At 36.8% G+C, this 144,179-nt stretch overlaps 2 protein-coding genes across 6 annotated transcripts in view; both read right to left on the bottom strand.

Moving 5' to 3' along the window:
* LOC139139763 (uncharacterized) overlaps positions 1-11,709 on the bottom strand; it is a 13,123-nt gene extending 1,414 nt beyond the window's left edge. Inside the window, exons 1-4 of one of the 2 annotated variants that reach the window (XM_070708666.1) lie at positions 11,623-11,709; positions 1,732-1,834; positions 1,154-1,222; positions 1-959 (exon numbers count right to left, since the gene is read on the bottom strand). The exon at positions 1-959 is cut by the window's left edge and continues 266 nt beyond it. In XM_070708666.1, the coding sequence (XP_070564767.1) occupies positions 1-959; positions 1,154-1,222; positions 1,732-1,773 (1,070 nt within the window). In that variant the 5' untranslated portion in view covers positions 1,774-1,834; positions 11,623-11,709. Of the gene's footprint in view, positions 960-1,153; positions 1,223-1,731; positions 1,835-4,313; positions 4,423-11,622 lie in introns of those variants that run through there. The other variant, XM_070708667.1, reaches the window with a different exon arrangement.
* Positions 11,710-46,537: 34,828 nt separating this feature from the next.
* Positions 46,538-139,745, bottom strand: LOC139139762 (rap guanine nucleotide exchange factor 4-like). Of its 4 annotated transcripts, none has more exons than XM_070708661.1 (25): positions 139,501-139,682; positions 96,466-96,608; positions 95,277-95,365; positions 94,545-94,700; positions 91,093-91,177; positions 90,341-90,471; positions 88,652-88,759; positions 82,021-82,083; positions 81,289-81,517; positions 79,849-80,032; positions 79,361-79,506; positions 78,490-78,713; positions 77,964-78,070; positions 71,944-72,102; positions 70,474-70,624; positions 69,555-69,692; positions 68,820-68,931; positions 67,623-67,769; positions 51,866-51,963; positions 51,357-51,482; positions 51,041-51,219; positions 50,004-50,094; positions 49,418-49,621; positions 49,031-49,140; positions 46,538-47,014 (listed from the first exon to the last, which is right to left on the bottom strand). In XM_070708661.1, the coding sequence occupies exons 1-25, from the start codon at positions 139,530-139,532 to the stop codon at positions 46,942-46,944; spliced, it is 3,285 nt and encodes a 1,094-aa protein (XP_070564762.1). In that variant the 5' UTR covers positions 139,533-139,682; the 3' UTR covers positions 46,538-46,941. The 4 variants fall into 4 exon arrangements, with proteins under 4 accessions (XP_070564762.1, XP_070564764.1, XP_070564766.1 ...); XM_070708663.1 differs by having other exon boundaries at positions 94,554-94,700; XM_070708665.1 differs by lacking the exon at positions 88,652-88,759 and having other exon boundaries at positions 94,554-94,700; positions 139,501-139,745.
* Between the last annotated feature and the right edge of the window lie 4,434 nt (positions 139,746-144,179).

The raw sequence follows: 144,179 nt of genomic DNA, 5'->3' as shown, positions 1-144,179 counted from the left end.
TATAATTGTCGACATAAAACTGCCATGCCCAGATCCAATCTTCCGTTGACTTCAAGAAACTTGTATCCCCCAGTTGGAAGTGCGAAAAATTCAATATTCAGAAACTGATCATTAAACCCCTTTTGGATCAGTTTTGCCAGAATTGAATCTGCTAACTGCGTGACTGTTTGCTCTTCTGCTTGCGTTACACTTGAAGGCGCAAACCCTCCGAGGAAGGTGCGTGCGCCCTCTCTTGGTGCATATTCATCAAAAAGCCAGTCGTGAATGCCTAGGTGTTTGATTTTACCTTTCTGTACACAAACGTTGGCAGTTGTAATCGCTTTTGGTTCAATGTATTCTTCCAGTAGAGCACAGCGAGAAAGACTGTACGGATAGACCTTCACGTCGATCCATTTTTTGGCAAAATCTTCAGAAATAAATTGATATTCGGTATGGTTTCTAAGATTCACCAAATTTTTGCGGAGCTCTTCCAATCCCATAACCTTCTGAACTCCCAGTGAACTTTCCCCAATAACTGGTTTAATGCAACAAATGCCTCCAACACGTTGTAAAAAATCGTTAGCTTTGTCAACCAGTGTTTCTAAATCAGCATCTAATTCGAGTATCATCGACTTTGCTGATTGAACATCAGGTTCATAAAGTTGTGCGCCATAGTATTTATGGACGGTGAGGAACGCGGACTCGATGGAGGGACCTCTGATGTGTGGAAATGTGTCTGCGAGAGCAGCATGCACGACCGATCCTACGTCAGCGCCACTGACTACAAGATCAATGTCATGTTTATTGACGATTTCAATACACTGTTCTGTGTATTGATTCAAGTCGATAGCTTGCGATGAATTCCATCTTGCAAAATTCAAGGAGTACTTTTCTTTGAAATCTTGCGGGAGCTCATTTAGTACAGAGAATGTACTTTCATCGAAAGCAGTCGGGCACAGGATCAGAGCTCTCTGTGTTGCCTACGAAAAGAGACGTGAACGTAAGAAATTGTCAAAAAAACTTTGTTAAATATCGCGATATCAACAAGGAAAATTATCAAAGTATATGAATTTTTGCTTTTATGCAAACGTATTAATTTGTTGACACTTTTGATGAGCGGCCGAGTTACTCCGAAGAGTACATTTTCTTCTCTAATGTTGGAGAATAATATTACCTTCGATTCTGTGCTTATCTTTGCAAAGAAGCTTCGTTTCCATACGCTCGATTTTATTTTTCCAACATGCTGTAATGAGATTGGAAGAGTTAGATAGCAGCGATACATTAAGCTATGGTATTTTACAGGGGCGTGCAATAAAAAGCCAAAAACTGTGAAATGCGATTCCTTCAATTTCACTTCACTCGAGAGGAAACTCTCATTGACAAACGATCCAATGATGTATTCACTGGGCATGTCAATGCATCCAAAATGAATCGAAGTCTGGCATATTCTCCTTGCATTGCAGTTTGCTTGTCACGTTTCAGAATCTGTCATTATTGAGACTTATCCCGGCATTTGGTCGTTGAAACGGCACTGAGTAGCTCGATCACAATCATATGTCACCACAAAACCGCACTCAGCACTGTCCAACATCTGTCTTCCATGAATATCCTCCTAACAGTATGGACTGCTTGTCTGGGGTGTGTTTTTATGATACTTAAATACAAACATGTCCCTTACGCATTAAAGTTTGTTATTGGCAAGGACCCCATATCCTAACGTCTATCCCCGGCCCACGGTGCAAGATCCCTTACCTTCAATGCATTAAGGTGAGATAAGCTTCGGATTACGTTCATACTCTTCTGTTCACCGAAAGGCAAAAAACTGTTTTTCCTGTTATTTCTCGATTTTCTGATTCTATGTATCAAGCATACGAGAAAAAATACTATAATCTATATAATATTGTATAATGTGAAGCCTGAAGTGTCTCATAGCTGTCTGTGTTATAAAACAACAAACAAACAAACTAAGAATGGTCCTCATTCTTCTGGATGAAACCAAGAACAGGGCTTCCAAGATCTTTAAAAGTAATCGATACATACGGTCTTAGACTACCTAACCAACAGAACATTCATGGGACTGTGTGCGAGTACTTCACGTGTACATACGAACATACACTCTTGCAGAAGACTGTCTTTAGGATTCATCACATAACTTTTTTACCAGGAACATCAACAAAAACAGAAGTGATTTCCCTCCCTTTTCATGTAGTTCAGCACATTTTGAAATCATGTTAAATGAAAAGCCACATAGCAACAACAATGAAAGACGTTCCTGTGCTTTCGGTAAAATGAGAAATGCAATCAACTAGACTGAACGCAATATCATTTGACTAAACTTGCAGCCCATACCAATCCTGTTTTCGTAAGCAGCACATCCAGCGGTAGAAAAGGGTCAGGGAACGAGACTACAGTATAATGTCCATGCACCAGGAAAGATAGAGGGTGGCAGAGTACTGCCCAGCGAGGTGTAGTGGCCCCTCATTCGTATTCAAAGTAGGAAAAGCGGACCATAAATCAAATATACATGTAGAAAGCCCCTGTTTAATAACTCTCTGTTCCCGTCACTGTGTGGAGCTCTCAGTCGAAAACATGATGTGGCCGAGGTTTGAATTGGAAGACTGCACAGAAGTTTTACGTTTCTTTGTTACGGTATTGAGCGGGCCCATTGGTTGAAAAACGTCCACCCGGTCAAAAAATTTGCATGGCACAGACACATGAAACTGATCAGATCTACCCATAAGCCTAAAGGCGCCAAAGCAAACGGGTGTATACAGTAAGTTACTAATCTGTGGACGCTGTCACCAGATTACTACTGGATTAACTTTGACAAAGACTCAAGTCAACAACGAACGCGCCAGCAAGGTATAACAGTCTGCTGTTATACCTTGCAGGTGCGTTAGTTGTTGACTTTGTCAAAGTTAATCCGGTGATAATCTGGTGACAGCGTCCACAGATTAGTAATTTACCCTTGCTTACTTTGGCCATGGCGAATTAGGCAATCAAACTAGTCAGATAATAGACGCAACACAGTGACAAAACTTAGCGTAAGATTGTCAAAGGACAAATAGGTTACAAGGCGAAGGAGAAAAAGAAAGCATTAAAAAACCGCGTTGACATAAGACCAAGACACCAAAGGTTTGAGGTATAAATCTATATTCGCAATAAATATCATAGTCAAACGTATTAAAATAAAATAAACCATAACAAGGAAAACCTAGTGCTGAGATCAAGGCACCCCTCCCCATCCCTACCCCTGGGGACAGACTTTTATGAAATCCCCTATGACGATACGATAGGGAGCAACCTTACGGACTGAACTTTATATTGGGGGTGAACGGGGCTGTGAGGTGTGCTCTTCATACCAATGACTGCGATTGAGCTTGCCAATCAAAAACCATATCGAAACGAAATCAATTGATTATTTCCAATTTAGAATCAAGCCAAACTTGTTGTGGTTTGAGCAAGTGTCTAGTGTGATTTAGAAAAAATCTTGAGTTCTGGGTGCACAAATATTTATAGTATAAACGCACACAGACATACATGCATATCACGGTCACTTGTGGTTACGGCGCTATGCAGGGGCCCTTCTTACGTGTCGAGCCACAAGCAACTGACATACCTACCTACCTACCTACCTACCTACCTACCTACCTACCTACCTACCTACATACATACATACATACATACATACTGACATACATACTGACATACATACATACTGACACACTGACATACATACATACTGACATACATACATACTACTGACATACATACATACTACTGACATACATACATACTGACATCATGTACATACATAAATTAAATACTGATATATAAATCATATCACAGGAGGCTACGCGCAGCAGGTAATATCACAAATGCCACGCATGGGCATTAAATGGGCCTTGTCTGCCAGGAATCTTAATGTTATTTTTGCAGAACAAGGAATCCCAACAATAATACGAGCGCCTGAATCCCGGGCGTGAACTGTCGAAAACACGGTCCCTCTACCGTGTCGAAAACAAGAACATGTAGGACCCGAGTCTCTCATAAGGTTGCTCGCACAGCACTGTTATTTTATAAGCAATAAAGCCCACCCAGCTGTGGGTCCATAGCTGTGGTGTTTTCAGACGGGATTCCTGCCTTTTACGGGCCGGTTTTGACTTTTCCGATTTTTAACCCCGCCACCACAGCTATGGGATATTCCATAGACTAGCGTCCAAATCCGCCGCAAGCACCCTTTGCGCAAGTTTGCTCGACGATATTTCGAAAAATTTTCCATCCAAATTACAAATTGCCAACACTCATCGACAGCTTGGTTATTAGGGACTCACCAGACCAGAAATCCGCTCAAAATTCACTGAAATATCGCCTTTTTTCTAAGTTTGCGCGACATGACTACACGTAGACCGCCATTTTGCTAGCGTAAAACTGTTGGTCGAGGATCCCTGCAGTACGTCACTACAGTGACGTAGGGCCGTGACCTCTCAACTTCTAAACACAAACTGAGAGATTCATCGTGTGATATCGATGACCATCGTTCGTCTTATGGACATTCCCAGTCTCACAAAACTGAAACCAAACTTTTACTTGGGGGAAAAAAGTTCAGTCCTAGGATCTATAATTATTCGTGGCGCGCCGCGCGGATGCTGGCCGTAAGTTAGTTTGTGTTCAGAAGTTGAGAGGTCACGGCCCTACGTCACTGTAGTGACGTACTAGTACTGCAGGGATCCTCGACCAGGCGAGTCAGAAAACCCGGACCGAGACGAGTCGAGACGAGACCAAAAGACCTCCTATGTTACTGATAGAAAAGTTACTGGTTTTTTGCACAAAGGCAGCATCTGTACCAATGCCACGGGAAAAAAAGGACGTTGATCCACTTCTGTCTTAGTCAAAGAAGTGATATCCCACCCCTACCATCGACTAATGCTTGTTCATTTTCGTACATTCTAGTCAGTGGTTACATAGTTCTCCGAATTTGAATCTTAATCTGAGGCTGCCTCAGATTCCACACACATAACATACATGTACTATAGTATGAAGACTATGGAAATCCGGTCACGACATGCGACATGCGACCTGCGACTTCAAAACTGCGACCTGCGTACCGCGTGTTTGTCAAACTGCGACCTGCGTATAGGGTTAGGTTTAGGTTTAGGGTTAGGGTTAGGGAAGTCGAACCCCACGAGAAGAAAGTTTTGAGCCTTGCCCCTTCCAACGCCGCCGGCCAGGGCAACGTGTAGAGCTAGGGTTAGGTCGCAGATCACGCAGGCCGGGGACGCAGGTACCGGTCACGAACTGCGACATGCGACCTGCATTCCCGGCCTGCGTCTTTAAACTGTGATCTGCGACCTAACCCTAGCTACACGTTGCCCTGGCCGGCGGCGTTGGGGAGAGGCAAGCCTGAAAACCTGTCTTCTTGTCGGGGGTCCGACTTCGGGGTACGGTTGCAGTGGGCGCTCAGCCGCAGAGATGCGTCGGCTCCCGGCGGCCCAACGTTGCCCTGGCCGGCGGCGTTGGGGAGAGGCAAGGCTCAAAACTTGTCTTCTGGTTGGGGGTCCGACTTCCCTAACCCTACCCCTACCCCTAACCCCTAACCCTAATCCTAACACTAACCCTACGCAGGACGCAGGTCTCAGTTTTGAAGTCGCAGGTCGCATGTCGCATGTCGTGACCGGATTTCCATAGAAGACCGGTCACGACATGCGACATGCGACCTGCGACTTCAAAACTGCGTCCTGCGAGTTTGAAACATACGACCTGCGACTTCGGCATTTAGACCAAGGTGTAGGCCTAACCTGCGACTTCACAACAGCGACCTGCGTCCTGCGTGTTTGTCAAACTGCGATATCAGTCTTGATTTGTTCGCACCATTGCTCTGAACACGAGCCTGAAAAAACACGAGGGACACCATTGCACTAGGCTATATTAAAACAGCCGGTTTACCGCATTCTCGCGACCAGAGCATTATTTTCGCACCGCTGGCCTACGCAAAAATCGGCCAGCGAAAGAATTCAACCAGCGATAGAAGTGCATGAAGCTGTGACGGTAGAGAATTCCACAAACGAAGAGCACAAATTTATTTTCCTTCTTACGAAAGGCAAACCGATCTGAAATAATGCAATAGCAATAGGGTTTTAAACGTCTACATCAGTGTTTAATAGTTTCTGGAACTTTTCTGCCTACATGATCTAAAATATTATATACACACAAAAAATAATATGTACATATTATAGTATGTACATATTAGGCTTAAAGACTGAAAATAGGATTGTAGGAGGGTTTAATTATGTCCTGTTTTACAGTTTTAACTCGCGTTATCTATAAAGAACTTGAGTCGGTCTCTGGCTATTCATGGTTAGCAAATATGTTTGCACTTCTGTCAATATCAGTATTATTTTAACTGCTTTACTTTGCATATGTTATTTGTGTAGACAAATGTAGTCCGAAGTTAACCAGTAAGAATATTTTTATTTTTCCAATTTACTGAACAAAAGTTGGATCAATTCGATTTTTTGACGAAAAGTAAAAATGAAATTAGACGAAAAGATGGCAACATCCGATGATCAATCACTAGAGAATTGGAACAAAATTGGAAATGTTAGAAAATGAACGACAATAACTGAAAATTCGAATGTTTGCAATGACACTGACGCAGTTATGATACAGGGGGGACAACTGATGAATTAAACAGACAGCTAGATGGTTATACCACAGTGAAATGAGGATAAATACCAGAGATTTCTAAAAATCAAAAAGTTTGTCGATAACATAAGGAAAGAAGCGAGGTAAGGCAGACGAAGAATATCTAAAATAATTTGAAATTATAATATAAACATATAAATGCCTATCACGTAGCATATTATTTTCCATGCATTAACACGGACTGTCAACATTTCCGTCATAAAATTATCTCTCCAGATGAAAATGAGTGAACTGGTGTGTACATGAATTGAGTTTTGCCAGACTTGGTGAACGATTTACCAAAGCGAAAGCAATGGCTTATTAATTGATCGATGTTGAACGTTAAATCTCCTTTCCACGTTTTACCCTTTGAGCGCTGTAATTTTCTCCCACCAAAATTTTAGTGCAAAATTTTACCAATTGTATGATTTTTCTGTAATTGTTTGATAATTTTGGACCAAATCGACATCACCTTTCATTGGCTACAGGTTTTTCCCAATTTTTTTGCAAAAATTGGAGAAAAATTGACAGGGGTTTATTATATAAAGGGGACAAAAATAGACTTTGGCGCTCAAAGGATTAAAGTTCACGCAAGACGCCTCCAATCTAATACTGAGGAAAACACCATGAAACGTTACGTGTTGTTGTCACATGTCGCAGTTGTGAAGTCGCAGGTCGCAGTTTGACAAACACGCAGGTCGCTGTTGTGAAGTCGCAGGTTACACGTAGGTCTAAATGCCGAAGTCGCAGGTCGCATGTTTCAAACTCGCGGGACGCAGGTCGCAGTTTTGAAGTCGCAGGTCGCATGTCGCATGTCGTGACCGGTCTTCCATACTATAGTATCAGTAATGTAGAAAAATGGTGCAGAGCCACTGTAGGTGCCGACAAAAGTTGGCTATTGACACGCGGGACGTTTTTCTTCATAATTCACCACATTTTAGTGAAATAAAGTGCTCTTCTTCCACGTAAATGAAGAACACATTGTTCTGCCATGTAGTAATTACAAAACAAGGTCTAATACGTCGGAAAATCAATATTTTGCAATGCTAGCGAAAGCCGTCACGCACGGTACGTCGTTAGCTGCAGAACAGTAGCTCGAGGTTTTGCCTGGGTATTTGGGTCGGACGGCAATCTGGTTTTGCCGTCCGACCCAAATACCCAGGCAAAACCTCGAGCTACTGTACTGCAGCTAGGTACGTCGTACGCGTTCACAGTGTCACTCTAGCATAACCACGGTCCTGCATACGCGTATTTTTGCCGATTGGTGATACTTATTTGGTACAATGCCACCCTTTAGTGATGATGAGGTCCGTTTTGCATTGTAAAAGTCGGAAAATCTTAGTAGTTCACGTCAGAGAACTGTCATGACAGGCATCGTGATTTCCGATGGCCGCGACATTGACAGCTTGGTCGCTTTCGACATAACTCCGCATGCCTGCATTGAGAAACGACTATTACGATGGTGACAACATTCTAAAGCTTCGTCAGCTAATCCAAAATAGCAAGCAAAATGCACCCGAAGCGTAACTTCACGGCCTAGAACGGCGCGAGGCAAGAGCCAGAGAGAAAGATACAAGGAGTCTCAACACGGGGAGCGGACATTTTAACCTTGACCTCCAGTTCGGGTCAGCACTGGTGTGCTGCTTCCATGGTATAGTAAAGCCAATGACCTTGGGTACGACAAAACTGTAACCGGAAATTAAAACATTTTGGTAAATTTTTTTTCTCGCTGAAAACATCGTAGTAAACATTGCTATCACTTTCAATATCAATGTGCAAAAAAGTTTTCAATATGGATCTATACTGGGTGTTTGTAAATGTGGTAACTAGCCATAACGATCAGTAACGACCAGAAACGAGCAGTAACGAGCAATAACGACCTAGAACTAGACAGAACGAGCCAATAACGATCCGTAACGAGCCAAAAAAATTTGATCTGTCCCTTAATTAAACTAAAAGCGCAGTTCCCGCCAAGCTTAGAAATCACGCCCTCTATGACGTTTGGTATTGCCAAAAACTTCTGCAACAGTGCTCATAGAGTAAGCAATAACGAGCTAGAAATAGAAAGTACGAGCCAATAACGAGCAATAAAGAGCAAAATAAAAATGATCTGTCCATACAGTGAACTACAACCGCACTTCCCGCCTGTCCTTGAAATCCGGCCCTCTACGACATGCTTTGTACAATCTCGAAACCTCTGCGGCAGTGCTCAGTAAACACGTGGCATACGAGTGAAGCCTGATAAACATTTTTCGAATAAAAAGAAAAATTCACATTTATTTATGTATTGTTGATAAAAAAAGACAGAAGAGTCAATTCCCAGAGAGCTTATAAACTTGAGCGCGCGTAGTATCCGTTTTGCATTCATGAAACCACATTTGCCTGAACTCTGACCCTTGCCGGCAATCATGGTAAGGGACTGAAGAAAGATTATGAGGGGAGGGCCCCATTTTAAAAATTACATCCGGAGTCTGTTGGGCAAACCATTGATAAATTCCCCAACAAAACAAGCGATATCCCTACATTTGTATATGTTTGATAATGTACTTTATATAGAAATTTGGAGGTAAGAAGTGCATGTGTGTGCATGCATGAAATATGATTTTTCTCTAATTTTACACTACTATTATGAGAAAAGCATGGACTCTTTTTGCGATACAATACTGACTATGTCTTTGCATTTGTAAATGTTTGTCAATTACAATGTGGTGTTTGGAAGTGAATATGTGGGATTTAAAATTGATATGTGAATTTCGGGCCAAAACTACAACCTCACTTCACATGGTAATCCAGGGATAAACTATAAACAATTTTTCCCTTACAAAACCACAGGGAAAAGAAATCAGTCCCTTGGGGTGGGAAGGGAGGGTTTTTGTGCAACTGTTTACTTTATTTGATTTTATTTTGATTATTTTCAAAGGATAAAGCTATTCTTTAAAAGTTTCATGGTATGGTTTTTTGAGCACGTAAATTGATGTACGTTACTATTTTTCATGGAAACACGTTTGAAGTTCACAATTCACTATTTTGTCCTCAGCGTCATGTTGAAAAACATCAGCCCTCCCGTCTTATAATTTCTTTTCTGTCCCTTAGCATGAGTAATCCATTGGGGAAAAGATCATATTTTGGGGGCTCTTTATTGCCCCTTATTGGCTCGCTCTATCTTGTTCTGGCCCCTTATTGCTCGTTATTGCTCATTACTGCTTGTTTCTGGTCGTTAGCTCGTTACTGGTAACGGGCCGCACCATGTCCAAACATGCCGTAGAGGGCGGGATTTCCAGGATTGGCGGGAACTGCGCTTGTAGATTAATGTATGGACAGATCATATTTTTTTGGCTCGTTATGGCTCGTTATTGGCTCGTTCTGTCTAGTTCTAGGTCGTTATTGCTCGTTACTGCTCGTTTCTGGTCGTTACTAGTCGTTATGGCTAGTTACAACATTTACAGACACCCATCTATACTTGACAAATAGGTTTGCAGGGGAAGCAAAGTCGCCTTGCCCCCACAAATTGATTTTTTTACCTAATAAAGGTTTTGTTTACTTTATAGCATTATTCTCAGAACTATTCTTAAAAGATAATGCTATTCAGGAGAAATTCCTGACTCTCCAATTGCAATAGCATTACCTCTTATCCTCATATTTCGGCTTTTCCTTTGCAATTGAAAGAACCGTGGACGACGACTTTGTTCATTCTTACGAACAAAATGGCAGAGGAAAACATTATGAGAAGCATGAGGAAGTTTATTTCGCTAAAATCCGGTAAAATTTGGCTAAAAAAGTCCCGCGTGTCAATAGCCAACTTTTGTCTATTGACAGGCGCCTGTCAATAGCAACGGCATAAAATTAAACCTATGAGCTCCCAGTTTACTTTCTTAGTATAATGTGTTTATAAATGGTGAATCTAATTTCTAAAAAATGATTACTTAAATCTCCTGTATGTATGTTTCTAATACAAGGTTACCTATTTTGAATTCACAGTAGATATCATAGTAGAATCTGAATCTGGCGCTTATCGCTTAGGCCAAAATGCCGACGTCGCATCGCAGTTCGCATGTTTCGAGCTCGCCTTGAATTCAAGTTGAAAAAACCTCAACAAATCTTTTTTCAGTTGTTCCAATCGTTGATTGTGCTATCTTTTGCTTTGTGCATCGATCTTTGACACTCTCAACAAACTGCAAGTTTTCTGTAGTATTGTATATATGATGTATTTACAACGCCTGGCCTGAGGGGTCATTATGGTCTCGTCTCGACTCGTCTCGGTCCGGGTTTTGAGACTCGCCTCCTCGACCAACAGTTTTTACGCTAGCAAAATGGCGGTCTACGTGTAGTCATGTCGCGCAAACTTAGAAAAAAGGCGATATTTCAGTGAATTTTGAGCGGATTTCTGGTCTGGTGAGTCCCTAATAACCAAGCTGTCGATGAGTGTTGGCAATTTGTAATTTGGATGGAAAATTTTTCGAAATATCGTCGAGCAAACTTGCGCAAAGGGTGCTTGCGGCGGATTTGGACGCTAGTCTATGGAATATCCCATAGCTGTGGTGGCGGGGTTAAAATCGTAAAAGTCAAAACCAGCCCGTAAAAGGCATGAATCCCGTCTGAAAACACCACAGCTATGGACCCACAGCAATAAAGCCCACCCAGAGATGGTAAAGTAAAGTTCACGACATATATGCACGAGCGATAGCGAGTGCATATATGTTGTGGACTGGTGGTCAAAATTGAGTGGTATACCTTCGCTGGATGTGATTTATTGCCATTATATCATAACAGTATATTGAAATTCTGGCATAGAATGTCAAAAAAAAAGGATTTTGGCTCTTGCCGAGAGCTCGCGCGTGTGCCAGCCGTGGTATAAAGCTTATATCGCGAATATACCACGGTTCTTTTCGCGTCTCGACCAATCAGATCGCTGCATTTGCGCCATCAATATACTGGTATGATATAATAACAATTATTTACCTGATAGACTTCTTAACACCAACCGAACGCAGTAAAACTGGCCACGTCAACAGATACAAAGGACCACAGAATGACCCACCTTAAACCGGAAGTCTGAATAGTGCTAAACTGTGACCTCTGGGGGTGACTTTGAGATCACGCCACAGATCAATGGGCCGTAACATTTCGATACACACGCAGGGTCTACGTCTAAATTGTATGCCCATCTTACTTCGCCAGCATTAAAAATACCAACAACACACCACTTTTGTCACAAATGAATCCATATTTTAACATTGAATGGCCTTGCTTGATTTAGGCCCCTAAAAGCCTCTCAAAATTCTGAAAATTAACTTATCTTCAAAAAGTCGGAAAGACACCCGTACTCGCGAAAATATCGGACGACCTACTTTTTGCGACATCTGTGTTTTCCGTGTGTGCCGTAAAATGGTATAATCTTACCGTTTGCATCCGATTTTGTCTTTGTTTTTTACGTTCCTTTATAAACTCATGATAAATTACGCACAGCGGCGTGGTTGTATCAATAAGTTCGACCTGTTTTTAATATGAGATGCATATTTGTTTCGAATCATTGATTAAAATCCACGACACATTGCGGCCAATCAATTTCTCGTAACTTCGGCGGTATAGAAAACACGTTCATTGGAAAAAGGTTCAAAAAACTCTTCAGCACCCGACGAATTGATGATTAGCCTTATCCCTGTTTTTTATTTGCATGAATAAATTAGAACCTTATATAAACTGGCTACTATATCACGGATTGATTACGTCAATACTTCGTGATATAACTTAGGTAGCCAACTTTGTTTGGAAAATAAGGGACATAAAGAGGAGTTTGGGCGGGACGAAGAAACGAAACAACTTTGAATGAAGACTACCGGTTGTGTAGAATTTATCCAACTGCCATATAGTCAAGCTTGATTTCACTGAAGTTTGAAAACAAATTTCTTTTCACAGCCCATTCGGTGTATGTTTCAGTGTCGCAATGTCAAGATATTTTATCTGCACACTATGACTGAACTTGTATTAAAAGATTTCATGAAAACCGAAATTCAATTTGTCTTTTAAAAATTGTTTGCTGATCCTGTTTTTATATTGTAAATGTTTTAATTGTATTCTTCGTGGTTTAGAGCACGAGCCAATGAGATTTCTGGTGTATTTTTATTTTTAAACATACATTAGCGAATAAACTATGATGATGATGATGGTATTTAAATCCATCTGACACATCTTAAAGGCTTGTGTTGGCACCAGATTATCTCATAAGAAAATCTGCTTACTAGATTACAATTTCAATGGAAAAAAAGACAACATTTACGACTACACGTACAAAACTCACGTGCAGAAATCCGTAAATATCAAAATCCTTATATATTAACTTGATAAATTCTGCAAAGTTCGAAAGCTTGATATGATAACTCAATTGAACAACTTTTGCAACTTCAAAGGAATCCGTTGGCGCCGGATTGTCTCATCAGAAAATTTACCACAAGATTTCAGTGGAAAACAAAAGGCTATCACACCTCCATAATCCTCTTACAGAGTAGAACAAAAGGGATCCCAGGGATCGCCAGAAATGCCTTTAAAGTGTTTAATCTATCTACAGTCATAATAACTGTTGATTTATATTTTTGTCTTGATGCATAAAAGGATATTGTTCATTTCGTCACCTGCTTCACCTGTTTAATTGAGTTGCCGAGTGTACAAAAGTTAAGAGTATTGGTACAATAACACTCATTAGCTGGCAACATTGTGACTTGCATAACGACGTCTCTATAGACTAATTCTATGACTCTGACTTCATTCTCAATACAGTATTTCCAAAGTCGAACTTATTTTTCAAATACGATTTAAGTGACATAATATATATAATACCAATCATGCTCAGAAATATCTTTAAACCACACATCTAAACTGTGTTTCGCCCATTTTACTTGACATCGAACCATATTTAAGAATATCAAGCATGATTTTAATTTTTAATCGTCCAAGCTCACTTATTAGTAAGTTTCATACACGTAAACTTCAAGAATCTACACATGATATTCAAAAAGTTGTGTTTCATTTGAACTTACAGGTCAATCGAAAAATTGATCAGTTTTAAAAGAGTCGTGCAGGAGCAGGTGCGAGCACATGCTACCCAGACAGTATTAATGAGCTTATTATTGAGGTTTTTCTCACTGTTTTCTCTATCAGTTCCTCTCCTTTTCTTCACCACTGTCCCTCTATGAATATAGGGACTGTGTCTTCATGCTCTGACTGATCGGAGTAAATAAAATAAATGGTTATATAATCTAACCTAGCCTTTATTCATTTTATACCCATTACAAGGACGTTTATCTCTCATATACCATAGACTCTCGAGAAAAACGGGACAGGCAACTGCGATGGAGAACAAAGGGTCTATGGGATTATCAGCGTGCGATCTATCTTGGAATAATTAAGAGGTGTTAATGGGTCGGGGACGGAATGAAGCTGGACCCGATCGACTGCACAACGTCCGGTTCATAGACACGTGCATGCCGGTACGGTAATAATGTTTTCGGATTACAAGTAATTCAGGATTACCCGGAGAAAAACTCAATAATAAGCTTATTAATACTGTCTGGGTAGCCTGTGGTGCGAGCGACGGTATTCAATGTTGTCAGATGAGGGTACAGGAGAATTTTTAATCAAGTAATTAAATTTAAAAAATTGCCAGGAAAGTCTAAAAATTGCAAAGTTTGCACTAGATTTTAAAAATGCAAAGAAGATGAAAGACAGAAACATACTGTGCCTTGTAAGGTCGTAACAGTGATAGGCAGAGTCAGATGGCATTCAGGAGAGATGAGAGTTATCTACATTTCACCGTAAATATATCAACTTAAATTTAAATTATTTTTTAAACGAAATTAACCTTTCAATGAGTCGGCAAAAATAAATTGGCGGAAATGCCTGTTGGTGTGTGGGAGTTGTTCTACGGCGATTTCATTGTCTTCCCCGAGGCAGTCGACAGCTGTGCTCCTGAGCGTTCAAACCAAGTATTGACAGAACAGATGTAAGTTGTTGAGTATCGGGAATTAAGGCGACGAATGTGCTCGATAAAGGTTTAACAATACCGACCACTAAATTGCCGAGGACTAGAAAGTCGGGCGGCGGGAATTGGCGACCGGTGTATCCGATAACGAACTGACAATTTTCCGCACATAACTGCGTGAATAAGGATGTCAGGTTGCGGGAGCATGGTAACAGAAGTGTCCGGTAAAAGACTGGCAATCTTCGGTACCACAAGTACACGCATATGAATGTCTTATGGCGGCGATTGGACAACAGCTGTGCTAATTAAAGGGTGACAAATTCACAGTACTTAAAGTGCGACGATTGGAACTGCATTCAATGGGCTGCCGGAGACAGGTATGCCGGGAGAGAGGTTGAAAATTTCCCGGACAAAAAGCGCGTAGATTGGAACCGCTGTTAACGGGCAGCCGACCACAGGTGTTCCCGGAAAAGGGTCGACATTTTCCGTACCAATGAATGCGGATTGGAATGGCCGTCAGCGGGCAGTTAGCGAAAGCTTTATTCGAAAAAGGATTGACAGGCAGTCAAAAAAGTCCGTGAAATAGAATGCCTCTGAGCGGCAGTTTGCGATAAGTGACCGATAAACAGCTGACTATCTTCCGTACCTAAAGTGCGGGAATTTCAATGGTCATAAATGGGCAGTCTCCGACAAATATGCCGCTCCAGTACTGACGACCTCCCGTCAGAAAGACAAAAATATACAACTTTGATTCTGCGTCTAAATTTGCCGCAGATGGGAAAATCTATACCTGCCAAACATCATTTCAGATTGATTATCTGTTTTAAACGAAATTAACCTTTCAATGAGTTGGCAAAAATTAAATAGCGGAAATGCCTGTTGATGAGTTGCACAGTTCTACGGCGATTTCATTGTCTTTCCCGAGGCAGTTGACAGCTGTGCTGATAGAAGCGTAAGAAAGTCTCGTACTGCTCCTGAGTGTTCAAACCAAGTATTGACAGAACAGATGTAAGTTGTTTAGTATCGGGAATTAGGCGACGAATGTGCTCGATAAGGTTTAACAATACCGACCACTAAAATTGCCGAGGACTAGAAAGCTGGGCGGCGGGAATTGGCGACCGGTGTATCCGATAACGAACTGACAATTTTCCGTACATAAGGGAGCCTTCAGTAATTACAGGGAGGGGTGGGCCGGGGGAATTGGGGGGAGGGTCACTTTTTAGAAAACAGTTCAAGGGGGAGGGTCACTTTTTATAAACCTATCTCGGGGGGAGGGTCACTTTTGACAGAAGCTGATATTATGGCCAAAACTTTGATTGTCCGTGTGATATTTTCTGAATAGGAAACCACCAACAAAATACGCACACACTTATAGACCACTGCACCATGCATAGTGAATTGACATTTGGTGAGATTCCAAAATCAAATTTCTTACACAACCATAGACTTGTAACCACTCTAGTCTAATCAAGAACAATAATCTTAATAATCAAGCATACATAATGCACAGATTTATCTAATTTTGTACTGAAAAAAATTATTCATGGTTTCATCATAGACCCAATGCATGGTGTATGGACATTTTAATGAATTTCCCAAATCATATTTCTTGCACAACCATAGACTTGTAACCACTGTAGTCTAATCAAGAACAATAATCTTAATAATCAAGCATACATAAATGCACAGATTTATCTAATTTTGTACTGAAAAAAAAAATTCATAGTTTCATCATAGACCCCGATGCATGGTGTATGGATATTTTGGTGAAATTCCCAAATCATATTTCTTGCACAACCATAGACTTGTAACCACTATAGTCTAAGCATGCACAAATGCACAGATTTATCTAATTTTGTACTGAAAAAAAATTATTCATAGTTTCATCATAGACCTCAATGCATAGTGTATTGAAAGACATTTGGTGAAATTCCAAAATCAATTTCTTACACAACCATAGACTTGTAACCACTCTAGTGTAATCAAGAGAATTAATATCAATAATCAAGAGTACACAAATGCAAAGATTTACCTATTTTTGTATTGGAAAAAACTCTTCATAATTTCATCATAAACACCACGGATAGTGAACCAACTTTTTAGATGAAATTCAGAAATCAATTTCTTGTACACAAATGTTCATTTAACTTCCCTATTCAAGCAAAGTACGTTTAAATACATTATACGACATATATAAATACAGATATAGCATATTTTGTGGGGGTAAATTGTCAATATTTGCCTGATAGACTCCATGTATTATGATTTGATATTTTTGGATGAAGCACTAAATTAGCTACATCTTGCCTTCTTATAGTTGCACAAAATGTGGTGACCCTCCCTAAACTGTATGAAATACCATATCTCTTCAAAAATTTTTGCGTGATAAATTGCGACTGTCCCTCCAAAAACACCAGCCCTCCCCTCTGTAATTTGTCCCTAACATAACAATTGAACCAATTGATATGTAAATTAGCTGGTACTGTTTTAGTTATTCCTGGGGAGGGTACCACAGTGGTTGGGGGGGAGGGTCAGTTTTAGAATGCCGGACAAGGAGGAGGGTCACATTTTAGACAGGAGGATTGGGGGAGGGTCACATTTTACGGTACAGGTGTTCGCGAAATTCCCCCGGCCCACCCCCCCTGCAATTACTGAAGGCTCCCTAACTGCGTGAATAAGGATGTCAGGTTGCGGGAGCAGGGTAACAGAAGTGTCTCCGGTAAAAGACTGGCAATCTTTGGTACCACAAGTACAGGCATATGAATGTCGAATGGCGGCGATTGGACGACAGCTGTGCTAATTAAAGGGCGACAAATTTACTGTACTTTAGAGCACAGTGGTCATCGCGCTGCGCATGCTCCTGAGGGGTCCCCCCCCCCCCCACCCTTGTTGACAACATATCCGAGAATACCCCATGAGGTAGACTTGGTTCAAGTCTGTGATTTGTGAATGTTTGAGTGGAGTGAACGCAATGATTTGTATTCTGCTTTCATGTGAAACGAGCGCGTGAGTGGACGCGATGAGTAGGGTGAACGCGATGAGTGGAGTGAACGCTATACAGCGGAGTTTCACCCAGAATCCGGCAGAAACTAACTCACTACTGCGCAGACTCAAACGTGACGCATTCAATCGCTAGGAAAACCTGGCGTGAGCTGCCAAATTCCGGATAGGTTTGTAGGAAATAGGAGAGACACGAGAGAAACTATTATAAATGATTTTATTTTTTTAAAATTCACCGACTTGAACCAAGTCTACGCATGAGGGCATGAGGTTACGGGTTGATTATTGTGTTTGCGATATTGCCGCAGACATGGCGGCTGATTTGTCTCAAGCATACCAACTTACCAATCTAACACGCAATAAAAGGTCAATCAATCTAAGTTAAATGTCTGCTGCATATTGAACAGTAATTACACGCTGGATTGAGATCACATTTGATCATGATTTTCTTGAATCAGTTGAATGGGGCTCGCTCGAGCCATGGAGCTAAACACTTACCCGTAGGCGTGTACATGCCAACAGACTATCACTGACTGGGCTCTGGTCTACGACATCGCTAGCAAGGACGAGAACTTTCTTTTCAAGAGACCCAACAGGAGTACAATTGACAAAAACGCAAGCTACAGAAATCGACAGCTCACAGAGCAATGCCCGCTGCAGCAAGAAACATCTGTACCGTGGTCAGCATTAGCTCTGCATGGCAGGGCTGTGTGTTACCGGCGTTACGCGGCCTCCCACCACAGGCCGTGTAACGCCGGTAACACACAGCCCTGCCATGCAGAGCTAGGTCTGCATGAACGTCGGTGTCAAGAGAACCGGGTATATGGCGCGCTACACTCGGCTGTGGAGAATCCAACTCCACTACGAAGTTCACCCGTTGGCCTATAGGTATCAAGTCAAGCGAAGGACCTTTCATAGGTCTTCTTGTTATGTGGGGGTTATCCCCGGGTTATCTCATTTGAAAGAGGATTCAGACGTATCCGGCGTGCGGCAATCAGGAGGTACAACAACGAAGTTTGCGTAGCACCGGTAGGCCTACACTAGCTAGCCGTTGGATCTCTGCCATGACCGTGCACAGGATCTCTTAATACGTCCCTATGTGTAGCCGTGCAATTTTCCTGCCAAATGCCGCGAAAACCCGCTCGTTTTGTCTATTGTGTCCTGTCATTTGACTATTTCTTACCACGTATCACTAGAAGAAGTGAGAAATGGTGATCAACAGTGGGTCGTGGGCCAAGTCGTCGCGGGGCCGGTACGTTGTGCAGCTGGTTGTGGGACCGGATTCTCTCATATATCCATGTACGTCAACGCGGTGACCTTCTCCCTTATCGAAGCAACATCATCTGCCGTGTTCTGCTCTGGCTTGCCGATCATGGTCTCGGGTGTAATTTTTGTATAGGCATTGTGCTTGTTGCTGGTCTACATATAGATACATACAATGTTGATCATTTTAGTGATGTATTTTTACCGTGCTGTACATAGCATTGTGTACAACCAGCGTGACCGCGCGCGATCAAACCCATTTGTCCACTGTGACTACTTGCAGTAAACTCAGCGACATAATGTGCAGAGTGTCTCAAATGTTCGTAGCCTTACATGAGTTTATAGATAGAAATACACCACTGAAGTTCGTTTTCGATCTTAATATTTTACTATTGCATGATGTTGAGTCTTACAACGGCGTTAACAAAGTGAGGGACCGCTCCCATATCACTCAGATTGAAGTTGAGAAGACTAATTAAGAAAGTCTCGTACTGCTCCTGAGTGGTTAAACCAAGTCTTGACAGAACGGATGTATGTTGTCGAATATCGGTATAGGCGACGAAAGTGCTCGATAAATGTTTGTCAATACCGATCACTAATATTGCCGAGGACAAGAAAGTCAGGCGAAAGGTGTATCCGATAAGAGTTGACAATTTTCCGAACATAAAGAGCGTGAATAAGGACGTCTACAGCGGGACAAGGGTAACTGATTGTCCGGTAAAAGACTCACAATCTTCGGTACCACAAGTACGGGTATTTGAATGTAGGAAGGCGGTGATTGGACACAGGAGTGCAAATTAAAGGGGCGACAAATTTCCCGTTCTTAAAAGTGCGACGATTGCAACTGCATTGAATGGGCTGCCGGGGACAGGTATGCCGGGGAAGAGGTTGAACATTTCCCGTACAAAAAGTGCGTACATTGGAATCCGTGTCAACCGGCAGTAGACCACAGGTGTGCCCGGAACAGGGTCGACATTTTCCGTACCAAAGAATGTGAATTGCAATGACCTTCAGCGGGCAGTTATCGAAAGCTTTACCTGGAAATTTGACATTCTGCCGTAACTTAGGTCCGTGAAATTGAATGAATCTGAGCGGGCAGCTTGCGATAAGTGCCCGATAAATTGCTGACTATCTTCCGTACCTAAAGTGCGGGAATTTCAATTGTCATATACGGCAGAAGCCGGCAAGTATGCCGCTGCAGTACTGCTAACCTCCCGTCAGAAAGACAAAATGTACAAATTTTAGTCTGCATCTACATTTGCCGCAGATTGGAATATCTATACCTGCCAAACATCAATTTATATTAATTTTCTTTTTCAAACAAATTTACCTTTCAATGATTCAGCAAAAATTCAACGGCAGAAATGCCTATGTATGTGTGGGAGTGGCAGAGTTCTACGTGCATTTTAATATCTTCCCCGAGGCAGTTGACGGCTGTGCCGATAGAAGCGTATGTTGTCGAATATCGGTAATAGGCAACGAAAGTGCTCGATAAATGTTTGTCAATACCGATCACTAATATTGCCGAGGACAAAAAAGTCAGGCGAAAGGTGTATCCGATAAGAGTTGACAATTTTCCGAACATAAAGAGCGTGAATAAGGACGTCTACAGCGGGACAAGGGTAACTGATTGTCCGGTAAAAGACTCACAATCTTCGGTACCACAAGTACAAGTATTTCAATGTAGGAAGGCGGTGATTGGAACAGGAGTGCAAATTAAAAGTGCGACGATTGCAACTGCATTGAATGGGCTGCCGGGGACAGTTATGCCGGGAAAGAGGTTGAACGTTTCCCGTAAAAAAGTGCCTAGATTGGAATCCATGTCAACCGGCAGTAGACCACAGGTGTGCCCGGAACAGGTCGACATTTTCCGTACCAAAGAATGTTAATTGCAATGACCTTCAGCGGGCAGTTATCGAAAGCTTTACCTGGAAATTTGACATTCTGCCGTAACTTAGGTCCGTGAAATTGAATGAATCTGAGCGGGCAGCTTGCGATAAGTGCCCGATAATTTGCTGACTATCTTCCGTACCTAAAGTGCGGGAATTTCAATTGTCATATACGGCAGAAGCCGGCAAGTATGCCGCTGCAGTACTGCTAACTTCCCGTCAGAAAAGTAAATAAAGACAAAATGTACAAATTTTAGTCTGCATCTACATTTGCTGCAGATTGGAATATCTATACCTGCCAAACATCAATTTATATTAATTTTCTTTTCAAACAAAATTTACCTTTCAATGATTCAGCAAAAAATCAACGGCAGAAATGCCTATGTATGTGGGAGTGGCACAGTTCTACGTGCATTTTAATATCTTCCCCGAGGCAGTTGACGGCCGTGCCGATAGAAGCTTAAGAAAGTCTCGTACTGCTCCTGAGTGGTATGTTGTCGAATATCGGTAATAGGCGACGAAAGTGCTCGATAAATGTTTGTCAATACCGATCACTAATATTGCCGAGGACAAGAAAGTCAGGCGAAAGGTGTATCCGATAAGAGTTGACAATTTTCCGAACATAAAGAGCGTGAATAAGGACGTCTACAGCGGGACAAGGGTAACTGATTGTCCGGTAAAAGACTCACAATCTTCGGTACCACAATACGGGTATTTGAATGTAGGAAGGCGGTGATTGGACACAGGAGTGCAAATTAAAAGTGCGACGATTGCAACTGCATTGAATGGGCCGCCGGGGACAGGTATGCCGGGGAAGAGGTTGAACGTTTCCCTTACAAAAAGTGCGTAGATTGGAATCCATGTCAACCGGCAGTAGACCACAGGTGTGCCCGGAACAGGGTCGACATTTTCCGTACCAAAGAATGTGAATTGCAATGACCTTCAGCGGGCAGTTATCGAAAGCTTTACCTGGAAATTTGACATTCTGCCGTAACTTAGGTCCGTGAAATTGAATGAATCTGAGCGGGCAGCTTGCGATAAGTGCCCGATAAATTGCTGACTATCTTCCGTACCTAAAGTGCGGGAATTTCAATTGTCATATACGGCAGAAGCCGGCAAGTATGCCGCTGCAGTACTGCTAACTTCCCGTCAGAAAAGTAAATAAAGACAAAAATGTACAAATTTTAGTCTGCATCTACATTTGCTGCAGATTGGAATATCTATACCTGCCAAACATCAATTTATATTAATTTTCTTTTTCAAACAAAATTTACCTTTCAATGATTCAGCAAAAAATCAATGGCGGAAATGCCTATGTATGTGTGGGAGTGGCACAGTTCTACGTGCATTTTAATATCTTCCCCGAGGCAGTTGACGGCCGTGCCGATAGAAGCTTAAGAAAGTCTCGTACTGCTCCTGAGTGGTATGTTGTCGAATATCGGTAATAGGCGACGAAAGTGCTCGATAAATGTTTGTCAATACCGATCACTAATATTGCCGAGGACAAGAAAGTCAGGCGAAAGGTGTATCCGATAAGAGTTGACAATTTTCCGAACATAAAGAGCGTGAATAAGGACGTCTACAGCGGGACAAGGGTAACTGATTGTCCGGTAAAAGACTCACAATCTTCGGTACCACAAGTACAAGTATTTCAATGTAGGAAGGCGGTGATTGGACACAGGAGTGCAAATTAAAAGTGCGACGATTGCAACTGCATTGAATGGGCTGCCGGGGACAGTTATGCCGGGAAAGAGGTTGAACGTTTCCCGTACAAAAAGTGCGTAGATTGGAATCCGTGTCAACCGGCAGTAGACCACAGGTGTGCCCGGAACAGGGTCGACATTTTCCGTACCAAAGAATGTGAATTGCAATGACCTTCAGCGGGCAGTTATCGAAAGCTTTACCTGGAAATTTGACATTCTGCCGTAACTTAGGTCCGTGAAATTGAATGAATCTGAGCGGGCAGCTTGCGATAAGTGCCCGATAAATTGCTGACTATCTTCCGTACCTAAAGTGCGGGAATTTCAATTGTCATATACGGCAGAAGCCGGCAAGTATGCCGCTGCAGTACTGCTAACCTCCCGTCAGAAAAGTAAATAAAGACAAAAATGTACAAATTTTAGTCTGCATCTACATTTGCCGCAGATTGGAATATCTATACCTGCCAAACATCAATTTATATTAATTTTCTTTTTCAAACAAAATTTACCTTTCAATGATTCAGCAAAAATTCAATGGCGGAAATGCCTATGTATGTGTGGGAGTGGCACAGTTCTACGTGCATTTTAATATCTTCCCCGAGGCAGTTGACGGCCGTGCCGATAGAAGCTTAAGAAAGTCTCGTACTGCTCCTGAGTGGTATGTTGTCGAATATCGGTAATAGGCGACGAAAGTGCTCGATAAATGTTTGTCAATACCGATCACTAATATTGCCGAGGACAAGAAAGTCAGGCGAAAGGTGTATCCGATAAGAGTTGACAATTTTCCGAACATAAAGAGCGTGAATAAGGACGTCTACAGCGGGACAAGGGTAACTGATTGTCCGGTAAAAGACTCACAATCTTCGGTACCACAAGTACGGGTATTTGAATGTAGGAAGGCGGTGATTGGACACAGGAGTGCAAATTAAAGGGGCGACAAATTTCCCGTTCTTAAAAGTGCGACGATTGCAACTGCATTGAATGGGCTGCCGGGGACAGGTATGCCGGGGAAGAGGTTGAACATTTCCCGTACAAAAAGTGCGTAGATTGGAATCCGTGTCAACCGGCAGTAGACCACAGGTGTGCCCGGAACAGGGTCGACATTTTCCGTACCAAAGAATGTGAATTGCAATGACCTTCAGCGGGCAGTTATCGAAAGCTTTACCTGGAAATTTGACATTCTGCCGTAACTTAGGTCCGTGAAATTGAATGAATCTGAGCGGGCAGCTTGCGAAAGTGACCGATAAAAAGCTGACTATCTTCCGCACCTAAAGTGCAGGAATTTCAATGGTCGTAAACGGGCACTAGCGGACAAGTATGCCGCTGCAGTACTACCAACCTCCCGTCAGAAAGACAAACATATACAAATTTTATTCTGCGTCTACATTTGCCGCAGATGGGAATATCTATACCTGCTAAACGTCATTTTAGATTTATTTTCTTTTTTAAACGAAATTTATTTTAATGGCGGAAATGTCCATTGATGTGTTGGAGTTGCAAAGTTCTACGGCGATTTCATTGTCTTCCCCGAGGTAGTTGACGGCCGTGCTTATATAAGCTTGAGAAAGTCTCGTACTGCTCCTGAGTGTTCAAACCAAGTATTGACAGAACAGATGTAAGTTCTTGAGTATCGGAAATTAGGCGACGAATGTGCTCGATAAAGGTTTAACAATACCGACCACTAAAATTGCCGAGGACTAGAAAGTCGGGCGGCGGGAATTGGCGACCGGTGTATCCGATAACGAACTGACAATTTTCCGTACATAACTGCGTGAATAAGGATGTCAGGTTGAGGGAGCAGGGTAACAGAAGGTCCGGTAAAAGAGTGATAATCTTCGGTACCACAAGTACACGTATATGAATGTCGGATCGCGGCGATTGGACGACAGCTGTGTCGATGCCGATAAAGATTGACAAAGCTGACCACTAAAATTGCCGAGGACTAGAAAGTCGGGCGGCCTGAAACGGCGACAGCTGTATCCGATAAAAATTTCACAATTTTCCAGACATCAAGTGCGTGAATAAGGATGTCAGGTTGCGGGAGCAAGGTAACAGAAGTGTCCGGTAAAAGAGTGATAATCTTCGGTACCACAAGTACAGGCATATGAATGTCTGATGGCGGCGATTGGTCGACAGGTGCGCTAATTAAATGGGGCGACAAATTTTCCGTACTTAAAGTGAGACGATTGGAATTGCATTCAATGGGCTACTGGGGACAGGTATGCCCGGAAGGAGGTTGAAAATTTCCCGTACAAAATGTAAGCTTACGTAGGTTGGAGAGGCGATACTGACTTGTAGGTAATAAAGAAATCAGTCAGACGGTTTTGAGTCGCAATCTTACAGTCAAAATTAATAAAATTACTTGTAGTAATAAAGAAAGTAGTCTGACGTTTTTGAGTTTAAAGCTTTATTTGAAATATCACAGTCAAAATTAATAAAATCAAATAAAGCAAACCGTTGGACAAAAAACCCATTCCCCCTCCCCCACACCAGGGGACTGACTACTGGACGCTATGGTTGACTTTAGCTCATCGTCACCCTCTACATAAATTAATGCAAGTCTTCATTGGTAATTACTCTCTTTTATAAATATTAATATGTAAGAGCACCATGAGCTGCACCCTAACGATTTCTGATTTGGTGTGGCACATGTTTGCATTCTGCTTCATATGGTTTAATGTTATGTTGGAAAAACAACCAGCGTAACCCGTCGACACAAACCCCTTGATATAAATAACTCATGTTGTCGATTATTTCTACGATATTAAATTACAAAGCGCAATGTACTGCATATAGCATATAAATAGTTGCAAACGAAAAGAATGCATGTAACTGAAAATTAATTGTTTTCATATTTCTGGAGTGATAAAGATAAGTTCAAGCCATTCAAATAAAGGTAAATTTGGAGTACCAGAACATTGTACTCAAAGATCTCACGTGGATCCGTCATTTCATTTCGAAGAGAGTAGTCAAAAATTACTGTAAAAGTATTGCTGAGGAAAAATGGCAAACCCTCACAGGAAGGGTGTGTGCGCCCTCTCTTGCCGGTTTCTCATCATACAGACAATCATAAATGGACAGTTGTTTGATTTCACCGTTCTGTATCACAAGCATTTACTGATACACTCCCTTCAGCCTCAATGTATTCTTCCAGTAAAGCACAGCGAGAGACTGTACTGATAGGCCTTCACGTCGATCCATTTTTTGGCAAAATCTTCAGAAATAAATTACTATTCGGTATGGTTTCGAAGATTCACCAAAGCTTTGCGGAGCTCTTCCAATTCTATAATCTTCTGAACTCCAACCGCACTTTCCGCAACCACTGGTTTAATACAACTAATGCCTCCAACACGGTGTAAAAAGTCGTTATCTTTATCAACCATTGTTTCTAAATCAGCATCTAATTCGAGTATCATCGACTTTGCTGATTGAACATCAGGTTCATAAAGTTGTGCGCCATAGTATTTATGGACGGTGAGGAACGCGGACTCGATGGAGGGACCTCTGATGTGTGGAAATGTGTCTGCGAGAGCAGCATGCACGACCGATCCTACGTCAGCGCCACTGACTACAAGATCAATGTCATGTTTATTGACGATTTCAATACACTGTTCTGTGTATTGATTCAAGTCGATAGCTTGCGATGAATTCCATCTTGCAAAATTCAAGGAGTACTTCTCTTTGAAATCTTGCGGGAGCTCATTTAGTACGGAGAATGTACTTTCATCAAAAGCAGTCGGGCACGGGATCAGAGCTCTCTGTGCTGCCTACGAAAACGAACATGAAATGCTGCGAAAAAAGATTTACAGCAAATCGCGTATCGAAAAAAAATAAACAATACAACAAATCAAACCAACGTGACATTAAAACAATTCAAAGAAGATTACGAGAGGGAGACCGAAGATATCCATTAAAATACCGTAGACAAGACCTTTGTCCACCGATTACTGTCTTGTCTAACATAATCAGACATAACAGCTCTTATCAAGGTGTTATGACTCCTATTCAGTCTAATGTAAAAACGTACCCTCAAGTCCGCTGCTTACTGTCAAAAGTCGTAAGGCAATTCCTTACAAACGTATCACTGAGATGCTTAATCGGTTTTTGACATTTAACAGGATTCTAAAAGAATTATTATAAGCCACACGCACATCATTCAAATACTGCTTAGTGTACGAACTCTATAAATGTGAGTATCGTTGACAAACAATAACTTTGGAAAAGTGTAAGCTTCACTCTAGTAGAACATTTATAAAATTTATGACATGTATGAGTCAGAGAATTTGTCTGAGAATACAATGCCTTCATTTGTCTCTTGTTGTCATCCTTATCATCACCTGAGTTATTCAAGATTACTCCCAAATAATAGTATTTGTCGACAAATTTTAGAATAGTATTGTTAAGATAAACATTAGGAAAACGGGAGATTTTACTCCGTGTTGGTTTAACGAGAAGGCATTTCGATTTTATAGCATTGAAGACAAAACTGCATCAGCATCAGCAAAAGTGCAACAGCATTTGATAAGAACGTTCAGTCGTTTGATGGAAGGACAGATAAAGACAACGTCGCCGTCTGCATACAAAATATGGTTTACACATTTTCCAGCAAGGAAACATCCAATTTTGGTAGAGTCCAGCTAATTACTAGTATTATCAGTATAGTCTGCAAAAAGCCAGGGCAAAAGTATGCCTCCCTACCTAACACCATTATTTACTGGAAAAGGGTCATATAATATATGACTCCATCAAATACGAAATTCCTGGTGTCTGTACCAGTACGTCAGCAATCTGACTATATGCATTAGAATAGATCTGTTGATCAGTTTATGGAATAATGTCCAATGATTGATTCTATCGAATGCTATATAGTGGCATCAAGAAAGCACAGTACCACAGGACTGTTATACCGGTTAATCAATGATTTCTTCCAAAAGAAAAATACACATGTCTGTTGAATGGCCTTCGTAGAAACCGAACTGATGGTCACTTGTGTTGATATGGTGCTCACACCTTTCTAAGATGATAATTTCATATTCGAAATAGACGTAGTGATTGCAATGGGTCGATAATTGTTTGATTCGGTAATATCACAATTCTTCTCCTTGACAAGCGGTACCAATGTAGTGTCCAGCAATCGAGAGGGCAGAAACCCATGCACATTTATGGATAGAGGAATTGACAAAAGCGTTCTCGAACTACAATACGCATATTCATTGTGCTCTGAGGCGATGGCATCTGGTCCAACAGCCTTTCCATCAGTGAGCATGTCAATGGCCCGCATAATCTCAGAAGGTGTTGTGTGGCCATCATTTCGTTGGTGAAGCTAATATCAGACACACATGTTTGTAGAAAGAATCACGTTTCTTATTTGAGAGAGATGACAATGGCCGGACAAAATGGCCTTCTCACATTCCTGGCCGCTGGGAGTGCGGGATCGACAGTGTGGGAAAAATCGATCCCACACTCTCAGAAACCGTCCCACACTCTGCAGTAAATATTACACGAGCTCTGATTGGATGATAAACAGTCTATTTTGTTCCACGCGCAAAATGTTATCCAATGGCACGACGAGTAACACATAGACCAGAACTACAAAGTAAAGCAGGTCAAAGTACAGTGGCAGACGACAGACTTGTCACGATTTTGGATAATGTTGTACATGTCCAATGTGAATTTAACGCATTTTGTGGTCATGTGAGAAAAAGAATCTCACACACCAAGGACCTGGGATCAGATTTCTCACACTCGTTGGGGATATTTTGTCTCACACTCGCCTGCGGCTCGTGTGAGACAAAATATCCCCAACTCGTGTGAGAAATCTGATCCCAGGTCCTTGGGGGTGTGAGATTCTAATGGTCACGCCACATGCTAGCTATATGTTGATACCTGTTACATCCTCTAACTGACGATGATAATAGTGGTAGACTTTTTAGAATAACCCGCATATTTCCAAATTGTTGATTATCTTTCCGGACAAAAGCATCTGAAATGCGACCAACTCGAACTTGATCCTCATCTACAACACTTCAAAACATACTTAAATTTTGTACGCGTTTCCTCATGATATCAAAAATTGCCCACATCTAGGTTTCTTATTATCACGCCATAAAATAAATACGTCTCGAGTCAAGATGTGGTAATCCTTCACATACTGATTCCAACCAGGGACACATTTTTTATTACTGGTGAATTTCGAAGGCAAACTCAGTAACAGCAAGACGTCTATTGCAGAAGTATGAGAGAGATTTTTACAATGTTCATCATAGCAGGCAAAAGCCTGACTAGATATTTTGATTTTACCAACTTGAAGCTTGTCTCCTGTTAAAGTGCAATATTTTTACAGAGAATAATAATCCAGAGAGGATCATTTAATACCACCCACCAGTTTTACCAAAATGAGACTCGGTCACTTCATATTTCTGAAGGCCATCCAGATTACAACACACATTTATAGGAAAGTGATAGGACCCTATGAAATGATGTAATATGGAAATATCAGTAATGGAGTTGTGGGCAGTGACAGTGGAGATGCAATGGTCAAGCTATGACGTATAGTGTGATGGGCTTCGCTAAAATAGGTGAAATCATGTAGGTTGTTAGCCTCTAACAAATTGACATCTGAGCAAATAAGATTATTATCATTGCAAAAGGACATCATTTCATTACCGAAAAAGGAAGGAATACTAGCGTTCCAGTCGCCCATAACCATGACAGCATGTGTCAGAGTTTCTTCCATGCAGTTTTGAAGTTTTTTTACTTAGATTAACCCGATGATTTTCACTATTACCATTTGGCATGACCTATCTGTGAACCTATTAATCGACTATCATTATAACGCATAATATGGACACTTTGTAGTGATTTTCTCCATAAAATGCCAACACCACCTGGGCGACCAAGCCGTATTACTGCTTCCTCATTCATAGCAGTTTCTCCAATGGCATAAAAATCGCCACTGATCAGCGGAAGAAGCGGTTTCGTGAGCCAGTGCTCCTGTAAAATACCATCACAGGTTTTACAAATATCTTTGACTGTTTGGATAAATGATTTGATACCTCGACAATGATACGAAGTGATTTTTAAATTCATGAAGAAAAGTTGCTTTTATGCTGTATAGAATTTTCACACCAGGATACCTGACGGCCAAATGCTAGAATTCATCAGAACCTTGCCAATATTGCCCGTACTAGTTAATTTAAAAGACGCACAAGAGTCATATTTCGTTCTGAAAGACTCAGCTTTGACGTCATAGAAACCTAACTTATTGAGGTGCTAAATAATATCACTGTCTGTTGTACCTGGTTGTAGACGACTAATGACCAATGCGGCGGGTGGATGTGTATTTACAGCTTTTAATGACCTTGACATTGTAGTGTTGGCACCGGTTACAGTCGATCTCATTTTATTCGTTGCACGTCGATTGCGACGTTCGACCGTTGTGAATTCCTCTTCATTCGATGTCATTCGATTGCACCCGATGTTATGTTGTGGTCAATGACGGTGTGTTCAACAACTGACTCGACTCGATCGCGGATATATATTTTATTGCATCGCTGTAAGTACGTGATGTGTATAGTTTCCGTTTTTTCAGCGTCTGATTTATCAGTGGATGACTGATCAATATTTCCAGAATCAACAGTTGCAGGACCTGGCTGAACACTACACACCTGTCGATCTAGCGAATTCTTGAGGATAAAAAAATCATCCCGCTGCTAAGTCAAGCCCGCCCTAAGATTTAACAATCATCAGTACAACGACTTTTCTTGAATGTGGATACTTCTTGTTGCAAAAGTTTTATTTCTTTAACAAGCACGGACACATAAATGTGATTACTATCAATTTGGTGGTAATTTAACGTGCAAGTTCAAGGTCCACAAAGCATAGTGCATTGTTCTCGGCCAACTCATGCACTCTAGGAAAAGATTGCGAGACTGGGGCATGAAAGTGACACTTTCTCGCATTTGGTGAGAATCTCTTGTTATTCTCACTGCTCTCGAATCAATGAGAATTTTTGAATTCTCACTGGTGAGCAGTGAGCAATGCACTGCTTGGTGATAATCAAGGATGGTAATAGATTCTCATCGGTAAGACTGGAAATTCTCACCAAGCCTAGTCATAATGGTAATCTTCTCTGTGAGAATGCAGTTTTTTTCCTGTAGTGATGTAGAAGTAACAACATCGTCTTGTATATCGGCTTATTCTGCCTAAATTTGTCGGCGGAGAAAACGATTTCTTTCGTCACTGCAGTAATCGAAAAGAAGCTTCCTGGCGCGTTCCACCTCTTTGTCGTCATAGGTTTTTCCTTACTGAGACGAGCAGTTTTTGAGAAAAAAATTCTTTTACTAAAAATGGCAAAAATTGGCCCAAAATACAAAATTGCAGGTTTCATTCTAATTTTAATATATCACATTTAGTTCATCTGTAGGAACTTGTATAGCAAATGTCAAAGCTATCAGGCGAGTGCTTTTTGAGAAACAAATTTGTTGACCAAAATCGCAAAAATTGCTCCAAAAATACAAAATTGTAGATTTCATCATAATTTTACTATATCACATTTTGATCATCCCTATGACCTGCATACCGAATATCAAAGCTGTTAGACAAGCGGTTTTGGTGAAATAAGTTTTTGACCACAAATGAAAAAATTTGCCTTAAAAATACAAATTTGGTCTTTCCCAAAATTGCGGTACCTTCAATGTTTTTGTGTGAGCCATTCCGCGTTTCAGACAGATCGTCTGTATCTTGTTCATACTCTGAAATAGAAGTAAGTATTCTTTCATTCAAACCTGACTTTGAGAGAAGATATTTCTTGTCATGTAAATAAAACATGGCATCTGAAGTAAATAGTCATGGCAGGGCACACAAATAATTTCCATCCTTCTTTTTCCATTTTACTTTTCACTGTTATGAACAGAGTCACCAACATGTTACTGGTTAGCTAGTAAGCTTATTGCTGTCTAAACCACGCCCTACAAGGAAGCTACGGCAACTTTCTATGTAGTGTCGGGTGCATTTGAACATTCTTTGAAATGTGTTTTTTTTGGGGGGGGGGGGTCATGTACTTCAAAAATCGCCAAATTCACATTGTGTTGGCATTTCATTTCGACACTTTTTTGTACATTTGAGTTTCAATTTGTTGGTTAAAGTTGAATCTAATGTGTAATACGTGCACGTGTTGTACAATTTATTTAACAAATTTAAGAAGTCCTGAAAGCCTTCTTTCATAATACAGAAAGTCACCGGAAAAAAAGAATAAGGCAAAGTGAGTTGGAAAATACTTCCCTTCCGTGACGTAATCAAATGTTTTGCTTAAAGATTTTCAAAAGTTGAACACACATGTATTATAATCCTGCGGCAGACTAGTCTCTTTAGCAGTGAATACCTTACAGGTTTTTAAAAACTGAGTCTTGTTGGATCACGTCAAGGGACCCTCACCTCCTAATAATACCTGAACGCACTTTTTAGGCTACCCTCTTGTCAAACACCTTTGAACTGCCCGCAACATGGGTGATGTAAACAGCAATGGCTAACATCTCGCCCTTTACATTCTGTTCGCCTTATTAATTATCGTTTCGCTGAATTATCGTTTAGCTGAATTTCCTTTCATTGATAGCAATGATATGAAAAGCATAGTTTACCTTCAAACAAAGCTTCTATGATCCTTTATGAACGCGAGAAGGTGACAAAACTCTGTCATCATGGAGTATGTATACAGCCAAGCCAAGCACAACGTCATGTACAACCTGGTCTAGTGGTGTCACTGACTTAGATGGAACTGGTGTAATTATGTACAATGTAGATTGATTCGTGGTCAAACGAGGAATATTTGTAAATGGAACATACCTGATTTTACACAAATATTTACATTTAATTGGAAATTTAAAGTGTGCAAACTTTGGAACTCTCAAAATATGCACGTTCCGCCTACTCTCATTACGTTTCTTTCTCTTTGAAGACGAAAATATTCCGAATAGGATTCGGTCCACCCCTCCAGCAGTATTCAATGGTCCATTTCATCGATATTTATTTGCTGGTTACAACACAGGCATTCTGTTGTTCTTAAATGATGGTGTATAAGCGTGTAAACATGATTTCGTATTTTAGTTTCCGTTTGCCGCTGGAGAACTTACATCGTGATTCAAAAAAATAAAAGCCTAAAAAAGTGAGGTATTATTAATACAAAAGAAACAGTCGCATTCTGCTTGTTCATCTCACTGATTATTCTTTCTCACGCCCGGTCTCTCTGCACCGCGGCATGCACGGCAGAGTTCTTACCAGCGCGTATTTACCGCAATCATGAAGCGCGTAGAATGACGATGGTACGTTGCTATCAGTGGTGACGCACATAGTCGGAACGCACCATATCGAACTTCTCTACGTGGGGGGTATGGAACGAAAAAAATTCAAATTTATATCGCCGTATTCTGCAACTGAAACCATGGGGATTTTTCGCTTAGGGTCTGTCTACCCGTGTTCCGTGTGCCGTAAAAACTAAATAATATGGAAGATATCAACGCAACCTATAGGGCGGTACAGACTTTTGACTCAAAATTGTCCATTTTGTGAAAAAATATGGTGAAAAACAAAGTCGTCGCGTGCGTTCCTACCCTCAAAATTACTCACACCGCCCTAAATTTTAGCGTTTTACTCCGTCACCTTGTCGTCCCCAAGTTAGATTTGGCCAGTGATCGATAGTGCAGATACTAAGTTTTGAGACTACGTATTCGGTTTTTGTATTAAAGCCGTGAGACGGAAATGTTAACTTAAAATGTGCCCAAAACACCATCGACCATGACCTAGCGAGTAAACAAAGCTGCCCTCTACCGATGACCTTTGCCATCTCTGTCGTTTTTTTTAAATTTCATTTTTCATCATCATTGCCTTTTTGTTCAGAAATCATGCTTCGTATCCATTTTGTAACTTGTTATAAATGATTTTTTCCTTTCTTTTAACAAAGTAAGCCTACGTCTGATCATTGTACACAACCTACATCCTTTTTTTAGGAAAAAGGTGTTTTGTTTTAAGGCACATTAGCTGTATTTTAGGATGATTTTTAAATATGATTTCCAATCAAAAGTGACTAAAGCCAAAGTTCTTCCCAAAATGTGATAAAAAAGTTTCCAAATTTGATGAAGAATGTACAACTTAGATTTTTAACAATACAATAATTTTTGGCTTCCAAATATGGATTCAAGTAATGACAGGGAATGCAAAAGCTATCTTTGAAAATCAGATAATATATTTTGGTGAGCATTGCAAAGTGCATGTGTAGAAAAGATACAGCTAATGGGGCTTTACTGTATATTTCAGGTATTATTTGCTCTTATGTCTAGGCGCACATCCAGACATATATTGCCTTCAAAATGATTGCAGGACTGCTGAGACTTTGGTTTAGTCATCTTGGTATTCATTTCAGATAGAATAAAATATTTCTGTGTCATGCATTTTGTAATTTATCAAAGGGTACTACACCCAGACAATTTTTGAAACACATTCAACACTTATTCCAAGCTTCCATATTGCCACAACTAAATAAAATTGCCGGACAGTCAGGAATATTGTTAAGGTCAACATTTTATTGCAAAATTAAATCAGAAAAATCAAAACATTCTTCTTGCACTTTCTGTGTCAGTTCTTTCACTGTATAGATGTTCCGTGATCTGCAAGTAGAAAACAAATGTAATGACAATACATTAAATGGGAATTATAAATAACATTTTAAGGTATGTATCCAATTAAATAAAAAACACCTTGGGCCTTCTTAATGTACATGCATAGGTCACATAGAGCTCTCACATCATCAGCTGTTCAAACACCTAGTCATTTACTCTGGGGGGGGGGCTGAAGGAATCGCGATTATAATCTTATTTTTTACAGATCCCCCCTCAATACCCTAAATAATTTTCAAATGCCCCCCCTCTATATGATCAAAATTTTCCAAGTCCCCCCCCAACTATCACAATCCCACATATTTGTAAAGGATGTGTATGCAGGAAAAATCACGTATTGCGGCGTTCCGTTCACAGGTGTTCAACACTACCTGCTATTAGTACTTTGTAAAGTCATATTCCTGAGACAAGTTCTTAAACTGATTCATCTTAAAGGCATCAGTGAACTTTTTGGATTTATCGGTCTAAGCCATCTTGAGTTCATCCAACTCTGTCCAGGTCAATTGTTGCTGCCGAAGAGCAAAAAAAAATGACGATCATCAGAGAGTAGGCAAATTGTGAATTCTGGCTCTTTGCCATGTTGTCAAAAACTGAGCACAGTGACTTACCAAAAATTTGTTTCAAAAGTCCAAGACATGTATGAGTTAGATGCTACTCAAAATGGACAATACTGGCTAAAAAGTTCCATCAAATAAATGTTTTAATCTCTGAAATTTTGGGTGTAATAATGGCAAATTTGGTTAAAAAATAAATAATGCCATTTAGTCACATATTTTTTTCATTTAGTCCTCACTGTTCAAAGTTTTACTTTTGTATTATTTTATGACAAGAATATGAAAATATAGAAAATCAAGCATGGTGACCCCATCTTTTTCTTTAATATTTGATTTATTCTCATATGCCACAATTCAAAAATTCACGATAACTTTTCAAGTCTCCTGGTCTTCCATATGTTGCTCCCTGGCCTGTATGTTTCACTGTCATGATCGTCATTTGACCGAAACCCTTCTTCAACTACCGTGTACATCAGAGTCAGAACTATCTCTGCACTGCTCAGGTATGCAGTAACAGTGACACTGCAGTAGCAGGGCAGAATCTGATAGTGATACTTTGATAATTTTGACAATATTTTTGTTCAGTTTATACAACTGAGTTCTTGTTCTACTCCCTACAGCATCTTGAACTGTCCAATATTCAGCTTGCTATCACAGCCTGTGTATGTGTACCATGCATTTGTATCACTGACTGTCAGTCTGAACTCTAATTAAATTGTCACCAAATACATATTTGTATATACAGGTTTTGTCGACAAACTGAATATTGTGTGTTTGAGCATGCTGTAGGGAGACAGCAAGAAACTGTAGTTGATATATACATAGAAATATTGCAAAAATCATCAACATTTGCAGCTTCTGCCCTGTGACTAGACTCGTTTGGCTTTTTACGACAAATCACACATGTTTAGATTTGTTCGAGATAAAAGTCATGAAATGTAACAAAAATGGTTCTAGATTTTGTTAAATTATTACTAACATTACAACAATTCGATGACATAAAAATTGTATTCATTTTTCATTGAATTACCTACAAAAACTTTGAATTGGAAAATGTAAAACAGAAAAGGGAACCAAAAAATTTTCAAGTTCCCCCTACAGGTGGAGCAAAATTTTCAAGTCCCCCTCCCTTCTACTACCCAAAAATTTCGAATCCCCCCTGAATTCCTCCAGCCCCCTTAACCATTTTTTGTGAACGCAGCCTTACGAGTTTTATGCATGTACATATTATTGACACAAGTATTTTTATCCTACATATAAACAGATGCTTTTTTATTTTAGAATGCAGCTTTTAGCATATCAAACAGAGAGCTTGTCATCAGATCTGTGTATATATTTTTTGATGAAAAGGGAGAAATATTATTTCTCTGCACAGAATGTTGCGATGGAAACTAATGAAACTGTCAGATACGGAGGAAGATTTTTCGCTCATCCCAAAGACATGTTCTGCAAAATAACAGTTCCGTTAAACCCTGCAATATTATTTCAGTTGCAATCGATTACCGGGCATGTTGTACGGCCTCCTTGGCTCACTTCCGGTTTGTACATGGCTGAAAATAAATCGCTCTCAGAATGCAATCTGATCTTCCCCAAGTCCGATTTTGCTCCAGCATATTAAATGATGAGTAAGGAAAATAAATTTACCAAAACTTTACAAATTAAACCCATGAGACGGAATGTTAACTTCTCAAACGACGGTATTAATTTCGCAAGTTTCTGCCAGATATATCACAACCCAACAACAATTGACATTGAAAGTTTTTGCTGTATTTCCGAAAAAAATGTCAAATATTTGGGGAAAAGCCATCAAAACAACTGTCGGACCATCAATCTACTAGAACCAACGCACTTAAAACATATTTATCTAATTTAACGGTCAAAATTTAATGAAATTTGGAGAGCTCAGCTTACCTGATGTGTCGCCCTGTCAGTCAGCTTCGACTCGGTGGCGCCCGTCGTCTCGCCTTAGCGACGACAGAATCTGGAATAGACACGCCTAGCAACAACGGAAAAATCGCCTATGTGCGTCCGCACTGTATGACTGCCGTGTACATGAGCGCGGTGGCTGGAATGGAACGTGCACGCGACGACAGCTATGCACGCGAGCGCCTCTGAACTGTCGTCTGCTGTCCCGGCCTCAGACATATATATATGTATATATATCATGTTGTAACACACCTCATCCGCAGTCTGTGTTCTAATTCGCCAATTGACAGTCACGTGGGATGCGTTCTTTTTGTGCTGATCCACGTAAACGACGTCATCAGGCATCATTTGTCGGAACTGTTGCCTGCCAGGCATCAGTTCCGAAAAATGATGCCCGCTGACGTCAAAAAACATTGGCGCATGCGCGAACTGGAATGTAAACAAAGATGCCGTCTGCGGACAAGCGAAACGATAGTCAAGAAATTTCTCGGTTTATCCTACTTCTGAAGAAGAACTGAATGCTCTGGTTTCAAACAAGGACTCGAAACGAAAGAAGACGATAATCAAAGGTGCATTGAACGTTTTGCAGAAGTATTGCGACCCTGTCGGCAAAAACTTTTTCTTGCTGAACCACTCCAACATATTACATCATGCGACAACTTTTGTGTATGGTACGTGCTTATTTATGACTACGGATGAGGTGTGTTACAAAACACATATTGACTGGCCATTAGGGCAACAGCATACGTCTTTAACCCCTCGGGCCTGTGAGTCACCCCCAAAAACAGACTGTTTCCCTCGGCCTACGGCCTCGGGAAACAGTCTGTTTTTGGGGGTGACTCACAGTCCCTCGGGTACAGACGTATGCTGTTGCCCTCATGACCAGTCAATATGTGTATAATGTGAAACGACACAGTGCAGGTCGCGTGCGTACCTATAGTACGCGTATACATGCGTGCGTCGTTCCGCCGCGACGTTTAGCATCGAAAGAATACGGTCGATGTGGTCGCTTGTAACGTTCCCGTAGACACGTCCGACCTTGATCTGGTTTTGTAGCTAAGTCGGCATTTCAATCTGAACGGCATTCTGTTATAAATTTCTTACAAAGTTATCATCAAAGTTCGTATTTACATATAAGCAGCTTAGTCTATTCAGACTATCAATTCAGAACAACAGAGTGCCCGTGGTTACAACAGTCTGTTTATGTATCAGAATATAATAACTACCCCGATAGATTATACGGTCATGATAATTATACATCAGTTAAGTTTGAGTTCAGGTCAGTCCAACTACAGGGTTGATCTACTGCCCAGATATAAGACCGGTTATATTGACGGTCCCTCCTAACTTTTGATATCCTTTTATGTTTCACAATAAGCACCAATAACTTTTTATTTGACATTTAACTTTCTTGCTTATCTTGTCATTTCTCTGTGGTTTTGCCTAAATAATGGCGATGAATTCTCGCACGGATAATGAACTACATCACTACATTCGGCAAATTTTACACAAAACTTATCGGCGGCTCGCCGCTGATACTTAACCATCCAAACTCAGCGCGCATCAGAACTAGAACACTGGGGCATAGGTCACAGTCTTAGCCACAGCCAAACCTTTGAATGTCTATTTGATATTTCCTGAATAGGAAATTGCCGTCGAAATACATTGATTCTTTTAAATACATACACATTATCGACAAGCTTCAGGAGCAAAGATGATGCAGTGGTATCCTATATTAAACACCTTGAACAGTTAAAACTGATGAAAGACAAGAGACAAAATCATAGGGGACAGAAATTGTCAAAAAATTGATCATAGTTCTCTCGTAGACTACCATGTATAGTGAATCAACATTTCGGTGAAATTCCAAATTCCAATTTTGCACACAAATCCATTTGTAACCACTCTGGTATAATCAAGTACATTAATATGAATAATCAAGCGTACAGAAGTACACAGATTTACATATATTATAATTGACTTCACTCCAATAACCATTATGACATTTAACCATACCGTATTCAGGGTTTTCATTAGAAGCTGGCAGCTGGAGAAATTGCACGGCTGGCGAGGTTGCAAACAAATAATGAATGGGTTAAAAATACTAACTCTGACTGATGGTCCTCAAATATCGTCGACAGAAATGTAAGGTTTTGCAAATGACACAAGAAGGTCGCAGATTTTCCATTCCTGCATATTCTTTGGTCTTCAATCTCTGGCAAACTGAGAACTGTTTTTTACAAAATGCATTGTCATTGTTTGGTTGTTGAAAATTGTGACTCAAACACTGATCATGCAAAGAGTGTAATAAAAGTACCAGTGCTCAATGCCATTTTCAAACAGTTATAGCGAGTGCAAAATAAATTGAAACGCCTCTCAGATTGCACCATAACGCACATCAATTTCTCAAAATTGTCGATGCAAGAGGGGAACCCCCCTCTCGTGCTCTTCCCCCTGGTGTGTTCTAACAATTTTACTTAGATGAAAAAAACACCTCTCAGTCTGCACCAGGCTGTGCCCTTGCACACATAAATTTCTCGAAGCAAGATAGGGACACCCCCTCATAACCAAGTATAAATAAATCCACAGATTTACCTATTTTTGTATGGAAAAAAATTATTCATAGTTTCCTCATAGACTACCATGTATAGTGAATCAACATTTCGGTGAAATTCCAAATATCCAATGTATAGATATAGCTTGTTGTGTGTGTGTGTGTGTGTGTGTGTGTATGGGGGGAACGGGGTGGTGGGGGGAATTGTCAATAGTTTGCCTGATAGACTCCCACATATTGATATTTTTTGGTGAAGCACTATATCAGCTATGGTTATTATATTAGGAGATATTTTGTCACGGCCTGCAGATTTTCTCTGATGTAGCTGTAATTAATTCTCTGCTCCCTTTTCTTCTGTAACATTTATGGCCTCCAAATAATCTTCTTCTGGCATACAGGTATATGGGTCGTATTTTCATTGCTGGATATACAGACAAAAAGTTGTTAAAATCGGCAAATGAATCAGCCAAGGAATGTATTAAATTATCATCGTTGATCAGAGGATTGATTGTGTCTTGCCAATTGTGTCTTGGTTTTATCCCCGCGGAGGGGGGTACTCTTGATATTTTCATATGGGGGTGTACCGCCTGATTTGGAAACATCTACCCATGTATATTCTATAAATATGACCGATCGTTAGGGATTTCTTTGACAAAATTTGGTAATTTTCACCTTTATTCTGTTAGATGTGGTTTTCCTAAAGCATGGGACATTTGCTTTGTGATAGACCAATGTTTAGGGTTTTCCGGATGAAAAACGACCCATGTGTAGGGATTTGATTGTGTAAAAGTGACCAATTAGGGCAGCACATATCCGTAACCCCCCTTATGTGGTTACATTTCAACACTATTATCAATGTATTCGGTACTGATATATTGCATTCGTACAATGCAACATGTAGATATTGCACTGCCCTGGTGTACCATCTAGATTTTGCCCACCCCAAGTGCAACATCTATATCAGACTGGTGCAATAAGTAGGACAGGTGAACACTATCATACAGAGAATAACACAGTAGAACAAAGAATCTTAGTATGTGTACTGGTTGAATATTTGGATCTATGCCTTTGGAAAGTCATGGTATATAGCAGACTGCCATGGATATAGCAGACTGGCATAGCTAAAGGAAGCTACTTGAAAATCGTTTTTCACATTTCAACCACCTGAAACAATTTCCATAAAACATATATATTGAATTGGCCATTTCTGACATGTATTGGGTTGCTAAAATGCTTTAAATAAATAGGTTTTGTCTTTACAATACTTGTACTAAATCTTATAGTGTGCTAAAGATAACGTATTATTCACGGAAAGATGCTGAGCTGTAAACATGCAGAAATACTATGCAGAGACAATGGACCATCAGGAAGAGACAAGAGCTAGATGGTTGCAATACACAAACTGTGATAAACAGAATCATAAATAGAAAGAAACACCTTCCATGCAAATAACAAATCTCCGAGATGTGTAACAAAGAAGACACTGTGTGGCAAACAAGGAATTTTTCCCGAAATTTATTGCTTCAGTGCAATGAGTAACCACAGCGGTAGGAAAAGTTGAAATGCAGCAAAACTTGAAGGTGAAAAACTACCAGTGAAATGTGCATTTAAAGTGATAAAAATCTATATATATGTATTCCAATAATCAAGATTTAAAAAGTTTGTTAGATAAAATCCATCAAACTGAAATTTCTGACAAAGTTGCTTCCTTATTTATTTACAAACCTGTTCATTCTTGTAAAAATTTGTCCATCTACAGTCCAAATCAATATAATATATATATAATTTCCATTTCCATTTTACAATTACAGGATATTGCACAAAATGTACACAGTTGAGAACAAAACTGACTTTTCAAAACACAATAATACAATTAGTACCTGTATTTCCGAGATCACAATATACGGCTAAGTACATTTAATGTTAAAATATCTCTAACTGTAAATATGTATATACGGGAAGTAACAAAGAGACCAAATCATTCTCTTGTTTACGCATAACCAAGATGAACTGGAAAATTACCAATATATCTTTCCATTTTTCCTCAGAATCTAAGTACAAAATTTGTTGTCATTCTAATCACATCTACATCGAAAAGAAATAAAAAGTTCAGTTTGACTTCTGGGTATAGTTATGAGAATGATATCCAACATGTGGTTGGTTTTGCCAGGACTACTGCAAATAACAGTGGGGATGCTGATGAAGGTAAAAAAGCTAAGAAGATATTTCATACTTTGTCACAAGAAAAAGTAATAATGAAAAAGATAGTTTACAATTCTGTAGAGCCTTCCTTCAAAGAACTACAAGAATATTGGGAAAAATTGGGGGATGAGCCAAGTATACAAGTTTTCACCTCCTGTGACTACTTAAGTTCTATGTCAAGAACATATACTACATTGTGTCCCTCTATGGCGTAATTTCAAGTCTCGAGACTGTCTGGCAGCCCACTATCCTAGGCTGTGTCCATACAATCCAATCCACCATCCAATGTCTTTGAATGTACAAGGTTACAAACTTAGAAAGGAAATCAGTAGTATTGAATGCAGGAGATGTGTGGACAGTTTAGCTTATTCTGTGATAGCAGAAAATAATGAAAACACTAATAACACAATATAAACAACAGTTTGTACCAAACTACTGCATATTACCAGAGATATGCCATACTTGACTCTGATTTGGATCATCAAGAAATCTAACATGAAGTTGGAAATGTCCCCTATGCATGACGAAATTCCCAGACTCTTTTGATAAACTGTAAAAATATACTGTTGGCAATGTTGTTCTCATTTTCCATTTTGATGTATTTGAAAAACCATGCTGTGTTGAGAGGAGAGACAGAAACTTGTAAAACCTTTATGTTATGCAGCCAGCCTTGCGAAACAGTTTACAGAACAGTAGAACAATTATTTACATCTGCTTTTGACAAACCAGAAATGTTGATTTCATTAATGCACATGGATATTGGAGATTTTTTGTTAACTGTTAAACAGAAGATGACCACTTCAGTTGGTCATCACGGCCGCCCATATTTATAACATTAATTTGTAGTATCCACAAACCCTGATTTTTATGGCCATTCAGTTGTAATTTTAACAAATACTTTGATATCTAAACTAGATACTACTTGTGTGTGTAGAGATAACATTTGTGTTTCAACCTTCTTTTCAAATCAAGAACACATACACGTCAGGACTTGTAGATATATTCTAGTACTGAGTACACAAGGTCCTACAAACCTTGAGTGGCTGCTTTTTGTTTTTGATAAGTTGCTAATTGAGGTTTGATTTCAATATCTTTGTGACTCTGAATATCTTGTGACAAAAATTTCACTGATGTTAAATGACTACAATTGAACTTGGTGATCTTACTGAACACAAGGTGACATGTTGATAAAATATTTGGCATGAATATGGCAAGAACACATGGCCCTCAAGGTCTTTACATGTTTTATATAATGAACAGAGTGAACTGATAAAATGGCAGAAGAAAAGTCATAAATAAGACATTTCTGTCTCAAAATTATTTTTGGACCATCTGCAAAATTCAGGGCTAACAACTACTTTCCAACAAAAACAAAATCTGAAGTTGTACTACTATTAACAACATGAGTTACTGTTTGGAAGAGATCTGACAGTTAACTTGTAAAGACTGGTTTTGTATTACAAGGATAAATAATTTTACCTGAACACATCCAGAAACATGACCCAGTACACAAAGCGATCATATCCTGTCCATTACATTAGGTATTAAATATGCATGAAAGCAGATTGGTGTGGTCAAATATAGTCAGTGGTATTTTGAATTCAACAAAATCCAAACTTGTCAGTAATGTTTCCAGAACATAAAAATTTTAAAGGTTTAATGAAGAATATGTTGATATAAAAATCTGAAATGTCTGAACTTTATTTCTTTCAAAGAAATCGTAAATTTGCGAAACATAGTGTTCAATTTCTGTTTTAAAATACTTTCAGCAAGGTTGTATGTAATAGGTAAGCTATTGTGAAAATACAATTTTTTAAAGATTGATTGATGTTGCTGTCATTTAGATTTTCAGTTGAAATTTTTGGCAAACATAAATGACCACAGCTAAACTGATCATTATTGTATAACACATGATCAAATTGAAAACAAAGAATGTTAGAGTTTGAATTTACAAAGTCAACATTTTACTGTTCCTACTCCATGTCAATACTCGTCATTATTTATTTCTATTCACATCCAACTTGACAATAATGGCTTTCATCCTCTGAACATGTAAAACCTCGTTTTGTTTGAAGCAATGACTTTTATAGCATTAAGACTTTTTACAAGTTGCTATTAAAAATTTAAATCTTGTGTTGTTGTTTACACGAGATGTTGAGTGTTTGATCTTGGAAAGTTGATTTGCTTTTATGTTCAGTCAATGCATGCTCACAGTTCACACTCTTCTGTTATTGTTAATCTATGCTGATTGGAAGCATACTTGACATGTGTGCCTTTTTATTTTGTATTTCATGATATAGTTCAAGCAAAAAATTTCACCAAATTGTCTCTTCTGTATCCAGAGATTGTGTAATCTGTTTGATTTGAAACAGCGATATGAAACACTGTGTCAGTTAAGCTTGGAAATCATCACAGAGATTGTCGTCTTTTGTGTATGCTTTTCTACCAGTATCAATGTGATTGTACATTTGACATACCAATTCATGGGATCGACAGAATACTAAGCCAAATCTTGTCAGATGTAAACAGATTTTTAAAACTGATTGCAAGTTTGGGTGGTTTCATTAATCTTGCATAAATTAGCATACATTAAACATGTATGACAGATAACATGGCTTGCTAGAGAATAAGCACTTCCCCTGAATGACCACAGTTTTGAGTTGTCAAACTAGAGGGGTATACTCAGATGAGTACAGTATATGTGTTTGGTTTTTCAATTGAAACAATCCATATCTATAGCACTTCACTCTCTGTGTACAGTATTTCAATGGAAACTGTCCATATCACTCTCTGTGTACAGTATTTCAATGGAAACTGTCCATATCACTCTCTGTTCTCAGTATTTCAATTGAAACCGTCCATGTCTATAGGATGAATGATAATCTCTCAGCTTTTAGTGAGTTGTTTGTCCAGGCAATAATCTTCTATGTTGTGATTGGTAGAAGCAATGGAGGAGATTAGGATGGGCAATTACAACCAGATTTGGACTGTTTCCTTTGATATATGGTACATACATTGTGAGATGTAGACAGGAACACAGTTAAAGGCTGGTCACTTTATACCCGGGATCAAGTTTGTAAGAGGAATATGGAGGTGTCATTATTAGCCTTTCGTTTTCCATTAAAAATGAATTTAGACAATCTGATGCCTGGCAAAGGTCTTAAGGTTTGTGTTTATAAAAATGTTCAATATTTCAAATCATAGTTATCACAATGGATGAGTTAAGTTACAGCTCACCAGACCATGTCATTTCATACAAAACTGCAACAGGTCACCATACTTAGTTTGGGGATGTTGACATTATTACTATCATGTGTTCATTCTAATTTATACTTGCATCCCTGTTGGCTGCGTACATGAAAATATTAAGTTTGGCACTTGCAAGACAATATTTGCCACAAGATGGCTCTATGTTTGCATGATTTTAAAATCCCAATGTTTGCATGATTGCTGTTGACTGACACAAAAGATTAAGGAAAGCAAACCATGAGCACTTGTCAAGTTTATTATCTGTGGGTAAAAATGCTATTATCTTGTTTTTGTAAATGAATAGCAATACCTCTGTCAACTGTTGATGCAGATACTAATCTAATGAGCTGTAGGGAAATCATTTATAAGCTAAGATTTACACAATACTTCATACCATGTGCTTACAGCGGAGGTGACTGGAAACTGGACACCCAATTTGCAAATTACCCAGCTGTATTGCTGGCCATATAGTGAATTCACTTGGTAATTAGCGAGCGACTTTGGTAATTTGTCAGGGATATCGTTTTTCATTTCAGTCAGCTGCAGACACTTTGTGCAAGCAGGGCCAGGGGGTATGTTGCCATAAAGCTTATCTGGGTTTGTATAATTCAGTGTAGGGGTGGCTGCTTGTTGTTTCATGGGATTCAAAATGAATAAAGATAATAATAATATATGGAATAATATCATACAGTGGAGCCAAAGTAAACCACTCAATAAAGATATTTCATCAAGCTACATTTGGTCTCATTTACTGCTCTCTGAATTTCAACAAAATCTCCATCATGCATGTTCATGAACTGCAAGTGTTGTGTTATGAATGAGTGGTTTCTTCCAAATAGAACAGCCAATTATTTGATATGACTTTTTGGCGGCAAAACTTCAGAGGGCGACGATCAGTCAAAACAATGTGTCTCGCGCAGACAGTGCGTCTGGGGAAATTGAAAACAACTGCACTGTAGACAGTCTGTCTGGGGAAATTAAAAACAGCTGCACTGATCTTCATATAACTAACAAGACACTGTGATAAGGTCAAAATATGTACAAGAAATTTTGTTTGGTCTGCAGAGGATAAATTACAGTGACACCAGTTTTTCCTTTGATTATGGTATAGGTAGGACAAACAAGTTGTCTGAATAAGACTAGTGCATGGACCAGTGCGTGGTAATGTTATCTCAATCTTCACCACAGAGTGCCAATCATAAACTCTCATTTATAACCCTTTGAAGAGCTGGTTTTTCATTTGTACAAACAGAATTTCTGACTGTATCAAGTTGGCTTAATCAACAGTAAAGTGGCCTCCAAAGTTGCAGTGACTCCATTTATGTATTAGCCGAAATCATCACTTCTCCTGGACCTCACTTTAATAACTAGTTTTGGTTGTTTGGGGTAAACTAAAACCACAAATGAGGCCAGACAAAGAGTCTCCATATGACTATACCCCATGGGGCCCCACTCAGAAGGGAACCAGCTGCACTATTTGGACGAAACCACTCATTTACAACACGTGAAATCGACACAAACAAAAGAATTTTATTGAAATTCAGAGAGTAGTAAATGAGACCACAAGTGTAGATTGGAAAATTATCTTTATTTTAGTTGTGTAGTGTATTATATCCCCATTATATCAACACAAATATCATAATTATCTTTATTCATTTTGAATCCCATGAAGCAACAAGCAGCCACCCCTATACTGAATTATACAAACCCAGATAAGCTTTGTGGCAACATACCCCCTGCTTGCACAAAGTGTCTGCAGCTGACTGAAATGTAAAACGATATCGCTGACAAGTTACCAAAGTCGCTCGCTAATTACCAAGTGAATTCACTATATGGCCAGCAATACAGCTGGGTAATTTGCAAATTAGGTGTCCCATTTCCAGTCGCCTCCGCTGTAACACATTATGTCAATGGAAACTGTTTTGGCTGATTTCATCACTACATTTGACGCTACACACTGTAAAGATATCCATTTCATGTCTGATGTACTATTTGAGAGGCATGGGTTATATATACTATTCAAAATGAACTTAAGTGGAAATACAATATTGCTGGCAAGGTTTGTGACAACAGATTATATATATTTAAGGTGTAAAGTCTTCATGTGGGAAAAAGTGACAAATACTTTGGGATAATTGCTGCAGAGATTTTCTATGTACGATAATTCTCTTTGTCTCACAATTGACAAGACAGAATGAATACCAATGTATTGGAATGTCTATTTCTTGACTTTGCTGTAGTCTTCTGTGAACAATGGTGAAGATACCAAAAACTGGTGTACCATAGTAGACGGGTTCTCATGATCTTCTGGGTTCAAGTTTGTGTGACAGTTGGGTTAGAGTTCTTTGGTTGTCAATGACGCTGAGATTTCTGTCAAGAGAACATGGTACATTTATGACAATCATGACCCTGGTAAGACTGTCATTTCAATGAAGTAAAAGGCAGATTGATTTTGTCAGAGCTGTTTTCTTGGATGGAATAATACATGATTGACTTCTGATAATGATAGAATAATACATGATTGACTTATGATAATGATAGAATAATACATGATTGACTTATGATAATGATAGAATAATACATGATTGACTTATGATAATGATAGAATAATACATGGTTGACTTATGATAATGGTAGAATAATACATGATTGACTTATGATAATGGTAGAATAATACATGATTGACTTATGATAATCAGGAAGAGGATCAAATGATTAGATTTTGTTCACATCATCATTTATGGCAACTTCAAGAAAACTGCTTTCTAAACCTAGTATCGAGTACAACCCTTTTCACTTCAAACCCTTGATGAAAAGACTGTAGGCTACTCGGATAGGAATAGAGTTAGATGCAATTAAAGAATAATTTACAAATGCCATGAAAGAAGTTGTATTTCAGAGGTTGAATTAAAATGCTGCCTTACAGACACACATAGTTATTTAAAGACGCCCATTGGTTATAAATACCAGATTACATGAAAGGACGCTCATTATGCGAAGAGACACCGTGCGAGTAACTTGAACTGAGAGCTCCACAGATTGCGGTTTTTGGCGTGATTTTTTATGAAAATTTTTGAAATGGAATGCTCTACAGCAGGGTAAATACCTGATCAATACATAACGACTCCATATTTTTTAAACCGATTTTAAACAGACAACAAAAGTCATGCAAAATGGCATATCAATTTTCTTCTTTTGACGATTACGTCATTGGCCTGCATCAGATGCTGTTTTCGGGCCAAAAATCGCTCATCACGCCAAGCATGTGTCCGGTCAAGGATATCCCAATACTTCCGACAGAGTCGGAGTCAGATAGACGCGTTGTCATTGCCAAACTAATGATGCTAAACTCAGAATGACAAATCAAGAAATGTTCAATACCCTGGCACAGAGGTGTGAAGCGGTACGGTATCCGTGTATAGTTTTAAATGGAGTGTCGTTTGTTCCTCCTTGAGGCTACTAATAGACCAAATGTTTATTTGACTATGGAGCTAAAAAAGTATGATTTGACTTCCTCTGTTTCGTTCCGCCGTCACTTCGAGCGTACGTATCCACGTGAGCAAGTGCCATCGTATCGATAACCGACGCGATGCAGTTCCGCTGCATATCGATCAAAGTTCATTCCGTCTGAAAGATTTACGAGATTTCCTGTCAGAGTTTTCGAAATGCATCTGATTTTTGTACTTTTTTGGTTCCAATGCAAACGAAGTCTCGCAACACAAATTGGCAAATAATGTAATACACGATGATCTGGACTTGTTTTCTGACTTCCGACCGCCATCTTGGCCTCATAAAAGTTTTACGTTGGCTGGTTGAGTATGTTGGGATCATGGTTCAATCTTCAGAAAATACTCATTTTATATTATTTCTACACCGATGTTTCCAAATTTAATAAAACATTAGTTCTAAGAATATGAGAGATTCGAACGATGCAGATCGTGCTTTTTTGCGTACCAGTACATGTATATTGACTTGTAATTTTGTGGATCGAGGCATAGACAGTAGTGGGTGAAGATGGTCGAGGGCACTGTCCGCATCCGGCGCCAAGCAACACTCTGCTGGAATCGGTGAAATCTGTAACTCGAACGCACCAAGTATGGTGAAAACACCTCATGCCAAAATGTTCGCACTCCGACATGCTCACCGACGTTCAATGTGAATTTATGCTTGTAAATCTACCAATATTGCGGCGTTTGACGCAAAACAATGAAAACGATACTATGTTGACAGGGTGGAGTACCCACTAATGCGCGAACCTGGGATTGAGAACGGTGGCTTTAAGGTGCCGACATTTGCAATTATTCACTAGAAAACTCTCTTAAGTTTTCATAGGCATTACTTTGAAAACCTGTTCTGACACGCTACATGGTACAAACTGAGACTTACCGAACATAGGCCCTCACTTCTTGGACATTTTTGACGGCTGGAGGAGGTTCAACACGGAATGCTTCACTACGACAATATTTGATGGTCCGGATGGTTGATGCGATCATGTGCTGAAAATATAAATAAACATGGAAATTTAAAAGTCATGTTGTCCATTGTATTATCAGGGTTAATGAACTTCTAATTAATTGAGGTATGCGCAACATTCACACTGACACATTTCATTATATACTTTATGATTACCAGGCTTATTGAAGGCTGGAGAACAAGTCACAGAAACAGAACCCATAATAATGACTGAAAATTAATAAGCTAAAAAGTAAAGTTCACAAACAGAATTTTTTTCATTAAAAACTTGTGTACATGTTGAGGCAGTATGATATTTACCATTTTCTCAAAGTTAACAAGTCCGTCAAAGTAGGTCTTATTGCCTTCATGTGTGAAAGTCATGTCTTTCATCAAGAGAGGCATGAATGGAATGATGGGTGGCTGCATCTTGGCAACAGCTAAACGATAAACACGGTGATTTCGTGATGGATCCAAAGTTGTTTCAAACTCTGCAAACATTCTCTTGAATTTGTTTGGTAATTTCTGAAAGAAGAAACACCAAAAAGAATTTCAAAATAGAGTCATTCTTTCATAATGATCTTAAAAACTACAATTTTAGTAAAAACTTTGTAAAAAATTTGTGTTGAAAAGTTTTGCAATATGCTCATAGCTCATATGCTCATGATGTTATGACAAATGTTACCATACATTCTATAATATCATAAAATAATCCTATTATTGACGATATTAATCATAAACAGTTTTCAGAAACTTCATTCACATTACAGCAAAAGTATGCAGTTTTTATATGAAAAAACATACACACGTCACTAATTTTCTTCCTCAATGAAACACTTCTGTTTTTATGTTGTATACTTGTGAGGGAAAGAATAGAGTATTGCTTAAATATCTGACATAAACCTACCTCCCATGTTTGTGAAAGTCGGCTAACTGCAATATTGCTGAGACCCATAACAATGGCAAAGAAGGAATTCATGTTCTTATATTCTTTACAGCTGAAAAAAGGCAACAAAAACTGTTTTATCAGATCAGCCAATACAATATGATGTATAAGTCTACAGTTGGTGTGGGACATACATGTTTATTGAAAGGGCAGGGCCGAATATCACATGAGAGCATTTCTACATATCTGATGGAAAGTGTATACTGATATTGTATTCCTCTATGGGTCATCACACTGTATTGCGCAAGTCTATGAACATTTAATACTTTGAAAAATGAGACATGAGGCAAGACATGAGGTATAAAACTAAGGGGTTGGGTGAACTACACAAGCGGGTACCTTGTAACAAACATTCTACATGCTTGAATTGTATCATTATGTAGGACATGTGATAGCAGGGTATAGCCTGCCACTTGCAGTGACTTATGTAGATGGTATCCCCATGACTGGAGTCCCACCAAGATTTGACTCACAGTGCCATGAGAGAAGATATCATGGTAATGAGAGTTCAGTGAGTGTGTGCTGTCATGACAACTCCTTGCTGCTGTGTAACTGTGGCAAAATCAGCACGGCAAATTTATTGTGTTGGAAGAAGACACAAATGAGAGATGGGGAGAGATGGATGGGGAGTGAGTGAGAAAGGTTAACTGCCAAAGTGGGAATGAGGAGGTCAGGATTGGAAGGAGTGATACATATTGGCTATTCTAAATGCCAAAGTCGGAAAAAGTGAAGCAAATGAACTATGGAGGAAAGCACAGAGGTACACAAACTTTGGATGCCATAGGTAGACAAGACAGGGAGTGAAAGTCTGAGGTTGATGAACAAAGGCCAGGGCAAAGTGTAAGGAAAAACAAGGCAAACAGAGGATGATCTCATTTTTATGTATTAACACAGATTATAAATTGAGATTTTCATATCATGATATACTAAATGTGACCACACAGCAATGATGATGAATGGTTGAGAACACAAAGGCTGAGGTAACACAGTATACTTACTACGCTGCTATCTTGATGAATTTACGTAGGAGTTGTACCCTCTTGCCAAGATTGTTGGTAAGGCACATTTCAGTAACTACCCAGAACTGAACTTCATTGAATCTACGGAGTAACATCTCCAGATTACATGTGATCTTACCAAATTTATGCCGACCAAAGGTATGGTAGATTAACTCATACTAAAAAAAAGAGATAAAATATCAGCTATCAGCTATAAACGATAATCAATTCACCACAATTATCAGAGCTGAAAGGAAAAATTCTATGATGAAAACTATGTACAGATTTATGATAAGAGTTTGTTTTTGGTGCTCACCTCATGTACACAATATAGCAACTCCCAGTCATAGTGTGTCATCTGATATGCCACTTCCTTAGTACTCATCAACTCAAACACCATACTTGTACCCATGCTAGGACCCTCTTGTTCAGGCAGGGGAGTCTGCAACATAATAAAACCACAAGTTAACAAGACCATTTTACTAAACTTTCACCATATTCAAGTAATATAATATGACTGTGAGTTATTGCTGATGGATTTGAGAAACTTACTTTTATTTTGTCATTGATTGAACACACAATACAAAAAAAAAGATTTAATAGTATCATCTCGTCTTCTTCTAAATAGATGAAAGATCATTATTTTGAATTTATTTGTTCGACATACACCAGTTTTTTCAATAAAAAATTTAGGTATATTATTATTATTGTATCTGTGAACACATTTCTCTCTCATTCTGGTCACGATTTTCAAAGACTGAACAAAATAAATTACATGTAGATGGTTTCAATGAAACATTTGCACAGACTGATCTAGTAACTTACCAGAGCATCAAGATGTTCTCTACTTGCAATGAATAAACGTCCATTTAAACTCAGGGTTGATGTCACTCCAACTTCACTCTCTTTAATAACTACTCGTTCTATGATTCAAGAAAAGTAATTCCATCAACTTTATTTGGAAACTTTCTTATCTTTCCAATTCATTTAATATGCATAAATATTTACAGAGATAAGTATGAAATGAATTTTTCTGCAAAACATGATAGTTATATCATGACATTTAGTTAGTATTACAAACCACAGCACATGAAAGAAAGATGCTTAGATGGCCAATGAAGTTAAGCGTAGACAAATGATTACATTTTAAAAATTTTTTGATGGCCCTCTTCTAAACTGTAAAACTGACATACACTCATTGGCACAAAGATTAACAATTACTGATTAAACATATGTTCATTAAAGCTCCATTAGCTGTATCTTTCGGCTACTTTTTCAGAAGTTTTATTTCGTGGTTTCCCTACACTTTCTGCATTGAATCCCTAAACTGTAATTTAAAGGGGAAGTTCACCAAGGATGATTTATACATATGTGCTAGCTTTGTGGCCACTTACCCCAGAAAAGCTATTTTTGCCATTTATAACTTGCACGATTTTTACAAAAACCGATAGAAATAGTACAGGAAGTTGCCCATGTAATTTGCATCATGGGAAAAAGCGCCAAGCTTGGAGCTTGCATAATGTGATATGGAAGGCACTATTTTCCCATGGGTATCGCATTGTCCACTCACCCAGGCTCAAACCAGGCTGTGCGTATTAACATAACTTTTGTTTATACTGAGTATCCTTGCATAAACTGTGAATCACTTATAATAAACTGTCCACTGTCAGATTTTGTGTAGCTGTTTACTACTGTACTACTGTGAGTGGACAATGTGGGGGCCATACCCATCTGAAGATGGTCCCTTCCATATCACATGATGCAAGCTCCAAGCTTGGAGCTTTTTTCCCATGATTCAAATTACATGGGCAACTTCCTGTACTATTTTTATCATTTTCGTAGAAAATCAGGCGAGTTATAAATGGTGAAAATTGCTTTTCTGGGGTAAATGACGACAGAGCTACCACATATGTAAAAATCATCCTTGGTGAACTTCCCCTTTAAACAAGTATTTAGCATATCAACACAACCTATATGAGTATAATCTACATTGTTATTGTTGAAAATTGTATTCAAGTCCGGACTAGAATTCATTTGTAAACAATAAACAATGATCACTACACACATAAAAGCTGTGTTGACAAAAAGAATACTAAAACTTTCAGCATGACAAACGGATTAGGGTCAGACACGGTAGTTGATATACAGAAGCAGAATACTGAATCAGAAAAACTTGCCACAAGTTACAGCTTATGTCTCTTTAAATTCTCTTAGCTATGTTAAATCTCAATTATACATTTTTAAATATCTTCCTGACCACCAAACATCTTGCTTGGTTAAATAACAGTATGCTTCTGAACATCTTGCCTAGAGCACGTTTTCTTGGTCAAATCTCAATCATGTGCTTCTTAATATCTTGCCCGGTGGACACCTCTGCTTGGTACTAAATGTGATTCTAAACATCTTGTCTAGTGCAAACCTCTGCTTGGTAAATCTAACTGTGATTCTAAACTTCCTGCCTAGTACACACCTCTGCTTTGTAAAACTAAATGTGATTCAAAACTTCCTGCCCAGTACACACCTCTGCTTGGTAAATCTAAATGTGATTCTAAACTTCCTGCCCAGTACACACCTCTGCTTGGTAAATCTTAATGTGATTCTAAACTTCCTGCCCAGTACACACTTCTGCTTGGTAAATCTAAATGTGATTCTAAACTTCCTGCCTAGTACACATCTCTGCTTGGTAAATCTAAATGTGATTCTAAACTTCCTGCCCAGTACACATTTCTGCTTGGTAAATCTAAATGTGATTCTAAACTTCCTGCCCAGTACACACCTCTGCTTGGTAAATCTAAATGTGATTCTAAACTTCCTGCCTAGTACACACCTCTGCTTGGTAAATCTAAATGTGATTCTAAACTTCCTGCCCAGTACACACTTCTGCTTGGTAAATCTAAATTTGATTCTAAACTTCCTGCCCGTACAAACCTCTGCTGGGTAAATCTGAATGTGATTCTAAACTTCCTGCCCGTACACACCTCTGCTTGGTAAATCTAAATGTGATTCTAAACTTCCTGCCTAGTACACACCTCTGCTTGGTAAATCTAAATATGATTCTAAACTTCCTGCCCAGTACACACCTCTGCTTGGTAAATCTAAATGTGATTCTAAACTTCCTGCCCAGTACACACCTCTGCTTGGTAAATCTTAATGTGATTCTAAACTTCCTGCGCAGTACAAAACATCTGCTTTGTAAGTCTAAATGTGATTCTAAACTTCCTACACAGTACACACCTCTGCTTGGTAAATCTTAATGTAATTCTAAACTTCCTGCCCAGTACACACCTCTGCTTGGTAAATCTAAATGTGATTCTAACCTTCCTGCCCAGTACACACCTCTGCTTGGTAAATCTAAATGTTATTCTAAACTTCCTGCCCAGTACACACCTCTGCTTGGTAAATCTAAATGTGATTCTAAACTTCCTGCCTGGTACACACCTCTGTTTGGTAAATCTAAATGTAATTCTAAACTTCCTGCCTAGTACACACCTCTGCTTGGTAAATCTAAATGTTATTCTAAACTTCCTGCCCAGTACACACCTCTGCTTGGTAAATCTAAATGTGATTCTAAACTTCCTGCCCAGTACACACCTCTGCTTGGTAAATCTAAATGTGATTCTAAACTTCCTGCCTGTACACACCTCTGCTTGGTAAATCTAAATGTGATTCTAAACTTCCTGCCCAGTACACACCTCTGCTTGGTAAATCTAAATGTAATCTAAACTTCCTGCCCAGTACACACCTCTGCTTGGTAAATCTAAATGTGATTCTAAACTTCCTGCCTGGTACACACCTCTGCTTGGTAAATCTAAATATGTTTCTTAACTTCTGCTCAGTACACACTCTGCTTGGTAAATCTTAATGTGATTCTAAACTTCCTGCCTGGTACACACCTCTGCTTGGTAAATCTAAATGTGATTCTAAACTTCCTGCCTGGTACACACCTCTGCTTGGTAAATCTAAATATGTTTCTTAACTTCCTGCTCAGTACACACCTCTGCTTGGTAAATCTTAATGTGATTCTAAACTTCCTGCCTGGTACCACACCTCTGCTTGGTAAATCTAAATGTGATTCTAAACTTCCTGCCTGGTACACATCTCTGCTTGGTAAATCTAAATGTGATTCTAAACTTCTGCCCAGTACACACCTCTGCTTGGTAAATCTAAATGTGATTCTAAACTTGCTGCCCAGCACACACCTCTGCTTGGTAAATCTAAATGTGATTCTAAACTTCCTGCCCAGTACACACCTCTGCTTGGTAAATCTAAATGTGATTCTAAACTTCCTGCCCAGTACACACCTCTGCTTGGTAAATCTAAATGTGCTTCTAAATTCCTGCCCAGTACACACCTCTGCTTGGTAAATCTAAATGTGATTCTAAACTTCCTGCCAGTACACACCTCTGCTTGGTAAATCTAAATGTGATTCTAAACTTCCTGCCCAGTACACACCTCTGCTTGGTAAATCTTAATGTGATTCTAAACTTCCTGCCCAGTACACACCTCTGCTTGGTAAATCTAAATGTGATTCTAAACTTCCTGCCCAGTACACACCTCTGCTTGGTAAATCTAAATGTGATTCTAAACTTCCTGCCCAGTACACACCTCTGCTTGGTAAATCTTAATGTGATTCTAAACTTCCTGCCCAGTACACACCTCTGCTTGGTAAATCTAAATGTGATTCTAAACTTCCTGCCCAGTACACACCTCTGCTTGGTAAATCTAAATGTGATTCTAAACTTCCTGCCCGGTACACACCTCTGCTTGGTAAATCTAAATGTGATTCTAAACTTCCTGCCTGGTACACACCTCTGCTTGGTAAATCTAAATGTGATTCTAAACTTCCTGCCTGGTACACACCTCTGCTTGGTAAATCTAAATGTGATTCTAAACTTCCTGCCAGTACACACCTCTGCTTGGTAAATCTAAATGTGATTCTAAACTTCCTGCCCAGTACACACCTCTGCTTGGTAAATCTAAATGTGATTCTAAACTTCCTGCCCAGTACACACCTCTGCTTGGTAAATCTAAATGTGATTCTAAACTTCCTGCCCAGTACACACCTCTGCTTGGTAAATCTAAATGTGATTCTAACTTCCTGCCCAGTACACACCTCTGCTTGGTAAATCTAAATGTGATTCTAAACTTCCTGCCCAGTACACACCTCTGTTTGGTAAATCTAAATGTGATTCTAAACTTCCGGCCAGTACACACCTCTGCTTGTAAATCTAAATGTAATTCTAAACTTCCTGCCCAGTACACACCTCTGCTTTGTTAATTTTAAATGTGATTCTAAACTTCCTGCCCAGTACACACCTCTGCTTGGTAAATCTAAATGTGATTCTAAACTTCCTGCCCAGTACACACCTCTGCTTGGTAAATCTAAATGTGATTTAAACTTCCTGCCCAGTACACACCTCTGCTTGGTAAATCTAAATGTAATTCAAACTTCCTGCCCAGTACACACTCTGCTTGGTAAATCTAAATGTAATTCTAAACTTCCTGCCAGTACACACCTCTGTTTGGTAAATCTAAATGTAATTCTAAACTTCCTGCCAAGTACACACCTCTGTTTGGTAAATCTAAATGTGATTCTAAACTTCCTGCCCAGTACACACCTCTGCTTGGTAAATCTAAATGTGATTCTAAACTTCCTGCCAGTACACACCTCTGCTTGGTAAATCTAAATGTGATTCTAAACTTCCTGCCAGTACACACCTCTGCTTGGTAAATCTAAATGTGATTCTAAACTTCCTGCCTAGTACACACCTCTGCTTGGTAAATCTAAATGTGATTCTAAACTTCCTGCCCAGTACAACACTCTGCTTGTAAATCTAAATGTGATTCTAAACTTCCTGCCAAGTACACACCTCTGCTTGGTAAATCTAATGTAATTCTAAACTTCCTGCCCAGTACACACCTCTGCTTGGTAAACTTAAATGTAATTCTAAACTTCCTGCCCAGTACACACCTCTGCTTGGTAAATCTAAATGTGATTCTAAACTTCCTGCCGAGTACACACCTCTGCTTGGTAAATCTAAATGTAATTCTAAACTTCCTGCCCAGTACCACCTCTGCTTGGTAAATCTAAATGTGATTCTAAACTTCCTGCCCGTACACACCTCTGCTGGGTAAATCTAAATGTGATTCTAAACTTCCTGCCCAGTACACACCTCTGCTTGTAAATCTAAATGTGATTCTAAACTTCCTGCCCAGTACACACCTCTGCTACGTAAATCTAAATGTGATTCTAAACTTCCTGCCTAGTACACACCTCTGCTCTGTAAATCTTAATGTGATTCTAAACTTCCTGCCTAGTACACACCTCTGCTTGGTAAATCTAAATGTGATTCTAAACTTCCTGCCTAGTACACACCTCTGCTTGGTAAATCTAAATGTGATTCTAAACTTCCTGCCTAGTACACACCTCTGCTTGGTAAATCTAAATGTGATTCTAAACTTCCTGCCCAGTACACACCTCTGCTTGGTAAATCTAAATGTGATTCTAAACTTCCTGCCTAGTACACACCTCTGCTTGGTAAATCTAAATGTGATTCTAAACTTCCTGCCTGGTACACACCTCTGCTTGGTAAATCTAAATGTGATTCTAAACTTCCTGCCTGTACACACCTCTGCTTGGTAAATCTAAATGTGATTCTAAACTTCCTGCCTGGTACACACCTCTGCTTGGTAAATCTAAATGTGATTCTAAACTTCCTGCCAGTACACACCTCTGCTTGGTAAATCTAAATGTGATTCTAAACTTCCTGCATGGTACACACCTCTGCTTGGTAAATCTAAATGTGATTCTAAACTTCTGCTCAGTACACACCTCTGCTTGGTAAATCTAAATGTGATTCTAAACTTCCTGCCAGTACACACCTCTGCTTGGTAAATCTAAATGTGATTCTAAACTTCCTGCCCAGTACACACCTCTGCTTGGTAAATCTAAATGTGATTCTAAACTTCCTGCCCAGTACACACCTCTGCTTGGTAAATCTAAATGTGATTCTAAACTTCCTGCCCAGTACACACCTCTGCTTGGTAAATCTAAATGTAATTCTAAACTTCCTGCCCAGTACACACCTCTGCTTGGTAAATCTAAATGTGATTCTAAACTTCCTGCCCAGTACACACCTCTGCTTGGTAAATCTAAATGTGATTCTAAACTTCCTGCCCAGTACACACCTCTGCTTGGTAAATCTAAATGTGATTCTAAACTTCCTGCCCAGTACACACCTCTGCTTGGTAAATCTAAATGTGATTCTAAACTTCCTGCCCAGTACACACCTCTGCTTGGTAAATCTAAATGTGATTCTAAACTTCCTGCCCAGTACACACCTCTGCTTGGTAAATCTAAATGTAATTCTAAACTTCCTGCCCAGTACACACCTCTGCTTGGTAAATCTAAATGTGATTCTAAACTTCCTGCCCAGTACACACCTCTGCTTGGTAAATCTAAATGTAATTCTAAACTTCCTGCCCAGTACACACCTCTGTTTGGTAAATCTAAATGTGATTCTAAACTTCCTGCCAAGTACACACCTCTGCTTGGTAAATCTAAATGTGATTCTAAACTTCCTGCCCAGTACACACCTCTGCTTGGTAAATCTAAATGTGATTCTAAACTTCCTGCCCAGTACACACCTCTGCTTGGTAAATCTAAATGTGATTCTAAACTTCCTGCCTAGTACACACCTCTGCTTGGTAAATCTAAATGTGATTCTAAACTTCCTGCCCAGTACACACCTCTGCTTGGTAAATCTAAATGTGATTCTAAACTTCCTGCCAGTACACACCTCTGCTTGTAAATCTAAATGTGATTCTAAACTTCCTGCCAAGTACACACCTCTGCTTGGTAAATCTAAATGTGATTTAAACTTCTGCCCAGTACACACCTCTGCTTGGTAAATCTAAATGTGATTCTAAACTTCCTGCCCAGTACACACCTCTGCTTGGTAAATCTAAATGTAATTCTAAACTTCCTGCCCAGTACACACCTCTGCTTGGTAAATCTAAATGTGATTCTAAACTTCCTGCCAGTACACACCTCTGTTTGGTAAATCTAAATTTGATTCTAAACTTCCTGCCCGTACACACCTCTGCTGGTAAATCTGAATGTGATTCTAAACTTCCTGCCCAGTACACACCTCTGCTTGGTAAATCTAAATGTGATTCTAAACGTCCTGCCCAGTACACACCTCTGCTTGGTAAATCTAAATGTGATTCTAAACTTCCTGCCCAGTACACACCTCTGCTACGTAAATCTAAATGTGATTCTAGACTTCCTGCCTAGTACACACCTCTGCTTGGTAAATCTAAATGTGATTCTAAACTTCCTGCCCAGTACATACCTCTGCTTGGTAAATCTTAATGTGATTCTAAACTTCCTGCCCAGAACACACCTCTGCTTGGTAAATCTAAATGTGATTCTAAACTTCCTGCCTAGTACACACCTCTGCTTGGTAAATCTAAATGTGATTCTAAACTTCCTGCCTGGTACACACCTCTGCTTGGTAAATCTAAATGTGATTCTAAACTTCCTGCCTGGTACACACCTCTGCTTGGTAAATCTAAATGTGATTCTAAACTTCCTGCCCAGTACACACCTCTGCTTGGTAAATCTAAATGTGATTCTAAACTTCCTGCCCAGTACACACCTCTGCTTGGTAAATCTAAATGTGATTCTAAACTTCTGCCCAGTACACACCTCTGCTACGTAAATCTAAATGTGATTCTAAACTTCCTGCCCAGTACACACCTCTGCTTGATAAATCTAAATGTGATTCGAAACTTCCTGCCGAGTACACACCTCTGCTTGGTAAATCTAAATGTAATTCTAAACTTCCTGCCCAGTACACACCTCTGCTTGGTAAACCTAAATGTAATTCTAAACTTCCTGCCCAGTACACACCTCTGTTTGGTAAATCTAAATTTGATTCTAAACTTCCTGCCCGTACACACCTCTGCTGGGTAAATCTAAATGTGATTCTAAACTTCCTGCCTAGTACACACCTCTGCTTGGTAAATCTAAATGTAATTCTAAACTTCCTGCCTGGTACACACCTCTGCTTGGTAAATCTAAATGTGATTCTAAACTTCCTGCCTGGTACACACCTCTGCTTGGTAAATCTGAATGTGATTCTAAACTTCCTGCCCAGTACACACCTCTGCTTGGTAAATCTAAATGTGATTCTAAACTTCCTGCATAGTACACACCTCTGCTTGGTAAATCTAAATGTGATTCTAAACTTCCTGCCTGGTACACACCTCTGCTTGGTAAATCTAAATGTGATTCTAAACTTCCTGCTCAGTACACACCTCTGCTTGGTAAATCTAAATGTGATTCTAAACTTCCTGCCCAGTACACCTCTGCTTGGTAAATCTAAATGTGATTCTAGACTTCCTGCCCAGCAACACCTCTGCTTGGTAAATCTAACAGTGATTCTAAACTTCCTGCCCAGTACACACCTCTGTTTGGTAAATCTAAATGTGATTCTAAACTTCCAGCCCAGTACACACCTCTGCTTGGTAAATCTAAATGTAATTCTAAACTTCCTGCCCAGTACACACCTCTGTTTGGTAAATCTTAATGTGATTCTAAACTTCCTGCCCAGTACACACCTCTGCTTGGTAAATCTAAATGTAATTCTAAACTTCCTGGCCAGTACACACCTCTGCTTTGTAAATCTAAATGTGATTCTAAACTTCCTGCCCAGTACACACCTCTGCTTGGTAAATCTAAATGTGATTCTAAACTTCCTGCCCAGTACACACCTCTGCTTGGTAAATCTAAATGTAATTTCAAACTTCCTGCCCAGTACACACCTCTGCTTGGTAAATCTAAATGTGATTGGAAACTTCCTGCCAAGTACACACCTCTGCTTGGTAAATCTAAATGTAATTCTAAACTTCCTGCCCAGTACACACCTCTGTTTGGTAAATCTAAATGTAATTCTAAACTTCCTGCCAAGTACACACCTCTGTTTGGTAAATCTAAATGTGATTCTAAACTTCCTGCCCGTACACACCTCTGCTGGGTAAATCTGAATGTGATTCTAAACTTCCTGCCCAGTACACACCTCTGCTTGGTAAATCTAAATGTGATTCTAAACTTCCTGCCTAGTACACACCTCTGCTTGGTAAATCTAAATGTGATTCTAAACTTCCTGCCCAGTACACACCTCTGCTTGGTAAATCTAAATGTGATTCTAAACTTCCTGCCCAGTACACACCTCTGCTTGATAAATCTAAATGTGATTCGAAACTTCCTGCCAAGTACACACCTCTGCTTGGTAAATCTAAATGTGATTCTAAACTTCCTGCCCAGTACACACCTCTGCTTGGTAAATCTAAATGTGATTTGAAACTTCCTGCCGAGTACACACCTCTGCTTGGTAAATCTAAATGTAATTCTAAACTTCCTGCCCAGTACACACCTCTGCTTGGTAAACCTAAATGTAATTCTAAACTTCCTGCCCAGTACACACCTCTGTTTGGTAAATCTAAATTTGATTCTAAACTTCCTGCCCGTACACACCTCTGCTGGGTAAATCTGAATGTGATTCTAAACTTCCTGCCCAGTACACACCTCTGCTTGGTAAATCTAAATGTGATTCTAAACGTCCTGCCCAGTACACACCTCTGCTTGGTAAATCTAAATGTGATTCTAAACTTCCTGCCCAGTACACACCTCTGCTACGTAAATCTAAATGTGATTCTAAACTTCCTGCCTAGTACACACCTCTGCTTGGTAAATCTAAATGTGATTCTAAACTTCCTGCCCAGTACATACCTCTGCTTGGTAAATCTTAATATGATTCTAAACTTCCTGCCCAGAACACACCTCTGCTTGGTAAATCTAAATGTGATTCTAAACTTCCTGCCTAGTACACACCTCTGCTTGGTAAATCTAAATGTAATTCTAAACTTCCTGCCTGGTACACACCTCTGCTTGGTAAATCTAAATGTGATTCTAAACTTCCTGCCTGGTACACACCTCTGCTTGGTAAATCTAAATGTGATTCTAAACTTCCTGCCAAGTACACACCTCTGCTTGGTAAATCTAAATGTGATTCTAAACTTCCTGCCCAGTACACACCTCTGCTTGGTAAATCTAAATGTGATTCTAAACTTCCTGCCCAGTACACACCTCTGCTACGTAAATCTAAATGTGATTCTAAACTTCCTGCCCAGTACACACCTCTGCTTGATAAATCTAAATGTGATTCGAAACTTCCTGCCGAGTACACACCTCTGCTTGGTAAATCTAAATGTAATTCTAAACTTCCTGCCCAGTACACACCTCTGCTTGGTAAACCTAAATGTAATTCTAAACTTCCTGCCCAGTACACACCTCTGTTTGGTAAATCTAAATTTGATTCTAAACTTCCTGCCCGTACACACCTCTGCTGGGTAAATCTGAATGTGATTCTAAACTTCCTGCCCAGTACACACCTCTGCTTGGAAATCTAAATGTGATTCTAAACTTCCTGCCTAATACCACCTCTGCTTGGTAAATCTAAATGTGATTCTAAACTTCCTGCCCAGTACACACCTCTGCTACGTAAATCTAAATGTGATTCTAAACTTCCTGCCCAGTACACACCTCTGCTACGTAAATCTAAATGTGATTCTAAACTTCCTGCCCAGTACATACCTCTGCTTGGTAAATCTTAATGTGATTCTAAACTTCCTGCCCAGTACACACCTCTGCTTGGTAAATCTAAATGTGATTCTAAACTTCCTGCCTAGTTCACACCTCTGCTTGGTAAATCTTAATGTGATTCTAAACTTCCTGCGCAGTACAAACCTCTGCTTTGTAAATCTAAATGTGATTCTAAACTTCTACACAGTACACACCTCTGCTTGGTAAATCTTAATGTAATTCTAAACTTCCTGCCCAGTACACACCTCTGCTTGGTAAATCTAAATGTGATTCTAACCTTCGTGCCCAGTACACACCTCTGCTTGGTAAATCTAAATGTTATTCTAAACTTCCTGCCCAGTACACACCTCTGCTTGGTAAATCTAAATGTGATTCTAAACTTCCTGCCTGGTTCACACCTCTGCTTGGTAAATCTAAATGTGATTCTAAACTTCCTGCCTAGTACATACCTCTGCTTGGTAAATCTTAATGTGATTCTAAAACTTCCTGCCCAGAACACACCTCTGCTTGGTAAATCTAAAGTGATTCTAAACTTCCTGCCTAGTACACACCTCTGCTTGGTAAATCTAAATGTAATTCTAAACTTCCTGCCTGGTACACACCTCTGCTTGGTAAATCTAAATGTGATTCTAAACTTCCTGCCTGGTACACACCTCTGCTTGGTAAATCTGAATGTGATTCTAAACTTCCTGCCCAGTACACACCTCTGCTTGGTAAATCTAAATGTGATTCTAAACTTCCTGCATAGTACACACCTCTGCTTGGTAAATCTAAATGTGATTCTAAACTTCCTGCCTGGTACACACCTCTGCTTGGTAAATCTAAATGTGATTCTAAACTTCCTGCCCAGTACACACCTCTGCTTGGTAAATCTAAATGTGATTCTAAACTTCCTGCCCAGTACACACCTCTGCTAGGTAAATCTAAATGTGATTCTAGACTTCCTGCCCAGCACACACCTCTGCTTGGTAAATCTAACAGTGATTCTAAAACTTCCTGCCCAGTACACACCTCTGTTTGGTAAATCTAAATGTGATTCTAAACTTCCAGCCCAGTACACACCTCTGCTTGGTAAATCTAAATGTAATTCTAAACTTCCTGCCCAGTACACACCTCTGTTTGGTAAATCTTAATGTGATTCTAAACTTCCTGCCCAGTAAACACCTCTGCTTGGTAAATCTAAATGTAATTCTAAACTTCCTGGCCAGTACACACCTCTGCTTTGTAAATCTAAATGTGATTCTAAACTTCCTGCCCAGTACACACCTCTGCTTGGTAAATCTAAATGTGATTCTAAACTTCCTGCCAGTACACACCTCTGCTTGGTAAATCTAAATGTAATTTCAAACTTCCTGCCCAGTACACACCTCTGCTTGGTAAATCTAAATGTGATTGGAAACTTCCTGCCAAGTACACACCTCTGCTTGGTAAATCTAAATGTAATTCTAAACTTCCTGCCCAGTACACACCTCTGTTTGGTAAATCTAAATGTAATTCTAAACTTCCTGCCAAGTACACACCTCTGTTTGGTAAATCTAAATGTGATTCTAAACTTCCTGCCCGTACACACCTCTGCTGGGTAAATCTGAATGTGATTCTAAACTTCCTGCCCAGTACACACCTCTGCTTGGTAAATCTAAATGTGATTCTAAACTTCCTGCCTAGTACACACCTCTGCTTGGTAAATCTAATGTGATTCTAAACTTCCTGCCCAGTACACACCTCTGCTTGGTAAATCTAAATGTGATTCTAAACTTCCTGCCCAGTACACACCTCTGCTTGATAAATCTAAATGTGATTCGAAACTTCCTGCCAAGTACACACCTCTGCTTGGTAAATCTAAATGTGATTCTAAACTTCCTGCCCAGTACACACCTCTGCTTGGTAAATCTAAATGTGATTTGAAACTTCCTGCCGAGTACACACCTCTGCTTGGTAAATCTAAATGTAATTCTAAACTTCCTGCCCAGTACACACCTCTGCTTGGTAAACCTAAATGTAATTCTAAACTTCCTGCCCAGTACACCACCTCTGTTTGGTAAATCTAAATTTGATTCTAAACTTCCTGCCCGTACACACTCTGCTGGGTAAATCTGAATGTGATTCTAAACTTCCTGCCCAGTACACACCTCTGCTTGGTAAATCTAAATGTGATTCTAAACGTCCTGCCCAGTACACACCTCTGCTTGGTAAATCTAAATGTGATTCTAAACTTCCTGCCCAGTACACACCTCTGCTACGTAAATCTAAATGTGATTCTAAACTTCCTGCCTAGTACACACTCTGCTTGGTAAATCTAAATGTGATTCTAAACTTCCTGCCCAGTACATACCTCTGCTTGGTAAATCTTAATGTGATTCTAAACTTCCTGCCCAGAACACACTCTGCTTGGTAAATCTAAATGTGATTCTAAACTTCCTGCCTAGTACACACCTCTGCTTGGTAAATCTAAATGTAATTCTAAACTTCCTGCCTGGTACACACCTCTGCTTGGTAAATGTAAATGTGATTCTAAACTTCCTGCCTGGTACACACCTCTGCTTGGTAAATCTGAATGTGATTCTAAACTTCCTGCCAGTACACACCTCTGCTTGGTAAATCTAAATGTGATTCTAAACTTCCTGCCCAGTACACACCTCTGCTTGGTAAATCTAAATGTGATTCTAAACTTCCTGCCCAGTACACACCTCTGCTACGTAAATCTAAATGTGATTCTAAACTTCCTGCCAGTACACACCTCTGCTTGATAAATCTAAATGTGATTCGAAACTTCCTGCCGAGTACACACCTCTGCTTGGTAAATCTAAATGTAATTCTAAACTTCCTGCCCAGTACACACCTCTGCTTGGTAAACCTAAATGTAATTCTAAACTTCCTGCCCAGTACACACCTCTGTTTGGTAAATCTAAATTTGATTCTAAACTTCCTGCCCGTACACACCTCTGCTGGGTAAATCTGAATGTGATTCTAAACTTCCTGCCCAGTACACACCTCTGCTTGGTAAATCTAAATGTGATTCTAAACTTCCTGCCTAGTACACACCTCTGCTTGGTAAATCTAAATGTGATTCTAAACTTCCTGCCCAGTACACACCTCTGCTACGTAAATCTAAATGTGATTCTAAACTTCCTGCCCAGTACACACCTCTGCTACGTAAATCTAAATGTGATTCTAAACTTCCTGCCCAGTACATACCTCTGCTTGGTAAATCTTAATGTGATTCTAAACTTCCTGCCCAGTACACACCTCTGCTTGGTAAATCTAAATGTGATTCTAAACTTCCTGCCTAGTTCACACCTCTGCTTGGTAAATCTTAATGTGATTCTAAACTTCCTGCGCAGTACAAACCTCTGCTTTGTAAATCTAAATGTGATTCTAAACTTCCTACACAGTACACACCTCTGCTTGGTAAATCTTAATGTAATTCTAAACTTCCTGCCCAGTACACACCTCTGCTTGGTAAATCTAAATGTGATTCTAACCTTCGTGCCCAGTACACACCTCTGCTTGGTAAATCTAAATGTTATTCTAAACTTCCTGCCCAGTACACACCTCTGCTTGGTAAATCTAAATGTGATTCTAAACTTCCTGCCTGGTTCACACCTCTGCTTGGTAAATCTAAATGTGATTCTAAACTTCCTGCCTAGTACATACCTCTGCTTGGTAAATCTTAATGTGATTCTAAACTTCCTGCCCAGCACACACCTCTGCTTGGTAAATCTAAATGTGATTCTAAACTTCCTGCCCAGTACACACCTCTGCTTGGTAAATCTAAATATGATTCTAAACTTCCTGCCCAGTACACACCTCTGCTTGGTAAATCTAAATATGATTCTAAACTTCCTGCCCAGTACACACCTCTGCTTGGTAAACCTAAATGTGCTTCTAAACTTCCTGCCCAGTACACACCTCTGCTTGGTAAATCTAAATGTGATTCTAAACTTCCTGCCTAGTACACACCGCTGCTTGGTAAATCTAAATGTTATTCTAACCTTCCTGCCTTGTACACACCTCTGCTTGGTAAACCTAAATGTGCTTCTAAACTTCCTGCCCAGTACACACCTCTGCTTGGTAAATCTAAATGTTATTCTAAACTTCCTGCCCAGTAACACCTCTGCTTGGTTAATCTAAATGTAATTCTAAACTTCCTGCCCAGTACACACCTCTGCTTGGTAAATCTAAATGTGATTCTAAACTTCCTGCCTAGTACACACCTCTGCTTGGTAAATCTAAATGTGATTCTAAACTTCCTGCCCAGTACACACCTCTGCTTGGTCATAATTCAATGTGCTTCTAAACTTCCCACCCAGTGGACATGTATTGGTATAGCAGTGAAGTTAGTATGTTTAAGCTATATAATTGTACTGGTTTGTGTGACTGATATCAAATCATATATCTTGCTTTCTACTTCTGTGATAATATTTTGTGATGGGACCAGCAGCTGTAACCTTTGATGATTCTTTTCATTTCATTATTATTTTTGTTTTATATGTCAATTATAGCATTTGTTGTACTCTGTAATAACTGATTTGATTGAGTTTGTGTCCGCAGTATATGACAGTGAGTATGTGTGTGTGAGTGCATCTTTAACTGTACAACATGTGGCAAGGTCATGGTAAGAAATTTTTACAACTTAGATCAGTCATTTAACTACTCTTTCTTCAGGGTGGGCATTTAGCTGAGTGGTTTTGACTGGGATGTTTCGCTAGGTGACCTGTTGCTTGAATGTTGTGAGTTTGAATTGAATCAAGAAATTAGCCAATTTTCTCACTGCTGAGATTCAAAAATTGATGATACTCATTCCTCTAATTGCACTCTGATGTGGTATTTATAAGACTAGTGCCTATTCTACCTAATTTTTTGTGAAACATGCATATCATGTCAAATGGTGTGGTGCTGTGTGAAATACTTTACCTCCTGTTGACTTGACTTCACATAAGACAAGGTCATTGCCAATGCAGAGTTTGTCAGCAGCATGTTGTGCTATCACTCCAGCTTTGGTATCCATTGGAAGTCTTAGAGTTGTGTAGGTGTGATCTGCACAGTACACTTTGAAAATGTCTGTCAAAACATGAAGAGAATAAATAAAAAAACACTTAATGTGTTGTATTAAATTAAATATTCTGAAATTTGCTTTAATTTTTTCTGTATCCCCGAGTTCAGTTGTTTCCTAGGAGAGAGTACCATGATGAAAAGAGATGTTTTATGAGGTTTTCCTGTCATGGATAATCAAGTGGCATTGTTTTTGTGATAATTTTTACACATCTTACTTTGATATCATTAGTTCTGTTGGACTGTATGCTCTGTGTGGGTTAAAGAATGCATCTATACTCCCTAGGTTAGATTAAACCAATGCAACTGACAAATGTTCAATCTAGGAAACTCAAAATTCAGTGAGTGATTGAAATGTAAACTTCACAAAAAGTCAGCATTATCTTACTAATTCTGTGAGAGCCAAACATAATTCAAAGGTCATACAGTGACAGTTGGTATTACAACTACATGTATATTGATTAAACACTGTTACAAAAGAGACAATCCCATTTTAATGTGTAATACCATTGACTGAATTAGTGAACAAAAATGTTGTATAAACTATGATTAATATATCTTGAAAAGTGATTTTGGTGACATAACATATTAGGAAAACTAGACAAACTCCAATGACAAAGGGCTGTTACTGAGAAAAAACAAAATTGCTCTTCCTTGGTTGGAAAAAATATGCAATTGTCTGCCTGTGTACCTAACAATACCATGGGCAAAGTAGATAATGATATACGCTTTTATGACTGAATATTACTGATGAAACTCTTTCTTGAAATAGTTATAGATTCAACAGCAATAAGAGATATGCTGTCAGATTATCTGAACAATTATGCCATTAATGGTGGTGTGCTTCCATTTGAACAACGAGTGAAAATACCACAAACAGTCAAAAGGTATTCCATAAAATAGATACGGTACATACAGACGACGAACACAGGATAGCTACTTCTAGCTCTGTTGACATAGCAACTGAAAGCTAAAGACTGGCAAGTATGATAGGAGGAAGAAATTGACACTGAGTATACATATCAGTTTTGGATATCTCACCCACAATAAAAAACTTACTTTCATCAGTTGGCTTGATTGCTTTCCGTTTAGTTCCCTTAAATGAATCTGTTGAGATACTTCCCTCTTTAGGTAGTCTTCTCATCATATCTGTCAATCCTGTAATGGATTTCTGTCGGCCAGGAGAGAGTGAAACCATATCATACACTGACCCTTTATGTTTTAGTCACAGCAAGACTGGAGTCACAAACAACATACATAGAATAGGTTGGGTTACATCTTTGACAAAGCTTGCATGAATCCATCAAATAGTTACATCATAAATGACAATTATTGTTAATTTTTATGTAGAAATTGCAACATCTTTCAAAGAAAATCTTGGTGCTTTTCGATGAAAATGATTGTCCAAGTCTTAAGACCTGTTTGGGATATGCACTTTCATCGTGAGTTTCTTAGAACAACTCTCTACAAATTTACAGATTTCTGGCGACAACAACGGGGAAAATTTTAAGTTGATCATGGTTGTGGAGGAGTAACAAATTAGACGATGAAATCTAGGACATAGCAGCAACAACAATATCAATGATTAGGCAACAATGATGGGATATGGTATGCATTTTGCAAGAATTGTCGACAAACAAAAACAAAAACAACAAAGCTATCCTGGATTAAAGTGAAAACATAACAGTTTCAAATAGTGCAAGTCAAGATGGCATTGAGACACATTGATACTTCATAAAGTATAGTGATGAATTATAGGAAGGAATAAATACTACAAAGAGGATCTTCACCTACCTTTCTCTGTAATGTCCTCTTTGGTGTTTCTAACTCATTATCATCTCCAGGACTGATGAATACCTTCTCAAAGGCACTAAGTTCATCTTTGAGGCTGTCGTAGATTTTACAATCTTCCAACAATGCTCTGCAAAGAGTCTGTTACAAATACAGATCATTAGTACACTTTGAAACAAGTGACCTAGCAGCTGATATATCCAGCTATTAACTTGTGTGGTTGGTTTGTTAATTATAGAAATACTAACATATTTTAATGCATATTTTAATATCTGAAGCAAAGTTCTAAATACATGCATGCAGTTTATTTTTTAGGGTTAGAAAGTCCAACCTGTAATCATTAGCATACATCAGTGCCTGCTGAAAGCAGAGCTAAAAACAAAAAAATCGTCAGTCGCACACACACATACATAAATGATAGAAAAAATATAGAGCTCCCCACATACTCTCTGTTACCTTGGAGAAGGTTCCAGAAAACTTGATTGTTATGAATGTTACTGTCATTGAAGATTTGTAGGCATAGTGTTTTCATTCATTCGTAAACCTTCTAGTGTAGTGATTTTATTCATATTGCTTAACACTTTCTAGTAAGAAAAAAATGTGGAGTGGTTCAACATGCACTTTGGAAATGTGATGTTGTACATTGTTCTGAAACAGTGTGTACTAGAAATCAAACAGAATAATACATAGGGGATGTCTGCCACTGTAAACTGTCATATCATGAAGTAACCCAGGGTCACTTAAGAAGATATGGACACACAGCACAGCACAGCATAAAGATTGTTTTACCAGTGTAATGAGAAATTAGCAGTGAGGTGGATTGTACACTTGTTTGTACTGAAGGTTTGGATTTAGGTTAAAAAGGAATATAAGGATTTGAATTACCATATGTAGACATTAGATATTAAGTAATCATTCTGACCTCTGAAAACTCAGCAATAGTTGGGTCTTCTTTGAATTCATCTCCAGCAATGGTACTCCATTGAAGTACAAGGTGAATGACACGACGTTTGTTGTTAAGAGCATAATCTGCCATCTCCTGTTCAGTACCCTGTGATGCTTTGGCATGATAGGTACAAAGTTGTCAAGGGAACAACTAAATTTATTTTCTGATCTTGTATTCAAAAGTTGCAAGAATGATGATTTAAACGCAAAAGAAAAAAGACAACAAGATTGTGACAATTTTGGTTTGATTTTCAGTCGAAGAATACTAAGTCTTTTTCTGCAAGGTTTGATTAAAAATTTTGAAGCAGAACATAAATAACAAAAAAAACCCTGAAGAAATTCATCTTTAAAATGATTTACGTTGTTGGCATATACATTTTACTTTATGGTAAAATTTCTTTTCACAATTGAAGCACACTGTATTAACAAATAATTTGCCAGATGGTACAAGTGAGTAGGTGAAATACTCAAATACCAAATAATTGTCTTGTAATATCTAAATAGGATCTCATTACATTTAACTGCATGGCTGAGAGAATTGCATGCAAGCTGACAGAAAGAATACACTGATGAATTATGTCAAGAAATATTTGGAGTTAACTTAATACACTAATTGTTATTTTGCTCTTTAACAAAGCTGTTAGTTGCAATCAGCTGAATAAGGTAATAGTAGCACAGCCACACTTCAAATAATTTCAGTAGTGAGTGTACATGGTATTGCCTTTTCGTAACATCTTTGAAATATGTTACTTGACATCCAACTATCAATATTTGATCTTGCAATTATGCGAAGATCTTGTGAATACAATAAGTAGCTTTGCCTAACATTCTGCATTTGTACAGCCCATTGAACTCTTAGTTCTGAAGACTGAATGTTCCTTTGTGGCATTCTTGAAAATCTGAGCCAGGTTGTCCATAGTATTGTAAAACATTGTGTCACACACCCTACTTTAGTAAATTCACGAGAATCAAGCATGATACATATTTGCTCAAAGTTAGCAATAAATATTGGGTTCTGAGGCTTGTCCTGAAAAAATCCCTAGTTCTTGATTTACTTGCACTTTGAGGGTTAAATATTGACTGTCAACATCAAAATAATTTTTCAAAACAGCAGTGTCATAACACTGCCAACTTTAAAACACATCACAAGGAAAAAAGGATAGTTTTATCATTAAATTATTCACCCTGCATTGCTTTTTCATCCTTTTCTTACTGTTAAGGAAGTATTCAGTAAATATTTTCTTTGCATGTATCGCCATCTTATAGCATCAGTCCCCAATCCTTTCATCATCTTCTAGACATTGACTACTTACATGGAGATAGTCCTTTGTTTGCCTTTTAAATTGTATCAAATAAAGCTGATAAAAACCTATCTGCCCCTTGAGGTTGGTTAAATCAATATGTCATCAATTACAAGCCAGTGACAGACAGCCTATGGAAAGGATATTGTGACATTAAAGCTGGTGACAGATGGTTACTGGGCATGAAGACAACATGTGTCAAGAGAAAATCTTCAACAAATGTGTCGGATTCATTGTACTTGTCCACGTGAGCTTCAAGAAGATGTTCCAACATCTTTTCTGGTGTACCAGCCATTACAGAATACCTAATTGGTTTTAAAAAAGTAAACAATTAATGAAATATAAGCTCTTTTTGGTATTTATATACATGCCAAATACGAGCTAAAAACTATTTATCATGATTTTTAGCCAACCAGCACTTGTTCATCAGCAACCCTTGATCTTCATTAAACAAGTCATCGTTGATGACACAGTCCCCACTTGTTAATGGGTGCTTTGATTACAGGTCCTCAGAGAGGATAGAGTCCTCTTCATTAGGTCTGTGATAAAAATACTTTTGAATAAATTCGCTTGATACATGTCTGAGTTGTAGTTCAGGACATGAAAAAATCGTAATAAAATGGCCACATGGTGGCCATAATGGATCGAATCACAAAACAAATCAATGTGCTATACGGTAGGTCAATGTCCTTGTACCAACTTTGATTAAAATTGGTTGAAATATGCCTGAGTTATGGCTTTGTACATGAAAAAATCATAACAAAATGGCCGCACAGCAGCCATATTGGATCGTATCACAAAACAAATTAACATGCATATGTATGACATTGGTCAATCTCCTTGTACCAACTTTGAATAAATTTGCTTGATACATGTCTGAGTTATGGTTCTGGACATGAAAAAACGTAATAAAATGGCCACACGGCGGCCATATTGGATCGTATCACAAAACAAGTCAATGTGCATGTGTATGACATAGGTTGATGTCCTTGTACCAACTTTGAATAAAATTGGTTGAGATATGCCTGAGTTATGGCTCTGTACATGAAAAAATCGTAACAAAATGGCCGCACGGTGGCCATATTGGATCGTATCACAAAAAAAATTGATGTGCATAGCTATGACATTGGTCAATGTCCTTGTACCAACTTTGAATAAAATCTGTAGAAACATGCCTGAGTTATGGCTCTGTACATGAAAAATCGTAATAAAATGGCCGCCTGGCGGCCATATTGGATCGTATCACAAAACAAATTGATGTGCACATGTATGACATAGGTCAATGTCCTTGTATACAAGTTTGAATATAATCGGTTGAGATATGCCTGAGTTATGGCTCTGTACATGAAAAAATTGTAACAAAATGGCCGCACGGTGGCCATATTGGATCGTATCACAAAAAGAATTGACGTGCATATCTATGACATTGGTCAATGTCCTTGTACCAACTTTGAATAAAATAATTTGAAACATGCCTGAATTATGGCTCTGTACATGAAAAAAATCGTAATAAAATGGCCGCCTGGCAGCCTATTGGATCGTATCACAAAACAAATCGACGTGCATCTGTATGACATATGAAGTAATCCTTGTACCAAGTTTGAATGAAATCGCTTCGGGCATCTCTGAGATATCTGCGTGAACGGACGGACGGACGGACGGACGGACGCACGCACGCACGCACGCACGCACACACGCACGGACACGACCAAACCTATAAGTCCCCCGGACGGTGTCCGTGGGGACTAACAATCTGACATGCTGACTCCATACTTGTCTGGAGTGAACATAAATGTTACGAAGCTTTTCATGATCCTTGATTAAAATCTTGTTCTATTTATGTTTTCCTGCTTGGTACAGAAACCTGACAGGAAGACATAATAAGTACAAAATATTCAATCATGTTACTTAAGCATTTTATAGCTGAAAATAAATGTGAGGTCATTTTATGCCTGAAAATAATGTGCTGGCAATGGTGTAGCATCTTTGGGAATCTTTAACCCTTTGCACCCTGACCCCCTGGTACTCTATGACATCATCGGACATTTATGTCCGAGCCGGGTTCAAAGGGTTAAGCCAATTGGTCGACTGAACTTCACATTATTATTAATGTGATACCTGAAAGGGCCAGCACCGATAGCTGTAACTTTTCCTGATGAATTTTTCACTATTTTTGATTGTATGTAAAGACAAGTGTGACTTCTTTTTCTACACCTCAAGGAGTTTTGAAATACCTGCTATTCAGCTTTTCTACAAAGTACCAGAATACATGTGTGTGCTATATTGTTTACCTTTGCAATTTAGTCAAGACAAAAATTTACTGATTAACAATAACAAGTCATCGCAGATGACACATCCCTAAATGTTGGTTGGTTCCTAAATGGGATATGAAGGTGGTGATACACAACAACTGTAAAGAACATGATGAAGATTTGTTGTGTTGTTTATGTGAACCAGATAGTTGGGGGTGTCAAAAATATACATAACAACTTTCATCACCATTGGTCAACTCCTTCCGGTTAAACATCACCAATTACAAAAGTTCATTAAATATGCAAATTTTAAATTTTGGTCTGATTGGAATTCTGCCAACTCTCTGCTTCTTTCTCTTAACAAATCTCAATTTTAAAGGCCCGAAATAAAAGGGACATTGTCAGAAGTAGGTTATTTGACCACAACAACATTCTTGTATCTGAAGCCTAGAATATGCTTCCAATATCGACTAAATTTCAGTGTTTTTATATCTGTGTGTACACAAAAACATACAATAAACAAAATACACAAAACAAAAAACGTACATCAAAAACATACAATTTCTGTATGTGCTCTGTTAAAATAATAAATAGAAAATGCATTTTCAACTTGTAAAAAAGGAAAATTTCCTAAACTTGAACCTTGCTACTTTGTTTCTTAATGCCACCTCCAGCAAGGAGCCAGAGCTGTCAGACAATCATCCCTATTAAGCTGTGAGTTTTGACATACAATTAACTGTAAACAGTAGCACAGCAGAAGTGGAACGAAAATTCTACTATGAAACTGTCTGCAATACAGCAACTGTTGTAAGTACACATTTTGTGAACTGGTTATATAATCACTATTATTACTGGAAACATCATGGACACTATGGTCATACAGTTATAGCATTAAATTGATAATCATCAAAACTTCAAATGATGATTGATATATGTACTTACTTTCCGAGTGACAATGGAAGGCAGAGTGACATGATTATTGAAAATGTCTTCTAATACTGCTTTCTTCAAAACACTGGCTTTTTAGAGACCTGTATTGTGTGGGCACTTCCATGTCAACTGAGCAGGGTCTGCTAAGGGCTTCTTAAAGACACATCCTCCAATCATAACTAAGCTCTTCACAAACCCACACAGATCAGCAGATATCAAGGAGCCATTTCACTTTCATCTCTTTTCATATTAGGAACACCTCACATTTTTAAAGACTTAACATTAAATCTTAAAGCTTTTAACGAAACAGCACAAAAGTTCATATTTTGACAAAAGCTTTGAGAAACTCCTGAAAGGGAAATTATCAAAGCAATAGAATCCTGCATAAAATTTGCTATGCCTAATCAAACCAGTATACAATGACCAATGTTATGATCTACACCTCTGGAAGAGGAAGATTTGTTTAACAGAAAAATCTTTGTCACAGATTTTTCCAGGGAAAATTGTTGGCAACTGTTGATATAACATTCACATGGTCAGATGTTTGTCATGAAGCTGCATCCTCAATAGAAGCCACACCCTGACTTTGAAACATTATGTTTGACCATTTTTGACAACTTGGGTTTCTTTATTGTAATGTAACAACGTAATAGAAGCTGTATCCCTTCTTTGAGCAGGATCATGTGAAACAATGAGGTCAAACATACCTACCGGTAGTTCATTCAATTAGGTTGATCATTTGCATGCATCTCTTTTGCAGGAATAACCAACAATTGAAACTTCTAAAGGGTTTTCAGCAATTTTTGATGTCATCAACCACTGCACTGAATGAATATTTAGGCAGTGTATAGTGGTTTTATAATTGCCATCGGAGAATGATCAACTGATGTTATCACACTTTTGTAATTGGTTTGTAAAGTTGTTTCTAAATTTACTACAGTATCAGTGCTTGTAGTTAAGTTGTGGCAAACAACAGACTGATGATAGTCTTTTTTCACAGTAGGCTTCCAATGTAATTGTTCAGATAAAACAATAAAACCAGTCTGCTGGTTGGAACCTATTAGTGTGTGTATGTGATAAAATTTTACCCTCAGGCTGACTGTATGCATTATAAGTCTCTCTTTCTCCCATAAAACTTGTGAAATATTGGTATGCATTCCTCTTTTTCCATGAATCATTATTTTTTTGGACAAGAGACTGTAAGAAATGGCACTTAAAAGACAGAGTACGGCTTGATTCTGACTCAGCTGCTACATAATGTGACATGGGTAATATAGAATGAAATACAATTTGCTATATCTAGGGTGTAGTAGACATTATAATCCCAAGTACATGTTTTGTTATGGGTCAGCATACAGTTCTCTGATTTTCACCAGTTACAACAAATCTGTGCCAATTTCGGCAAATTCTCAAACAAATTACACAGTTGTTATAACATTTAGATCAATTTCATGTCATTTCTCAGCAGGCAAACAGTGTAACATACAAACTGAGACACTAATGTGATCATAACTGTGATCATGTTTTCAATGTATGCTAATTAGCAGCCTGACAAGAATTACCCACTAGAGGCTGACCACTATAATGAATTAATATTGTGTACATATTTGCAGCAATGTCTCAAGTTTATTATTTCTCATACATTTGGCATTCATTCTCAGGTTTCAATGAACAACTCTTGTTTATCAGTTTCATTCCTGGGTGGCCCTTATGCTACCAGTAATTAGGAACATCATGAAGTCATCCGGCTTCATTTCAAACTGCATGAATTGTACACTAGTGCATTACATTTACTGCCTACACATATAGAGCACAAATCAGAAAAATAAATACAGCCAAATATAATGTTTGTTTGATTTGAAAACATTAACACAAGTGATCCGGGATGAAAATTTCATTTAGATCAGAAAAACTGGATTGGAAAGAAGATTGCGCTTTATCTCCCATCATTATACTATTTCTACTTTTCATTCACACTTTTTACACTAGTTATATTCAGTCCTTAAAGGTGTATGTTTCTTGTGTTAAGTGTGTACTTATTTAATTTATACTGTGCAAATTCTTGGTTTCCACTGAAGTCTAAATCGGTTGAAACAATTTGCCTTCTATTTATAATGAGTTTGCATGCCATCATTCCCTCTATTTGTTGGTATTTTCTGCAAAACTAAGACATCCTGTCCATGTTTCTTCAACCTAACAGTGTTGGCTTCTATGTCTCTCTAATCCTATCAGAAATTTGTCTCTTTAGAAAGACCATTAAGCAGATCTGGGTGCATAATATAATTGCCAAGAAAAGAAGCAACCAGATTTGTATATGTAACAGGAGGCATCACATCTGTCAATACTTGTGCAATCATTATAGACATACACTTGTTACTGAACATAACCTGACAAATCATACATTGAAAGTTTGAAATCAATATACTTTAAAACAATAAATAATAAATATAATTTAAGTGACAACTTCTGAACTCATGAACAGATTATTCAAGCATAGTGGATATTCGTCGCTAAAAATGGCCATATTAGAAGCCAGACTTGGTGGATATTTAAATATGGTCATATTAGAAGCCAGACTCAGTGGATATCTAAAAATGGTCATATTAGAAGCCAGGCTTAGTGGATATCTAAAGAGTCAAACTAATTGATAGTAACACCCAATGAACAGTCTTAGTACTTACAATCATAAATAAAGTATCATAGTATGGTCGAACAGAGTTCATATAAGTTGTTTGAAATTGTGATATTGCAATATTTGTCCAAGAAGTTACATTCAATATTACAACCTCACAACAAAAGAAGCCATAGTTTACCAGTTCACTGTTGTTTTGAAAATTTCCAGGTCATCACTATCATGTATACTGGCAACTTTGACATGGCAAACACCTTTATATTTGCTTGATAAAAAGTGACATAGGTTAGAATGGTATCAAGATTTGTGTTTACTGTATGTGGAATATGGATAATACAAATGTACAACTCACTTGTAATGAGTTGGCATGCCATCATTCCCTCTATTTGTTGGTATTTTCTCCAAAACTAAGACATCCTGTCCATGTTCCTTCAACCTGACAGTGTTGGCTTCTACATCCTGAAATAAAGTCCAATGTCATACATTTGTTAGTTTTCATAATTGATTCATTTCAAAATTAAAGTTCTTGGAGGAAGGAATTTGATTGGGAAAGCTGAGCAGACCTGATTTTACCGAGATGACAAACCACAATGACATACCATGATGACATACCATGATGACAAATTTTGACATGGAAACAAAGGTTTTAACTGGTATTATTGCCACCATTCTAGTTTAATTTGATGGTTTTACAATTGCCTTTCATTTACTATCTTTCATTCAGAATCTCAAATAATGTTCTTCTTGAGGATTTTGTGTTAACTAAGTCCACTGTCACAGTACTTGACACTAAGTGAAGTATTGCTATCAACTGTTACTCATTTCAAACAATTCTCATTCCTTTTCTGGTGATTAATACACAAAGGGAAAAATCTCACCCGCAAAATCCTGTTGAAATCATCTTTATCAACTCTCAGGAAGTGACAATTGTCTTCACGTAAAACAATGGATGCAGCACGTGGTGCGTCGTTGACTAGTGCCAGTTTCCCAAAATCATCCCCTTCATGCAACGTACAGACAACACCTTTGCCGTAGATAACTACATTGACTGATCCGCGTAGAATAATATACCATGACTTTCCTTCATCTCCTTGATTGAATACTACGGTAATAGGGAAAAAAAAGGTAAGAACAAGATCTGAATTTCTGACCTAAATTTCATACATATCTCTACACTTTAATTACAGCACATAAGAGTTTTAGAGTGACTGCAAAGTTAATGCTTGATCAGATATAATTATTTTATGTGTCAAGTAAAAAATCAAAACTCTTAAGATAAACTGTACAGTGACAAAAAAGAGGTTTGTTTCTGGTTTTAGATCTTGACATATGAATTGTTTTTCATTGATGTAGTTTCTTTTTAATCTTCTTTATCCATAAGTATTTCTGTATTAGATTATAGAAACTGATGTCATTTTTCACACATTGTAAACACTTTCACTTTTTCAGTACTTTTTGGAATGAAGGAAAGGCACCTCAACTGATATGATAACGTTATTACTGTTAATCATTCAGGTTCTACGTTAGCCATTTGTTTGGTAGTTGAAGGTGAAGATTTTGTTGAAATCAACTGAATTCAGAAAAAAGATATGGTGTGAAGAGATGCACTTAGATGACCAAAGCAAATCTAATTGCTCATTAACAATTTGATTTAATATTAAATGTTGAATTTGAAAAATTAGCCAATGAACATGGAATAAACAGTTAAGTGAGAAATTTCTTAGCTTTGATTGTTGAGTGAAGACTTACAGACTGTGCCTGCTTTTTGATGGGATTCAAATTTGAGAACACTTGCTAGTTCTCTCTTCACCATGGTTGACAGATGTGATAAAGCTTTTATGTGAAGTAGCTCTTCGTAGATGATTTCAAGGTCATCAACAGTCCTTTCTGGAGGTCTGCCAAAACAAAATAACAAATTTTCAAAGACTGAAAAACACCAGTAGATATTGGTTCAATGGTAAGTGAATATAACTTTATTGAGAAACAGTCTGAAGCTTGTTAGCAATGATTACAGGACAAGATTATGGAATCATTCCTTTCTTGTGCCCCTTCCATTTGCATACACGTGTCTCAATGTTCTATGATGGAAAATGGTGATAGAGAAAGGATATTTATACAAAGCATCAGTTAAGAGCTATGAAGATCTGTGCAACACTAAGGGTCATTTGTGAACATTTTAGAAACAAGTTTCAAGTTAATTAATGAGCATTAACTTTAACAAGTATAAATAAACTTACGGTTTTCTGAGTATCATTCTCATCATGGCGTCAGGACTGATTTGAGCCAATGTAACCAAGGTGTCTTGTAGCTCATCTTCACATTCTTTCTTCTCATTATTATTTGGCACAGTTCCAATACCAAGGTCATCCTCACGGAAACGGTAAAACAGGTATTTGTCTTTGAACTGGTGCTCATGGCAAACTATCAGTTGACAGGGATTATAAGAAAATACCAATATTAATTGCTGTTTGCTTCTAGTTGAACAATGTGTGAAAATACAAAAACATGTATGAAGGAGAAATCCTATAAAAATTCACTTTTTAATACACATGGGAAGCTTTGCAATTAAAACATTTTGAAAGTTATAGTAATAGGGCCATTAATTAGTTTATAAGGTTGTCTTGTTTGACTATCGGTTTTGTATATCAGTCATTCCATCAACTTTGTTCAAACGAACTTGTAGATTTTGGAATGTTTCAGCTAATAATGACGTCAAAGACTTTGTACTGTCTTAAAGTAGAATTTTGACTATTTTCATGATTTATTTTGCTCATTTGCATATTATGCATCTGATTAATTTGATTTCAATAACGTAAACCTTGCACCAAAACAGAAATGTTCAACCAAGTTGAAAATAGGAATATTTTAACAAATTCCAAGGGTCATTTTGTTTGTAAGTATGCAATTTTGGCCATTATTCATACGTATGTTGTTGATTGGAGTAAAGAGTCATTCATCCAACTTTGATTTCAACAAAACATGCATCTCCACTAAGAACATCTATATCAACTCGTAAAGTCATAGAAATGAAACTTTGGATGTAGAATTTTGACCATTTTTGAGATTTGGTTTGTTTACTTGCGTGACAGTCTGTAACTCAGTAGGACTTTGTGCAAAATTTCAAATGTCTAGGTTTGGTAGCTTTAGTGTCTAAGATTTTTCTATCATTTATCATTTACTGAGCTTATTTGACAATAGATAGCTATGACCCCTACAACATCTGTAGCCACGGCAACTGGAAGCTAAAATTTATTATTATTTGGACACAGCTTTATGTTTTCCTTTAATTAAAGTCACTATGAATACAAAAACAACTTTACAAACACAAGAAGTATTTGTGCTCTGCAAAGAAACTTTAATTCTGTGCTCTATACCAAATATAAAACAAATGTTAACTTTAACACATTAGTGTTGCATTGGAGAGAGAAATTACGGATCAAAGATGTTAGTGCCTTGTTAAAAAAATCCAATTATACTATTGGAATAATCGTGTGATGTTTTGTTCATCAAACACCAAAGTCCACTTTTATCTCTCTTTGAACAAGTCTGAATGACTGTAATCTTCAGCAAAAGAAAACTGTCATTGACATCAAAACAATCATTCTAATCATCTCTCTTAAAACACTATTTGGAAGAAATTCAACAAAATGTTGATATATTTTAAGGTATGCCTTTACCATGTGTTATGACACCTTCCTCCAGCAAAGCTTGCCACATTCCAACAGCTTGGTTTCGAGAATGGACAAATGAACTTTGTTGCATTAGCCAATCTACCATTTCAGTGCCAACCAGGCATCGGCGGTAAGTGCGAAGGTGATACTTGCGATCACGGATCATGTGTGGAGACCGTGTAAGAATAACAGTGCGAATCACATATCCTGCTCTTGCTAAGCGTTCTGAGGGAGTCTGTCAAAAAATGTGAAATAGTCAATGAATGTTGGTGTGAAAATTTGAAGATAATGGCAGCAATTAAAAATTATTGTTCAAGTATAACTTTCATCAATACTCAATAAAACCAGCAACATTTTGAATATTAACTTACAAAATACAACTTAATCATGACAAGACTAGCAGTACCAAGAAATATGATCAGATTGGTCACCAGCACAGTTAAAGGCCTTACTAGACTTAAAAACTTCATAAACAGTTTTCATAGATTTAATGCAAAGTTCTAGGACAGTGCATTAAACTCAGTATTTACGGCAGCAAACGAATAACATTCTGCAGTCATATGGCCGATTTGCAATCTGTTGCATCTTCTGTGATCACACCTTATATGTAGATTAAAATGCTGTGTGAACAATCAAATTATTTATTAGTGGCATAAGTAGTGATGCTTTAGAAAGAATCTGATACACAAAAGCCATTACCACCTCATTCATGTAAAATGGCTTTGAACCAAGACTTACATCAGTTAGAGGCAAAGCTGGATGTTGTGAGTCCAGTCCATCATCACTATGTGGTTTAGGTGACTGTAAACATAAGTAGAGAAAGATTGGAGGAAGTAAGCTATGATGAACAACAGTTGATGACAATTTCAGTGTTGAGTTGGGTCAGGTGCAGAGGTGGTTTATCAACAGAGACTAAAAACAAATACCATAGACAAACATTTAGATCTGATATTATCATCCTTATAATCATCATTGGCACTCAGTTATTTTAAATGTTATACAGAGATAGTAAAGAACATGTTACATATATAGTGAATTCTACTGTGGCAACCAGAGGTGTACATTAGCAAGATACAGGTATTTTTGTAATTTGTTTCATTTTTGTTGAATGGGATAACAGACAACTGTCCACAGCATTTCCTTCACAAGATCTGAAATTTCAGTATCAACTGCAACCAAATGCAACTTTTGTAAAGTACATTTTTGTGTCATGTCCAGGGTCACGGCCTTATGTCTAGGGTCACAACTATGTTATTTCAAGAATTTATTTCCTTATAAATAAAGTAAAGCAATATTCAATTTCAAATTCTGAAGAATTTGGTTGACTGTCAAATGAAATTCCACTTCATAATCCAATCACAAACTTTTTACATTTACAGTAGTTTGTGAGCAATAATACTCCATTTCTTCAAAAATTTTGAGCATGTGTAGAGATACCTGGCAATAATGTAACATTTAGTGTCTAGTTTCAGGTGGTGTTGGGATGGCATGCAATGACCACCTGAAAGCATTATAATCACCTAAATGTAACATTTTGGGAAGTTTTCTGTGATCATGGTTTTTCTGGAAAAATGATGATTGGGATATTAATTTAGTTTAACATGTAGAGTGGTTGGAGATTTAGTAAAGACTTACATTTACTGCAAGTCCCAGTAGCCGTAACATAAACAATACTTGCATCAACAAAATTTTGAGCGTTAACAAAATAATTATTTTTTTTTTCTTTCGCTGTGTTTGGAAATGTTCTGAATGGTTTAAAATTACTGCAGATGATTGGATATAATTACTGACAAAGCAAATGTTACAGCTACTGGGGCCTTCATCATATCTGCATGTGACCAAGTCAAACAACAAGATAATCTATTCAAACAACTTCTTCTTAAAATTACCCTTTTACTTTAATGAAACAGACACACTTAGAGGAAAGATTATATTGTACACAAGTTTAAGCTTCAAGTTCAAGTTAGAATAGTACCAGTACATTTATAGCATGCGTTCCTTCTACAAGGAGGGTTAAATTTTATTGGACAATGAACACTGTACAAAGAAAATAAGACAATGATTTTATTTGGACTTGGGTGATTCATTCTACTTCACTGACTACAAAGACATTAAGGCAGGGCTGGATTAGCAGTCTAAGACATTACAGGTGGTTGAAATTTTGAGAGAGGACCAACCGATCAGATTAACCTCAGAACTAAAATATAGAACTTTGAACACTTTCTCTTGCTGATATATTCCAAATACAGACTTAAATTTTGAGTCAAAATGACGATTTTGTCATTTTAAGGTGTCATCCAAATGGAGTCTAACTATTTTGTGATCATCACCCATTTTTCCTGAAGAAAATTTCTCCTAGAAAACCGTGAAGAGAAAGTGATGGAAAAACTATACTATTGTCCGATCTAAAATATGACACATGAACCAAAATATTTTGTAAAGATAAGCTAGCACATTCAGTTTCTTGGGAGATGAGTATTGACTTGTCAATTGCAGTTCTTATTTCTCTGCTGACATACAATGTCAATGGACTTATCAGAAAAAATGTATAGAGATCATAACAATTGCTAAACTATCATTACTATTTCCTCCTTCTAATTCCAAAATGCTTTGTTTGCACTGGTACCAACAACTATGATATGCATATTTGGTTCATAGCATATCAAACTAACCTTCATGTTTTGATAGCTACGATATCAATAAATTTTAAAAGTTGGTTCTGAGCCATATGATAAGTTATATGGTGGAAGAAAGAAATGCCCTGCTGCTCGCACCAACTTTAAACAGTGTATAGTTTTAAAATAAATTTTCTTATTTCCTGTCGACAAATGCTATCAACTTATTCACACAAACTAATTCCACACACTTTGCTCCTAAAGGATGAAAAAATTAAGAAAAGTATCTGTGGACTTTAACTTGGTTTACTTAAAATCATAATAATTTCCAGATAAAATCACAGATTTCTAAATTCCATTTTCACTATAATTTACCACCAATACGTCTCTCAATTCCTGCTTCAAAACCATGCTGTGATGTACGTGGGTGATGTTAAAGGGACAAAGTTGGCATTTTTCATGAATTTTGTTTGATGCAAGATACTACTTATATTGTTTGACATGTTGAAAGATACTGAATGAATGGGTGACCATGCATACTTTCGACCCCGATTTTAGACACGATACATGAAACTATGGCGAAAATGAATTAATGGTCATGACCATTAATTCATTTTCGCAATGGTGTCACTTAATTTGTCTAAAATCGGGGTCGAATATATGCATGGTCACCCAATTATTCAGTATCTTTCAACATGTCAAACAATATTTAATGGTAGTACCCTGAATCAAACAAAATTCATGAAAAATGGCCGACTTTGTCCCTTTAATGCTGCTTAGAATTGAATCTTCAGATGAATGATCATCCAAGTTTATCTTCACCGGTTGTTATCTTAGGAATGATCACCTGGGGTTCATCTGTTTGTATAGTTATTTTTAATCAAACCCCTTTAGTTGAATGTTCATTGTTGCTATGGGTACTACCACTGTTGATAGGATTGAGTATTTCTGATAAAGCAAGTGGATCTCATTGGCCGAGAGTTAATTGGCATGTAGATCTTTCCCATCCTATTATCTTCAAAAAAGTAAATTTAGTGTCACTGTGACAGTAAAAACTTACTGTATGACATAAAACTTTAGTTTATTATACTGTCTGTGCAATAATACCACACGCATGAAATTGAAATGTACACTTAAGGCAGTACCGGTACACACCTCAAAAGTCAAGGCCTTTAACTTTTGCTCAAACTTTCCCCAATGAAAGTTTCAACTGTTCTCATACCAAATCAATGATAAAAATCAGCCGTCACCGTGCAGTTTGGTACTGGAGAAACAAATTACTTAATATTTACCAATTTGAAATCCAAAATGGCCACAATCTATGTTAAGTCTTTGGGACAAAATAACATTTTTGATTTTCAAGAAACTGAGACACTGAAACTTTCTTTCTCTAATAGCTTTAAAATGACCCTCTACAAGTGGCAGATCAGAAAAGTACCATAAAATTTTGAGAGTCTGAATATCTATCTGCAAGGCACAGTCTACCGTTTAAAAGAAACCTAATTCTGTACACAGACTTTGCTTGGCTTATTTAGTCATCTTTCTCATTAGGCAGATAAAATGTAACCCTGGGACTTGAAGTGAATTACTCCAAAATATATTTAGCTAGGCTCTAAATTTGCCACGAAATAATGCCCTTGAGGAATCTATAAAGCAGTACGGCCTTAAAGACAAAAGCCTTTATACTTAGTTTTCACATTTATGAGTTCTCCTCTAACTCCAACATTAGGTCAGTTTCAATGTTTGAGATATCAAGTACAACACTAGTACGATCTCATGGTGCACTGGGAGATTAAACTCATGTCTATTGTACTGAAAGATTTGTTTTCAGCTCGGTTAAAAACCTTAAGTCATGGTATAGGATATATGCAAAATATCTATCCGGTAATAATTCAGGAAGTGGGGAAATATGAAGGTGATCATAATGTACAGAGTCTAAATTTTGCAAAAAATCACACTGTGAGTTTTGCTGTGTTGGGCTATTGGATAAAGAGATGAATGACAAAGTTATGAAAACCTAACCCTTCAAAGTAGTGACTTCTGAAACCTGTGACATTGATATTATATATGTTCTCTTCCTTTTATTATAATAAGATCCGGAATGTCCTTCCTTTTCTTCAGAGGCGAACCCTTCCAACTTTGATATGTAAATATATGCTTATAGACATTTAATTCAACTGATAGGTACATTTGTTTTGGAAAGGTATTGGTCTACTGCAGTTTTCAAGAAGCAAAATAGTCATACCTCCCCTGCAGTGCCCTCTGACAAGGCCAAAAGTTGCAGACATAAAATATGCGGGTTATATCCACTCAAGAAAGAGGAATGGGCATGCATACAATAGTTTTTGCAATTCAAAGACCTGGTGGGCTCAAAGATCAAAGCAAATGCTCCTTTTTAAAAGTTTGTTTTCATCTGGCCCCTTTAAGATGCCATTTGCATAATGAACATTGTCATCACATTGCTTCTATACTTACACTTGGAATTCACCTTGACTACATACTGAGTGCTAAGACTTCTTTATTGTACATTTTGAATGGTGTTCAGAATGAGAGACATGTCAATGACTCATTTGGAGTTCAACAAACCATTTAATTATTATTATTGGGAAGTATGCTTTTTAAATCTTTTAATATTTTATCTAATTATTCTGAAATCCTAATGCTTCATTTCCCTATGTCCATAACCTGTGTTTTCTATCTAGTTACACTATCCATGCAACCTACTCTATACAGTGCTCCTCAAATCCAGCTATCCAGTACCGATAGTATAGTTCCACAAACTCTCACCTACAACCAACATGATCAACTGAGCTTAAAGATATGATGTTCAAGCAGGCATTCTTGTACTGCTTCACAATTTATAGACTTGCCAGGCAGATACAACTTTTAGGTAGACTCAACAATTTGTATCTGTGAGACAAATTAATCAAACCTCATGTTGCTTCAGTCCTTACAATGATGGAATTTGTATTTTATGGTAATTACATAAACAAACATTTTGTATTCATTTATTATGTAGAGGGACAGTAGCTCTAACTTATGATTTTTTCACTATTTTTGTTTTGTATGTGAAGTACTGCAAGTTCTTGTTCAGCTTGTCTGTACAATATATACAATACACCTAGTGGCTGTCATGTAGCTCTGCGGTTAGGTTTTGTTGAAAAATAGAATCCCTGCACAGCACTCAAATAAAATTTGCATGCGCATATTTCCTCATTATCTGAACAAAACTAAATACCAGTATGGTCATCATGAGGGACTACATCAAATGTGAATGACTAAGTACCAGTGGTTTTAGAGAAGAAGTGAAGTTCACATGGATGATGGACGATATGATAGAATATCAACCTACCAGGTATCTGAATAGCTCCATGTCACTGACAGTGGAGCTAGTGAAAAGTGCACTATTATTGTTTACATTTTTTTGGGGTCAGTGAATTGTAGAAAATTGCTGCATGTTGGCGGTACATTACCATAAGCCTATCGAGGTAAAATAATTCAGTATACGGGTGGCTGCTTTTTACTACATGGGATTCACAATGAATAAACATAATAATATCCAGGTTACATACTTGTACATCTGGACTAGGATTCACTTGTCAACAATAAGAATGCAGTGTTACATATGAACAGGCTAACTGACAAACTAAATACTACGTATCTCAACATGTTTTGAGAAGTAGAACAACAAATAAACTGTAGATGACATACAGAACAAAAATTGTACAAAAATCATCAAATGTTATAGCTACTCTACCTTTAAAATGAAAAATTGTATTTGATATCGTTTACACTGTAAGCACTGGTGCATTCCTTTTTACAGAAATTGCTTTTATACGTTCATTGTTAAAATGAAAATAAGACCATCAATACAAATGACTATGAGCATTCATGACCTTGGAGATCAAATCAAGCTCAATAGTGTTTAAAAGGTGGTTAAAAATCACAAAAAAGGAAAAAAATATGCTGCAAGTTGAAGATTATTCCTTGTATTCTATAGTTGAAGACAGTGGACAGTATAGACATTTGAATGGAAGCTGAAATTAGGGCCGGGAATAATTATGTACTAACAAGTATAACAGCTTTTTCACAATTTTGGTAAAAGAAACCATAATCCCTTCCAAAAAATGGACTTGGTCCTCTCTCCTATCAAGTGCACTATAGACTATTCTTACAGAGTTTTAACTACTTGTTTTGTGTTGCTTCTCTACTCTAAATCTAACTCCTTTACTCGCTACAACTTGACAATGCACAGCCAAAGTAAATCTTTACAAACAAACAAACAAACAAACAACAAACAATCAAACAACAACAAAACAGCAAACAAGGAAACTTGACATTCCAAAACCAAACAACTGATCAATCAAAGCCATTAAAGCATATGAAAAATGTGACAATTCAGGGGAGTTTTCAAATTTAAAAAGTACTAGGTCTGTAAAAAACAAAATACCACAACAATAGTTCAACAAAACCATGCCAGGTAATTATGAGGTGAAATTAAAAAAAATCTGCAAAACTTGGCGCAGGATAACACTGGTCTTTGAGAACAAGTCCATTGAACAGAATGAGGATTTTAGGAAGGACGAGGAGAAAAAATAAAGTCTAGTGGGAATTTATAAACTGCATTTGGGAAATAAAAAAAAGGAAAACAGTTTATTTGTGCAAATAAATGCCCAGGGAAACAGAGAAGACTGACAGGATATAAAGACATGAGTACCAACTTATGAACTAACAGAGACCAGCTGTGCTCTTACCAAATAAATGTCAACTCTGTATGAACCCTGATTATTGGGCGTAGGCGTTATTGTAGTAGTCAACCGGCGCCCTCTATGAACAGAAGGAGGAGGAATGTGCTTTGCCGGCTAAATTGTGTTTTTGTGCATGCACAAAACATGTACATGTACAATATTGTAAGTTCAGGAGGGGGAAAAATAAAAAAGTAATGGAATAGATAAGTTTTTAGTTTCTGACATCCTGTAATTGAACATCATATGTAGAACATCTTTTAAGTCTTGCCATGGTAACATAACCTGTCTGAAACAAAATATATAAAGTAACATAAAAGCTACTACAAAACATTGTAAACTGTTGGACAGATGAGGACAGATGTGGTTTCATGGTGATATAGAGACCTACCTGAGTATGGGATGTGACAATCTAAATACATACACATTAGGCAACTTACGGCACAGGCAGATGGACACACACACAAAAGAGACATTTATCTATCTTCCTGTTCAGAACTATAATGGTAACGATACCGGCCCATTGAATATTTCAGTTCTTTTCGAAAAATTGACTAATCATCCATTGCAAAGACAAGTACAGCAAATGACTAGTCACTCATTTTATGAATTAGTCTAGAGTTTTTGGAAATTTGAAAAAAAATGTATGCTCGAAACAAACTGATAGATTGTTATCTAAGTCATGTCAAGTACAGAAATATAGACACTTAAATTGCCATGACATTAATTTTGTCTTAAAATTTTAACTGATCTTAATTCTTAATTGTGACAAATATTTAATATTTTTGGTCACACTAAGTCACACTAAGTCTAAGTCATGTCAAGTACAGAAATATAGACACTTAAATTGCCATGACATTAATTTTGTCTTAAAATTTTAACTGATCTTAATTCTTAATTGTGACAAATATTTAATATTTTTGGTCACAATTGAAGTTAAAATTTCAAAATATTAACTTGACAATTAATGCGTAGAATGACATTTTGTCAATTGATTCATTGCCCGTGATTTAATAGGAATCAACATCAATGGGCAATCACTGAACACAATTGAAACCTGAGATGACCTTGACTTTAAACCAGCAATAGTCTCTATGAAGGTTACAGGAGACACAAAACATACAGCAGTACAATATGCAATATACAGGGTAGTACATAAGAACAATAATTCTATTCATATCTTTTGTTTCAGGAACTTGACATTGGTGATACTGAAAGTTCTGATGACTTGAATGCAAGTTATCCACTATCACAGAGCAATGAAACTAAAAAATGGCATTTCATATTTGATGTAATTGGCCGAAATCACAATTTCAATGGTCCTTTGTCAGAGCTAGGTCACTATCATCTCCCACATTTGAAGGTTACACCTCCAAGTCCATTTTTGATATAATTTGACCGATTTTTACATTGATCTGAGACATGTTATTATAAACAGAAAAATGACAGTTTTATAAAATGGAGCAATTTTGGGAATTTAGCTGGCTAACTGTAGAGCAGAGAGTGGCCTTTTTACCTGGGTGACTGACTAGGAAGTGTTTTCATATTTCATGTACATGTATTGTCTGTAGTTAGGTTGATAGTCTAGAAATCTTCAAGGTTTACAAATCAAACAATCAGAAAATACTTGTTTTTTATCAAATCGATTGAGAGTGTCACAATGGTTTGTATATAAAGTGGAAGGTATAACAAATATACCTGAGACATCTGTTTTGATAAGAGTTCCATGCTTGGTGATTGACTGTCTCGTGAATATCTTCCAGATCTTGTACTTGACCCATGATCCTCAGATATCCCACGTCTATTTAGCAATGGCGACTCAGTTGATTCTAGACACGAATATTGAAATGGAAAATCATGGAAAACATGTACAACCAGGGTACAACATCTAGTCTGATAATTTCCTGTATCTGATATTTCTCAGGTTATCTATACCGTACATGTTCAAGGGATATTTCTGTTTCTCAGACTGATAATAATGATATTCAGTTACAAGAATAAAATCGTAATTTAAATTACTATCCTGAGCTAAGTTGAGATTCTTGTTTACTCCAGCATACCCTTGAGAAGATCTACGAATTACTATTTTTTGATCAGTCTATGAGAGTCTGTTCACATCAGCTACGTTTCTTGTGGTAAAAAAAATGTTTGTTTTTCTAAAGTTGTTCAATAGCTGTACATACTGAATTGTTTGGTTAACAACACTAGTATCACCTCAGCTGTGTGTTCATAACATGTACAAAATCTGAATCCTAATTCAACAATGCAGTTTGTTTCTTGTACATTTACAAAGATAGATTGTGGTGACCCTATTAAGATACAACATCCATCCAATGCAATTTATTCATTGAAGCCAGAACAATCATAAATTCCTCAAAAGAAATGAAAGATTCACATCCTCTGGCAAATTTTCCGTTGAGTGTTAATGTCACAAGATTTTCCCATCATACCTTGTTCTTGTAGTGAGGGTATATTGCTGATGTGTGCAGGCACTGTACTAGAATTAATCATTCCATCCATGAACTTTTTATTCCTCTGAAAAAAACACATGAAACAAATTCATGGAAAGTGTATATTTGGGCAGTTTGAAACAAAAGATGACAAATAAATAAGTACAATAAAGCGTGTTTCTTTGTTGTTTGTAGCTGACCTGCAACTACCGTACACATTATAAATTTCACAAAAACTTTCATAAGATGCTTGCTTTTGAAAGTTTTGTAGAATGTTGGAATGAGAAATTATTGATAAACTGATTACTAGACATTTTGCAAAGAAATGAGTAAAGTGATGTTTTGTATGGGCTCATTAATCGTTGCTGAGACAAGTACATTATTTTTTAGCTTTTGTTGTATGTTGAGTACATCTGACAAAGTTATATTCAGATACAACTCAACAAAGTTTTCACTGAAGCTCTGAATCAAATACTACAGCTAAAGCACTTTGATTTTAATTACAATGCCATGCAGTTGGCTTTGTAAAACATGAAATTCTATAAGGAATTCTATGAAGGAAAGACTGAAAACTAACAATACACTCATATACGGTATATATATTTTACTGCAGAGGTAAATCTGTCTTTGATAAAGTCAAACAGACATAAGCTTAGCCCATCAGATGAGCTCGCAGCCAGTTACAATAATTTTTCATCTGACCCCACAGAAATACATGGAATATTAAATTTTAACATGTAGTATGCAAATACTCCTATATGTACAATATTATTTTCTAGTTTGACATGATCTAACATCTCTCAAACATTCTTAGGCAAACATACCAGCTCTTAAAGACATGTTTTAATGCTACCCATGTACCAATGTTATGTTTTCAGTATAAAGTTGTTAAAGAGCTAATGTTTTGCTGCATTAAGCCGAACTTTACAGCAAGCACTGATACTATATATCCTGACTGGTTGATGAGTGTTTATCTCTATTAGAAGCTATTAAATTAAACAGAAAAATGCAAACTATTTACCAATAAAATATAAGGAGATCTAAGTTCTACATGACCACTTTCAAAATTTCCTTGACATCTCAAATCATGATAACTTCTAATGAATCTTACAACAAAGATGATGTAACTTCCTACAAATTTATTTTTGACTCCTGTCAATCAGTGTGCAGGAATAATTTATTTCCTTGAGTACAAGCTACATCAACAACTTTCTGTGAAAATGAAGCAGTAAATTTGTATTACAAAGTACATTGAGACGTAGTGGTAGCTCCAATAATTGTAGCCCTGGGGCTGTGCAATCACTTCTTTTGTGTCGGTTGTTGTTAGCCAAGTCAGTGCCACAACAGCAAACACCAAAGAAACCATTGCATAGCCCCAGGGCTACAATTATTGCAGCAAATTGAGAGGACATTTTATCCAACCAATACCAAACCATGATATATTGTAAAAGAGGCTTTTGAATGACTTACACTGAGAGAATATTTTTTCTGATTTTCAACGTGGCCACTTGAGAATGGCATTCAAATGTATCTGTGTCATTGCATCTGTGTGCCTTTCAGTAATGAAGAGCTGCCCTGACGTCTACTTCAAACGATTTAATTAAATGAAAAAAATTGACCTTTTCTTATTTGAACAAGCTATATGTTGTAGGTGCAGGAGAAATTCAATATAGACACGCGCGTCATTCACTTGTCGTCCAATGAAAATGTACCTGTTTGCAAGTATGTAACCCCTTCTGATGAGTTACACACAGTACAACACTTTGTGTTTAATGACATACAAGCTTGTTGGCTAGGAAGATGCATTTGCAAACAATGAAATAATGGACGCTGCCATGTAAGAAATTTGATAAAAATCTAAACTCTCTGAATATCAAGCCATAATTTTTCCTCGATTTTTAACCATTAATTTAATATAACTACCTTTGATAAATATGCCTCCATGTTCATACCAAACCTATGCACTCATTTGGTTGAAAACCACGGACAAATGTTAGTATAAAAACATCACAGAATGAACCTCACAAATATTACATGTTGTGAATTTTGTAAATTACCAGTGATATCTACATTGCAGAATTATTTGAGTAACTACCAGTAGCTACAAATATGTTTAATATTTCATTTCAAAAGCAATCATGGTATTGAGGTTGTTGATTTTCAACATTTTTAACACAAGTTATGATAGTTTCACTTAGCCTACTCAAAGCAAGGCTTTCATGACTGCTGTATTGTATGGCTATGATGGTGATAACGAAAAATATGAAAAGTTTATAATAATTTTTACAAATCAAATCAGTGCTACATCTATCAATAATATTTTTAAACTATAAAACTGGTGGTTTTGAGAATATGTTTTGATAAAAAAAATGAGAAAACTGTGCCTTAATATTTACATATCTAAATTTCATTATTAGTTTGACAAATATATTATATGAGAACTACCTGACTGGTGACTCCGAAAGAGAAGACATATGACACAAAAACTGAAAAAATGTCCAAAAACCACAATTATGCACATTTTATGCTAATTTAAACAAATCTGACATACATCATCCTTGCAAACACTATGCCAAATAGAAGATAATAATTCCATTATTAGTGAAAATTTTTGACATTTATTGTAATAATCATGTTTATTTTTAGAATTATGCCAGCCATATCTATAAGATTTCATTCAGTTCTCAATAATCATCTAAACATTTTACGTACAAAAATTTTCAAATTTTATATAGGGGCTCTTAGGAGCTGTGGATAATTAAAATGAGCGCATGTTTAACACAACTAATTGCATTTGGCCTCAACCCCCTCCAAGCCTCATTCTGTATCAGCTGGCATACCTACAATTGGTAATTACGTCACCATGAAATCAAGCATACGCTCCCATCACCCCCAGCATACCCCTCTAAAATCAATCTTTGTTCAGTGCCAACTGGATAATGAAACATACAATAGAATGAAATGAATTGAAAAAGTGTATCCAAAATGATTTTTTTACTTTAATTTACACCTTCACTGACCCACATATATGCCAAAAGTCTGAATGCTGGTGTAGCATTGGTGCCGATGCAAGATGTTGCAATATACATGTCATGTAAAAACATGTAAGCCTAACTGCGATTTTTGTACACAGTAATCCAAATACAGCCTAACCCCTGTCCCCCTCCCCCCACCAAAAGGCAGGAGTTGCATTTACCATGGGCGTTTTAATTATCCACGGCCCCTTCATTATGAGCACCATAAATTTTTGTCTACAGACGGAGGGAAAAGCAGACAGACAGACAGACAGACACATACACACAGGCTGACAGGGTGATGACATTTGACAGGTTTGAACTTCCAAACTGCATCTTCCACAAAAAATAATTCATCCTGCTCCCAAACCTAATCAAATTCAAAGAAATCAAAATTGATAAAGATTATAAAGTACTAAACAACATTGGGATAGGTACCTCACCCACCTCCCACAGCGACTTGAAGTCCTTTTGTTCAATGCGAAGAAACTCGCAGTATTCTGTTGTGATAACTGTGGCATGCCTCGGTGTGTCTGTCAATACAGATTCACCAAATGCTGTTCCAACACCAAGGGTACAGATTGTGACAGCATCCTGTTCAAACATGGTAAACAGGATAAAAAAATTAGACTTATTTCATAATCCTTCATAGATGCTATATCAATTATTTTTTAGGGACCACTCTAAACACTCTCAGTAGAAAGAGCTGTAAATAGGATAGACATGCCATTATACAGACAAGAACATTCAACTTTGTGCTTGGGCTACAGAACACGCAAGTAGAGAAAGTAATGTTTTTCACTCTGACATGCTAGATCTCATTAAATGTTATTGAAAATACTACTTCCTAAATAGGTATCTGTATGAGTAGCATGTGTAATTCATAGGGAAATTTACAGGACTCTGCACTGCCTTTTACTCAATCATTGTAGAATTGAACACAAATATGAAAAAATCTTGATAGTATATGTTGGCAAGTCTTTTCAAAGTCTTTCCTTCAATTCAAAATGTACTCTGATAAAATTGCGAAAGACATCTTATAAAGTTTGATTTCGTGGCGTGATATATGACTCTAAACTTCTATCTATGTGTCACACATTAATATTCTCAAATAGAAAATATTTACATTTCCTGAAAGTAGTAGAAGTATTTGTTGAGAATTGTTATTACCTTTGGGTCACCTGTCTCTGATACATTAACATCAACTGTGCCAGTGAGAACTGCATACCAGTTGGTACCGATATCTCCTTGGCGAAACACTGTTAAACACATATCATAATTAAAAATTCTGAATGAAAAAAAGCTAGATGCATCAGACCATTAAAGTTTCAATTCTAGCAATGAAAATCATATTTAATTTTGTAAAGGCAACATGATAACCAAATATCATAATAACTGTACTCATGGCAAAGAAATCTTCAATAAAGATCTATTTAATTGACAATATTTTCCTGTCAAACTCAAGTAAGTATACTTTGTGCTTTTCATGCACCATTGTTTCATCATAACAAAATAAAAGTATTCTTCCCAACTATGACTTTCACCATTCAATCAATAAATTCCAGTTATTGATCAGCTGAATAAACAACAAAGCAAGGAGAAAAAACACATGCCCAAGTCAATACCCAAAATTTAATGGACTGCGCCCTCTAGTGATGCAGTAGTTATGCCACGAATGTGCCGTAACTTTTCCAGATTGACATATGAAGTCAGTTTACACGTTCAATATTAAATTTTCTCTTCTTTTCTTAAATATCCAAAGTAATATGTGTCCTTTACATTAAACTGAAGCCGGAAGTTTATTTTAATGTACAATGATTTGTGAGATGTTGGAAACCAATATGAAGATAGAGTTGTTCTATTACAACATTTCCACTTTAAAATGAAGATAGAGTTGTTCTATTACAACATTTCCAGTTAAAAACGCCCCCATATAATTCTTTACAATTTCGGCAATCAGTGAGTTTTTACACTTACAGCAATGTTAGGAAGGAACAATTCAAATTAAAATGTGTGGCAAGGTAGAGATTAAGAAAACGCTGCCATTCATTTGCTGATGGAAATTCAGTAACTAAGGATTAATTTATCCAATATTAAAACAAATCTTTCCTATCCATTTTACTTTATGAGGCTTCTGGTATATTTAAGGGAATACGTACTTTATAACACCAGAAAATATTAATAAAAGCTATTTTAGGAAAGTTCAAAAGGTCAATCTTTTGACACTGAAGCTTTGAAAGAACAGAAATAAATTACAATAGAAAAGCTAGCAGACATGAAATATGCATTTTCAAATCTTGTCGCCAGTGGCAGTAGTATGGCTGAATACATAAAGCCAAAAGGAATATAGTCAGCTTACAGGTAATTCCTTTGTCAAGGTCTTCATAGTATCCATAGTAACAGATCTGTTGTAGCAACAGTGGGTGAAATCGCTCAAAGGTTTTCACATCTTTTAGTCTTGAATAAATTATGTCCAGATCCTCTCCAGTTCTGTCTGCCGGCCTGAAGGAGAAGATAAATCTTGTTAGGTTCTGATGGCCTAGTTACCTCTTAAAGCTACAGGCATCAGAGGTACTGTTGCAGGACAATTGATAGACTATGGTTCTGATGGCCTAGTTACCTCTTAAAGCTACAGGCTTCAGAGGTACTGTTGCAGGACAATTGATAGACTATGATTAAAACTGAGAAGTGTTAAATTGTACATCTAAATTTAAATTTACAGTAAGTTTTGAACAATGAAGATTTGTCACCAATAGCAACAGATAAATCTGTTATTAATAATTTGGAAAATAATAAGCATTTTAATTTTCATTTTTTATTCACTAAATATTACATGTAAATGCTGAAAAAGCAAAAAATATTGAGGAAAAAGCAACATTTTATTGAATATATATCTCTGTAGTTTTATTTTTCTGCTGCAAATTTTTACAAAGTGCACATTTCAACCACCAATTGTGCACAAAAATGAAAAACTGCAACACATGAACAATTTATACCGGTACTTGTATAAAATAATTGATGTTGCCTCTTTGTGATATTACTATATCAGGAAAGAAATATTCACTACATCAGTATTGCAGCCAGGACACGCCCATTCAGCAATGTCTCCAAAACAGAACCTGTTGTCTTGCTTCCTCACATATTGAGGGTCACCTCACGCGCATTCATGAGTTGACTGTGTTGGGGTGACTACATTACTGACAATGACCTTTGTTTTGCATGATTATTTTGAGGCTTATATGTACTTTCAGAGCTGTGATTAAAAGTAATTAAAACGCTCCACTCGGTATCATAACTTGCTTGTAGTCTGACTGAGCTCTGATTGGCGGCAGATACGGTATACTGTACAATTGCCTGAAATTCAAGCATAGCGACAAGGTAGCTTGAATTTTGTTCTATGAAACTAACTTGTTACAAAATAATACAAAATGTGATTGACAACTGATGCATGCTGTCCGTAAAATGTGCAAAATGTCCCCTGGTTTAAAATTCCTGGCTGCAACACTGCTACATGTACACATAACCAACATGATAATGCACAACTTATGTCAATAGCTCTTATTGTCATCGCATGAAATGGGGCTGTGGTGTAAATAAAGAAAGAACAGCTGACAATACAAGTTTGCTTTTAATGAACACTAGTGTATTAATTTTACTTCATGTTTGGTGACAGCAAACCTGGAACTTGAAATACTGCACAGATTCAAGATTTCTGACAACTTTCACAATTATCATGAACCATCACTGTTTTTGAAATGTTCCAATTTGTCACATCTATAATGCATGTTTTACTTAAAAAAAACAATTTACCAAATATTTAACACCAAACATACTTAATCATACAAAACTCTTCATAAATCACCATATTATATACTCAAAGTTGTGGAGATAAATAAATGTTGCTGAAAATAAGAAAATGTGAAGTATTACATTTTCCTTCTTTTGATAAATGTATTAATACCTGCCAGCAGCTAGGGTGCACACACTATAAAAGTCAGGAACATGAGGACTCTTTGTGCTATTATAAATATCATTTGAAGCATGAAAATACCATTACCTTAAACAATAGCTGTAAAATCAAAACAAAGTTGATTCACAAGAGTTTGAGGAAGAGATCAAATTTCTATAATTGTCAAGGTTTCTTTGTTTCTACCTTGGTATACAGACTTTTGGCCATGGAGGCTTCAAAGAGTGAGTGTCTAAAATGAAAAGATATGGAACTTTCATGGAGACAAACAATAATATCAGTGTTAGGATATTCCATACATGTAGTTATGTCAATTTAGTATTTTCTCTCCATCCTGAAATGACACTGGTTTACTATAATGCCATTTATTTACATATGATGACATCAGGGGTGACATCAGGCAGTGACTTTCCTAAGTTGTATGTTTGACAATGGTCACTCCACATTGTGGAGTGACCATGGTTTGACATGGGATTTGAAAACTGCATCCATTTTCAATCAAACTCCATCATAATGAAAAACAAAAGCAAGGAATGAAAATCAAGTCAATTTCAACCTCAATGTTGAATTTGAACAACCGTTTACAGTGGAAGGCATTTATAATGGATAGCTGCCTATCTACAACAAGTCATCGTTGATGACACAGTCCCCACTTGTTAATGGGTACTTTGATTACATGTCCTCAGAGAGGATAGAGTCCTCTTCATTAATTAGGTCTGTGATAAAAATACTTTGATACAGATGACGCTCAATGGCCAAGAATGAGTTCCATGGTGATGAAAACATAAAAACCAATGTAGGCCACCATCCTAAAGTTCAGAAAATGAGTCAACTAGGAATTAATCAACAGGATGTGCAAAACATTTGTGCACACAATTCTAACACTTGACAGATTATCACTGGTACCATATTTCATAAAGTTTGATGCAGTATTTACAACACTATGAGATCAACATCTGTATCAAGTTTCATCACATTTGACGTTGTATTAATTTATGGCTATATCACCCTAATTAGGAAAGTTCATTACTTATGCAATTACAAATAATTAAAATGACACTGATAAATGTCTTTTTCAATTTTAAAGCAATGTGAGCTTAACATCAGTTATCATCTGTATAAAGTTGCATGAATTGATGCAGTACATATTTCTTGACATATCAGCCTACTTACAAAACTTCAATAATTGACATGTTACTGCTACATGACGTGAAACAAATTGACGAGCATATGTATGAAATACTCGTAGGTCAATGTCCTTGTACCACCTTTGAATGATACTGGTGGAAATATGTCTGATTATGGCTCTGTACATTTGAAAATTGTAACAAAATCACCGCCATGCAGCAATATTTGATCTTACTGTTTCAAAACTCAACACGTATATGTATGACGTAAGTCAATGTACATGTACCAACTTTGAATAAGATCAGTTGAGACTTGCCAGAGTTATGGCTCTCGACATGAAACAACCATAACAAAATTGCTACCATGTGGCCATATTGGACCATCTCGTGAACCAATCGACATACATAAATAAGTCAATGTTCTTGTACCAACTTTGAATAAATTCGCTTGATACATGTCTGAGTTATGGTTCCAGACATGAAAAAATCGGAAAAAAAAATGGCCACAAAACAAATCAATGTGCATATGTATGACATAGGTCACTGTCCTTGTACAATGATTAAAATTGGTGAATAAAATAAGTTGAGACATGCCCAAGTTTTTGCTAAGGACACGAAAAAATTGTAACAAAATGGCTGCCATGCAGCCATATTGGATCATATCATGAAACAAATTGACATACATATGTATGACATAGGTTAATGTCCTTGTACCAACTTTGAATAAAATCGGTTGAGATATGCCTGAGAGTATTATGGCTCTGTACATGAAAAAGTCGTAACAAAATGGCCGCAAGGCAGCCATATTGGATCGTATCACATAACAAATTGACATGCATATGTATGACATTAGTCAATCTCCTTGTACCAACTTTGAATAAAATCGGTCGAAACATATCTGAGTTATGGCTCTGTACATGAAAACATCGTAATAAAATGGCTGCCTAGCGGCCATATTGGATCGTATCACATAACAAATTGACGTATATATGTATAACAAATTGACGTGCATATCTATGACATTGGTCAATGTCCTTGTACCAACGTTGAATAAAATCGGCTGAAACATGTCTGAGTTATGGCTCTGTACATGAAAAAATCGTAATAAAATGGCCGCCTGGCGGCCATATTGGATGGTATCACAAAACAAATTGACGTGCATATCTATGACATTAGTCAATGTCCTTGTACCAACTTTGAATAAAATCGGTTGAAACATGTCTGAGATATGGCTCTATACATGAAAAAATCGTAATAAAATGGCCGCCTGGCGGCCATATTGGATCGTATCACAAAACAAATTGACGTGCATATCTATGACATTAGTCAATGTCCTTGTACCAACTTTGAATAAAATCGGTTGAAACATGTCTGAGTTATGGCTCTATACATGAAAAAATTGTAATAAAATGGCCGCCTGGCGGCCATATTGGATCATATCACAAAACAAATTGACGTGCATATCTATGACATTGGTCAATGTCCTTGTACCAACTTTGAATAAAATCGGTTGAAACATGTCTGAGTTATGGCTCTGTACATGAAAAAATCGTAATAAAATGGCCGCCTGGCGGCCATATTGGATCGTATCACAAAACAAATAGACGTGCATCTGTATGACATATGAAGTAATCCTTGTACCAAGTTTGAATGAAATCGCTTCTTGCATCTCTGAGATATCTGCGTGAACGGACGGACGGACGCACACACGCACGCACGCACGCACGCACGCACGGACATGACCAAACCTATAAGTCCCCCGGACGGTGTCCGTGGGGACTAACAAAAGGATGATAGGAAACTGCTTCTGATTTATAACAAGATGCCGTGTTCAAGGTTGTCACTTCAACGGAAGTGCTTTGCAGCAATCTCATTTCCAAATTGTTGTAGATTATTGATTGCAGTTAAGTAGACCATGCTGGATCTAACACCTGCTAACACCATAACACGATTTCTTTAGAATGTGCATACACTACCATACAAGGTACTTTACAAGCATCCAGTATTTATAACATTGGGCAATGTAAACAGTATCTCACAACTTCAAATGGTAAAATTCTGATTTTACGGTCAGGACACAATTTCTGGTGTGTATATTTAACGAATATTCACCTTTTCATTTACCACAGTTTTTGAAATGGTATAATGACTGAAGGTCAGAAATAAAATAGAGAACAAAGCAAATGTTTCAATAATTGTAGAGCCTCACACTGTCAAAGTGAAAATTTTCAAAATCCTTCACCCTAAAGTTGAACTTGGCAAATCAATCAAATGACAGTAATGATGCCCTCTGATTCAGAATTTGAAATTATTGTAATAGCATTCTCTACCTTTTCAGAAAGGCTGTCAATTAGTACTGATACCGTATAATCTATAAACTGAAGAGATACCTTGTACACAAACACTCTCCAATGTTGAGGTGTTGTCGGTTGTTTGCTGCAGTAATACCAGATGATGCATACAAGTTCCACAATACAACACCAATGACACCATACTTGCTATGTTGAGGATGTCTTAAACTTCCACTAATAAGTTGAATTACCTTAATCATGTATTGTAATCCAATGTTATTGTGTTACATTGACACCAAAATATAGAGGTTATAATTTCCTTGAAATGCTAAAACTGTTTTGGATTCGGTGGTATAAAATAATCAAAATACGAGAAATGAATGGAGAATGTTTATGTTTACTCAGATGTATCAAGTGCAATCTATTAATTGTTGCTAATGATAACACACAGAAATGCTGCAAGCACCTATACCAACAATGGCTCATTGCTGTGATTGAAGCTAACATAATTTCTAATATTCCAACAATTTCTGGAGGAGACATAAGCTGCTGTTCATAAGCAATAATTTCAATGAAAATAATTGTGTCTTTATACCAAAGTGGAGTGTATAGTATTGGACATGGGGCCAGAGACTATGGATGGCAAGGGGAATGAATTTATACAAACACTAGGGAAGATCATATCAGAATTCAATCACTTCACTACAAGAATAGAAATACCTTACAGAAATTTTCTTACGCAAAGTAAAAAAACAAAACAGTGTCATGGCATAGGAGATTACATGGACACTAGCTACGACAAAGCTTACCAATGAGACATTTAATGAAAACATAGCATGTTTTACATTGTTCTTCCCCACTGTGGTTGCAGCGACAGACTTGAGAGAGAACTGTTCCCCATGTACCGTACACTAACCTTTGACCCATAAAGAAGTTCACAAACTCTACCCAATCAGAACTGAATATTCAATGACATCATCTTACAGCAAACCTGCTAGAAAAATGGGGACTTGATATATATCATATACCAGTTCTGTTATATTCCTATCATTCTTGTTGCAATGAGTATGTACAACTTGTAAAGTCCATGAACATGTCATTATAACACGGGTAACCCGTATGTTGTTTAAAGTTGATAACTGGACATCATTTAAATTCTTCAAATTATTTTTAATTACTATAATTTCATGTTACAAACAGTCCCTCTGATGCTAACAAACAACACAGAGCCTGAAATATTTAGAAAAATACCAGTATATTGACGGTGTAAATACAGTGATCTGATTGGTCGAGACGTGAAAAGAACCGTGGTATATTCGCGATATACCATAGCTGGCATACGCACAAGCTCTCGGCTTGAGCAAAAATCCGTTTTTGACGTCCCAGGCCAGAATTTCAATATACCGGTACTGTTATAATAGCAAATAATCACACCCAGCAACGGTATACCATTCGATTTTGACCAGTTCACTATATGCACTCGCTGTCGCTCGTGCATATCATGAACTGGTCAAAATCTCGTGGTATATACCATAACTGGGTGTGCTTTATTGCTTAATTATACCGGTATAATCATACTAGTATGCGGTATATTGATGGCCCAAATACAGCGATCTGATTGCTCGAGACATGAAAAGAACCCTGGTATATTCGCGATATACCACGGCTGGCAAACGTGTAAGCTCTCGGCAAGTGCAAAAATCCTTTTATGACGTTCCATGCCAGAATTTCAATATACTGTTATTATATAATAGCAATAAATCATACCCAGCAATGGTATACCATGAGATTTTGACCACTTCACTTCATATGTGCACTCACTATCGCTCGTGCATATATGTTGGACGTTGATGTTATATATACCCGTGTGAGGCATGTAATAAGCTGTGATATAAAATACACATTTGTCTTCCCGCATTTTTTTAGACTGGCTTAAACATCAGCTTGATTACAATGATAAAGAATTAACATTTTTCCATGATAATGAATAGCAATTTTCTTTTACAAGTGTGTGAATAGAATGGTCTTTTTTTTGTACATGATTGTTTTTGTTGACATCATTTTTACATACAAGCCTGTAACTTAGAAATGAGATTACTGCAATAAGCATTGCAACTGATGTGAGGATCACGCTGGATAACACTATTGACTCCAGCACAAAAATTCATTTCAACACTATCTGATAAACATTCAGTTTGATTTAGTTAATTGGACAATTTGACTTGGTTGAGACTGTTGTCAATACAGTACACCAAGGAGAAAACTGTTCACGCAATCACTAGATATTCACCTTGACATCTCCAGTTATGGCAATCAATGTGCTCAATTTACAGAAATGAAATGCACATTAATCACTTCATATCAACGTTAGTGTCTATGTTATTTGTAATTTGCCCATACATGTAAACTTCAAATTTGAAATGTGTTGTTTTTCTATGGCACAATATTAAGAATCTCTACATACATGTAGCAGTGCACTCATATATTAGAAACAGTCTTTCTGTTTGTACAATTTACTACTGCCCGCTGAGACACATTTAATCATAATTAACACCATTCACTTCATGTAAGCCATTTCTTGGAGTTCTTTCTCACTCACTTCTCTGAGTATGCTATAAAGTCACTGTTCAACACTAATTCTTGTGTTTTACCATTGATCAGAAACCCAAGATTATCAAAAACTCTTGAAGAAAAATTATATCTATCAAAGATTTTTCCATAAAAAATATTTCCTTGATTTTGGAGGAGTTTTTTATCCTTTGATGTTAAAAACCTAAAACATGAAGACATTCTGATTATGATACACATTGAGTTAGAATTATAACGGGCCTATAATATCAAAATGTAGAGATTACTAAACTACGAGGTCATCTTCCGGTTGACATTTTATGAAAATCAAGTCCAATAAATTAATTTGTTTATTGCCAGCCAAATCTTGCAAAGGTAAACAGAATGTGAAGGAAAAGGCAATAAGACTGAAATTCATGACACAATGCATGGGTTATCCCTGACAGCCTAAATGAGGAAAAAAATCACCATGGAGATTGTTGCTATAGTGTTTGACAATCTAAAGACGAAGCAGATATGCTCTGCTGCCTCACTGAAATAAATCAAGAAGTTCCATTCAAAGGATATTTTATTGTGTAACTAGCAGAGAACACAACAGTTATAGAATTTTTAATACAAACAACTACAATATTATAACTTGTGAATATTTCCATGAGAAGTGTAAGTTTCAAATAAATTCTTCCAAAATACACTGACAGTATTTAGTATATACAATATCCTAAAACTGTGTAATTCCCATTATGAAACAGATGATACATACCGTATTCCATATTTAAACATTTCCAATACAGAATGGAGTGAGCTGGTTGCACTAGCTAATAATTAATAGACATGGTTAATTGTTAAAATTTTAATTCTACTAACTGAAGCAAACAAGTGGACAGGATAGTGACTGTGAGAGAAATCCACACAATCGATGTGCTGGCATTGACAATAAAGGCAATCTATCATTTAGCATTTAACATACTGATAAAACAGGACTAAAAAGCATGGTAATTGTTTTGAAACAATTCTTTACAATTGACACGGTCAATCTTCTATCAATAAATTATTGTATTCATCTGTAGCCAATCTTGATTCCAATACCTTCTAAAATTCAAGGAAATCCATTGAAATAAATGGATCAGTGATAATTCAAAGAATGCAAGGAAATCCATTGAAATAAATGGATCAGTGATAATTCAATGAACTTTGATATTCCAAATACAGAGAATTGCAATGCAAAGTTCAATCATCTTGGAAAAGGTATTAAATAGATCGTATTTTTTATATTTACTGTGGGCATAAAAAATCTCACAGTAAAAATGTGCAGACAACATTAATGGCAAACTGAATTCATTTGTAGCTTATACTGTATTTATGTAATCCTTAAATTCTACAATTATGTAAATTAACACCAGGGTATAATGATGACGAGTACAAACGCTTCAGAATGAAACATTTCCCTTTTTTTGCATGAACTCGAAGAACAACATAGTTATGAAGTTACATTCCTATAACAAATTCAAGATCATTGACATTCTCCGATGAAAATAATACGATAGTAAAATTAAAATCACATGTACCAGTAATGTTAAAAGTGTTTTGATAGGGCAAATTTTTAGGTCATATTCTAGTACTACAAGAATTTCAAGTGATTTGAGAAAATACAAACCTCACAGAAACTTTTCTCTGTTTTCCTCAGGTATTTTGTATGTCAATATTATGTGTACACACAATACTTGGTTACTTAGTCTTACAGATATATAATCTAATGAACAGTATAATTGGTTGAATGAGAGAGAGCAACCAAACTCTAATGCATTAACAAGTCAAAATGACTCCATACTACATCTGAAATCAACATTCTTTGTTTCATATTAGTAATAGTCCAGGCCCAGGAATAGTCATCTTAAAATTATTGTGAACCACTGGTATGCAGCTAACTTTGTCATCAAAAGGATACTATGTCTACTCTTTCATCAAATACACCATTGATTGTTTTCTATGAAGAGTTCATTGTATTTGCCAACATCTTGTATAGATACCGTGGAAATAATTCATGCAACATTATCCAACAACTCAGGGAAAGCTACAATGATTGCCAATACACTGGACAGGTATAATCTCCAGTACTCTACTCCTGGTACATATACCATCAGTTAATACAGTTTCATCACTTAACATTGCTAGATGAAAGTTTAAAGAAAGAATGAACTGCAAAAAGTGTAAAACAACATTTAAGAATGAGATATTTTTACTAACAAATCAGTAGTAACAAATCTAAAAGAAAATTGATGGTCCACAAAATACGGTGAAAGTGATTGAATTACATTTGTAGCTTTTGAAAAGCTTAAGAGCTTTTTATGGAAAGCTAACATGCTGAGTACTGTTTTGCAGTGATTTATTGGCAAAATCCATTTTTTAAGTACTGCTATCTGATGATAAATTATGTTCCATGTTTGACCTACGAAACCTGAACTCATCCTTCAGTCTGAAATCAATTTATGGATTTCAATAAGATGTACTAGTAAATGCCAAGACACTTGCAGTTTCATCCCTATTGTGCAAGACATGTTTTTATTGCATATGACACTTTCATTATTTATTTTCAAATATGTTGAGCTGGTGCTATGATTATGAACTTCATGTTATAGTAAATATTTCACAGAAATTCAGTGCATCTACTACTAAAATCTTTAGACATATATTCTTTCAGAAAAGCACTAGAGACTGGCTGTATACAAAAATATACAGTGTCTTCTCCAGAGTGTGCGAGAATGGGATATTCCATGGAGTGATCTTGTTTAATCTTAAAGATAGGGGAATCGATCCCGGGGATCGAGTTTGTTCTAGTATGTAAGAGGATTATGAAGGTGTCATAGCCTTTTGTTTTCCATTGAAATTGTAATCTAGTAAGTAAATTTCCTGAAAAGACAATCTGACGCCTGAACCATGCCTTTAAGACACAATCAAAGACTGGCAGGAAAATTTCTACCTGATGACCATTGTATAATGATGATAATTTAGATTGTGTGAATCCTGTTCACGACATAAATAAAATACCCCTCGAAATAAATAATCATTGTGCCATGTCCCTCCTCTATAATGAGGTCTTGAGATATTGATATACAAACAGTATTGATAGTGGCATTCCATACTGTGACTGCTGCTTATGATGTAATATCACATAGTTGATTTAGCCAACTATTGGATCACAAGGCTGATTTAACCCACTATCTACCTAGCTGCAGTAATATAAATCTAGCTCCCAATCTGTAGAAAGTTGTGTCATGACATTGTTCTTTTGATATAAATGTCACTTTATCTTTAAAAATTGTTATTCTTTTTATTAGTTGTTTTTCAAGTTTGTTTGCTTTTAGTTTGTGTGTGTCAAAGTCTGTTGTTGTAACTTGAGATAATTTGCAATTTGCATGCATCTCAACTAGGTCATCCCTAGGGTAGGAACCAGTATACAAACATTCAAAGCTGTCCGACTAGTAGTTACGAAGAAGACAATGTTTTGACCAACAACACAAAATAGCATTTAAAATACAACAATGCAGATTTCAATGCAATTTGCACACATCTCAACAAGTCATTCCTGGAGGAACCAGTGCACAAAATTTCAAAGCGGTCAGATGAGAAGAACTGAAAAATATGAATTTTCAACTAAACAAGCAACCCAGCAGCCGATATAGCTCCCACTTTGTTGTGTAGAAAATAACTATATCACACTTTGCTTATCCCTATGAACCTGTATTCCAAACATCAAAACTGTCAGACAAGCGTTTTTGGTAAAATAAATTTTTGACAAAAACAACAAAAGTTGCCACAAATTTGCATATTTCTTCACAACTTGATCAATCTGAAATAGGTCATCCCTAGGGTTTATATACTAAATATCAAAGCTATCTGACATGTAGTTTCAATTGAAGAAGATTTTTAAAGGTTTTTTGACAAAAAAATGACAAAACTTGCCTTAAAAATACAAATACGCAAATTTCACCACAATTCAAACAAATCTAACTTAGATCACCCTAAGTGAACTGCTTATCTAATTTCAAAGCAATCTGACTTGCAGTTTCAAAGGAAAAGACAATTTTTGGTGGACGACAGACAACGGACGGATGGGTAACGACAACAGAAAATCAGCCTATTTAATACACTCTGCATTGCTGACAGCAGAGCTAAAAATTACAAAAACATGCCTCAAAAATGCTACATAATTGCTGTGTCATGTGACCAATTACTTGGTCATCCCAAGTAGCATCTGTAGTCAAAGTGAATATTTCTGTAGAAAGGAAATGTCTAAATAATTTTTAGCCCCCGTATGCATGTATGTTTACATGGCATTGGAAGCTGTTCTTATAGGCAAGAAAACTGATTGTTATCTGTCTGTCTGTCTGTCTGTCTGTCTGTATGTATGTACGTATGTATGTATGTATGCATGTATGTATGCATGTAGGCATGTATGTACCGTATATATGTATGTATGTATGTATGTATGTATGTATGCATGTAGGCATGTATGTACCGTATGTATGTATGTGTGTATGTCTATATACCCTACAAGAACAGCTTCCATTGCCATGTAAACAGAAATGTTCACTCTGACTGAAGTTTTCATAGTTTGCAAAATCAATACATAATATTGATGATATAACAAATATAATCTTAACATTTTCATTAGTTTCTCCTCATTCATTTTTTTTGTTCCTACGAACAATGTATTAAGACAGATGTGATGTAGGGTGATCAACTTGTACTGTACCATCATTCAATATCTAAGGGAGTCTGATTTGAAAAAGGATTATCCTGTCCAGACTGTCAAACACAATTACTTCAGAAAATTACTGAGAATGCAGCCATCAAGGAGCATGCAAAACACAAAACATCCAATTCCATACATCTCTCCAGTTAGAGAGTAATTTACTACCGTAGTACGTGGTACGTATACATTTTCAAATAATGATGCAACCATTTTTCCAGAACCCAGTCTCCTATCTCACTTTCATATTAATTTCATTCACATTTGACATTTAAGGTATACATAATAATATAATAATAATAATAATTTATTTATAAAGCGTCAGTATCCACAAAAATTGTGATCAAGGACGCTGAAAAATAAAAAATACATTACAAAAAATAGTTAAAAAGCAAAGTTACACCACAAAAAGTTGTTAAAATAGTTAAAAAGCAGTTTTAAAAAGTAAAGTTTTCACATTTGATTTAAAAACAGATAGGTTTGGTGACTGGCGGATGCTGAACGGGAGATTATTCCAGAGAATAGGAGCTGCAACACTAAAAGCACGATCACCATAGCTCTTAGTACGTGATCGAACAGGACAAAGTTTAACTGATCAGCTGACCTCAAGTTGCGATTTGGAACATATAATGTGGTCATATCAGAAAGATAAATTGGTCCAAGCCTATGAATGGATTTAAAAATAAGAACTAAAATCTTAAAAACAATGCGTTCTGAAACAGGTAACCAATGCAACTAATACAAAATTGGAGTGATGTGACAGGTGGTTTTGGAACGAGTTACAATTCTGGCGGCAATATTTTGAATCCGTTGAATACGGCTGATTTGGTACTTAGGGAGCCCAAGTAAAAGTGAATTACACGAATCTATTCGTGACGTAATAAATGCATGAACCAATTGCTCTGTAGCGGGTTGAGATAAATATTTACGGACAAGTGCAATACGACGCAAATGAAAAGTGGCTGAACGGCAGATCTGTCCGATATGCGGGTTTCATTGTCAGACAAGAGTCAAGAAGGACTCCCAGGCTCTTAGCCTGACAATGGACGGGAATCAGAGCATCGCCAACACGAATTTCTGTAATCCCTCTGGCAGACAGATCCCCCGAAGTAGCAGAAAAAAATAACAAATTCAGTTTTATCATCATTTAAACACAAGAAATTTGCAGACATCCAAGACCTGACATCAGAAATACAAAGTTCAAGATTTGAAAGCCTTATATTGCTGGAAATTTTGCATCTTTTCGACTGCAATAAAAAATTTTGTCTATTCCTCCAAGGTTACATTAGTGATAGAACTGGATGGTTGTTTTATGATAGTCAATCTTATGCATTATTACTAGTTGGCCAACCATTGGTTGAATGTTTTTAGAAATTGTACTTCATAACGCTAAGGACCTACTGCTGTCCACCTAAAAATGATAAATTGTGTGTTTTCTAAATATTTATCCCCTCAACTACCTTGAATACTGGAAAATTCCATCACCATAATATATTACCATATACCTTGAGTGTCAGAGAATTCCTGTGAGATCTTTTGGATGTTCATAGTATGTTTTGTACAGCAATTGTGGCATTCAAGGGGTTAAGTTGAGTTGGCATTGGGATTTACAGACTTGATTTATTTTGTTAAAACATAAAACATGCAGTTGAATTGGTCACTGACATGCAAACCTACGTACTGCAAATTGACACATCACCATTAGCTGCTGCAAGGCACATTGTGTAATTGAGTATATTCAGTACATCTGTCTGACTGTATTTAACCCTTTATAGAATATAAACCATTTCCAATATCATAACTGATTGATGTTTGCACAGTCTTCATTTGGAGATAGATGACAATTTATAATTTCATAAACCATCCAAACATAACCTGTACAATCTTTTGAGATCATGGTGACACAGTCATTCAACAGACCAATTTTCCATATGTGAACATTACAAAAAGACTGGGTTTTCTTTTCCAATTATTTTCAAGATGTTCTACCTTATCTACAAGCAATGTAAGCCTGCCCGGTAGAACAGGTGGTGTAGTGTGTAAGGCACAAGGTCAAGATACAATCCAGTCTATCTCCTAAAGACATCTCAATTCTAAAAGCACCGCCATAAATTGACAAAATATAGTGTGACTAAAACATTCTACACCATTTCCTGTATATTTTTTTTCACAATGATTCTGGATTAATAGATAACAAACTTGACACAAATTGAACTTGATGTCACAGCCATCATGCAAATTTCAGGTGAAAAATCTTTGCAAACAGAGAGCAATATGTTAAATTAAAGTCTGAAAGTAAATACGTAACATGATTGCCTACAGTGCCTGGCATTATACAGAAATTCATGCGATATTAATATCTTCACATTTGCGTAACCAGTAAAAGTTGCAGATTGTAAATTTTTTGCGTTTTGTTTCAATTCATCATGAGTATTTTCTGAACTCTCTGGCATTTCTGGTCTTCTTGTTTCAACTTGTAGAAAACCTTAAATTCTGCCAGAACAGCCAGATTATTAACTACTGTCTATTTTCATCCATTTTTCAGCATTTTTTCTATCTTTAGGCCAGTACACAATCTGGACATACATAATTGTAGTGGCTCCAAGCAATAAGAAAGCTCACAAATTCCCCAATCTGCAATGTATTGAGCTGAACAGATTACAACACTATTTCTAGTAGTCTTATTATCCTGTTTTCTCCTACCGGTACATGCACATGCATTGATAAGCTGAGTTCCTTGTTCAAAGTGTGCAGTATACAATAGCTTGATTAGGAACACAGTTTTTTTATAAGTTGTGAAATGTATGGCTTTGAAAATGTTAAAGAAAGTACTCATATTCACACATCTATCCAAAAAAACTGGTATATTAACCCTTACAGTTTCCAATCAATAGGAATCAAAATACATGCTATGTAGCTGTCAAAACCCAGCTATGTAATTTTTCATCACACCATGAATTTAATCAAGTACAAAGTGTTAATGTCTAAAAGCTATACAGTATACCATTTGATATTGTTACTTCTTTTTTCCCTTTAATTGAGTGCATCACATGATTACCATAGTCACATATTGTGTCAGTTGCCAATATCTCTCTTGGCAGCCATCTTGGCTGATAATCTACTGTATATACTGTGTACAATGATTCATGCAATAAAATAAAGCGGGTACATGCACCATTATCGTAATATCATTCCTTGGAAATGCAATTCAATAAATGAATGAAAACCTTGGTTGTCAATTCAGAATGACCCAAAACATAATGCTGCAATATAAATTTTATTCCTTACTCCTTAATTATTATGATTATATCCTCTACATTAGCTAACACATGGACCGACTGCTTAAGTATCTTAGTCCCATGCTTAATACAATTAGTATGCCTGGCATAGCCATTAGAGGTGTAAATAGCAGCCTTGAGAATGTAAACTTTTACTAGGGCTTATCAAATCAAATACTGTTAGTTTTATCTCCCAAATAATATTACCTTTCAGAGCCATTGAGCTATCTGCCATGCCAGAGCAGTCTAACACAGGTTAAAACTGCACTATAATTAATGATATCATACCTAGTAAGCTGGACATGGAGTTCAAAACCAGAATAAACATATGCTTTTCTAATACTTATATGAACTCTGTGATATTGTTTGAAGCCAATATCAGGTCTCAGGTGATGGTAAGAACCAGCACCAAAAATTAGGGTATGGGGATAGCAATAAGATTATGATAAAGAAAGAAGCTGCCATTTTGATCTACTAAATTTGAATTGGTAGACGTCAACAATTGAAAGATTTAAAACTATGCCAAATATCCACACTATTCAATGGTACAAATGGAAAATAAATACAGCACAAATTGCGGGTCAAGATTAAATCTTTCACCACCATGGTTTGTCCCAAATCCATTGTTTTCTATGGTAAAGTTGGACCTGTATACAGGGAACTGGGGGTCAAGATTAAATCAAACTGTAAATTTCAATAAATATCACAGTCATACCAGGTATCATTACACACAACATATTTTTGATATGATTTAAAAGTCTTAAAATACACAAGTCAATATATTCATTTGATCACTGTACCAGTGACACATTCAACAGAGCATGGCAAAATTAAAAATTATTCTCACTATTGAAAGAGTCAAAGCTTAAAAATCATTATGCATTTACATTATTAGAAAATCTTTTATGTATCACACTGAATTTCAGCATGAACAATTTTTGCTGGAACATTTTTTCCACTGTATAATATCATGAGCATTTAGATTGTATTTACCATAATTCTCTCATTGTCAAAGTAGCTTTAATGTTACTATAATCTGACTCCTAATACATTGAGTACATGCACAGAATTATTCATGTCTTTAGGAGGCAAATCGTCTTGGCGACCACACTGCCAGCTGCAGATGTCTAGATGACACCATATAATCGAATGAGATGCCATCTTCACTTACAGATGATTAGCAACTATCACTATATGGATTTGTTTTTTCAATCCAGGATAAGACCAATACATTAATGAATGGACTCTATTTGAAAATGTGTATATTTATATCAATAACCACTAATGATTTCTGTTGAGTTTAAATTACTCCAAAATATGGGACCCGGTGTGGCAGTTAATTTTAAACACCAGATGGACTATATTCAATATTCTTGAAGGCAGTTTCTTCATAAATACCTCTTCTATAAAACACTGCCTTATAGAAAATTCCAAATTCAATTTCAGTCAATTTGCATATTTCTTATGAATATATTCTGTTATTCTTCGACTATTGCTAAGTCTGTAGATGAAAATAGAGTACAATATGTTGGAAGTGTGTCCTAGTGGCACAGAATACGCATCAACATTATGTGTGATGAGTTAATTTATAATGAAGAGATTCAAAAAGCCAAATATTGTTTCTTACATTTAATAATATTTGATTTATTGCAATTACACAACCATTATATTACTTGTATATTATACTTTGGTTATGGTAATTGCTGATCTACTGCACAAAGAATGTTTTTTAGGAAATCACATACAATCACTGTAACTTTCATTCCACAAAATCACTATGGCAACATAAATTGCCAATACACAACAGTCTAAATACAGCATAAATACTAAACCTTTCACCATGATATGGTTTGGCTCAAACCTAGTGTCATCAATGGTGATTGTTGATCTGTTTACAGGGTATTGGATTGTTGGTCTGTTTACAGGGTAATGGGGTGATTTTTGGTCTGTTTATGGGGTTATTGGGGTGATTGTTGGTCTGTTTACAGGGTATTGGGGTGATTGTTGATCTGTTTACAGGGTATTGGGGTGATTGTTGGTCTGTTAACAGGGTATTGGGGTGATTGTTGGTCTGTTTACAGGGTATGGGGTGATTGTTGGTCTGTTTACAGGGTATTGGGGTGATTGTTGATCTGTTTACAGGGTATTGGGGTGATTGTTGGTCTGTTTACAGGGTATTGGGATGATTGTTGATCTGTTTACAGGGTATTGGGGTGATTGTTGGTCTGTTTACAGGGTATTGGGGTGATTGTTGATCTGTTTACAGGGTATTGGGGTGATTGTTGATCTGTTTACAGGGTATTGGGGTGATTGTTGGTCTCTGTTTACAGGGTATTGGGGTGATTGTTGATCTGTTTACAGGGTATTGGATTGTTGGTCTGTTTACAGGGTAATGAGGTAAACAGGTTATGGTAGAATGCGTCTCAGGAACAGACATTCAGACTCTCAAAGTTTTACAATTCTTTTCTGATCTACAACTTGTGAGGGCTCATTTAAAGCTCTTGGAGTAAGAAAAGTTTTCACAGTCTTAGTTTTTCAAAAATCGAAATTTTTATTCTTCCCTGTAGAGTTAACACAGAGATGGCAGCCATTTTGAATTTCAAAGGGCAATAGAATGGCAACACTCTGATTGCATGGACCAATCACAGGGTAATAGAATGGCAATTAACACTCTGATTGCATGGACCAATCACAGGGCAATAGAATGGCAACACTCTGATTGCATGGACCAATCACAGGGTAATGGAATGGCAATTAACACTCTGATTGCATGGACCAATCACAGGGCAATATTATAATTCATTGGATACATGGCAATACTCTGATTGCATATGAATGTTCAATTAAACTAAACAGATATAATTGCATCAAGAAGAGAATAATTCAGGGCTCAAATGATTAACACAGTAAATTTGATATCAAGAAGCTTATAGTATGAGTGGTGTTTCAGTTGTTTTGCTGAAGCACTGAATTATTGCTCTGAGAAAAATGAACTTCAGGTACTTATTATAATGATGAACAGTCAATGCTATGATTTCAAAATTTTCTAAAATTTTTCTCAATATACTGGTAGGTTTGCTTCTCATCCTCAGTCTCTCCAAAAAATAATATGCAATGACAAATCTTTTCGTTTATATTTTTTAGCTCACAAGATCCAAATAACCAACATAAAAACATTAGCATGGATGTTTGAATGCAGTGTTGACACAGTACCGGTACTAAAACACAGCAAGATGACTGTATTTGTAATTGCTGTTGAAAAGTGTACAGTACATAACAGATATGTGATCCGATAGACATTAACATTTTCTGCCCAAGTAGTTTTCTACCGCTGAATTTTTTTCCCATATGAGTGCAAAAAATAGGCTGTCCTGTCTGTTCAGAACTGATATACGTCTGGATGAGAAACAAACCATCTTGTTTTTCTTCACCTACAAAAATGTCACATTTTTGTCAGTTGCAGGTATATGTTTACAGTTCTCTATTGAAATATTTATCAAATATAAGTAAATTGACTGAACACACTAAAAGTGCTAACTGTGGACGTTTTAAAAAACTCGATCAGTAATCATGAATGTATGGACATTACCCAAGCATCATTACTTTGACTAGTAGAGTGTGTATTAGAGTGGTGTGTTTTCTTCATTTTGAAGCTTGATTTGTAATGCAGCAATGATAGAACCAACTCTCAATGGGTTATCCATTTGTTCACACTAAATTGAAGCCTTTTACACTTTCCCCTCCAGGCCAAACAGAAGGTGGCACATAACTCATACACACAGATACTATTCTGTGATCTTTCTCTCAATATTTGATTAAAAATATCCAAATTACATGAATTTTCCTGTTGATAACAAGATGCAAGTCTATCATAGAATATAAAATGTAGCAATTTCTGACTGTGAATTTTCTCTTTAATCTGAATACAGATAAAGATCACTGGCAGATTTAATTAAGTATACATAAATATTCCACTGACTTGAGCTACAGGTACTTGCATTAAGATTATATCTTCAGTTTGACAACGTGTACCATGGTGTAATTCTCATCTCTTGATGTAGCAATGACATGGTTGTTGCCCACACTTCACAGTCACACACTGGCAGGTAAATTACAACCATGGTAAACTCATATAGAGAACTATCAACACACTGATCTGTGTTCATGTAGTCTAAAATTGTTACTGAACCTGAAATTGTAATGACCAAATTAAAGTCTGTAAATTTCAATTGCCATTCTCCTAGCATCGTTGCTAATTCTGTTGTAAAATTTTGACATCAGCCAAGTAAATACTTCATTGTCCAGCAACCTGGATTTGAATTGCTTTTCTATTGGATATTTGATTTACAGTTATTTCATTCGGACAAAAAAATTATCAAACAACATAAGTAGGATCAGTCACTTCAGCATGCTAGATGAGTATTGATTATGCTTTGAGATGACTTTCAATGCAATAGCTATATAACAGTGTTTAATACTTGTAGATCACTGTTTATTGCTTATGATACAAAGTGGAAATAATTTCCAATACACTGTAGTTTGTTTTAATTTCTCAGGTTATCGCTACACTAAATTACAGATCTGACTACAAAACTGAGCCACTCATCCACTCTGACTCCAGTGAAATGTAATACTTGTAGTTTTATGATGCAGAAATCCAATAATTTAATCTCTCAAAATGGTACTAATTATAATTGTTAATTTTGTAATATTTACAATTAATACTAACTAAATGTGCTTTCACAATATGACATTCAAGTGGTCCAATAATCATTACTAGGTCCATGGGACATTTGTGATTTACAAATTTAAATAGGTCCATTCTGAACCACTGATATTTAGTGGTGGTACATGTATCAGGTGTCTGGAATGGGTAAGCATACCCTGCTAGCATGCTACACCCGTCAGGATTGGTCCCAAAATTGTCTAAATATTGTATGAAGAGATACAGTATAAAGACAAGAATGGACAAATTCACCAGCAGTTGACTCTTGAGATGACAGCAATCATGATATACATGATAATAACTTCATTACCAATCTGCTACGCCAATATCTCATTATTCTCCATAATCACATTTGGCTCATCCACAGACAAAATTGAGGAAGGGCTTTGCACAAGCCATGCCTAATCAAAATATATAAATTTTATTCCCATGAATTGCTCAACACAGATTGCATCAAATATCTTTATAAATTTCAACCAACACACATTTATAGACCTTTAGGAACAAGATATGTATTTCGAGGCTTTATGTACATTATAATAAACAGTACCGGTATGGCTTGTCATAATAATAAAAGCCATTACCCATTGTAATAAACAGTACCGGTATGGCCCTTGGCTTGTCATAATAATAAAAGCCATTACCCATTGTATTAAACAGTAGTGAACAATGACAAATACCAGCACAATGATGACAATTAAATGCTAAAGTACATACCGTAATATATGTAACTGAAAAATAATCCAAAATTCCTACAAACATACACATATACAGCTTGTAGATTATTTTCTACAGTCAATTTCTGTAATTGAAGTTTGAATTCTTCTGATCGGTGTACCATATATCACCTGACATGACATAAATCACCAAAACTGAAAAATATTTTCCAAGGATAATGTCTACATGTTTAGAATATCCAAGGAAATCAGACAACATGTCTTCAAAGATTTTATTAGAGGGAACTGTAGATAGCCAACCCTGAAGACAGAGCCACTGTTCAAACTGTGGAGTTTCACCATGTTGACTTACCATGTTTCATCCCCATGGAAACCAGTGTTACTGTTTATACCGGTAGATACCGGTATGTACTATGTGTGGTGATGTTTCCCCAGATCTCTGAAATCCTCCAACAGTTTCCAGATTGACATATAACTTTGACAGCCGCAGTGTTTTTGCAAAGGGAGGTTATAACAGGTCAATGTTACCGAGGTTCCCCAGTCGTTTTATAGCCTTTCTTGAATGACTCGGTATGTGAATGCAATCAGATTTAGGGTATTAAATGTTACTACGGTTACCGATCATTTACAAATATTCCCAAACCTTAGCCAAAACACTTTAAGCAAACATGATCACTTAAATTCAACCACAATGTCCTCACAACTAAGATTGCCTTTATAATTATAATACACTTTGTCTGAATACAGCCATTTGATTGGCTCAAGCCATAATTTATGTATAATCATCAAGTAGGACAAATGGACCCTAAAATAATGAATAATACACTAAAACTGAAATAATAGCATTTGATTGGTTGTACCAGACTGAGTATAATGATGAAAATGTTATCTACCACAACTACATGTACACACAACTACACACACAACTACAACTGTCAACTCTCACTAAATTTCAAAATTCTGTCAGGTTAGCACTTTCAGTCTTGGGTCATTTGGATCTATTGACATTGAACTTCCAAAGTGTGATAGAGCAATAAAGCAATAGTATCGCTATCAAAAAGAGTGTTTGCAAGAGCCGAGGGCTCCAATTGCCACACTGCAGAACATATAAAGGTCCTTGAACTTGTATGACATACGGTATCTCCCCCTCAAACATCAGTTGTGAAATGAAATATTGGTATAGCCACCTAACATTATAATAAGTTCACAGATGGTACTCTTGGGTATTCAGTAGAAGATATTAGACCTGTCTGGGGAACAATTAGCATATTTCACAGGAAATAATCACTTCACCTGGAGATGATTTATGCCGTATAAAGCATACACAAATCACATTTTGGTGAATGTCTCCATGCAATAATGCGGAACTGCTTACCGTAATATAAATAAATATCAAAACACATCAAGTATATAGAATAGTCCATTGAATTTCAATGTACTTGTGCTCTTCTATAAGAATTGATACACAAGTCATGGACTGTGGTAATTACATGTTATAATCGTTACCATCTTGTACTATCAATGAGAACACTCACTCATCTGTTACTTTTTGCACTTGTATGATTACATGCAGATCTTAAATGTTTCTTACTGCAACTGCTGATATATCAAGTCCAAAAAGCTATATACATATATATATATATATATATATATATATATATATATATATATATATAGAGAGAGAGAGAGAGAGAGAGAGAGAGAGAGAGAGAGAGAGAGAGAGAGAGGGCAAATTGATGGTTTAAAACAAAGACTTCTGAGATGTAATAATGAGATTGAACAATGCGTGATGTATGACTCACTGTATACATTATATTAAAACTCTGAATCGATAAAGTTTGGAATTTATGGAATAAGCTTCTTTTGTATCTTTGTATAGTTAACCAAACTATGTATAATTTTCACCAGTTTTTTTGCTGTTATAAGACAATGACAACAGAAACACCAATTATTTGATGATTGTGTAACAGCACCACAGTCAAAATGTCAAAATTGAACAAGTTCATATTTGTTACTCTCACTCTCTCTCTCTCTCTCTCTCTCTCTCTCTCTCTCTCTCTCTCTCTCTATCTCTCTCTCTCTCTCTCTCTCTCTCTATTATACCGGTATTCATTGAGAAAGTCATAGAAATTATGCAAGCCTGTATCCTACATTTGAAACTCAAAGCAAGACTCAAGTGACCAGTGGCCCATGTGTAAGACCTGAAAATTTGACCAAATACAGTGCATAAAATTTTGATACCTATATATGGCCTAATTACAAAAAATCAACATATATGCATATGAGCTTATGATCAGTATGTCATATTGCTCATCAAACTGTCATCTTTATAACTACCTTACGCTTGACTAATTCCCTTTGGATTCAACTAAATATCAGCATAACCAATGATGCTCCAGAAGTTTGATCAAATTCAGTGAATTCAGTTTCATTCAGGGGCGCTGCACCCAACACAGCATATTTTGCTCAAAAATCACATTTTTGCAAATATTCATTCAATTTTAATGAATTTGTTCACCCAAGATTAAAATATTGGTTGGGTTCACCTTTAAGCTTGTCAAGGAGTCGTAAGTTGTGTGATAAAGAAGTGTTAATTTATGCAAATGTATGCAAATCACCCGATTTCCTGGCTTCCAAAGAATTCAACTCGACTCTGGCTGGTTCAAATTTTCTGGAATTTTTACATTATGTCCTTTAAATACTCTATAAAAAATGACTATTTCGTTTGGCAATGAAGAACTTACATTTTGAATAAGAGGCATTTGAATTTTGCTAATCATGATTTTGATCACTTTTTTGAGTGTCAGTCTTTCAACCCTTGCCATTTTTGAATGAGGATAGACAATGCAAAATAAAAGTAGTTTTTTTACTACATGTACTCTTCTTTCTAGTGAAATATTACATTTCAGAAATAGTGTCAAGATTTTGACTTCAATTAATTTTTATCATTAATACCAAAATTGAGGTTTTTTACCCCAAATATACACTCACTTCATCCTTCAAGTAAACTACTGCTACCATACTAAACTTTACAGTCTCTGCTTTTTGAAAATATATGGTATGAGGGGGTTTCCTTGTCATCTTTGATGAGAAATATTGCTTTGAAAAAAACTATCTTGGCAACATGCAGCTCCACCATAAATGGGCTAAATTTGTCTACGGATGGACAGGATGTGAGGACGGCAGGAGGGGAAGGGGTCACAGAGGGACAGACAGACTGAAATACAGACAGTCAGTGAACACATGAGCACACTACCTGTAGGTAGTGTGTGTTGGCACATTGTAGAGCCAAGCATGGCATTTCATGAAATTCAACAGTAGTCTGAATCTCATGGGTACATACATCCACCAAGAGATATGTTGTGCAGTAGTCTTGTCTGAATACTGTAACATATATCATGTGATGAGAGACATCAAATGATAGCAAGGCTCTGCAAACTGCTATAAAGTATGTGATCTGGATCAATATTCATTCCCCTCAAAATGAAAGGACACACTTTCAAAACTGCTTAAAAAAAAAGACTGATGATGTTGTTTTTCAGCCTGCTATAGCTTCAAGCTGAGTGGACAGATAAGGAGAAATTCACTGGTAACACAGTATCTCACTTAATCTATGATATCAGAATGGTCATAATATCTGACTGATCAAATGGTCTAAGGGGCCGTAGAGCCCAGGCAGGCTAATTTCATTCTTCAGATAAACATGTCCCTTGACAAGTTAAAATGCAGCTGTATATCTAGGCTCATTTTGCAGAGAAATGAGCTGATATGTATTCTATTGCTTTACTGTATTTGCAGCAAAACATGCATGCTGGTGTACCATAGAAAGTGATGTGTACCAGGTATTCATCTCATTTTTTAATGTCAATTTTTATTAAATCATTCTGTGGGGCTTGTAATACCCGGGGACATATCCCTGCTAATGATTTTACAGGAGGGCAAAATGGCTTTATTTCCAGAAATATTTCGTTTTTATATTCATTATGGTATTTTCTGCTCTACTATATACTTGGATAATAATGTTTCAAAACAGCTCTGGTTGGGATTACTAGGTGTAATACTACATATAAATTTAAGTAGATGACTCAGCTATTTGCACACAAACTCGAATCCTCTCTGAATCTCAATTGATGCAAAGGATGCATTTCAAACTGAATAAACAAGACAAGGATAGTGACAAGATGCTTTCTGGGAGTCCACTTTCATGTCTAAGGCGCAATTCCAGGGTACATGTTTACATGAGACATTGACATCTAAACCTGGTTTGTGGATATCAATTTAAACTATGTGACAGTGACTATGTGTTTGACAGCAAGGATTTTGCTCTATCAAAATTTCAATGATTGGAAAATGTGAGAGGACAGCATTCTTCATCTCATCATCTAGTAAAAACACAGTTCTTAGGATTGGTTTACTTGGAAGCCTCTTCACTCACATTTAGAAACAGTGAAATTAGAATAGATTGGCAAATGCGTCCAAATGAATGCAAGCTAAGAAGGTCATGATATTTGCATTCATGATATCAGACTCATAAACCTAACAATGTAAATGCTATAAGGATAAGAACTCATGATTTCATGTCTGATATGAGTCAATCCCTTAACACAGTGTATTTGCATCATGGGTAAGTGCTGTATCTATGGAAACTTCAATTGTAAATCATTTCAGATTTTGTGTACTTGTAAAATGTGTTTGAAACTTTTAGACAAAACTGAGATCCATGACTTGAACTGTAGCAGTAATGGTAAGAAACTATATGGACATTAAAATGTCTAATTCTTGAATACTGACAAGGTTGAGTTAGGGTAAGAGTAGATCTAGTAAAAGAAATGCCATCAGGTACGTCATCCTTTTCATTTTATGTTCTTGTGTAAAGCACCACAGTTAAATTGTTGAAAGCAGCTAGTGCAGGTTTTATAAAAGTCTGACGGGATAGTACCACAGGAATTTATCACCAGTGGATTTGTAGAAGTGAAACATAATCACACTGTATGGTGCAACTAGAGGTTATTTCAGAGATATCCCACAATGCCATTTTCTGGATATATATCTTTGGTTGACATGGAGACCTTTTGAATTTAAGTGAAATCTGCAACAACTGTTTCTCTAGGAAAATATTCTGATGAATGAAGTGAATTAATTTTCAGACAGGTTATATCCACTAACTGTGCACTGTTGTTTTAGACATCTTTTTTTAGGGTCTATGTTTTAGAACTCAGGTTTATAATTGTGTTGATCAAGTTAGATATAAAGGTTAGCTGTTGTATATTATTACGCTAAAGGACAGTTATTGCTTCTGTTGCACTGTTGTTAGAGGACAGATTAGCTACTGTGCACTGTTGTGTCAAAGGACAGATTAGCTAGCTACTGTGCACTGTTGTGTCAAAGGACAGATTAGCTAGCTACTGTGCACTGTTGTGTTAGAGGACAAACTGTGCACTTGTTAGAGGACAAATTATCTATTGTGCACTGTAGCGTTGGAGGACAAATCAGCTACTGTGCAGTTTTGTTAGAGGACAAATCAGATACTGTGCACTGTTGTGTTAGGACAAATTATATAATTAACTACTGAGCACTGTTGTGTTAGGGAACGAACACAATTAACGGCGGGGGGGGGGGGGGGGCTGGAAGAGAAAATATGTGGTGCATATATGTTTTACAGGCCCCCCTAACACCAGCAAAAATTTCAGTGGCCCCCATCACCGGCAACAAAATTTTTGTGGCCCCCTTCCCCAAAAAAGAAAGAATACCTAGGTACAAAGTTGTACACATATATATAATCCTATTAACTTTTAATATATGCTTTTATAGTGAAAACAACATTCTTGCATTCTTGAAATAAATAATAAACAAATAAATATATAAATAATAAACGAACAAAATAACATATGTTCAAGCTTTACTACTTGTAACACCTACAGCTACTTTTCAGTATTGTGTTGTGCTATTTTAATCTCAAAGAATGATGAAATTACCAAATACCTTTATAAACAATCTACAAGTTCATTCAGTGCTGTTATAGTTGTTATAGTTGAAGCATTGATTCAGACATGAATTATTTTTAATGATGACAGTGTTCACTGCACATCTCCAAGTTAGTCTAACAAGCTCAAGTCAATTTTCAATAATAATATTGCTCATTTTACACATAACAACTGCATTGTGAGGTTTAAGACTTGGTATTTCATCATACAAGAAGTTTAACAAGGAACTCCAGCTTCAACAAGGAACAAAAATGCTGAAAAATATTCTCTGTCTGTCATGGTGTAAAAAATTTTGGTGGCCCACCCCTTACCTTCCCTGGAATTTTCATGGCCCACCCCAAGAACACTCATTTTTTTTCGTGGCCCCCCCATTTTCTCTTCCGGCGCCCCCCCCCCCCCCTGCCGTTAATTGTGCTCGGTCCCTTAGAGGACAGTAAGCATAATGGTACAATAGCTCTGATTATTGAAGCATCAACATTTTTAAGAAATGGTGCAAACATGCTATTTATCTATCTACTAGCAAACAGCGCCATAATGTGACTATATCCCTTTAGGATACAGTCGTCGGAACTGCACTCAATATGACCCATATGACCAATGTAAACACTGTATCCAAGGTACAATGGTAATTTATGAAAGTTAAATCATGTCTGTCATAGTGTACCGGTACAGTAGAGACAGTAGAGAAACTCTCTCTACTGAAGAAAGAAAGAAACTTGCACAGGTGCAGTTCCAACGACTGTTTCCCTTTAACTTCAATATACAATAATATTTTATTAGTAATTGTTGTGGTATGGATATTATTGAAATGTGCAAAGGAAACTAAAGTTGAAATCATACTCAATAGCGTACCTGACATAACTATGAGAATAAAGCAGTCCACATATTCCAATAATATCATCATCATCATCATCACTGGTTTAAGTTTCAAAGAAAAGAAGTGCATACAAAAAGATTAAACAGAATGAAAAACTAAAAATATATTTCATAAAATTTGTGAAATTAGATTTCATATTTTGAATTGATATTTGATATGAAACCTAATTTTTTTTGCCCCAGGTTATTCCAATGTTAGTGCACAGGATTTAATTCATTTACTTAAATTTTGTGTTTTACATTCTCACAAAAACATACACATTTTCCTGTTCTCTAAAGATCAAGCATTTGGTTTTCATGACATCTGCCAGCAGTTTACAAGACTCTGCAAATACCGGTATATAGAGAGAGTTATTGTTATATACACACAGATGGTGAAGAAGAAAAATTTACACATGTACTGAACACCAATGCAATTTGTAGGTAGAGTTATAAAATTGTGACGTGTAGTTGCCATACAGCAGTAAAAGCATTCCCTTTTATTCCTTTTCATTCAAAATTAATCATCTTTGAGGCACAGTTAACACTCTTCAGATGCATTAATATTTGGTTGCAATATTTTATTTGTATCCACTGGTCAGACTGAACATAATTAGGAGTGACTGTAGTGGTTTGTTTTTAGTTACAGATTTACACACAGTACATTATTATGTGTCAAGTGTTTCTCAAATTTCCTCTGACAAAATGGAACACTGCATCATTATCTGTGAAATTATTCCGGAAATTACAGACTAGTTAAGTTAAATTGCACTAATTTTTTTCACATTTCCTTGAAAATTGTTTGCTTGTGACCATGTTTGATAACAGTCAAATTAGCATAGAGATTCCATGTAGTATTTTTTGTGTTATTCTTAATGTACATTTTGCATAGAGCTGTTGATTTTTGTGACATATACCAGACTGAGTGTTAAATGTTCAGGAAAATGACATCTGATTTCTACGCTGACTGGGATGGCTTTCGGATCAGTACCTTCTCAGAGGAAAAGTAATTTATGATGAATGTTCTGATGACATGATACCTTTTACCTGAAGTGTATTTTTGCTCAAAGAATACCATGTAATAAATATCTGTCTGTTACAATTCCACAATGGTATTATCTTCTTCTGATATCAGTATACACAAAGTAAACACAACGCAACGTATGGACATTCAGTATGATCACAACATTATAATGGCTGTGTTGCTATGGTGATAACATAGAATTCTATATGCAGGCACTAATGCTGCAGTGGATATTTTAAAATTTAACAGTTACATCTTGATAATTTACAGCAGTTTTTTCTTGTCCATTTAGGATTCACAAACTCATAAAATGTAACCAGTGTTATTAGCAAATCACTGTCTTCATCATAACTTGATAGATTCTCCTAAGCTAATGATAAAGACAATTTGGATACTTGGCAAAGTGTGATGAAACTTTCATTATTTGACTTGAAAAAGAGAAGTTTCAAGTTGAAAAATTTACAAAAAGAGCTGTCTGGTGTTATTTTGCACAGGCAGTGAACCTTCTCAAATTCATCAAGTCATTGAAATCGAAAATTCTTTGCATCTGCCTTACCCTACATACACCAAGTACATTATGTTTGATGTCAAATTTTCTTGCATGAGAGAAAACTTTCAATGTATCTAAGAGGACATACTGTGTCTGATGTAGTTTAGAGAACACTGTGTGACTGTGCTTGATGTACTGGAAATTGAATAAAATAAACTCCTTTTTGTTTATGAAAGTAAATCAATCATTTCTATTGAATTATTCCATGATTGGTAAAAAACATCCATTCCGATATACCGGTACTACAGAGTAAACAGACTGCAAGCTTACACTTGCAGAGAATCTTCTGACATGTCAAATTGTTGAAGGTTTTCTTTTGTTGAAAGAAAACATTGACAGTATTTTGTTCAAACAGTTGTCTGTTCATTTATTAATTGTTGGTAGTTAAAGGTTGACATTATCACTGAAAACTGAATACATGTACCTGTGTACAATAAGTTGGAACAGGCATTAATATAGTTGCGGATAAATACAAAATTAAGACTAAATCTTACAGCTTCAGACAAATTCTGTCAGTCTGTCTATCCTGGAAACAGCTAAGGAGGCAAATTATGTAGGTTAGGTGAATGTCTATCCATATATGGAATTAAAAAAAAATGTGACGTTACATTGCTTTTGAACAAAAGGTATCAAGAAAAATTAAGCTGAATGAAGTCAGAGCATTAGGCAGCTAGACTGATGGAATATTTGTGTCTAATGACCATGCAGTGAGCTATCCTAACTGCACTCAGGGTCACAGTTGGTTGCACACTCTCTATGAGGTAAATGATACTGCATCACAGCTGGGAAGGCATTATCAAAGCTGGTTGGTGCTTTCATTTATCATGGCATCAAGTCAAAACTTAATCCTTTCAATCCATCATCTCTGTGGTAGATTTAGCGTTTCCAAATTGAAAAATTTCTCCTGATCCCAGCAATACTGAAAGAGTAATGAGGCAGACACCATTGGATATCATTTGCTAGGTTTCATGTCCCAATGTGACTTTTATATGACAGCTTCATAATCAACTTTTGATAAGGTAAACTCGGAATGATTTGCTTGCTTTTACCTTGTCAGACAAGTTCAGCTTGTAGCAAGCAGACATCTGTGGCAGTACTGTGGTGTAAAATTTTGTACAAATCTGAAATTTATTATACGTGGACCGATCTCACTTGTAATGATATAAACTACATGTAGGGCAAAAATTATTACATAATTGCAAACAACAAAAAATCCCTATTTGGGTAAAAAAGTATCAAGTCATGAAAATGTCTCACATCACAGAATTGACAGGAATGATGTGTTCAACATTTCATTCACACAAACTAATGATATGCACCTTGAATGAAACAAACACTTCAGTCTTATAAAATCTTGAATTATACATTTTCTTTCAAATCCCTGTTACATATACCTGTTCAACTCTCAGAAGAAAAAAAGAGTAAATCTTTAATTAGTGTCTAGTTGTTTAATGAAATATTACAATTTCAATTGCCACACATGGTTTTCAAATAAATATTTGCCACAATATCTAGTCAAACTGTTAATTGAAGAGTCACTGTGATATACCGTATGTGTTTAACCTTCAACATACTGCTTCCACCACATTGAATTTTGTTTCAAAACTAAATTACCTACACTGACCATCTTGTTGCCATGACGACAGCCAATCAGGTGTAGCTAGTGTAGGAACCTGATCTTCCCGTCAACTTCACCATTAAAGGCAACCTTTAAATATGAACACTTCAATGGATTTCTTTTTTCCATTTCTGTTTTTGTCTACCAACAGTGTAAGTATAATATCAGTTGTGTGGAAATGAATTCAGATCGTGATAATGCCTGAGGCGTATTGTGGTACTGTACATTGTCAGTGTATTCACAGTAATGCATTACACAGACATTATTGTAGATACACTAGCTGTAGGGATACAAAAAATAAATCAGCTAACACTGGTTAATGCTAAGAGTGTAGAAAGCCATCAATATTAGTACATTCAGATGCCAAGAAGGAATGTGGCTCAACCTTTGGCAAGATATCGTCATAAACAATTTTGTTGCAACACACGTCATTTGTATCTGAGTGAGCATATGGCACTGAAGACTTCTATCCACTGCAGGCATCAATACACATCGCTATACCAAACAATCATACTTCTATTGCCTCTCATACACAAGTTGAATTTTTCAGAAAATCTGGTCACGTCTCTTTCTTTAACACAATTCAAACTTTCAGAAATACAGACATTTAAGTATAGGAAAGTTCTGGTAACAACACACAACAACATGCACATCACCCATAAGTGCTAAAAAGTGTTGAAATTGATTTTAGCTGCAGGCACAATGTCAAGGAGACCAATTATTGACTAGTGTCTTCTGACATTTAGTAACACTCAGTATTTCAAATCCAGTCAGGATTTATTTATGCTTTGATTCTCAAACATTGCTGAATGGACAAAGCCAACATTCTCAGCAATAGCTTTGAAACCAGAAGTGTTTGGCCTTTACCAGTACAATCTACTACACTAGCTGCAGTATTGTTTTGACAAGGTGTATAGATCTAGTGTATGTTGACAGTGAGAAGACTTATTTGCACAAATGATTTGTCAAAGTCTGGTACACACCTATCAGTTTCCATGACAAAATTGGAATCTTCATGTACACTAGGCAATAGGGCCGAGTTATGGAACATACCATTTCATGTACAACTGTCATTATGGAACATACCATTCAGGTATGACTATCATTATGGAACATACCATTCAGGTATGACTCATCATGGAACATACCGTTCAGATTATGGAACATACTGTTCAGTTATGACTGTCATCATGGAACATACCATTCAGGTATGACTGTCCTTATGAAACCATGGAGCTAAAATACCATTCAGGTATGACTGTCATCATGGAAAATACCATTCAGGTATGACTGTCCTTATGAAACCATGGAGCTAAAATTGGCTCCATGATGAAACATACCAATACCGCCATTATGCAGGTTTGAACCTTGGGAAAAATCACTGTGATTGGCATTGGTTATCTACACTCAGGTAATTACATTTTAAAAATGAAACGACATTGAGAAAACTAAAATGTCAACAAATGTAATGAATTGCTTGTGACTGAACTGCTGTTTTGCCTTACAAGAATTAAGTTGATAGTGCTGATTAATTAGAATAGACTACAGGGTACACATAACAGAAAATTGTGATACAGATAATTTCAACTTGAATTTGCAAGAGCATGGCATACATTTCAAAAGCTTTCAGAATCTTAAAAAATGTTACGATATAAATTACTTTCTGTCCTTGAGTTTCCTGTGAGAACACATAATCATTTATTGTCACTATTCTTTTCACATGTGCAATGTAAAATTTCACTATGGCTAATGCCTGTCCATTATGACTGTGCACACATGCATTCCTAGAGCACAAAGAAGCTATTGGGAGTGATACAGCTGGAAAATTGCAATTACAGCAGTGACTGATGAGAAGTTTGCGTATTAAAGTGATCCTCATAACCTTTCTCTGCAGTGTTTCAGATTTCTCTTCTACAAGTTGCCATGGCAACTCCACAGTAACAAGCAAATAAAGTTGGACAAGCAAAAGGCCACAGGAGAGTTGAAATGGAAAACAAATGAACTCTATTACTAAGCTTCAATATTTGTCTTACCTTTCTCTGTCTCTAAATTACTGTACCATCGTGGCACTATTTTAATATTGTTTTCTATATCCATAAAAAATTGTAAATGACACTTTGATCCCACAATGTTGTAATTGATCATACCGCAGTCAATACATGCGTGTATCTTGTATTTTAATGCCACAGTTTCTTTATTAAAAGATGGCATTTCTATTTTATATAGTTTGAACAAATGTGTTCCCCATCATTTCTGAACAATATATGCAAACCGAATTTTATGGGAGGTGGCCTTGGAGATTCTTACAAAGATATTTTAATGAGACAAGACAAAAATATCCCAACTACAATACTGTTAAATTTGTCATACTTGATTGAAATGAGAATATTCTAAGGACCTGAACACATAATTTTGAAACAATCACGCATGGATTCATTTCTCACAACGAGTTTTTGAAAAAAAATGATCAAAATATCTTTCATTGGAACTTGAAAAAAAAATCAGTGTTACAACAGCCCATGGAGCTTGCAAACAAAATTAATAGGCTATCTGAAAGGCATATTTGAGCAGATTTTCTACACAAAGTCAATGAACTGACCAAAATTCATCATACACAGAATATTCAAGATCTCATTAGATGACCATATATCTTAAAATCATATTTTTTCATTTAGAGAGTGCAAATTTTTCTTATTATTGTTAATAACATAGGACCCCTAATTGTCCATACACACTACAAGCCACTATCAGACTTTTATAAAATAGTAAGAACATATGCAATTATGCCAATATAAAGTAATATCCTTTCTTTGTTCAGAGATTGTCTTGGACAATATGGTTTGAAACTAAAAGCTGCTTATCTTTGAAGTACACAACTGCAATCCTGGCATAAAATCTCATCTGTAGAAATCAAAATTAATCTTTCCACAGTTTCACTGTTGTTACATTCATTGGATATTGACAGCATAAAACCTGACGCATGGAAATTAATAATTTCTGTGATGAACAGAAAATGATGCTCAAGACAGAGACTGTCTAAACTCAGTGTAACACTGATTATTTGCAATGGATCACCTTCATCAGGAATAATTCTGCAGCCTGCAATTTCTCTCATTTCACAAATTCAAAGCCATGAAACGCAAGTCTACAATCTGAACTATTCAATAAAATTGTAGAGATACCTAGAAGTCTCAGTAAAGTGACATGGATGTCAAATTGTGAAAGTTTCAAGTACCAAATTATTCATGGTAACTATGAGCTAAATACATCCCTCTGAGTCTGAAACAAGTTCTAAATGGATTTCTAGGTGCCACAAATTTTCATCTAAGCCTTCAGTGGTTCCCATTAACCTTCAGTTAGATTAAATAATATGACAGAACTCCATGGCAACAAACTAGTCAACTAGTGCAAGGCTTGCAGTGTATTCTGTGGCCATCCCTGCAGAAGCGTGTAGCATGTGCCGAAATAGCAGAATACACTTAAATGTAAATACCTAGAGTATGAAGTGTTTGCACCCTCATGATTGAGCTCTATTATTATTATTTATGATAATTACAACAGAAAACACAAACAAAATGATACCAAGTATGACAGTTTTGACATATGAAGTATGGCAGACTGATATGTACCAAGTTCCTACTTTTGTTATCACATTTGATGCAGGATGATGTCATCGACTTCTCACTGGCTACTTGTGTCGCACCCCCAGTTCTGATTGGGTAAACTGTTGTTTACAACACTATGAGAAGCATAAATTGAATCCTTTTTTCACATTTACAAAGAATAGAAGAAGTGAAATTTGAATAACTATAGTTGATGTAAAGCTGAATGTGAATCTGGTGCTTGTGGTTGAAATCTAACTGACTACCATCAATACAATACATGGAATGAAGAATTACAGAATATTGACTGATACAATGCTATGTTTCAGTTTGGTAAAACTGAAATGTGAAATATGATGGATGTTGCTAAAAACATTAGGTTCCTGAGTTTAAATTTTTCAGCAAGTGGCACTCAATTCATGTGAAATCTACAGGCAAATGATGTCTATTTGACAATAATTATGGATGAATTTCAACATCTCATGAAATATTTCATATATGATTCGACACCATTTGTAACAATGATAAAATGTGAAAATCAACAGCAAATTCAACAGTTTTACCACTTCTTAAATGATATTTTGTTTTTGTAAATGGATAATTTCAGCATTGAAGGTTTTTTGTTCAAAGATGTAAGATGGACACATTAACAATTGCAAAGTTTCTAAAAAATATTGCAACTTTCTAAGCATCATTTGTTGTAATTGTAACTTTGTGACAGTGAGTGTAATGTAAATTTAACTACAGATTTTCTAAGGGCCTAGATACAGGACAATTGGTTTATATCCTCAGTCAATCAAGTTGTTCAAACATTAATGCAAGCATACAATGTATCATATTTTGTTCAGAATGATTGCATTTCTTTCATTTTTTTGAGATTTTAGAAGTCAATAATCTATCATGAAGGTCACCATTGTTGCCATGGATATCAAGCTAATGATTATATTGTACAATGTCGTATCACCTAATTCAACTCAAAATATTGTTTCATATCTTTCAATCAATATTATTACATATGCAAAGTATATCCAAAGAATGAGATTTACAAATCATTTTAAAAAATAAACACCATTTAACTCACATAACGTTTTCGGTGAAAGATCAAAGGTTGAACTATATGAATAAAATCAATCAAATGTTATTGATGTAATATGAAATACAGGAAACCCTTGATACATATAATTTATTCATGATAGTATTTTAACCATGAAATGCTTTATATATATGGACCTTAAGTCATGTCTGAGTCTCTGCATAATGCTATGGGAAAAGCGCCCTCACATTATTTGTGTGTTGAATGGTAATATATCACATACACATACCAGCAGACTTTGTTCACATACAGGCATACATTTCTGGCTTGAGTTACATAAATTCTGGATAAAATTAATCAATAAATTCCCAAAAACTATGTGGAAACCAAGAATAAGGCTTATGTTGGAACTTAGCAAATCAGCACGACTACAGGCCAGAAAAATATATCCCAGTCTAACAATGCCAGGACACTGTTTCTAGAGGCTCGTTTCTATTGACAACCATTCCAGCATTTCAAACATTCTCACTGATACCACCGATCAACACTGAGTACCGAGTTTTTGATCAGAGTGAAAACTGAACACCAAACTCAAGAAAATGAGAATTCACCAATCATGAAACAATTTCCCTCCTTCCGGCCACCAAAGCCAAAAGGGATGCCTTGACGCCAGCGCTGGCACAATAGTCAATAACTGCATGTCTAACATCACTTGCCGGGATGCCGTGTCCATTTGTAATTAAATAAATGAAGAAAGTCAAAGCCTGACTTTGACTTTCTAACAGTTGCATTGTTACTTCACCTTTCATGAGGAAAAGGAAATTTTACATTGCTCAGTTTTCAGTAACTGTTCAAACATGAAGCATTCTACTGATACAAGCATTTCATCTTCTTTTAAGTTGTTGCTGTTCTTCTCTAAATATATCATTTTCTAGTTTGACACTTTACTATTAAACCTTAGTTCAAATTTACTTGAGTCTACTTTCAATTGTTAAGGTTCGTTACTATATACAATGATATTTTGAAATTCTGCATGGCAGGTTGCATACTGACGGCAATGAAGTCATGCGTTGATAGTTTTATCTTTTACTGTAAATGAAGCTGATGGCAATCAAATTACAATATCATGCTTCAGTTTCAACACAACTATGTAAAAATTTTCTCATTTCACAAATAATTAGAGAATCCATCAGATATAATAAATTCAGCCTTTGTGCCTCTGCTGCACGTTTTATAGTAGTGTAGTGGTACAAGTGCTCAATGACATAAAGGTCTGGCACTTCAGTCATACAACCCTGCTAAAGTTATTATTAAACAACGCAATCAAACAGTGCCTGTTCACTTAATTTAAGATAATACACAGATTCAATCATTCTAATTGATACTAACCTAGGGAGTCCACTAGAAGTATGGCATTACATCTCTACCTAGTAGCGCACTTTATGCTTATTTGATTCATAATGCATTCATACTCCTAGTTCAGATTATGATAGTGACAATGACAGACAATTTATCTCTGTGCAGTAAAATTCAGTGGCCCACTGGAATGATAGCTTAACTCCTCTGAAAAAGGAACCTTTTATTATTGATTCTTAAGATTTGCACATTGATGATAGTCAAACAGTCAAAGATTGACCACTAAAAGTAAAACGGTTAAAAGGTGTTAAAAATACCATTTTCATGTGAAAATTATGGATCATTATTCCTTGGAAGTCATGAAAGGTCTTGAGTAGTTGGAAAGCAGAAACAAATCCTCTCCACACTCATCATAAGTAATGAGGTCTAAGATGTGTAATTAATGTAACTTTATTGCACATTTAAAATAGAAATATTGTCCAAAACACAAGAAAAGTGATGCTTTGAGTATTTCATGAATGAGTGCAGGTACACTGACGTCTCTGATCACATTTTTAAAACGTCATAGAGAAGATAAGTAATATTTCAACGGGATCATACATATGATTTATCTAGTTTTCTAGTTTAAGCAACTAAGGGATAAGACACACATTTGACATCTCTGTTTGTTATTTCTGCTATTTTTACTTTTTAGTCTAAGCAAAATATTATCCAGAATTTGTCATGATGTAGTCAGAGAATGCTCACATTAAAAAAACAAATTAACATTTTGATGACAAAAACCCATTAGATGAATACAACGACCATCATTAAATAAGTAATCAAATATATATTTACTATGAATTGTCTGTTGCACCGAGAGTCACACAGTGGGAAAAAAGTGACTGAATTTAAAACAAAAATGGTAGTTTTTCAGTGGGTGAATTCCTACTTCTTTCAAATCATCTTGACAGTTGACATGCTACTCTAATAGTACTTCCATTGTTTATCTGAATAACAGGATTATTCTAGCAATAACTGCTGTATCTATACCAATAAGTTCACATTGCCATTTCTTACACTGCAGTAAAGTTACTGAGTTCATCCAATATTAACGACAAGATGAACTGGATCTCCACCCTCCAAAAGGCAAGAACAAAGATTGAATTATAGAGAAGAAATAAATTTGCCAAAATTTTTATGAAAGACACACATAATGATTGTTCAGTTTTTTGTGCCAACTGTAATAAGAGCAGCTGACACCTGTTGTTGTTTTTATTTTCCGGAAGGGTTCCGATCTTTCTTCCTCCTTACAAAATAACAAAAGATAACTTCCATCTGTAGATTACAGATGTTGAATTCTGCAGAGGAAATGCTAATCTAGGATGAATACACTGATTGTGATCCATGGCTTTATTTCATTTGACATTTGATGGTGACGTAAGCACCCTAGAGACTGGCAAATGATGATAAGAAATACAACACCTGGTGCTGCATGCTTATCTTATCAAAGGTCATTAAGTACAAGAGATAGTGTCAGTATTTACTATAATATAATGCACAATTATAAACATCAGCCCTTGAAGATAAAGAAAAAGAGTTTCATCCCCTGGCTAAAATGTTGGCATTTCTGATATGAATGGCATACACCAAAATAGATAAACAATTTGACAGGTTAGAATGACTCTTGATGACATACATGTACATGTATATTTCAAGTTTTATCATTTGTATTCATGAAATAATACACTTGTGGCATACAATTACTTCTAATCAATGTCAGAACAACAAAGCAGAAAACATCAAGATAATCATATGAACCTTAGGGATGATTTGTATTCTCATCAGCTATCACATGCAATATATCATTGTCAATGGTCTTTGTTAATATTGTAGAGGACAACAACAGTTAATGATACATCTTACAGTACTGTCTTGATTTAAATAAATGATATACGAATTTGTGTTGGTCATCAGCTGGTAGAATTGTATAAAAAGCAAATTTTAACATTGTTTAAATTGACTTATTCACCTTTTTTGCTATCATAGCTTGGAATGAAACGTGAAATAGTCCATTGTATCTTTGTATGTTCAGTTTTTTAAAGACTTTAAGTTATTATATCTTCAATTCACCATCAAATATTTTTTGGTCCATTCTAAATACAAAACCTAAACAGAAGTAAAATGGCATTACATGTCATGACAAAACACATTTTCAATGGAAATGGTCTATTTAACAATAATATTTTATCGTGGCAAAAATATAGCTGTATGAGGATCATGTACACATCAATCAAAATATAAAGGTAGGGTCTTGTAGACCACTTTAATTCATAGAAATCATGATTTTCTCACAGAATTACATTCTGTAAAGCAAAACGCTGATACAATTTGATTTCCTGTGGTAGAATCTAAAACTTAATTATTCAATGAATAATATTAATGGTCTATTAGAATATTAAAAGACACTAAAATGACAACGGAAAACACCAGCTACTGCTGACGGACATATTTAATATTAGTGATGGTTAAATGATCTCAAATTGAATCCAAATGTATTTCTTTTCAATTAAAAGACTAAAAAAAATCACCTGATATTATGAATTTATCACATTAAAGTGTGTGTTTCTAAAAGTGGAAACCATTCAGAAATTTTATTATCAATATTAAATTGTACATCAATGAACTGTACAACACTGAATAGAGATTTGTGACTTGAACATGCTATCAAACAAGAATTGTTTGGGTTACCAAAACCTAGGTTACGCAAAAGAAAAAGACAAATTAACAACAACTTGTTATAAAAAAATCAAAAGTTTATCAGCCAAACCTTGATATGTACCTTAAAAAGAGCATTAGGGCAAAAATGTTTGATTAAAGAGGCAGTAGATTGTATATTTGATGATCAAGCGTAACAACATTGCCTGTGTATGTGTAGCATAATTAGTGTAGAAATTAAGCTGCCACATTCTACATGATCAATTTATTTACACAGACAACATAATCCAAGGCTCAGGTGCACCATCGATACCTGTGCCATAAATCATGCAGAGAAATGTCAAAATAAATGAAGGGTGCAGGTCAGACCTTTTAAAATAATAATTGTTCTGAAATATGATTAATCATGCTTTTCAATTTGTTGTAGGCAGTCAACCTGGAAATCTTGTTTTGAATACCTTGACAAAAATAATGTGATGAGATAAAAACAAACATAACTCACTTTTATTACTCATCTTATACAAATAATTCTTCAAATTTAATGTCTAATTTCTGAAATTTAAAGAGATTTCTGTCAAAATCAAAAGAAAGACTGATTTAGATTTGGACAAAAATGCAGGGGGAGAAGTATCGGATGATTACAGAGTCTGAGTAAAGAGTATCCTTTCCTGTCATCAGGATATATGCAAATATTTTTTTAAAATCCTTATATGTTGTATTACAATATTTGTGCTATATCTCATTGTTTGAAAGTTTCAAGTCACATCACCTTTTTTTGTAATTATTCAGAAAGACTTGCATCAGATCAGATCATAGACAATAGATCCAAACCTTGATTACTTGTACATCAAAGCATTTCCTTACATCATATAGAAATAAATGAATCAGACATGAAACAAACCAATGCCTGCATGAAAGTTGACAGTTTTAGAGTTGACATGAAATTGTTAGAAACAGTATCTGTCTACCACTTGACATAGCAGGCTTGAGGAAACTCAACCAAGGCAATTCTGTGATAAAGCACTGTTTTCAAACTACTATAAATCTTTCTGTCTCTGACCAGTGAGACATGCTATGGTAATTACTCTGATATGCATTGATGCAGGAAACACATAGGATGGGAAACTGAAGGTGATTGAGGTGACAGAGGTATTGAAAAGGTTAATTGTTATAGTCAATGTCTTTCAGTGAACAGCCAAAACTTATGAATGTAAACTAATGATTATTAACTTTTGGAAGCTTTTTGTGGTCCAAAAGACAGCATGAACATTGCCTTTTTCGAGAAAATCAGTTATTTTCTGCAAGAAGATTGAAATTCATACAAAAGAGGTTCAATCATCTTACAGAAAATCAGTTATTTTCTGTAAGATGATTGAAATTCATACCAAGGAGGTTCATATTCAGATATGTTGCAAACATTTACTGAGAGCTACATTCAAACATAGAAACCGTGAATTACTCGCCTACACCTACCACTCGGTGAGTAAATATATCATATACGGTAAAAATATGAAACAAAATATGAAACAAAATGAGAGTCATTGTTTTTTTATTTCTATTGATCATCATTTATCTGATCATACATAATATCCCCTAGGTAAGCTTCCATAGTAACCCAATAAATGTTTACAGTGAAATGTATATGGCTTCCTTTTGTTAGTTCTGTAGTTTTATTCTGGTGTTTCTCTCTTTTTTGCTTTATATGTGGTTGTACTTTTTATTGTTTTTATTTTGTACTAAACAATGTAATGCGAGGTGTGTAAAGAGATTTCAAGCAATTTTAATAATTACTGAGATATTGCTTGACCTTTGACCTCAGTGTCTTCTTCATCTCCATGCTGTACCATACTTCATGAAGTTTTATTATACTTTGCTGTTTTCTTCTTTATCAAAGACTGAATATGAAAGTATTTTTGTACATTTTATTATTCCTTTAGTTATGCCATTAGGAACTCATAAAATGGTTTACTAGATATTTCACATAAATCGAGATACATCCCTGATCATAGCAACATCAGACTGATTACTTCTTCAAAGAAGACAATATTTTTAATTGACAAGGAATTGTGGAGACACTAATGCTGGTGGTATACATGGAGTATAATAAGCTGGAAACACATAAAAGATACCCTAAATTCCTAATCGACCAAGCAAGCATTCAAGAATGATGAAAAAGGTGGAATGTGCCCAAAATCTTCGTCTGGCGGTCAATTTTGCGAGAAACACAGATAATTGCATCATTTCTCCACCAGCTATGCGATTCAGAATTTACCAATGACCCATTAAAACAAAGATAATGCAACTGATAAAATTTACTTGACTGTTTGAAGACGTAAATTCGTATAGGCAAACAGACCACTGACAGGGACGCTACAGTTATATTTACAAAATTTTAATATATCCGCATGGGCGAATGGACGCTGAAAACTACACCTACATGCTATAAATGGTCAAATTCACCCCAGTCTGTTTCTGTGCTGTTTAATATATTCACTCTCAGGTTTGTCTTTTGTTATATTATTCCTCTTTCTGACTTCATTCTTTGTACAAGCTATAACAAGGACGTCTACAAGTCGTTCCAGTGTGTTAACACCAGGTCGCTAACGTTTTGTCTTTTTTTTATAGAGCTGATTGTTCTGTATTGTTCGAGTCGTGAAATTTCTTCACCGTCCGTAGTACTGATAACGCGTCAACTTAACATCCCCATACAGCTCAAAGTAAATCCCTGGACTCGAATGGCAGCATAATTTGTATACCCGTTTATGCTTTAAGTGATAAAACTGCTTCACGGCGAAAGGTACATGTATGAAAACAGCTAACATTAACCATGGATGTAAAAAGGGGATATGTATTGTAAATCAAGACGTAAACTGCGTTAAATACTTACGGAGACGCAATGATGGAAAAACCGTTTGAATCATATTTGCACCTTATATAATTAATGAATGATAACGAATACACGGTATGTGCGGTGTATACAGATAGACGCCAACATTCGCGAATTGTTTTTGGAACTAGCTATTTCCCTGCTATTTCCCGGACTTGATGATCCAAGCCGCAGCTCAGCGCTCGGATACAGTTGAAACGGCGGTAATTTTAACACGATATTAAAGTGCCGTTGTCGCTCGGCGACTTGAACCGGACAAATGCAGCTGTACACATAACAGATTGTTATCGTTGGTTCTTCTAAGATGTACCATATGAGAATAAACTAGAAGCTTCAAAACGTCTGATACGAGTGATGGAGTAAAAGGCTGAAAACGTTGAAATCCCGCTCTCTGATCAACTCACCGTTTATCCAGACACGTTATCCATTCGGCCATCTACGCTGCTATAGGCTCTTACTGTTCCGATCCGCTCCCGAGACACGTCAGCCGTGCCGAGTAGTGCTCTTGATCTGCGATGAAATGGTGTAGATGTCTGCCAGTATGCACACGGAATTATCAAGTCGCAGTAATTTTCTTCGAAACCAGAGCTGGAGAGCGCTTGCCTAAGGAAAACCACTGTACACAATCACGGCCTCGCTTCGCGCTTCACAATGACAGATGGCTGATGTTTCTGCGTACTGCACTGATAAACACCGCGCTGCTAGTGATGAAGGGGTTTACATGACTGACAGGTATGACTCCGCCCATTAGATGCTACACAGTGAGACAAGCCGTGGAGACAAGCTTCTCTCCATCCATTATGTTGTCTCGAAAGTCGTCGACTCACTTTTTTCTGCCACGATTGTCTTGACGTCTAAATTACTGCATCAAGGTCTCAAATGTAGGCCTATATTTCAGTGTGCTCACGGATAAAGATGTTGGCCGCAATAGATACACCCTGGCTAAAAGTCTAAATTTTGTATCGAGGGTCACACTGCAAAACCTTCATCAGTGCGGATAAGCTTATGTTAGTCACACATCAAATGTTACTTGACTTGCTCAAAAAGATAAATAAACGATTTCCTATGGGCAATGTGTTTCTCTCCTTCTGAAGGCTATGTAAAATTATATATCTATAACATATTAACTTGATGAAGCCTCAAAATCCATTTTGCGCAAATTGTTATACCATTCAAATCTTCTCATTCCCCTTTGTAGTTTTCATTTTCTCGGGATAACTGGCCGAAAGTACATGAGAAACGTTTAAACATGCTGAGTCGAGTACACGTCTATGCCTGCTTCAGCGACTAGCCTGGCATGAAATTTGCCGCGCCGATATTCCTCGCAAATCAAGTGTGAGGCGGAAAGCCGATTCCAGATCCTTGCTGCTTTCGGATTCGACCACTTGAGAACACGGACAGTTTGAGTAATTCGTTTGCTTTGGTCTCTGTTTATGTATATTTGTTTGTATGAGTCCGTATCCATCTATGTGGTTAACATCTGTTGACATTACATAATACTGACATTAAATATTTACCACAGAGAGTTTCAAGTGTTGCCATCATCGTACGTTGGTGTTGGTTAGATCCGTAGGGACTGGTCAGTTTCTTCGGCCGGGATGATTTTTTATTTTTTGCGGACATCAAAAAATGGCTGTATATATATATATATATATATATATATATATATATATATATATATATATATATATATATCAGAAGTAGTCATATAGTTTAATTTCACTCGAACGGAAATAAGTACAGCAATGGTGTACATATAAACGTCATGCAAATGAATGCAAAGAGTGGATCATTATGTGTTCTCTAAGATATCGATGGTGTCAGATGAATGATGAAGCTATGACATCAGCAGGATTAGTTTATAACAATTATCATTTAGCAAAGAATGAACTTGTGGTATTATATATCTTAACTTGTATTATTATATATACACACACAAAAATTAAATATTGATGCCAATTACTGATGTAAAAGAATAGCAGTACATAAACCAAAAAACTTACAATAAATGGATAATTAGACTTACTAACTATCAAGTGTTCATAGCCCGTGCGATAAAAAGTCTTTACTCATTTGTTGGTAAAGCGTAATAATAAAGAGACAGTAGCTGTACCTTTTGACAATTTCTCCCGATTTTTATTCTGTATATTACTGACAGAAATGCTGAGAGTTCAGGTTGTCAACATAGCATTCCTATGTATGAAGTGTTGTCACAGTGTTATTTGCCAGTACATGAATTTCGGTCTGGACTGAAAATTCACTTGCTGGGTATACATATACAGGTTCTTTCAACAGTAACCCTTTCATCATCATTGAGATGCCTCTAAAGAGGAAAACATACATATGGTGGAAAGGTTAAGGGAGCATAAAAACTCTGTAGTTGATAATGTAGAATAAAAATAACAAAGAAATATTGACACATAAATCTACTCTCCATTTACAGAAGAACAAAGACAATTCCAGTTTACCAGTTTAATTAAATGTCTTTTCGTGATAATTAATGTATAAAGGTTTATTTACAGTGACTATGCACAATTTCAACACCCTGAAACCATACTTTAACAGTTGCTTTTATACTAGGTTCAAGGTATTGAATAAGACTTTTTCAATCTTAGTTTTCTCTGTTACCTTTTAATGACAGGGTCAGAAACTCTTTAAAAGAAACTATTAGTAGGATTAACAAAAGTGAATCACGCCCTTGTATAACCAAAACCACGGACAGAAGCCAAGAAAAGTAGCTTTTTTGTTTAATTCCAATTACATCTTCTTACAAGCTTTGGAGAGCTAGTATAAGAAGATTTTATAAGAAAGTATCTTTTTCTTTTCTCTTTGAGACCATGAAAGATATAGCTATGACAAAAACCACCTTTGGTCAATTATCATTTTACCCACGAAAAGCACATCTTTTACTTGAAAACCTGACACTGGGAGAAATAGATGAGGTGCATCAATGAGAATGTAAAATATCTTGATGTTTTTCCTTGGTGTGAATTTATCAGTGTACTATGAAATACAGTTCACGTAGAATTTCTTATTCAGAGCTTTCGTAGAAAAAACAGAAAAGGATTATGTTTTGTCATGCTATATATAAAATTGTAGATTTCACTATGAAGAGTAAACTAAATTTGCAAAAAAAACCTTTCGATTTACAAACATCTAGATATCTCCGATGTATATACCCGATATATTCAAGTTAGGCAAGACGAAAATTGCAACTGAATGATACAATTCGTGGCTGGCACGATGCATTTTACGCTGTTATAGACATATTATACAATCAAGAACACAATGACCAACTCTATTGAGCATTTCCAAAACATGATGCGCCCCCCCCCCCATCATCAAAATCAAGTTTTACCAACATTTCCCCGGTCAAATGAAAAGTCTACAAGATGTAATAAAAGGAGGGGGCAAACAGCAATACGTATGTACACACTGTATATACCCTTTTTGTGCCAATAGCCCGCCCCCTTCCTGGTTTCTCTGCAATCATAGTCGCATCCCATATATTTGTAGAGAATTATATTATAATTTGGCTCCGCAAGAGTAACCCACTGACGTGACAGTGACGTATGTACAAGACCTTCACTCTTTGCTAATGATTTCACAGAAAACCTTACACTGAGGTGTCATTTCTTGCATGTGTAGAAAACCTTTTATTAGTGTGTCATATTTTGCATAATATGTACAACGTGACGATCAAAAGAATAACATGTACTCGAAACCCTCGGTTGAAAGTATATCGTCGACGTCAATAAAGTGGACATCAAAACAATAGTTAATTGCAGTCAACAAATAAATGTGGTTCAAAGTTGGGATGGAATGCTTGGAATTGGAAGACTTAAGGTAGTATGCACCTCGAAAGTGAAAGACTTAAACTTTTGCTCTAACTTTCCTCAAGGAATGTTTCAATCATTCTCTTTCAAAATCTTTCAAAATAGGGGGTCACCGTGCAAATTTTGGTACTACAGAAACAAATTACCCAAGATTTACCTATATTAAAAATTCAAAATGGCCGCCATCCCTGTGTTAACTCTATGGAGAAAAATAAAAAAATTCGAATTTCGAAAAACTAAGCCGGTGAAAAGTTTTCTTTCACCACGAGCTTAAAATGAACCCCCACATGCGGTATATCAGAAGAGAATTGTAAAAGTTTGAGAGTCCGAATGTCTGTCCCCGAGGTGCGTTCTACCTTAATCCAAATAAATCAAGACTTTTGTGTTTACATGTACTATGTGTGTATACTACTTTGCTTGCAAATCGTATTAAATTCCACCAAATTGTCCTGTTGCATATTAACTGGAATAACAAAAATACCATTCTTAAGTTTTAATGGTGGAACCCACGACAATTTTCATACATTCTGCCTGATGATACAAATATAGCGAAGACATTCATGAGCAAATCTTTGTATTCTTGGAAATAAAGGGTGCTTGGTTATTATCAACGTTCAGATATTTTATGTAAATTCATCGACCGGCCGCTCGACGACAAAGGACTTAAAATGTCTGTGTTAGAATGCGAGTCAGGATTACATTTGTTGGATATTAGGATCTGTATAGTGCACAGCCCTGTAATACGTGTCTATGAAATAACGAAAATTGTCTTGCATTTCAATATAAACCAATATCGCAACATTCATATGAAGTAACATTTATGAATTTCTCGTTCGAAGAAATCCATCTAGGTAATTTAACGTTCCTTACCGCAAGATATTCATCTCCGCATATTTATGAGAAAAATAAGTTGTCGGTGGCAGAATAGAGGAGTCAGTCCCTTAAACTAGTACAACAAGCATGATCAAATAGTACATGTATTAGTTTGACTCAGACGTTTACCTGTATACTTTTGCTGTATGTTTCCGGTTTCAGCGGTTTACCCCATGGTGGATGTATAGGACGTACTCCCAACAACCCACTGGGTTACGTGGAAATTTTAGAAGCAAATGAATATTTCATGTAGCTGAACGAAAATTATTCATTTGAAATGTAAGGTTAATCAAAGCATACAAATGTTGTCCGAAAGGTGAGGCAAAAAAGTGAATTAATTTTTGATATCGTTCTTACCATTTGTTTTGATCGAT

This window comes from Ptychodera flava, chromosome 9 (assembly GCF_041260155.1).
Source record: "Ptychodera flava strain L36383 chromosome 9, AS_Pfla_20210202, whole genome shotgun sequence".
Classification (NCBI taxonomy): Eukaryota; Metazoa; Hemichordata; class Enteropneusta; family Ptychoderidae; genus Ptychodera; species Ptychodera flava.
Note: the sequence above shows the minus strand (reverse complement) of the source record. Positions and strands in the feature narration are given on the sequence as shown.

Bases quoted from the DNA above. Each gene is read 5' to 3' on its own strand.
- LOC139139762 (XM_070708661.1), bottom strand. From the start codon at position 139,532: ATGGCCGAATGGATAACGTGTCTGGATAAACG. The intron at 82,084-88,651 runs GTAAGAGCACAG...TTATGTTTACAG, and splicing joins ACAGAGTTGACATTTATTTG to TCACCTAAACCACATAGTGA. The intron at 49,141-49,417 runs GTAAATATCATA...TTATATTTTCAG, and splicing joins TTGTTAACTTTGAGAAAATG to CACATGATCGCATCAACCAT.